Raw genomic sequence first — 143,053 nt, 5'->3', positions numbered from 1 at the left:
TTTTTTTTTTTTTTTAGGTTTCGAAACTGGCTCTTGATGCCATGTTAAGAATTTTGTGTATATTATTTCATATCTCCTCATAACTGATTACAAGGATATATATATGTGCGACCACATAATAGAGTCCTAATAGAAATACATTCCATATCAGTCTCGGTTTCCTAGAATAAGTCTTTCCTAGACTTTCCTAGTATAAACACATTCCATATCAGTCTCAGACTTTCCTAGTTTATGTTCTAAGAGACGTGTATATCTGAGACCTTCCTAATTAGTCTCAGACATATTCTCAATAAAGTGAGTGATTCACATCTCTACGTACGGTTACTCGTATCAATTAGAGCAATATAATGAACTTGTAATTCCTGTAATCTAGGTGGTGGATTCAAAAGCTTTAGTCCTTTTTATCTATTTTTAAACTCCGCTTCTAGATATTTTATCTTAATTATCATTGCTCAAACTTATTGTAGCAGACGCCCTTCATTTCTTTTCAGTTGATTCTTTACAGTTGCCATTTGGCCATGAATCATAATTGTCAAAGTTTCTTACAGAACTCCATTTTTTTTTCAGGTATGGAAGCTCATTGCTTGTACTATTTGTGAGATAACAAGGAACTCAATGTATCATTCTGGATTTCCCATTCTGCCAAGGTTCCAAACTAGATTATCAAGTCTTTGGATTGTGTTACTGATTATGTTCAACATCTTTTATTTCTGATAAGTCACTTGAATCACTTTCAACATCTTCTCTTGTATTTCAGCTTTAGTTTTTTATTTTCTTCCTTGAAGATATTAAATGTTAGACTTCTTTTTTGTTGTTAGTGTTAGTATTTGATTGGGAATGAAATTGCGATTTGTATTTGGGTGCAAAAATATAATATATGCAGGTGCAGGTGCATGAAATAGTTTTGATTTGGGAATTTCCAACTGGAATATTATACTTTTTTTTAAAAGCTTATTTAAATTTGAGACAGATATAAGTGTCGCTTAAATTAATTATAAGTTTCTCTTAAAAATTAATTAAGAGACACTAGAAGTGTCGCTTTAGGCGTCTCAAACGATTCCGGACGCACGATTTGAGACACTTATATGTGTCTCTTAAACTCAAAACAACAGATCAAAGCCGTTGATTTAGTGTAGTGAAAAATCAAACGGAATCAGAACCTTGAGCCATAAAGCAACGAATCAGAGACACAGTGAAAGATTTTAAAAGAAAAGAAATAAAATCAGATGTAATCAAAGATTTAAAAAAGAAATATAGTATTTTTGGATAAGAGAGTCCTTCTAGACATTGACAGGATAACAATAGCTGCTATAACGGTAAGTAGATTCTTCAGATTCGAACATGCAGGAGGATTAAATCACATTAATGGCGAGAATCGCTCCACTGAGTTAATCTTCGAGTTGCAGAGCTTGACTCGGGCTGTCGTATACATTGGTTTAGTTGTTTTGTGGAAAAAGTAAAAATTCAGTTAACGGGTTGAGAAATGTTCCACATGATCTTACTCTCTTTTCATCTATGTTGCACAAACACGGGTACGGGATACGGTTACGATATGACACGATTACGAGGACATGTCAAATCTCAGAAAAAGTGGTTACGTATGAGACATGTTATATATATATTACAGACACCATTAAAATAAGATTCCACAACCATCTACTCAACATATTGCAATTCTCCTTTTTTCTTTAAAAAATGAATTAAATACAAATTTACTCAACGTTATAATTACTCTAATTTTAAAATAGTTGATTACTAATAAAATAAAGTTAATAATAATGAAATCATGATCAAATTTTTCATAAATATTGTTTGGATTTGACTAAAAGACGAATAAATTAGCTTTATATTTAGTTTATTTTGATTTTTCGAACCCAAATTAATAACTTATATATGGTGTGTCAGAAAGTGTCCAATTAATGTGTGCAAAGTGTCCAATGTCGATTTTTACGAGACACGTGATGTTGTGTGTCTATCGTGTGTTGTAACCGTGTCATGTCTGATCGTGTGTCCGACACGGTTACGGTATATTTCTAGGCGTGTTCGTGCAGCATAACTTTTCATTTTAGGATTCATGTTTCGATTTTTGTATTATTACTTTTACTATAATTTTTTTCACTGTTTTTTAGATATTTTTAAATTGTTTTTATTTTAAGAAAGGAAAAGGAAATTACAAAATAAAAGTATACAGTCAAAAAAATTAAAAAATAAAGGTGGAAAAATTAAAATGAAATTAAACCTTGAACCCTGAAAATTAAACCTTGAACCCTAAAGTCTGAAGGATGTATATGTCTCTTTTACGCACGCGTTACCCCACACATGTGACTTAATTGGTGTGGATGGAAATTTAAATGATTTGGGCATTTTCGGAAAGTATGAAAAATCAGCCCATGTCTCTAAGGTGAACATAGTTTTTAGGGCATCCGAAGTTTGATGGTTCTATGCTCTCCTTCCGTTACAAAAGTAAGAGTTCAAATTTCATAATTGACATAAAAAACCCTCGTTTGAAGGAGTTTAGATGTATTCTGTGAGATCTTTTTTTCTGATCAATTTTTTGTTTTGTTTTCATCAATTGATAATTGTTCTATCTGCCAAAATAAAAGGTTATGCATGGTTGAGCACAAGTTCTGGCCTTCATTAGCTTGAGGGTGTTCTTATACGAGAATTTGTATATATGTGGTTGTACGTGGGTTTCTTTGTACGTAACATTTTTTTTTTTTTTGGGAGCATGTAATGTTTCTTTTGTACTCAAATTGTTATATATAAAATTATTTTTACAAAGCAAAATAACCAAAAGCACAAATTTTACTGCATTTCATACAGATGCCTTGATTTTTATGTCTTTTTATTATTGGCATTTGGGCTAGACAGATCCACAGGCTCATCAATTGGCCAGCAGAGCCCAACCTCCACTACGGAAACAGTAGTCAACACTCTAAATAACGGATGACAAACTGTGGACTCTCTAATACCGATTTACGCTTTTTGTTACACTTCAAGCTATGACAACACAAAATAGATTGGCTTCTCTTAAATATAGCCCGCGTATTTATTAATTATAGCCCAAAATATTTAAGTTAAAACGAAAAAAATCAAATTTATCAAACAAATCTCGATTTTCTACTAACAATCCTACTTCTTCCCCAAAATCAAAACATAAATCCTAACTTTACCTTTTGAAATCTAAACTAAATTATACTTTAATTTATCTCTAATTATTCTCTGACTATTCTCACAAATTTTCCTTTTATAAACCTTAATTTTTATTTTCCCCCCTAAACAAACTAAACCAAGGTTTTTTTATCTTTCCCTAAGATGATGTTAGTTTTTCTCAATCATGACTACACTAATATCGATTGATCTTATATATTCTAATTGTTCTCTTAAAAGAATCTCCACAACATCAATCGAAATTCAAAAATGACAAAGGTTTTGATTCTTTTCTTAAAATCAATTTTCTAAAACTTCATTAGCATTATTATTCTATATGAAATTCTAAGATGATGATCTTTTTTCTCAATCATGATTACATTAAATTGAGTTTCTTATAAATCATCAAAGACTGTATGTCACAAGTCATACATAAATTTAATATGAACATTATATAATTAAATTTTTTCTTTTGATTAAGGTTTGAAGATTCATATAATATTATGGGATATATATAAAATTATATATCATTTTATGGGTTATGTTGAATAACTATAAGGATCCGTTTGGTTAGATTAATGACTTATTTATATAGGTTATAGTTAATAAAAGCATGGACTATATTTAAGAGAAGCCAATAGATTACTCTAGTTAATCGGAAATGATAAAGCAACGAAGTGAAAAATTCAGATTTCAGTCCCGACACTCATTTAACCATGAGACCCGCCACACACAAAAATAACCCCTTGTCAACTCTCTTGGGCGATGGATCCCACGACCCGGTGAGAGCCGGGATTGAAATTGGGATTTTCCTCTCGGTTGTTCTATCATGTCCTGTCCCCTAATTCATATACTTGCTCAAGTTGGCATTAACAAAAACATTATACGGTAAAACTTTTTTTAAATAATACTCGATAATATAATAGTCTCGCTAAAATAATAAAATTTTTCAGTCCCGACTCGGGCCCTTAGTGCTAAAACATTTCAGAAGTTCCCCTTGAACATTAATAGGTCGCAAATATTATGTAAAATAATAACTCCATTAGAAAATAAAAAATAGTTTTCATAAACATTATATTTTCTCAAAATATGATTCAATGTTGGTTTATTTTTCTCTGAAGTTCAAATTAAGTTGCATTTCATCCTTAATAGTTTGTAGTGCACATTAAAAACAAATGCATGTCGTTCTCAAAATATTTCTGTTAACGTTTTTTTATCTTTTTTTTTATATTTTCCATTTTTAAAAATCTATTTCGGTATTTATCCTAAGATACTTCATTTTTATTTTTTTTTAATATGGAAATTCTCGTTTTTCCAAAGGTTTTTTTAAAATTAAGAATTATTCTTTAAATTAATATATTATTATATGTATAAAATAATAAATTATTATTTTATCGATTAAGTAATATCTCTTTAAAAATAATAGAATTTGGGTGGTCCCTAGCCTATTATTTTATAGATGTTTTATTGTATGATTAAATTTTTTTTTTTGATTTAGGGTTTGAGGAATCATATAATATTATGGGCTATATATAAAAATTGTATATAATTTTATGGTTTTTTTTTTTTGGAAACATATTTTGTTGAATAATTATAAGGATCCGTTTGGTTAGACTAATGTATTTTATATGAGTTATAATTAATAAAAGCATGGGCTATATTTAAGAGAAGCCAATAGATTACTCTAGTTAATCGGAAATGATAAGGCAACCAAGTGAAAAATTTAGATTTTAGTCCCAACACTAATTTAACCATGAGACCCGCCACACACAAAAGTAACCCCTAGTCGACTCTTTTGGGCGATGATCCCACGACCCGGTGAGAGCCGGAATTGAAATTTGGATTTTTCTCTCGGTGGTTGCTCTATCATGTCCCGTTCCCTAATTCATATACTTGCTCAAGTTGGCATTAACACAAACATCATGTACGAAATTATTAGTTTATTGTGGATTATTATTTTTTTGAAAATGATTTAAGGTGATTTATTAAATAAAGTTCTACCGTTTATAGCTACTTGCCCTCTATATGATCTAATGAGACCCTAAATAAAATGAATCAAACATTTAAAATTATGTCAATAGGCATGAAAGAATGTCTTACAAATTCTTTAGCTAAAAGTAGCTTTAGCTAAAAGTAGCTTTCTCTAATACATGTAGTGATAGTCGATCAAATATATATCTAAACACTCATTTGGTGCATATTAATAATACTATGGCTAGGTAGCTAAATTTAAGTTGATGTTTCATGAATATCACTATCATATCACTAGCTAGCTTGTTATCACATCACTATTATGCCGTGAATATAATCATTATGTTCTCAAAATATAAAATAAGAATGAATATAATCACCATCACTAAAGCAAAAGATTTGGATAACAAATATATGTTTGTTTTATCAAATATATAAGTATTAATTTATTCTTTTGGAGAATTATTAGCCAATTAAAGTGGTAATAGAAATATAATAAAGAGAAATTCATAATTAAAAGTATGTATATATTGTTAAGCATTAGAAAAAGAAGCGTAAAACGTATAGATTCATGTACCAATAACATGTACACCATGTATATGAGCCAGTAGGGAAAAAAAATGCATTCCTTGAAACTCACTAATGATTGCAAATCATTGATGATCATGAATAGATGATTCTTGCTTATGATTGCCTACAGAAATCTTTTGATTAGATTATGTCAATCAAATATTACATAGATCAACGCATTGAACCAGTATTATTGGCACTATGGAAAAGCAAAATACCTAAATCTAGTATGCAAGATCTAGTGAAAGCTTGTGTTTCTAGGGCAAAAGCAAATTTGAGATATATTATTAATTTGTATATGAACTTTTCAAAATAATATAGGAATATTAACAAAGTTGCCCCCATTTGGAGGGCCCATAGCTTAAAATGCCTATATGTATAAGTTCAAATAAAAAAGGATGTTGTTTAGAATTGTCAAATTCCCGAAATTGTTTTTACAAAATGATCGTATCATTATTTAATTTAGTGTTTACAAAATGATATTACTCAATCCCGATTTAACACTTTTGGGGGAAAAAAATGGTGTTATTTTTTCCAAAACACCCATCCTCATTTAGTTTAAGTAGTTGAGGTGGTGGTGATCATGAATTGGTGACGGCGGCCGAAACTCCTCTAAACCTTAGAGGGGAAGCAGCGGACCCTTTGAATTAATGCCTTGTAATAATCCTAAATCAGGTTGGAATTTGTTAAATACTCGAGGGAAAACGTTTAATTCTATGGGGTAAATGCAATATACCGATCTTGAACCCAGTATTCTTAGAAAATTAGGTAGGTTACTGTGCCTAAGTAAACTGGAAATAGTGACATAACTGTTCAGAGTTAACGGACAAGCGACCAGTTTACAAAAAGTTTATAACAATGCGACTCTTTTATAACAATGGGATTCAGAAAGTGTTACTATTTTGGATAATACCCCATGAAAAAACTATCTTATGTTAAGTGGAACGTCCACTGACCGTTTGATTTTTCATAAAATTGGTTAAAAAGACCAAAATCAACAATTTCTGGGTGAAAAGGACATTTAGATTTTGATACTGTTTAAATGGACAAAAATTTAAAAATAGCCGGGAGGTAAACAGTTTCATCCTACCCATTTTAAAATACTTTTTCTTATTTTTAATTTACATCAGGATGCATCCAGTTTCATCCTTACTATTTTTTAAGTTTAAGCCAGGATGAATCCAGCTTCATCGTTGCTATTTTGGTGGTGTCCATTTCACTCATAATAATTTTTACTTGTCCATTTGAACCATGTTTTAAAAATATTTGGATGAATGACCCATTTTCGGTTGATTTTTCAATTCTTCTTTAAAATTTAAAATCCCACAAGAAATGAGATGATAAATGAAATGGTGTGATTACGTTTTTATCCTTGAAACCTTAAAAAGAAAAATGACGCATCTTGTCCTCGAGTTAATGAGAAGAACAAACGTCCCCTACTTCCACCCCCAAGAAACACGTATTGTCCGTTTCTATTTGCTCGACTTCTTATTCTCTATTTGCTCTTCTAACTCCTGCAAGTCCTTCCATTTTATCGAAAGCAAGAAACACCATTCATCATCATCAGAAGCATCATCACAGGTATCATCTCAGTTCCCACTCCAACTGTTTCTTTTCATTTGATTTTTCAGTAATTTAAGAGGTTTTTTTTTTTCTCTGAATCTTTTGCTTTAGTAATATTCTGAATCGAGATTCTGTTGTTTGTTATTTCAGTTTTTTTTGGAGGTTAGGATTTCTTTCATGCATGTATTAAAGATTAGGCTAAAGATTATCATCAAAAATATTCATCTGATTTGATCAGTAATGGTTCGTACTAGTAAGAGAGTTGCAGCAAAATCACCATCCTCGTGGCCGTCACTCTTTCTTAATCCAGTTTACAACGGAATCCACAACAAGTGTTTAAATTTATTTATTATGAATCATTCCCTTAATACCCAATTCTGAAATGTTTGTTTTACTCTCAAATACGTTCGTTTTCTGAAAAACTCGTTACAGACGTTTTATTGAGGGTAAATACATAAAATTACTCCTGATGTTATTGCTGATTTTCTTGGTTTGGTAAGACCTAATCATTTGATAGTGTCAAAAGATAAGTTTAGAAAACCTGTTTTATATATCTGAATGAATATAGAGACGTGACATTTTAATGTCATTTTACTGTGTGACACGATTTGTTTAGGAAACCAAATTGTGATTAAGATAAATAAATTGTTGGGTATGTTGTCTTACTAAACGTTCTATGATGTTCATTTATCATTTTACTGTCCGACTAATAAATCGATAGTAGATTGTCTAAGAGGATTATTTTGAGTTGAACCTTGACAACAATGAAGCTGTTGACCTTGTTTGGTGGATGGATGATATATATATATAACAGGTCCAATATTAATTTACTATGTGATGCTGACTTTTTAAAGATGTGCGATGGGGGTCGGACATATAATGGTTTTATTAATCTTAATCTAGAGATGAACATCGTGAGTGGTGATGAATTTGGTAATACTTCTGTCCTAGGAAATACTTCAATTAAGGTCCAAAGGTTACACACGTTCTGTACCTAACAAGAGTTTTGTAACACCACAGAAGCTTGCATTCAAGCCTATTCCGAGGAAGAGTCCTAGACTGATCGACAAAGCTTTAAGTAAGCAGGATGAAAAGCAGAAAGATAACTGTAAAAGGCTGATAGATCAGTCTGCTTTTCATCCTGGCATCCTGCTTACTTATAGCTTTGTTGATATTCGACAGTCCGGTGTGCGAGGCAATGTAGCTGCTAGAAGTTATAATTTGGGAAGGTAAAGCAACTTGTGATGATGAGAATGAGGATGAGTTCTCGAATGCAGCTAGTACAAAAGCTTCTCAGGTAGAAGCAGTGGTATACACATCTCAAGTAAACAATATCCTTGTGCATAAGGTAAGGACATCAGTTGCCCAAAGAAAGCCTTCATATAAGGTAAACAATATCCTTGTGTTGGTTTGAGCACTGCTGCACCTAGTTTTATTCAGTGGACAACTTCTAATTTGATGAGTTTCCGCTCCGCAGGTTCAACACGCTTCGAGTAATATCAGCTGGACATGCACTGCTTTTAGAAGGTTGGAGGTAGTTTTAAGCTATTGGCAGCCAATAAACTTATTTCCAGCATTTTCACCACTTGTGGAAAGTACCAATTTTCTCATGCCATATTGCCGTTACATGGTATGTTTCTTCATGCCCATCTTCCTCAGAACTTAGCAAATTACCTGCACAACACTAAATACTTCCATTGCTAGTTAACAGTATGTTTTTCTTTAGCTGAACTTAGTTCACAGTGATAGAACCGTTATGGAGATGCCTTCAAAGTATCTACAAATATAAACCTTGTTGTTACTTGATGAAGATACTGCACCCCTCTACCAATGAACCCATCTGTTTGTTCCATAATGGATAAGATAAGAGCAGTTGGGGTTTTTAAACTACCGAATGACAGTTGAAGAAGAAATATGTCCGTCGGCAAAAAGTAGATCTGGGCAGTTAATTTTTCTGGTTTGACAAGATTTTGATATGTATATATTTCAGTTGGGTAAAGTAGATTCTCTATTTTTGTTGAGCAGGATTTCAACACGTATTACCTTAACCATGGCCAAGTCTTGGTAGATAAGGGTAGTTCAGTCCTTCAGATCAGAGTCCAATTTTTTTTGACACAGTGCCATTTTTCTTTGACTTACTTTTTGACTTTTGTTTGTTAGACATTTACTGAAAAAAACGGATGGAAAAGTTAGCAGGATATGTTCGCAATTATAGAAGAAAACCGGACAAGAATGTAAAGTGCACACTAAATCCGAATTGGGAGACCGAGAGAGATGATATTATAAGTGGAATGTCTTAGTCATCCTTTTATAACAGTGTACCTTTCATTTATTACACTTTCCTCTTTGTCTTTTCGGTTTTCCATATCTATTCTTTTTTCTCTTTATTTCTCTTTATAAGATTAATGTTCATAGCTTGCTTTTGCTCACTCTCTATCTTCCTCCTTTAATTGCAGGGGCACTGCTCTCTTTTCCATTAGGGTTTCCTCTTTGAGAACTCATCACCCTAGCTACAAACATATATACATTATACAAGTAGCTTATATAGTGATCATGATCTCTCAATGATCAGCAGTGCCTATTTCTTGATCTTAGAAAACCCAAAGAGCAGGTAATAGTATTTTTGATTTTAGTTGAAGGGTTGCAGAGATTTCCACTCAACAGCAAGGAAATAAGTAACGAAAAACAAAAAAAGGTACTGCCCTTTTTATATTCTGATCAAAACTAGAAGTCCTGATCAGTAACAAGTAACTCATGTAGCAATAACAGTCTTTTCATTTTCTTTCTCTCTCTTTTCTTCTTATTTTGTGCTAAATCTCTTTTAATTTACTTCAGATAGCCATTAAGCTCATATAAATGTTGTGATATAAATTGATGTCAGCTTACTAGAGATTAACATATAAAGAAACACTATGAAAATTAAAGAAAAAAATCAGGCTATGTTGCATTCAGTAAGTAGATCTTAGATCGCCAGCTCAAATAATTAGGGGATACTTCAAGTAAATGTAGGGATCCAATTATTATAAGTAGCAAGTTGGTGGAAGTTATGTTTGGAACCTACGAAATCACGTAAAGTCTTAGGGGAGGGAGAGTAGTTCTTTTAATAAGAAACATAAAGACTTTCAAAACAAAAATTAGTGTCCAATAAATTCAAGGAAAATGTGCAGATATCTAATAATGGGGAAGACGTACACAAACTATAGTCATGGTGGTTTGGGTGAAAGAGTTACAGAAATTCTAAAGAACTTCAGCCTCAATTCAAGAAAAATGTAAAGGGAATGTGTAATCTTGCAAACTAACCTTAACCCTAAAAGAATGTTCAATAAGTTAAGGTTGTTTCGATGTACTACGCATACCTAAATGTTGTCCAATGGAGTCATAGTGAGGCCCCCAGATTTAGAGTTATAATTCTATTCCACATGAAATCTTAATTCTATTGAACTTGAAATTGTTTACTAAAACATTTAGAAGTATTCATTGGATTTTTAGCAACAGTTTAGTGGGTAAATTCATCTTTTGCAGCAACAGAGATATAATGGCAACATCAAGCTCTTCAAACTCTCCTTGTGCTGCGTGTAAGTTCTTGAGGAGAAAATGCATGCCGGGTTGCATTTTTTCACCCTACTTTCCTCCTGAAGAACCTCAGAAGTTTGCTAATGTTCACAAGATATTTGGTGCAAGCAATGTAACGAAGCTCCTTAATGAACTTCTCCCTCACCAAAGAGAAGATGCAGTGAACTCTCTTGCTTATGAAGCGGAGGCCCGGGTTAAGGATCCGGTGTACGGTTGTGTGGGGGCTATCTCGTTTCTTCAAAGAGAGGTTCATAGACTCCAAAAGGAACTTGATGCTGCGAATGCTGATCTTATCCGCTATGCCTGCAATGAAATTCCGACAACTCTAAACACGACACTACAATCTGGGACAAGTAACATTCCCCCAATGGTCACCAACCCTCAGCAAAGGCCAATAAATGTTAGAATGGAAACTGATGGAGGTTCTTTCTATCAGAACACTTCAGGTTTTCTTCTTCCTTTTCCTCCTTTATGGCTTGATGGTCCCTCAGGAAACATCCATGAAAGAGGAGGAGGTGGTGGTGGTGTTGGAGGAGGAGGAGCAGACATGTGAGGTATAATATTTAAGAAATTGGGTTATCTTGAGAATGAAGCTTACTCAAAATGCATCTAGGGTTGTCGCATTTTCTGATGAATTAGAAAACCTAGTAGTATATGTTAATCAATTATGTGATGAACGGTCTGTGTTAATGCTTTTAATGTTGAATTAGGAGTAGTACTTATTCTATCAGCAACATGGAGTACTTAAATATTTCTAGCTAGAGCATCAGTGCTTGAATATTAGATTGGGTCATGAAGCTCATGGCAAGTGGGTTAATTAAGTGTTTGACTTCAAAGTATGCTTATGCTCTTTATAATATTCATTCGTAAAATCAAATTCTGTTTAATTTTTTTAGTATTTGAAATCAACTTTAGAATGGATGAATTCTCTTATGTAAAGCCTATGTTTGGTTTAGTCCTAGCTTTCATATAGACTATATATTCTTAACTAAAACTAAAACTATGACTATGCTTTTGTTATTCTTTTGAATGATATAAAGGGCTACTGATATTCTTAACCAAAACTAAAACAATGTCAATGCTTTTGTTATTCTTTTGAATGATAAAGGGCTACAGAATCTAGAAACCTGACCTATTTCCATGGATTGTATTAGTCATACGCATACCCTGCCTGTGGTGATTTCCTTTGTACAATATCAGCGGATATTCTTCCCTTTGGTGTGTAGAGTTCACCGGTAGGTTATTCGACTAAGATGCCAATATTTGATGGATTCTACCCATCCATAAAACTTCCTTAATTTACTATTAGTTGTGTTGTAGTTATTTTTCTCTAGTGACACCACTTGCTGCGTGCTTATTTGTCATTCTATAGTATTAAGTATAAGAATCTCAATTTGCTATTAGTTGTGTTCTGATTATTTTTTATTTTCTCTAGTGACCGCTTGCTGTTTGCTTATTTATCATTCTATAGTATGAAGTATAAGTAAGTGTATAACAGTAATATTTGACTGGTGCGATCATGTGAACACAAACCTTTGATTAAGATGTGAATTTGCTATTATAGAGATGCACAGAAATAGAATTGCAATGTGATAGCTTGATGCGCATGCTTAGTGTATTGTTATGCACTCATGTGCTATTTACAACTCATCATAGTCAACCTATTGGGATTAATTAATCCCAAAATACATTTTTCTGGTTGCCATAAATTCTATCAGACCAGTAGTTCAACATATGCAGGTTTAATCAGTCACAACTGCATGTCGTAGGATCTGTAAAAAATCTCTTTATGGGAATTAGCACGAAGGAAAATATTACAGTGCTTATATTTTATTTATTTTGATCGGTACAAGGAATTTATTAAAAAGGGAGGAAGTTCATAAAGCATGAACAATCAAGATACAAACACAGTGCCTGCTTGTATATATGTACACATAAGAGTATATTACTTACAATTACAACTGTGGATGCAAATTGAATACTTGCATGGTTGTAATTTCGAATACCCAGAGATGCAGATAATGAAATACCTGCTGCCTGTGATTTCGTTCCTTCTTGTCTCCAGTCATACTGCTGGGAATTGTTAACTTCTTGACTTTTTTTATTTTCATATTATCATCTCATCTTTTACTTTTTTTTTTTTGATGCATGATCTTTTACTATATACATATATATGAGAGTGTGTGGCTTATTGAGAAATATAATTTATATATATTAACAGCAATATTAATTCAGTATAGTTCTTCAAAAAAGAAAAGGGAAAAAAATCAGTATAGTTGCTTCACTATCTGAAATAGTAAGCATTGAGATGCATGTTCCCTTTCTAATAGTATCCACATGAACAGCTATCTTCTTCTTCTCCACTATCTTCTTCTTCCATGTGATATAGCTATCTATATTAACTAGCTAGCTAGTAGCCTAGTAGTACTGTGAATTATTAATGGCATGTATTTTGCATATTACCTACTCCAACATTCATTCAAAATTGTGGAACCCGCTCTTTTCTCTCACACTGCCTTTAGATGGTTTGTAAAATTGGTGGTGTCGGCGACTCGCCGTGTCGCGAGTATTACCACAGTACTGGGACTTTACTATACATCTCACTGGACCATATGAGCACATCTATTCATGACTTGCTTAAAACTTTAAGTACTATACGCAGTATATATTAGCACCAAAACATGGAGTACTAGCTACGACTAACACATGGGTATATATGCTACTAAAAGTCTTAGCTAAGACTAGCACATGGAGTATATATGCTACTAAAAGTCTTGGCTCAATTCTAGGCTCAGGCATGCATTCACACATATATTTTATACGTATTTGTGATTATGAAAGCATATGTAACGTGCATATATTTGCATTTGTTATTATTTCATAAGCTGGAAGTGGTAAAGCAACACAGTAGGTTAGAGTTGTTTACTTAAAAAAGAGAAAAGAATTAAACTGCGCATTTAACTTTTGCCGCAGGAAGAAAGAAAAGATGTATAGTCTACTATAGCTTGAATCATTAATAAAGCAAATTAAGAAAGAATTTGGGAAAGAGAGTCAGTGAGGGTGAGAGAGAGATTTGACCTGTCCTGGATCCTCATATATGTATACTGAATTGTTCTTTAGAGCTTCCCTTGTTGTCTCCATCTTTAAACTGCCACTAGCAAGTCATTATCTCATACTCTCACATTCACAATCGCTTTTCCTAAATATATACTCACACCGATCCAGCAGTTTTCACCTCACAGGTTTTCAGATCATTAATTAAAAGTCCTCATGGTATCTCATCTTCTTTTGTTTCTTCTGTAGAGATATCTATCTCAATCTCTGTGGCTTCCCACACCTTCTCTATCTCTCAGACAAAGTCGTTCTCTCGCCATGCATCAACTAGCAGCTAGCTGCAGAAGAGAAGACATTTACAGGGGTCCAGTACTCTTTATGTAGGGAGGAACCCTCACCATAAGATGATCATCCACTGTATTCAAAGTTGTATGGCTTACTGTAGCTGATTTATTTCCTTACCTCACAAACTAACAAAGAACAAAAAGATAGATAAAACTTAAAAGAACCTACAGTCCATCTCTGCCATATTTGTCGTTGAGAGGTGTACCACTAAATTTACTGCAATCTAATTTCTTCCGTATAGGGATTTTTGAGGCCAGAGAATTCTACTAAATATTTTGGTGGCGGAGGTTTCATTTTAGCTCAGAGAGCAGCAGCTCTGAAATCCTTACATATGTTACTTACCTTCCAGATTGCAGTAAAAACAAGTGACAAACAATTCCCATATTTACCTCCTCATAGGGATTCACGCGCAACAACATATCTTTAAAAAAAAATCTTAACTTGTCCTTACTCCTTAGTTTTTTCTTCCTTTTCTGGATTTAATGATGATGATCAAAGAATAAATCTTAGGTGGGTGGGGGCCAATTTGTGGTATATATTTGTTTTGGAATACATGGGGGGCAACAGGAGCAGAATGGCCCCATAGGAAACAAGTATTAGCAGCTGATTGAGAGCAGTAAGTATGGCGTATGTATGGGGTTTTTAATTCGGTCAGTCAGTCAAGTCTGAAACAAGTTCTTTATCTCTTTTTAGGTTTTGGATTTGTGTCTCTGAGAATCAGTCCCCCAAACAGTTTTTCTTTCCTTGTGAATCAAATCAATCTCTTCACTGATGACCCTACTCATCCACCTTAAGCAAAAAGAATGAGAGAGGATGAAGAAAGTTCACTAGGACAAGTTTTGTAAATATAAACAGCTTTCCGTCTTTCTAATCAACCATGAAATCTCTGGGGATTTCTTCGAATGATGTCTCGCTCGCTTTTGGCTTTAATTAGCCACCACATATTAAACGGCCAGTCGACGTTGCCGTATATTGACGGCTAACTAAGGGCTTGTGCTCTGAATGTGTATTTTTAATAGAAGCAATAAAGTAACACAGTAGCTTAGAGTTGTGTTCTACCTAAAAAAAAGAGAAAATAATTAAACAGAGAATTCAACTTTTGCCGCAGGGAGAAAGAAAAGATGTAGAGAGATTTGACCTGACCTGGATCCTCATATATGAACAGTGAATTGTTATTGTAGAGTTTCCCTTATGGTCTCCATCTTTAAACTACCACTTGCACTTATCATGTATACTTGACAGATGACACTGATGACCAACAGTGGACTCTAGTACCAATAATTCATTTTGATACATATATATAGTACGCTATGTTAACGCAAAAGAGGACTAATACATATTTAGTTTATACGTTGCCCTTATGAAGGGCAGTGACGGACCCAGGATTCTTATTGTAACACTCGATAATGCAGTTAGGCCGTGGCAATTTTTTTTTTTGGAATATATAATTAGTGGCTAAATATTGATCCACTCGTACAATACTAAATAGGTAGGGAAATAAAAGTTAAAACGAACACAAATAACAGAAAAACAAAGTGATTACCAAAAGAAAAGAAAATAGGAGCAGAAAGGTAATGAGTGGGAGAAGATTATTTACTTTAAACATGACTTAAATTTTGATCACCTCATAGTATGGGCTAAAAATCATATATAATTAGCTAAATAAACTAATATGTGGGCTACGCACAAAATTTAACATAAGTTTCTATACTAAAACTTTATGAATAATTTTTTGGGGATCATGGTTTTTTTGGGGGACCATGGTTTTGTTTTGGGTAAAGACATTAGAAGTAAATCTTGGTAACCCCTTATCTAGATATTAATACTAATATCTAAATTACCCTCATTAATTTTGGGTAATGATTAGTTAGTGTTAATAATAGTTAGTGTAATGATTAGTGAGATGATTAAGTTAAAGATAATTAGTGAGATTAAAAAATCAGATGGGTTTTTTTTTTAAAAGAAGTAGAATTATAGAGAGAGTAAAGTTAGAGAAGATGAAGAAGGAAAACATGAAAAACGATGGATTTTACCAACCACAATCGGAGGAAGGGTATTTGGGTACCCAGGTATGCTTCAAACTTAGATAATGTTGGTTGAATTGCTCCAAATTTTCAAAAAACTGTAAATTTTTAGAATAGATTTGGGCTTGTTCGGTTACCTTATGTAAAGAACAGGTTACCGAACTCATCTGAAAGTGTAGTTCGGTTACTTCTTCCAAACACGCAGGTTTCCGAACTCGCTCTTTAATGGAGGTTTTAGTAGTTCGGTAAACAAACATGTTACCGAACTTTGTTTATAGGATTTACAGAATAATGTTCGGTTGGTTCACAAACTTTAACCCAACAACATATCTAACCGAACTCCACATATATGGAATTAGTGAAGAGTTCGGTTCATCAAGATTTTTTGCGAACAAACTGAACAGAGTAGGCAAAGTTCGGTTAAATCTAGGGTTGTTCATGGTCGGTTTTGATTCGGTTTCTAGCGAAACCAAAATCGAAACCAATACTATTGGTTTCTAAAAATCTAAACCAAACCAATCCATTAACCATTGGTTCGGTTTCCAAATAGTTCCAGTTGGTTTCGGTTTGTCCCAGTGGTTTTTGGTTTCTTTTTTATGTCAAACAAAAAAAAAACACAAATTTACAGATAAAAAAATCGTAGTTGCCGATAGTATTGGTTTACACAAATTTACAGACAAAAAAAATAAAATAAAAAAATATCAAGAATAGTTAAAGCTTACTCTAATTCTAGAGATCAAAAGAATATATATAATATATCTTAATTTAGTTATTGAAAAATAAAAAAGAAGGAAGACGGGAAGAATAAAGTCGAGTAGCAACAGCTGTAGTTGGGGGTGGAGAAAGGAGGCGACTGAGAGAAGGAGAAAGAGAAAGAGGGGGTGAATCATAATGAAATATTAGATTTAGGGTTTCTATTTATCTTCTAAATCAATCGGTAGAATTTAATACTTGTAAATTAACGGTAGAAACTAAGTTTAAAAATTAATCGGTTTTCCAATGGCTTTTGGTTTGGTTTTAGAGGTCAAACCAAACCAAAACCAACACTATCGGTTTTCCACTTTCTAGACCGTAACCAATCCATTAGTAAATGGTTCAGTTTGGTTTCTTCCTAATTGGTCTGGTTTGGTCCGGTTCCAGTGGAAAACCGAAACCATGTTCAGCCCTAGTTAAATCATAACTCAACATAGTGGGAAAAATAACACAGTTCGGTTACGTTGTTTTTTTTTTTTGTTTTTTTTTTGTATTATGGGTAGAGTTCGGTTAAAACTATTTTTTGCGAACCAACCAAACACAATATATTGGTTTTCAATGAGGAGTTCGGTTAAAACTATTTTTTGCGTACCAACCGAACTCAGAGTTCGGTTACGAAAAAATAAATTCGTGATAACTGAAGTGTTCTTCATGTTCTTGGTTTCAGAATGTTTGGTTACAAAACTAGTTTTTTTTTAAACTATTCTTAACCGAACATGCCACTTTAACTTCCATTTAAACCATATTTTAATGATTTCTACTCAATTTACCCAATCATTTGATGATTTCTACTCAATTTACCCTATCAAAAAACGAATTAAAAACGATTGATCGGTTTTTCAATCGAACGAGGAACGTCAAGGAAAGAAACAAGAAGAAGAGAATTTTTTTTTTTTCAAAACTAAAAAATTTCGATTCCTCTCCAATTTTTGTTTTTGATTTTGATTTTGGTTAATAGATTCATTTAGATTAGATGTATATTATTAGATTTATAAAGTTATTAGGTTAGTTTTAATTTAAATTAAAGTAAAGGATAAATGTGTATTTACCTAATTTTAGGACACCCTTTATAAGTATAGGGAGGTTGGCCTAATAAGACCATGGTCCCCCAAAAAAACCATGGTCCCTAAAAAATCGTTCAAATTTATTACTCAAAAATTAGGGACGGGCTATAGCCTCCTTTATCCTCTTGCTACGCCCGACCTGATGAAGGGTACTGCAAGAAAATTCATTTCAATTCAATTCATCGGGGGATAGAGCTATGCAAGCAAGGGCGGTAAATTACTTGTTGGCAGGTCAGTTAGTCCCAAAAAAGAAAACGACCTGTCGGATACCGAAGGTGGCCGGATCAGAATAGCGACTCGATGGATTTAGTCTGGGCAGCTGTTCCGGATCGGACATCATCGATCGGGCGGGATGTACATGGTGGGGATGCATTGGGAAGTGAATTAGTGCGGAGATCTGAAGCGAGATGGAAAGCATAAATGTCGGTATAGTTGGTTGAGCGAAGAGTGTTCCTTTTGGTAATAAGGGCGCTGAGACGGTCTGGCCATGCCGGCAGGACATCAAATATCTGCAGCACTCACGATCTAAACGGTGCGGATTAACTCTCCCCTAAAACCACCCAACCCGATGCGCACAAAAAGGGAAGAAAGGGTAATCTTCACCTCATGAATCATGATCTAGCTAGGATGCGTTACATTGTGCAGAGTAAAGTTCATGGGTTCTGTTTATCTGAAGAATCTAATAATCTTTTTCATTAAATATCTTGCAGAAGAAAACAATACACAAGATGAAGGTGTTTGTTTGATTTAAAACTTTTGGTGTAATTCAAATAGGCGGTACGTGTAGTTCAAATAGGTAATACCCAGATGACGGCAAAACTGTTGTTATAACATTCTCTGAAGCTCTGACTTCTGTTCTGTGTGATACTGCATTTCAGGCTTATCCAATTGAATGCAACATGATTCCGAATGTAAAACCACCATGAGATAATCAATCCGTGGAATAAAATCAACACTAAAAACATTTCCAAATTTATACGTACTCTCTAGTCACAGTACATTCCTAATGTACCTTGCCAAAGAAAAAAAAAATAGACGTTCAAAGTGAATGAACTATAAAATATCCTTAGATCGAAAGGGGAAAAAAAACTACTCCTAAGCCAAAGAAATTTATATCAGTGTACAAGTAATGAGATAGGTCTATAGGTCTACGCAATAGTAATCGAATATATATGAACTTCTGCTTTCCTAAAGGGCGCCCTTCCTAAATCCTACTTTGCTTTTCCAACGGGACATAAGATTTTAAATAAATTTCGTGAAAATCTCCGCTCCTTTAAAAATACGAAGTCACACGAGACCTCACATTGCTCCTTTAAAAACACTAAGTCACACGAGACCTCACATTGCATTGTGAGAGTAACATCCTCTTAAATTAAATTAGATAAAACCTTTCAACTATAGCAATTCTGGAGAAAACAAATGATGAGACCTCACATTGCACCGTGAGAATAACATCCTCTTAAATTAAATTAGATAAAACCTTTCAACTATAGCAATTCTAGAGAAAACAAATGATGTCAGGTTGAAAGCAATTCTGGAGAAAACAAATGACGGTAATTCTGGAGAAAACTAAAGCAATTCTGGAGAAAACAAATGACGGCAATTCTGAAGAAAACTAATGATGGGATTCTGTTGATAGGATCAATAAAAATTAAATAACACTAAGTTTACGCCCTGTTTTTAACGGCCTGTTAGTAAACCGTTACTAACCGTTAGCACAGACGTGGGTGTACAATATTTATGCGTGGATTTACACCTAACTAATAACTTACACTTGGTTTACACAAAATACTTACCTGAACATTATTCACAACAGTTAAGTGTATATTATGTTCGTGAAGAACCTAACCAGATTTAGTACGGTTTATCGGATTCTGAAATTATGAACATACTAGGGCTTTCCTCCTGCCGTAGTTTTCTTCTTCTTCTACAACACATCCATGGTTCTTCCTCATGAGATACCAGTCTTTAGTAAGACAGATCAATCATATTATGATAATTAAGACAGTAATATTTCAGTCAAATTTAATACCCATAACTAGAAGTGACGGAATCACTTATTTGTACCAATTAACACAATAAATTAAAATATTAAGTACGAACGGAATTAATCATCAATCAAAATCAAAATAGAGATCTTCATTAAATCGGGTAAAGAAGACAAATTCGCAAGTCGGCTTAAACCATAACCGGTCCATTGGCCCAATCACACCACCCCAATGTCTTCAAAATAGAGATCTTCATAAAATAGTAGAACTGTGATTTCCATCCCGATCACACCACCCCAATGTCTTCTCAAATCTACAGAAAAAAAATTGTCTCTCTCATTTCCTTGAATTGATTCACCTGTAAAAAAATAATATCATGAGATGGGTGGAGACAATTCATAGATATAATTCAAGAGAATAAATATAAGTAAAAAACGACCTTTGATGAATACTATATCAGTAAGCAGAGTGTAAGACCAAAAGCAATATAAAACCGTATATGATTCAGTAGAGAATCAACTAAGCTAGAGTAAGTTTTTTTTTCTTTTTTCCAAACTGCAAATGTTGATGGAAAGCCGATTCGAAATAGGAAAAGTTAAGGTTCATCACGAAATTTGGTGTTATTTTCAAATTGAGACTCTAAGAGAGATTATTTTCTTGCACGGAGAGAGGAGACTGATGGTTGCTGGTGAATGGTACGAATATGATGGAATGAAGGCAATGATGGAACGAAGGCAACAGTAGTAATGAAGTGGAAATTAGGTTGTTTTTTTTCTTTTGGCATTCCTGTTAAACATGCATGTGGAAGTAGTGACACGTGCCATGATTAATTTTCGGAGAACATATTGGTTGATGCAGACAAAATGTAAATGTAATGTTCTTTTTTCTCTTTTTTTCTGAAGAAAATGTATTTGTGTTGGTTTCACTTTCAAATTGTACTGTCATTTCACCTAGATCCTCACGCAGGCGCCACTTGCACGTAAATGATATGATAGATAAAATAAATAATTCCTAACTACTGATTTTTAAACTCCTTCTTTTAGATAAAAAATGCAAATATGCACCGCCATCGGGTGAGGCGAGGCGTAACTAAGCCACATCAAAATCACAAATCCTGAACATGTATCTGGACAGAGCGAGGCAAAACGAGGCGAGGCGAAGCCGAGCCACACCAAACCAAAAATGCATCGCAACGGGGCGGGCGGGGCAAAGCCCCGCGATGCCATATAAATGCACGACGGGGAGATGGCAATCTACATCACACCAAACCAACAATATGGTTAGAGTTTAAAAAGGCACATTAAATAAAAAAAATGCACTGAGACGGGACGAGGCGTAGCTAAGCCACGTCAAATCAAAAATTCCTAAGAATGTATCAGGACATGGCGAGGAAAGACGAGGCGAGGCGAAGCCGAGCCACACCAAATCAAAAATGCACTGCAACGGGGCAGAGCGGGGCGAAGCTAAGCCACGTCAAATCAAAAATCCTAAGAATATATCGGAACATGACAAGGCAAGACGAGGCGAGGCGAAGCCGAGCCACACCAAATCAAAAATGCATTGCAAAGTGATCGCACACCAGACCATATAAATGCACGACGGGGAGAGGCGAACCTACATCACACCAAACAAAAAATATGGATGAATTTTTGGGCACGCCCGGTGCGTAGCACGGGCACAAAATCTAGTGTGATTTTATAATGTCTCATCAGGTTCATGCTTGGCATTTATTTGGCCCCTATCCCTGTGATGCCAACTTCCGCTTTCTTAAATTCTTTTTGGTCAGATATCATAGTACTCCCTCCGTTCCGTTTTAGATGATGTTTTTTGAATTCTCACGCATATTAAGAAATGGAGAAATATGAAAATTTTCCATTTATACCCTTAAGAAAAGATTTCAAACATTAATTGCTATTAGTGCATTAAGAAAAAACTTATAGCTCCAAAAAAAAGGGTGTTATTGGTAGTTTTGTGGAAAAATATGAAAACTTTCAAGTATTGTGGAACAAAAAAATAACCCTAAAACATCATCTAAAATGGAACGGAGGGAATAATAAATTAATAGATGATAATGTGCAGTTTATCTGTTCTTGGATCAGGACAATTGATGATTATCTAATCTATTCTGGAATGGTTCCAAATGTATATCTATCTAAAGACTTAAAGGCCTAGACAAATAAATCTCCCACGTTGAACGGTGAGGAAACCCTCGCTTTTTATTGGCCGAAATAGGCCTTTTTTGAGTTTTGTGAAACGAGGGTTTGGTGAGGACACTTGGCAACGTATGGTTGGTTTAAAAAGAATAGGAAAAATATTAAAAAGAGGAAACCAAATTCAAATTGGAATTTATAAAGAACGCGCGATTGGGGGATATCAAAACTATTTGGGGATATGAATTACTTTCCCCAACCAAAGGTGTCTGCTAAGGGGTGTTTTTTGGGGCGAAAATACTAAAATGCTATTATACCCTCCCCACAAAATAAAAAACTTAAAACCAAAACCAAACACAAAATCAGTTATCCCCCATTTGTGTGCTGGCATACTCGTAGGTTAGGGTTCCATTTTTTTTTCTTCATCGTTCTTTATCGACGATTAATCGTTAATTCAAAAGTTTCTTCGTCGATTAACTACCTACTCGAATCCATAAGAATGCCTCCACGAAATAACTCAGATGCCCAATCGAAATCAAAATCGATTTCTCAACAGAAATTACCGGAAAGGCTTGCTTTGATTGCTCAAGAGCAAGAACACGAAGAACAAGAGACTTCGGACGATCAACTTCTTGTAAACAAGGCTTATGTGAGAAGGTCAGTGATTTAGAACTGTTTAATTAGTGTTTCAATCGATTTGTAGCTATGGGTTTAGGTCAAAATCGCAAACCCTAACTGAAATAGTTGAGTTTCAGTAGCTTATGGAATTCATGTTAGTATGAATACCACACCGGAACAGTGTAACGACATTCGATTTAGGATAAAGACCACACCGGCACTGCGTTACGGCATAAGATTTAGGTTGAAGACCGCACTGGAAATTAGTTACGGCATTCGATTTAAGATGAAGATCACACCGGAACCCTGTACCGGCATTCAATTTGGTTTTAATACCATGCCGGTAGTGAGCTTCTAATAAATAGAAAACCCTAGGATTTTGTTATTGTTACCGGCATACATTTTAGGTTAGGTTCCGGCATGGGTTTGAATTTTACGTTAGTGCAGGCAATGGTGTTTTGGTATCCAGGAACTTCCTAAAGATTATCGGCATCCTCGTCAATTATTTGTCAATGCCGGTATTAGTTCCCGGCATGTAATGGTTGGAATTTACTATGCTGTGTTTTGGTCACGGCATGGTCTATACCTTGTTTCGGTATGCCGGTAGTGATGATTCTATGCCGTTATGTGGTGTATCTATGCCGGTATTAAAAATGAAAGTTAGTTATCTTATATTTATTTCGTGCTTCTTTTGAAATAGGTCTAAAGCAAAGGAAGCTAACAAAGTAAAAACTAAAGATGTTGGCATTAAGAAAATAAGGAAGGACGGTCTTGGTACTCCTCAGTCTCTGCCTCCTAGAGGGAAAGACTAAGGTCACAAAATCCGTTTGGGGGATGATACAAGAGGTGAAGTTTGGAAGAGTGGTCGTGACCATAGGGAAGAAACGTTATGATCATCCTTTTCCTTGAAGCCTCTGAGAATCACTCTTGGTTTGATACATGCTTTGGTCATTATATTTACATCCTCGAATTCATGAGGTTTTAGCTTCGCAACTAGGGAGTGACCAACAAAATATTTCGGATCCCGGTGGTTATGACGGCCAAACCACACCGTACAATCCCATTCCTTTTTTTTTGTCTCTTAGATAGAATACAAGCTTAAAGGGGCAATTATCCTTCCTCGTACGATTCTTGTATACCCTATTAGTATTCTTTGGATATACATAACCCTTTCTCTTATGGATATCCTTCTTCTTGTATTGCCCACTTCTCTCGCAAACCATCCCAAAACGATTATCTGAACGTTGGGTATTCCTCACCAACACACACATGTTCTTAAGAGCTGTCTCTTTTTCCAAAGCAATTGCTTCCTCTGGAGATTTTATTCCCTACATAAGGACAACAATGGGAGATTATAAGGTTCATTACAAGCAATCCCCACATAAAGTTCTAAAAACTAGGTGAAAAGTATTGTTTGGTAACATACATGAGGCATTTTATAGTATTCGGACGTATCCGGACCAAGCGGTTTGGAATTTGTTGGATCAATGTATGTCACAATCTAAGGAATGAATGAAAAGAAAATTGAATTAGTTCCAAACAAAATAAAATTACTATAACGGGTACTAGTTTCGGCATGCTCGACGAAAGTACCGCCAAAACAACCAAAGCCGGAAACATGTGCCGGCATTCTCGAATAATTTTCTGGCATTCCAGAACTGCACTTGAAAAAGAAGACTTAATTTTTAAATAGTACCGACATTGTATTTTCTTGAACATTAATGCCGGAATTGGCAATATCGGCTTGCTTGTTACACAAGGTTCGAAGCCGGAAAACGTCGCCGGGCATGGTCGATAATTTCAAAACCACGCCGGTATAATACTACAAAAGTGACTAACTTCTGGATGTTTTTCTAGTGTTACCGGCATGCTCTATATGTAAGGTTTCAAGCCGGTATTTGTTGTCGGCGTGCTACATAATTTATAAACCACGCAGGAATTCTGTACCGGCGTGCTTGATAATTTATATACCACGCCGGTATTTAAGTTCAAAATTCTTTAACTCCTGGATGTTTTTCTTGTGGTACCGGCATGGTAAAGTTAGGAATGAACCATGCCGGTTTGGATATTCCATGGAATATTCGGTGGTAGGTAAAAAGTTAACTGCGTGCCGGCATGGATTATTTTGGTTGAAGACAATCCATGGAAATAGTTTCAAAATGGGGGATATTTTTCACCGGCATGGAAATAGTATGAATACCATGCCGGTTCTAGTAGTGCCGGCGTGGTATTCATACTACGTGTATGCCGGCACCAAGCTTTTTCAGAGAAAATATGGCGGTTTCGAAAAAAAATTCAAATTTTCGACCTCTTAGCAACATTACCTGTGTGTTGTAGTTGAGCTAAAGATTCAGCAGCTGCAATTCTCTCCTCACAATTATCTTCCATTTTCACAAAAAAAATTCCACTCAAAATATGTTTCCCTCCTTCTACTCTCACCTCACTCACACAAATTCAAATAAAAATACACACTAATTTATCCCCCAAATACTTAAGATTTTACTAATTATTATTAGTCACTAAACCTGATTAGTAAGGGTTAGATTAGGAATTAAAAAAATAATTACATAAGGGGTGACCCAGATTTGATATTTGGATCCATTTTTTGTCATATAGTTATATCCCCCAATTAGTTTTGATATCCCCAAATCGCGCGTTCTTTATAAAATGACAATATTTAGGTGAGGACACTTGGCAATATATGATGATTTAAAAATTACGAACCTAAAAGGAAAACCTAACTTGCCATGTTTGGAATTTTATGGAAGTCCAAATTCAATTTGGAAATCGAATGATTGCTATATTTGAACTATTTTTTCCAAATTAATATATAAAGGGGAGAAAATCCTCATATTTTCTGTGAAAATAAAAGGAAAAAATAATTTCCACATATCCTCCCCATATTTAATGTATTTTCCCGGTCACACCAAATCAAAAATACATTTCCATGGGGCGGCGCGAAGCCCCGCGCTCACCAAATCAAAAATGATTTTCACGAGGTGGGGCAAAGACCCGTGCACACCAAGTTAAAAGGAAAAAAATAAATAAAATTTGCACATATTTTCAACCTATTTAATGTATTTACCCCGCCATACTAAATCAAAAATACATCTCCACGGGGCGGGGCGAAGTCCCGCACACACCAAATCATGCACTGTCACGGGACAGATAAAGCTCCGCACACACCAAATCAGAACATCGCCACGAGACGTGATGAAGCCCTACGTACACCAAATCAAAAATACATCGTCACGGGGCAGCAAGGCCCACGCACACCAAGTTGAAAGAAAATATATGCCCGGTCCGTAGCATGGGCACAAATCTAGGTATTCCATTAAAATCTCTTCCTAAAATTTGACGGAGGGGCTTCAAATTTAATCACCTATACTCTGTATAATATTCTATATCTCGGGGTGACCATGACCACCCACATCTTGTATGCACGTGGCTCCGTTACTGATTGCAAAAAATGTGGCATGGTACTATGAAGTAAAACTCATGGTCGGAAGCTGCAAGGAGCGTCAACCAGATCAACCTTAATAGATATATATGCAGAAGACCGAACTGTTATGTGCTGGATATTCGGTTTATAGGATATTACTACCAAATTCAAGCCACCTAACGTAGTTTCTTACCGACGCAAAAAGGTGCAAAAGTAGTATGCACCCATCAGAATGCATGCGTGCATGTCTGGGTCTCGTCCCCAAGCCACGAGCTCCAGGAATGCACGAACCTGATACGGAAAACCTGCTTAAAGAGACACGAGATCGAGCAAGTATACTCTATAGTGACACACGGTTTGTCAGAAATAAGGTTCTCAGAATAAAAGCTCTTCATCAAATAATACCCGAAACACGAAAATAAAGCTGGAAACTCTAACAACTAGAAATAGAATTGGAGGTAGGCACTTGGGGAAGCCTACCAACATGTTTGGTGGCATCAAAGGGCCGGCCATTAGTGTTAACACAGTATCCGGGACATGTATAACGTGACCCAAATTACTCTATTAAGAGTTTGTTTATTTTGGAATTCTTATATGTTAGGAAATATTTTAACCCGAAGAACAAGCAAAGTTTGTATATAAATATAATGTATATATTCACGGTTTGTATATTATTCAAAACCTTAATAAAGTTACACATTATCTGTATCATCTTCTTAGTCTATTATCTTCTTGTCTAAACCTAAATCTAAGTAGTTCTAACTTGGTATCAGCTAGGTTAGTCTATCCTCGACAAACATGTTTACCGAATCCTCTACTATATCTTCTACAACCCCTGCCATTATATCATCTACTGCTCCTTCTTCTCAATCCTCAATCATGGATTCTGTTCAATTTTCTCAACCTCATCACATAATCACTGTCAAGCTGGATGAAACCAACTATTCTTTGTGGAGTGCTCAATTTTTGTCGTATCTTCAGGGTTACGATCTTGATGGACATGTTACTGGTACGGAACCCTTCGCAGCACCTCCTGTTGCTGATGCAGCTCCCACATCGGCTTTTCTTTCATGGACGAAACAGGATAAATTCCTGGTAAGTTGGTTATTTTCATCTCTTACACCTGCTGTTTTTCGTCACGTTCATCATCTTACAACTTCCAAAGAAATCTGGGACTCTCTTGAAGCTCTCTGATGCTCAAATTCACCATCTTCACTGCGAGCTACGTGCTCTTAAGAAAGGATCAAAAACCATGAGAGAATATATCAATTATGCTCGAGATTTAGTGGATAATCTCGCTGCTGCCAATACCACAGTCACCGACAAGGAATTTCGACACTGTCTTCTCGTTGGTCTTGACAGTTTGTATGATGCTATCGTTACATCTTTGACTACCACGATGAGTTCTCTAACTGTGGAATATTTTCTTACCTTTCTTTTAACTTTTGAACTCCTTATAGAGCATCAGGCCAAAACCCTAGCTACTCAGCCGGTTGCTAATCTTGCTGTACCTTCATGTAATACTGCATCCAGTGCGTCCCGATATTCTGGTGATTACAACTTGTCTCCAATCCAGTCCGCTGCTGCACCAAACTCGAACCAGTTCTCTGCTTCAAATCGTTCTCCAGCTAATCAATCACAACGTGGATGTTCTGAACTGCCTTGCCAGCTTTGTGGCCGTCCAAATCATGAAGCTCCAGACTGTTGGAACCGTTTTGATCGAAGTTTTTGTTCTCCTCGTCGTCAACCACCATCTTCCGTACCTTGTGCATATACTGCTCAAACCAGTTTGTTGCCAACTCCTCCATGGACTCCTGACAGTGGTGCTACAGATCATATAACGAATGATCTTTCTCGTCTTCAGTTTTCAACCGAGTACACTGGTCCTGATCAAATTCAGATGGGTAATGGTTTTTCTATTCCAATTTCTAATGTTGGTTCCTCTATTTTGGGAATTCCAAACCGTAAGTTGCAGCTTCGTAATGTTTTCTTTGCACCACAAATTTCTCATAATCTCTTGTACGTATCTCGTCTCACTGCTGATAATAATGTCTTATTTGAATTTCATCTGAATTTTTGTCTTGTGAAGGATCAATGTACCGGGAAGGTTCTTCTTCGCGGCAGTAGGAGGGGTGGTCTCTATCAACTTGATGATTCGCCTAAGTCTCCTAAAGTGTGCATAGGAGAACGTTCTAGCTTACAAGACTGGCACTCTAGATTGGGACATCCAATGATGCGTACAGTTCGTAAAGTCGTCTCTCAGTTTTCACTTCCGGTTTCAAGTCAGACTATTAAGTTTTGTTCATCAACATAGGAGTCATAAGTTACCTTTCAATCCTAGTAAAACTACTTATTTGAACCCATTGGAGTTAATTGTCTCCGATGTATGGGGACCTTCTCATATTTAATCTAATGAAAGATACAAATATTATATCATTTTTATTGATGCGTTTACTCGTTTTACTTGGATGTTTCCTATGTATCAAAAGTCTGATGTCTTTTCTATATTCTTTTTAGTTCAAAAGCATGTTGAAAATCTATTTGATCGAAAAATCAAAAAATTTCAATCTGATAATGCACTCGAGTATCGCAAACTTACTCCACATCTTCAGCAACTTGGTATTTTTCATAGATTTTCATGTCCACACACTTTTGAACAAAATGGTTTAGTGGAGCGCCGTCATCGTCATATCCGTGAAATCGGACTTACAATTTTAAACATGGCTTCTGTACCATCCTCATATTGGTATGATTCGTTTTACACTGCTTTCTATTTAATGAATCGTGTTCCTTCCACTTCTATTAATAATTCATCTCCATATGAAGTTCTCTTTGGTCTTCCACCGGATTACACCTCCCTTCATGTATTAGGTTGTTTATGTTATCCTCACCTACGTCCGTATAGATCTAAAAAAATGGATCCTCTTTCATCTCCATGTGTGTTTATTGGTTATAGTCCATATCAAAAGGGTTACAAGTGTCTTCATATTCCTACAGGTCGTATATATGTCAGTCTTCATGTCGTTTTTGATGAGACTACATTTTCTTTTTCCTCCACATCACCACCTTCACCGGCATCGATCACTTCTCAAGTAAATAATTCTTCACCCATATCGGTTTCATTACCACCGGTTACTCGTTCTATTACTGCATCAATACCACCAGTTGGTACAGTTCCCCTTGATTCCAGAAGCAGTACAACTATACAGCTGCCACTGCCAATCTCAGCTAATGTTCCGTCTCTGACAACTCAGTCAGAGTACTCAAATTCTAGCCACGTACTGTCACCAAAAATCACTTCCACTACTGCATCAGTTTCCTGCTCGAGTTCTGCATCAACGTCTAGTTCAGCATCAGCGTCCACCTCAGCACCAATGGCCAGTTCAACACCAGCTTCCACCTCAGCACCAATGATCACCTCAGCACCAGCGTTCAGCTGTGCACCAACATCCAATTCTGTACCAGTTTCTAATTCTTCTCCAACGTCCAGTTCTGCACCAGCTTCTAGTTCGACTACAACACCGGCTTCCAGCTCTAATTCTACATCTACTATTGATACACATCCAATGGTGACTAGGGAAAATGATGGAATTTTTAAACCCAACTCAAAATATGCTCTGGTATGTGATTCTCTTAGCGAACCAACTTGTATTTCAGAAGCTCATAAGGATCCATATTGGCGTGTCTCCTCAGATGATGAGATTAATGCATTGCTTCGTAATGGTACCTGGACATTAGTACCATTTGATCCTTCCATGAATGTTATTGGATGTAATGGGTATTTCATATCAAACGCAAGTCTAATGGTGAAATTGAACGTCGTAAGTCTCGCTTGGTTGCTAAAGGATAAATCAACAAGAGGGGATAGATTTTTCTGAAACATTTAGTCCGGTTGTTAAACCATGCACTATTCGTACTATTCTTACATTGGCTCTATCTTCCAATTGGCCTATTTCACCAAAATTGACGTAGAAAATGCTTTCTTACATGGTGAACTTCAAGAACAGGTGTACATGAAACAACCTTCAGGTTATGTTGATTCTCGATTTCCTACACATGTTTGCAAGTTGCATCGTTCTCTCTATGTCCTTGAACAAGCTCCTCGTGCATGGTACCATCGACTCAGTACCTTTTTATTACAAATTTGGTTTGTCACTTCAAAATGTGACTCATCTCTATTTATCTACAATGGATCATATGGCACTATTTATCTATTGGTGTATGCGGATGATATTATCGTTACAGGTTCCAATTCTGCTAGTATTAAATCCACTCTTGATCGTCTACAACAAGAATTTGCAATTAAAGATCTTGGCTTCTTGTCTTATTTTCTTTGAATTGAAGTGATTCGTACTTCCTCGGGATTGTTTCTTTCTCAACAAAGGTATGCTCATGATCTTCTTATTCGAGCAAAAATAGATGGTGTTAAACCTATTCAAACACCACTAAGTACTTCTGATGACATATATTCTGATAGTAGTACCTTATCAACTGATGCTACTGAATATCGTAGCATTGTTGGAGCCTTACAGTATTTGACATTTACTCGTCCTGATTTGGCATATGCTGTTAATAAGGTATGTCAGTTTATGCATGCACCCACTATTTTTCACTGAGTCTGGTAAAGCGTATACTTCTTTATCTTAAAAACACGTCTACCTTTGGAATACTTCTTCGACCATCTCCTTCTCTACAATTATCTTTCAGTGCATGTACTGATTCAGATTGGGCTGGTTCTCTTGAAGATCCACGTTCTACTAGTGGTTATTGTATTTTCTTGGGTGGTAATATTATTTCCTGGAGTGTTCGTAAGCAGAAAACAGTATCTCGTTCAAGTACTGAAGCAGAATATAGGGGACTTGCAATTGCTACTGCTGAAATTATGTGGATTCAATCATTTCTTTCAGAACTTCGTGTTTTCACTCAATCACCCCATGTTCTATGGTGTGACAATCTTGGTGCTACTTATCTCACAGTCAATCCTATATTTCATGCAAGAACAAAACACATTGAGATTGATTATCATTTTGTTCGTAATCAAGTTGCTTTAAAACTTCTTGATGTCTGGTTTATATCATCTAAGGATCAGATTGCGGATATATTCACAAAACCATTATCCAGAGACAGGTTTTCTCTTCTAAGGTTCAAGCTAACGGTTCAGGATAACCCGTTGCGCTTGAGGGAGGGTGTTAATACAATATCCGGTACATGTATAACGTGACCCAAATTACTCTGTTAAGAGTTTGTTTATTTTGGAATTCTTGTATGTTAGGAAATACTTCTTTAGGAAATACTTTAGCCTGAAGAACAAGCAAAGTCTGTATATAAATATTATGTATATTGACAGTTTGTATATTATTCAAAACCTTAATAAAGTTACACATTATCTGTATCATCTTCTTGTCTAAACCTAAATCTAAGTAGTTCTAGCTGTTAGTCTTTGGCTTTACAGGCTCCGGGTTAGTGGAGCTCGGAAATTAGGGGCCTTAGGTTTGGGGTAGTTGGCCCTGGCAGTTGGAACTTGCTTAAACCCTAAACTCTAACTCTCGTACACATCCTTAAACCCTAACTCTTTCTAAAAAATAATATAAATCCTGACCCTAACAAATTGCAGTTTCTGTGGAACCCATAATTGAGAGATACCACCACAAATTGGGAGATACTCCAAATTAAATAAAACTGAATTTCGGCTAAGGGGTAATTTTTAGGGTGATAAAAATATAAAGGAACTAAAACTTAAATCGTTTTGTATCCCCCATTCTCTCTTCTTCTCTATATTACCGATTCTTCCTCTTCAATTCTTCCATTACTGTCTTTGATTCAAACATTTATACGTTGATTAATATTTTTCATAAAAATTAAACTACGAATTAAATAGTCGATAGTATTTATTTGATTGATTTTTAGGATGAATTAAAAAAATAAGAGTTGGAATTTTACTTCAGAGTATCCGTCCGCATTGTACTCATCCTATATTTTCATACGGACACAACAATCGTCATTGAATTCATCATGAAGTCATGAAGACAATGCCGACGCAACCCCTGCAGAACTTTTTCGTTTTTTTTTTTTTTGCTTTGTAGGGGAACCATTTTGTGCTAAACCCATTATCATAGTAGCCCATGTAACCACTGCTTCATCATACGTTGACCAGAAAACTTTTACGAATAATGAATACTCCAAAGCGTGAAGTTGCCAGGTCCCCCACCCCCGTGATTCATCCAACATCAGAAACTAGGGATTTCTGAATGTAAAATCTGTAAGAACCAACCAATCATAAAGTTCCAGGAAACAGTCACTCTATGAGGACATTTCTCAAACAACTCCATCACTTCATTTAATTTCTTATGGCGAAACTAAGCCGAAAGAAATGCATTATTCAAGCAGCAACATCCGAGTGTGATTAGGAGGAGTTGTTTGATTGGAATGATGCGTAAAACAGGAAGTATGAGAAAGAATTTGAGCACAAATACAGGGGATTATAAGAAGTAGGTTATCGTGCAAGTGCTACTGTTTTCGGCACAAGTCTTACTAATGAAGTTATTGTGTCAAGTGCTTAGATCTTGATCGATGCAATAATAATTAAACTGCTTGATTTATGAAATGAATGATGAAATTCAACAATCGGCATTGCTTTGGTTGTGAACCCAATACCGACAGCCAATATAGATAAGGGGAGTCCCAATTACTTGATAATGTTCTTTTATTTTTTTATTCTAAGTACCCCCAGTTGTGGGTTCTTTCCGTGCATAAGAGTTTCATGGATTATTTCAAATTTATACTGTACGAGGTTATATCAGAGATATTAACTCCTGTACCAGCTGAATCCGCGCTTGATTGCAAACTAGTATGCACATCTTGGAGAAATATTGTTTCTGATCCATCATTCAATCAGATGCACTGCCATCATCATCTTAATCATCCTTCTGATGATTCTTGTACGCTGGGCTTTCTTGCTTTAACTGAGAATGAATTATTTTACTATTTTGAATATAATCAGAATCAAGAGTTAACAACATCCACTGAGAGAATTAGAAAAATTATTTCTACATCAAAACCCGAGGATAATTTTGTTGGCTCGTGTAATGGTTTGATCTGTATTGTTCAGGAGGATGAACCTGATAGCCCAGTTTCTATATGTAACCCTTTCACCAAACAATATGTCCTGCTTCCACAAATCAGGAAGAATACTGATGATGATCTTTTTTGGTCGTTTGGATTTGGATACGTTTCTTTAACAAATGAGTACAAAGTCGTAGGAATATATGTGTCGCTGCTAACCAAGTATGTAGAAGTTCACATATACACATTAGGCAGTGGAAATGGATGGAGAGACCTTGGAAAGTTCAATCTTGAATTCAGCCCCAGACGTGATAATGAATATGAACATGGCAAGTTTTCCAATGGAGCTATTTACTGGATTGGCAGGGAGATCGTGACCTTCGATTTGATTGAGGAAAAGTTCTGCAAACATCTTGCACCTCCTCCTATGCCACCAAACACTAATTTGCAAAATCATACAATAGGGGTTTTGGATGTATATTAGTATATGTGACAATGTTAATGATTGTTGTGACATATGGATATTAAAAGAAAAGAATGATAATCACCACAACAAAGGAGAGGAACATAAGTCATTGGGCTGGAGTAAAGAGTTAAGGGTTGATCAAAACGAATTATTTGCCATTACGAAGAGTGGCGTTGTTTTAACTTACTCTAAATTTGAAGACTATGTCAACCTTTACGACACAAAAGCTTCAACCTCGAAAAGGCTTGTTAATATTAAGGAATCGGTTTAAGTATTTTCTCACAAGAACACTTTGGTATCATTGAAAGAATTAGGGGAAGAACTTACGAGAACAATTAAGCCAGTTAAAGGATGCAGAAAGCTGTGATTCGCCTTTCAAGCAACTTCAGGAGGATGCGAACCCTGAATACATACTTATAAACGGGTACTCTTTATTGAGTTTTGGCAGTAATATTCATATCTTTTCGTAGACTTATGACCTACATGTTATTGACATTGTGTTAGTGAGTAATATATATAGATTTTTTTTTTTTTGGTCTTTCGGTCCAACTTAATTAATGGGAGTGTTTTCTGTTTTGGTTTAAACTAAATTGCAAAATTCAAGATCAATCTCAACTAGCACAAGAGTATTGAATAATCCTTGGCGTTATGAAAACAAATTTGTAGTAACATATAAAAGATTTTGTATCGTTCTATTTTTTTTTTCCCTTCTACACATTATAAAAAGGAAGACAGTGATTTTTATGAAGAAATCAATGAAGATTTTCTGTTGTTTCAAGTTCATAGAAAACTAATACTCCAGTGTACTAATCAATGGAAAGAGCAACATAATAGGAACTCCAATCGGTACTAATCAATGGAAAAGGGTGACAATTCAGATGATTTAGCATTTCTCTTCATTTTGATCATCAACTGTCGTTGTTTCTTTTGCCTTACAGTCATCAAGATAATGCTGATAGATATAAGAAACGAAACCCCAAAGAGATAACAACATTGCCACTATCTTTACCCCATCCAATTTGTCATGAAAAAATATCACAGAAAAAATGGGAACAATAGGTGAGCCTAATGTGCTAATGACATTGGAAAAGAGTGAAGATGCTTCAAATACTAACCCAAGTATACCAACAGATGATACTTGCCAAGTTACTGCTATCCACACCAAAGTCATCACATACGAAACACCACCTTCTCCATAATCGTTAATCTCGTTCTTCAATCGCCTCCAATCTCCACTAGCAAATAATCCGACTAAACAAGTACAAGTAGATACGACCGATGTAGAGATTGACATTTCTAGTACGGCATAGATGGTTTCATTTTTTATCACTTTCTCAAAGCTGAGTTGTGTCAGAGAAAGTAACAAGGAGTAACCGGCCGAGGCACTAAGTGTGCATATGAATCCAATAACGTATTTACCTTGAGGAATTGTTGTTGACTTTGAAGAGCCATCGGGATCGATAGATAGAAGCACCACTGACATGGTGAGGAGAATCAAAGAATTGAATATGAAAGCTGTGAATTTCTGTGAGTTGATAAAGAAGGAGAATATTGCATTAAAAACTAATTGAGTTGCACATAATAGAGAGTATGTAGACACCGGAAGATATAAGAGCCCATAGGAGTACAACATGCCGTTTCCCGCTATTAGCACTCCAAGCGAGATGTAAAGGAGTGCTAATGTCGATACGGATGCTGAGGGTTTGGTGGTGGTTGAGGTGGTGGTAGAACTGATTGGCGGTGTCAAGTATATCTTGACAACAATCAGCGGGATAAACAGCACAGGAAACCCAGCTGATTGTACCAATGTCGCCATCCATTTGCTATTCCCGCCTTTATCATAGTATAACTCACCTAAAAGAGTGGCTACTGATTGACCAGATATAAGCAGAAACCCATAAAGCGTCACCCTGAGCCACCGATTATAGCGTTTGCTGCCTTTCATGGTCGACGCAGATGCTGGGTCATCACTACCACTTTTTGCCGATACCTCTTTTGATTCTTGACCTGATGGAAGAAAAACAGACGAATTGTTAAAACGCTGTATATCTTCAAGAGTTTATAACTTGTCTTCAGGATAAGAGGATTAGCTAGTAATGAAGTGACAAGACTATAACTTACATTTGATTTGGAGTTGCACTTCTTGAATTTCTCCCATTAAATGATAAGTAGGTACTGGGAATGGTGATAACACAGCAGTATTACAATAAATCTCTCTTTCTTTCTCCCACAGAAATTCTTGTTTCAGAACAACTTTAACAATCTGATGGCAGAAGAAGAGAGATTTATAGATGATCCAAATTTGGTGACAAGTTACACGTGATTGTATGAATGAATGTATTTATAATAGATGTTGTCTTTACTCAACACGCATTTCAAGAAAAACATAACCATACCCATCATAATTTGTGCCTTAGTCCACTCCACACCTTCACAACCCTTGATCATCGATTATGCATGATGCGGTTAAACACAAGTTTTGGGACTTCAATCAGTTGGGGCGCCTTTAGTATAGAGAATGTAACTAAAATAGCTATAAACTGTAGTAGGGTATACATATATATATATATACAGTAATGATAATGACATCAGTTTTTTCAAGTAAAGAAAGTATTGGTTGTTTTATAAAGCAAGAACCATTCTTGCATGTTTCGTATAAGAAACTAAAATCAGTTTTTTCTTTCTTTATCAAGAATAATAACAAAAAAACAGAAGCATAGTACGTTATTATGATGACTTTTAGAAGTTATTCCAAAATTTGCAAGTCACGAACTCTATGACTCTGTGCTGGTTAGCAGAAGATTGAAAAATGAAACCGAAATGCCCTTCCTCACGCAACGCACCCAACTACTCTGATCACCGAATGTGCGTGGTTAATTTAGCTCAATTTAAAGACAGATTTATACATTTGGGTTAGCCGCACAGGCCAGCCCCTCACTACGGACACACACCATGCACCCTATGTACTTGACAGGTGACACTGATGACCAAGACTGTATCAATAATTCACACTTCCTGTATATATCGTAAGTTGTGTTAACGTATAATAGTTGGTTTGTACAATATATGGTGTCTATACGTATCCTGATAAAAGGTATTAATAGTTGAAAACAATGAAAAGCCTTTTCAAGGAGCAGGGAGTAGCCATCTATTTTTATAGATTGCTAGCTAGCTAGCCCATGATCTTAGGATGACGTTACGTGATTTCTGAAAATAGTGGGTACCGTCAGAGGAAGATGACTCTTGCGCTTGTCATCACCAAATTCACCACCTTGAAATAAATTGCTCATAGTTGTCGTCCTTCACGTGGTCTTGTCATATTCGGTGTATCCACTTACATTTGGCGAAGGCATACGAACAAACACTATATACGATGAGCCTGGGTTAAGCGAGTTTTCTGGCCTAGATTACGGGACTTGGTTATGTGGAGTTGGAAACTAACACTATGTTTGTTTACTCCTGACTCATCTGAGTCGTCTGGATATGAGTCATCTAGATCTGAGTGAAATCACCTGATTCATCTGGATCTGATTCAATATATTTGTTTTGAGTCAGATCTGACTCATCTGACTCAAAAAACGTGAGTCAGTGGTTTGGTCCCGTGAGTCAGGGGTATTTTGTTACCTGACTCAAATGGGTCCGAGTCAGGGATTATGTCTGAGTCATAGGTCGAGTCAGATCTGACTCAAAATGCAAAACAAACGGTCTGACTGCTGACTCGGCCCGAGTCAGAGGTTGACTCAGATCCAGACGCCGAGTCAGCTGCAAACAAACAAGATGTAAGTTTTCCCTGTTAAAAATTAGTGGAAACCGAGTATCCGGTTTTATTTTATTTTATTTTGATTATTAGAGAAATATAGTTTGGTTAAACCATGAGCTGCTATGTACTAAAACCGCTATTCACAAGGATTCTTCCTACTAGACGCGCATATGGCACTTAGCTAGGACTTAATTTCCCCAAAAGAGTTTATCATTCCTCGTTTAGGGTATTTTGGGGAGAATACAGTTTTTGGCTTGTTTTCTTTCAACCCGCGATTGGGGGATATCAAAACTAATTGGGGATAGAGGAAAAGGACAGAAACTGGATCCAAATATCCAATCAGGATCACCCCTTATCTAAATATTTTTTTAAATCATAATCTACCTCTCACTAATCAGGTTTAGTGGTTAATTAAAATTAGTAAAAATCTAAGTATTTGTTAAATGATTACTGTGTATTTTTATGTGAATTTGGGTGAGTGAGGTGAGAGTAGAAGGAGGGAAAAAATATTTGAGAGGGAACTTTTTTTGGTGTAAATGAAGGATGATTGTGAAGAGAGAATTGTTGCTAAGAGGTTGAAATTGTGATTTATTTTTCTTTGAATCCACCATTTTTGCAGCTGAAAAAGCTCGGTGCCGGCATAGTATTCAACCAAAAAACCATGCTGGAAATTGTTGAAATTTTCATAAATGTTTGCCACTACGCAGAGTTTCGGTGATCGACCTGAAATTTTTCTACTAGAAAATTGAATTTCAGTTCGTTTTGAATTTTTTTTCTGGTTTTTAGTCCACTTCCGGCACAGTCTGTTACTTCCGGCATGGTCTTCATCATTTCTGGTATGATATTCATCAATTCCGGCATAATATTCATCACTTCAGCCATGGTCTTCATCACTATCGAATGTAAAAATAAAAAAAAATCGATTTCAAAGAGAGAAGCCGGCAGAGAAGGAGAAAACAATTTGAAAGGGAAACTTTAAAATTCGAAAGGGAATGGGAAATTTTTAGGTTTCAAAGCCCTAACCCTAAAAGAAATTAATAAGAGGTGAAGATGGAAATGAGAAATATGATTTTATTTTTTGATTTTTATTTTGAGGGAAGGATATTTTAATATTTTTGTCTCCAAAACATCCTTTAGCAAACATTATTAATTGGGGGAAATAATTCATATCCCCAATTAGTTTTCATATCCCCGATTCAGGTTCATGCAGAAGTGCTGTTGATTTTACTCTGTGGCGTTTGACCAAGCCAACAAATAATCACTGAACCACTCAAGATCCGAGGATTTTAATTATTGCATTGTTTTTGCTTCCTTTGAGAAAATCAACACGAGCCTTCTTCCTGGCCCATTCGAAAAAGAGTAATAACGAGTCCATACATTGATCCTATAATGCAGTAACCAAGATAAAACAGTTAACGGGTTCTGTTTGTTCGAAGGATCTGTGATATTCTTTTCATTAAACATCATACAGAAGAAAACAACAAGGAAGATAAAGTTGTTTGTTTGTTTTTTTTACCAAAGGCAAACATTATATTACATAAAAATATTACTTACATCATGATCTATGTAAGGAATTACTAAATCATGATAAAGTTGTTTGTTTGAAGAATCTAGTATCTTAAACATCTTGCAAAAGAAAACAACAAAGAAGATATAGGTATTCAGAGTAAGGGAACAGACAAAGATTGTGGTTATACTTTTATTGCTTTAACGAGGTACCAATGCTTGCGACTCCGCAGAATCTGGTCCATGACGCTAGCATCTCTTGCCATTTGCTCAGCTGCTGACAGATAAATTTTCGCCTCCTCATAGACACTATCCACATTTCTCTCCGGGCTAGCAGCATAGTAATTAATACAGCTATCTCTGAAGCTCTGACTTCAGTTCCGTGTGATGCTGCATTTCAGGCAGTGGGGGAACTGGGGGTGCTGCTCCTTAGTTTGCTCTAACAACCAGCATTAATTAAACTTCCAATAAATGTTGTGACTTTTTAGCGTCTTATAGTTATAACTAGGTTTGAGCCCCGCATATATTTGGCCCCTGCACCGGTAATAAACAAGCAAGAAACCAAAGTCGAGCAAAAGGACAAAAAATGTTACTAAATATGCAGCATATATTTGCAGAGGTCATTTATGTTTATACATCAAAGTGCGCTGGTGATATAGAAGATTAGAAGTGAGAAAGCACCTGCACCGTCGTAAGTTTTATAAAAGAACCCAAGAAAGTTACCAACATATGCAACATATGCGTAGTCGTCGGTCCCTTGATTATAGCCTTCAACAACCCATTTTCGCGTCTTAGTTCTGCTTTATAACTTGAAAGGAATTTCCAAATCCATAAAAATATGTTTCTTCGTATTACTTGAAAAGAATTACCAATTAACTTCCTAACTTTTTTCTCCATTTATTTTGCAGCTCTGACTTGGACACGTGATTACCAAATGTAACCATTTATTTTAGCTGAGTGTTGTCTTGTACCTTCGTGTTTGAGTGTGTGCATGGGTAGGACCGGTCGGTCAAGTGGCCTAGAAATGATGTGCAACAGTTATGCATTATTGGCAACATGGCATGTGCCAGAAATTTGGTGGCGCATTCAAAGTTACATCTAGGTCAAGGCATGTGCCAAACATGGTTCCAATGATGCGAGATTAGCATCAAGAGATGCCAAATGAGTTTGGCAAGTAAACTATATGCATGTGACGTGCAGGCATGTAAGCAAAACTTGCATTAGCACACTTGCATCATTGGGAGAATGATGCTCAACAATGATTGCGAGACTTTGGCTGGAAAACGCAATCATTGTGCAACAAGGCTGGATGATATGTATCGCGCACATGGCCTTGACGGTTTCGAGTTGGTTACACGGAAGTTGTTTTACTTTATGCTTTCTTAATAGATAGGAAGGTCCTGTTTGGATTTAGGGGAGCGACTAGGCAAGTTGGCACAGTTGGCCAACTGCCTTGTAAAGTAAATCTGTAACTGCCTTACAGTTACTTGTATATAGCTTTCGTAAGGCTATAAAAGCCTGATCTGTGAAGTGATTGGGTAATCCGGAACAAGAAGAGTTGTGTAACCCTAAGTGTGCAGTAATAATAAAGCTTCAACCAAGATTAAAATTAAGTTTTGTTGGTGCATTATCCCTTTTTTTTCTGTCTTACTAATTTATGCATCATGCGAAGCGTGTGTATTGGTTTGTTGGCTTGAAAGGCTTGTGAATGGAACCTCTGTTTAGTATGGGATGAATATAGTTTTAGCCAAGAGTTGAAGAAATTGGCTAAGTGCGAGTTGGCTGAACTGTGCTGTGGAGCATAGTGTCATTGTCAAGGTTGGCTATTGCATTTGGGTTGTGCGAACCTGTGAATTCGGGTATCAAATCCCTGGTTAAGGGTCTCTGTTCACGTTGGATTATAGAAGGCTGAGTGAATTTGTTGTTGTTCTTGAGTTTGGCCGTGAATTGTATTTGAAATGAAGGATCGACACATCGAATACAAGGCGTAGAAAGGATGGGAAAAGATCAAGCGAAAGATTAGCATTAAAGGTATGTGAACCCTATATCCAAGAATCTACAAGCAATAATCAGACACGAAGGATGTCCTCGGAACAACTTGATGAAGGTGAAACGAGTTGTTCTACATATCAGAACTACACTAAGGGTACCGGAGACGCTTCAAGTGGTGATGAGAAACAACACGGTGCTTGGAAGGATCGGCATGATGTTCGCATGGGCTAACATCGCGACATCAGTCGTTTGCAAGGGAGAAAAGCACATACCAAGAATAAGATGTTTTCTGGACTGATGTACATTGATGTGAAGATCAATGGAGAGTGGGTATTAAGGATGGATGATAACGGTGCTACCAAGTACTTTATTCATCCAGACGTTGGCTTGGCATTGAACTTAACAGTTACTAGCGAGGCTAGCACCATCAAAGCTGTTAACGCAGAACCACAAACCAGTCGAGAGAAATTTCACAATGCATATGTTCAACTTGGAGAATGGAAAGGAAAACTAGATTTTCTAGTGATGGTCATGGATGGTTATGACATGATATTGGGCATGGATTTATTTTGCGCGGCGAAGGCGTTGCCATTACCTCATAGAAATGGGATATTGATACAACACCCTAAGTACCCATGTTTTGTCTCTATGGTGAGGCAAAGTGAACCCGACAAGACACTTAATCCATGTTTGTCTGTACTAAGGCTTGGCTACTTTCCTAGGTGTGTTGGTTGAGATCAAACCATGAAAGGTAGTAGAAGTTTAGGATGGAATAGATGAAGTCTTAGAAGAGTTTGCAGACACAATGCCTGCAAAAATGCCTAAGACGCTACCACCACGGCGTAGGATCGATCATATGATTGAGTTGGTTCCAGGGCGAGGCCGCCAGCACAAGCACCATATTGTATGTTACCGCTAGAACTTGAGGAGATGCGCAAGCATATTTCTGAAATGCTGGAGACAGGCTATATACAACCGTCTAAATCTCCATTTGGTGCTGCAGTTCTGTTCCAACAGAAGAAAGATGGCTCGCTTCGTATGTGTGTATACTATAGGGCCTTTAATAAGATAACTGTGAAGCACAAGTACCCAATTTCGCTAATCGAAGACTTGTTCGATCGATCTTCCAAGGCCAAGTTTTTCACCAAGTTGGATTTGCGTTCAAGGTATTACCATGTGCACATGTCAGAAGAGGATGAACAAAATACTGCAGTGGTAACCAGGTATGAATACCGTGTAATGCCATTCGGCTTGACAAATGCTCTTGCAATGTTTTGCAACCTGATGAATGATGTGTTCGTTGATTATATTAACCGCTTTGTAGTAGTATATTTTGACGACATAGTTATTTATAGTGAGACTTTGGAAGAGCATGCGATGCTTGTTCCCAAAGTGTTTGCAAATCTTAGAGAGGCAAGTTTGTATGTGGAGAAGGAAAAGCATGAGTTTTCCCAGACCACAATTACTTTCCTTGGACATGTGATATCACAAGGGTGCATGCATATGGACAAGAAAAAGGTATAGGCCAATATGGATTAACATGAGCCGAAGAAGCTTGAAGAGATTTGTTCTTTCTTGGGTTTGGCTAACTATTACCGGCGCTTTATAGTTGGCTATCCAAATAAAGTATCCCCATTGACATATTTGTTGATTAAGGACAAATCATGGGCATGGACTGACAAGTGTCAGCGGTCATTTGATGCATTAAAGGAACCGGTCTTGACAGAACCAATTCTTCACTTGCCTAGATTCGATATATCATTTAAATTAAGTGCACATTGATGCTTCATACATGGCTCTAGGGGGAGTCTTGGTACGAGATGGCCATCCGGTATCTTGTGAGAGTCGTAAGCTTAACAATTTTGAAGGGATATACGATGTGCATGATAAAGAGATGTTGGCAATAATACATTGCCTAAGAATATGGAGTCATTATCTGTTGGGAACTTATTTTATCATAAGGATAGATAATGTGGCCATTACGTTCTTTTCTATCCAGAAGAAACTTTCGCCAAAACAAGCAAGGTGGCTTGATTTTTTGAGCGAGTTCGACTACAAGTTCGATCATAAGCCAAGTAGGCTTAATTCTGTGGCATATGCTCTGAGCAGAAATTTGGTGGCATAATATGTTGCGGTAGTGACCACGATTGAGGTAGAGTTGTTGCCTCGAATGAAAGAAGAGACGAAGAATGATCAGGCATGTGTGCGCCTGACGAAGCAGATCTGTGATGGGATCATTCGTCGATATTGGTTAGATGATGGAGTCATTTACCAAAGGAGAGATAATTTATGTACCCAATTCAGGTGGATTGAGAATGAAACTCTTGCGAGAGACGCATGATTCCATTTAGGCTGGTCATCCAAGTATGGAGTGAACGCATGCTTTGATATCTCGTTCCTTTTACTGACCTAATATGGAAGAAGATGTTGAGTTGTATGCGAAGACATGCGTAGTGTGTCAACTGGACAAGACGGAAAGGAGAAACGTATCTGATTCCATACATGCCATGAAAGTTCTTGTCGATGGACTTTATGAAAGTGCTACCAAAGGTGCAAGGCTTTAGCTTGATAATGGTCGTCGTTGATCGCTTTTTGAAGTATGCTACATTCATCCCCTGTTCTCATTTTGGTAATGCAGATGTTGCAGCAGATATGTTCTTCAAGAATGTAGTGCAGTATTGGGAATTTCCTCAAGATATTTGATTGAGACTCACGGTTTATAGGCAGGTTTTGGACCGCTTGGATATGAACTAAAGTTTTCTACTGGCAATCATCTCCAAACTGATGGTCAGACAGAGAGGATAAATGCATTGTTAGAAGAGTATTTGCGTCATTATGTAACGGCAAGCCATGGAAATTGGGTGGCGTTGATGGATACGGCCCAATTTTGTTACAATTTGCACAAGAGATCATCAACAGAGTTGAGTTCTTTTGAGTTAGCAACAGAAAAGAACCATTAACCCTCATAAGGCGACAAACGCTAAGAAGCAAGGTTCCTGTCCAGGAGCATATCGTTATGCAAGGTCAAAAATGGAGATGACTAAGCATGCGCGTGATAGATTATCCAAGGCGCAGAGACGAATGAAGAAGTATGTTGATTTACATCGCAGAGATGTGGAATTTGAGGTGGGAGATATGGTTAAAAATGGAAATGACTAAGCTAACACCCCAGATTTGGAAGAATATTTCTAGCAAGACCATGCATAGAGGCATAATTCCAAGGTACGATGGTCCTTTTCAAGTGATGAAAAAATTTAGTAAGGTGGCTTACAGACTCGTTTTTCCGGAACGATTGAAAGTGCATCCCACTTTTCATGTGAGATTCTTGAAAAAGTACTATCCTGATTTGTTGGACACTTCGAGACAACAAGCGAAGAGCGCACCACCAGCAATCAGATCACAATTCGACAAGCAAGTTGAGGCAATACTTGATGATCGAGTTGAGGGGAAAAGCAAGAAGAATATGAGAACTTATTTTATAATAAAATGACAAGGTTTGCCATACTCCGAAGCTTCTTAGGAGAAGGATACTACATTGTGGCAATTTGAAGAAAAAATTCAGGCTTACCTACAGCAAAAAGAATCGATGAGGGAGTCGAGTTCATCTGGTGGGGAGGTCTATGACCGGTCGGTCAAGTGTCATAGAAACAATGCGCAACAGTTGTGCATTATCGGCAACATGACATATGCCATAAATGTGGTGGCGCATTCATAGTTACAGCTAGACCAAGGCATGTGCCAAACAAGGTTTGTACATGGCCAATGATGCGAGATTAGCATCAAGAGATGCCAAATGAGTTTAGAAAGTAAACTATATGCATGTCATGCAGGCATGCAAGAAAAACTTGCATTAGCACACTTGTATCATTGTAGGAATGATGCTCAGCAATGATTGCGGGACTTTAGCTGGAAAACGCAATCATTGTGCAACAAGGCTGGATGACAGGTGTCGGGCACATGGCCTTGACGGTTTCGAGTTGGTTACACGGAAGTTGTTTTGCTTTATGCTTTCTTAAAAGATAGGCTTTATGGGAGCGGTTAAGCAAGTTGGCACAGTTTTCCAACTGCCTTGTGAAGTAAATATGTAACTGCCTGAAAGTTACTTGTATATAGCTTTTGTAAGGCTATAAAAGCCTGATCTTGTGAAGGGATTGGTTAATCTGGAACAATAAGAGTTGTGTAACCCTAAGTGTGCGGTAATAATAAGGCTTCAGACAATGCTAAAACTAAGTTCTGTGGTGCATTGTCCCTTTTTTTTTGCTCACTGTTTTATGCATTAAGCAGAGTGTGTGCATTTATTTTTTTTCTTGAAAATATTGTGAATGGAACCTCTTTTTAGCAAAGGATGAATAGATTTTTAACCAAGTGTTGAAGAAATTGGCTAAGTGTTAGTTTCCTGAGTTGTACTGTGGAGTATAGTGCCATTGTCAAGATTGGTTGTTGCATTTGGGTTGTGCGAACCCGTGACAATGGGCATGGCCTCCGAATATCAAAAGAAGATGTTTCTTCTCCATTTCTATGTGTAGTTACCAAAAGGTTATTCGTATGGGATGTGTTGCTTGGGATGTTTCCCTTGAAACAGTATTTTTAGTTTGAATCGCGTCTGTTTATTTAAGAGAAAAACTTATATCAACGAGATGCATTTAGTGGGTGTGTTGTGTGCTGAAATTCTAAAGGAACCCTTTTATTTTTACTTGGAATTTGGAAAGTTATGGATGGATATACTGTGTGCCAACTTGAGCGCATTTTTGTTCGTTATAATTGTTTAGACACGTCTTATCGAATATATAACAATTGGGTAACAGTTTCTCCCTCAGACTGGATATATTTTTAGGCCGGTTAGGTGGCTAACCCATCTATTTGCCATGCCAGGTGTCCTGGAAAACTGGCCACACCAGTATGGAAAATAATTTCAGCGATCGAGTCTCAACCGAGCGGTCGAGACTACACCACTAGCGGTTTCAACGCGATCGCCCGGTGGAGTTTGCACTGGTAGCAATTTTAACTCGACTGGCCTCGGTCGGTGCTCTACCGTCTATAAATACCACCATTCCTTTCAGTTTTCATTCACTTTCTTTTACTATAGAGCAAACCAGGGCTACTTTTTGTTTTAAAAATGAGTAGTTCCAAAACAAACAGAAAAAGAAAAGAAACAAGAAAAAGAAAGAAAAATCTACTGCATATAGTGATATCGTATGGGTCCAGGATAAAGAAAAAGAATTCGCAAATATTAGGAAACTAGTTGGACATGGTGGGTTACCTACGCATTTATCTAACCATCTTGAGCGAGTTAATTTACCTAAACTAAAAGGTGGGTGGTATGAGATAACCGAAGTGTTTAGGTTCCTCCCTGAAGCTTTTAAGAATCCTTGCGGAGATATTCTTGGGAGTTATAGTAGAACGTTGGTGGAACACTGCGAATATGTTATTTTTCAAGGATTTCGAGTGTGGTAAGTTCTATTTTTCCATTCAATAGTTTAATTTTTAGTTCAAAAACAAATCTAAATATTTAGAGATTCAATTTTTTAGTTTGATTCAAATTTTAGTTCCACATACAAACATTAATTTTATGTCCATGTTGTTTTTAGGGTTCACACTGTTAGATTTGTATATGTTGACGGGAATAAAATGTGAGGGTCAAATAGTACAATTTAACCAATTAAAGTGGATATCAGAAGGAAGATTGAAACAACTACTTCCCTTGTACTCATATGATACTTAAGGAAAGCCAGATTCCACAATATTACACTCATATGGATTAAGAGTGTCTGGGTTGAAGGCTTTTTTTAATTGTTATGCTGCCAAGGGGATACACAGAGTTGAAGATTACCACGAGCTTGAACGTATTTTTGTATTATGGTTGCTAGGGCAAGTTTTTTCCCCTAATGCTAGCTCAGTGACATTAATTGGTTTTCTCGACTCTTTAGAAGATTTAACTAAAGCGCCAAATTTATGATTGGAGTTCTGCAGTTTTAGCTGAGCTATACATAAGTCTCGGTGAATGCTCGAGTAAGGATAATGATAGATTGAATTGATTTTTGAGTCGTATTGAAGGTAAGAACCACGATCCATTTTTATTATTTGATTCACTTATCGAGTTAATTGTTAAACTGGTGGTAAATGTACTAACACAACAATGTTTCTCGATGTAATTTTTCAGTAGTGGTGGTATACTTACTTTAAGGTCTGCGAACCTGAGCTTCATGAGTTACGATTAATTTTTACAATCGTGTACAAGTACAAAGGTGATAATTGGATTGGTCAAATTAATGACGGTCAAAATGTCGCTGCTGTGCGAAGGATGCAACAAGTGTGCAGAACTAGTATCAACATTATGACAATGTTGTATACTTCTATTGATGACTTCTATGAACCAATAGCACAAGTCATGCTACAGTTAAGCCTTAAGAGAGTTGTGTTTTACGGTCCTATTACGGGTCATGGTATCTGGTACTACGGAGAACGATATTTATTTCAGCTACAAGGAAAAAAGGTAAAAGCAATCAACATTTCTAACTTCAATAATTTCACAAGATGATTGGTTGACGTTGATAAATAATGGAGAACCTTGGGAAGAAGCTGAAGATTTGATCCATATCCCATATGATGACTTTGATTACTACAATTGGTATCAAAAGGTGTGCAATCTAAATATTGTCGTTCATTGACAAAACTTAGGTAGTGTTGACTTTCCAACAATTAGCAATTTTCCACTTACAGATCTTCCATCCCAAACTGCACCACTGATGGGAGAAGCATATACGTATCCTAGCAGTCAAATAGGGCCGTCAAATATGCCTCAAATATCCTTGGAAATACGGACTTTATCACCCGGTGGAGATATTGTTTCATTTCCACTTAATAGTGAAGCTGGGCAACAGAGCTATCCATACTATGGTGTGGTGGAATCACCAGAAGAGTATAGGAACCAGTTGAACAATTTAACGTCTCTTTTCAATGAATTCCATAGTTTTCACTTGAGACTGACGCAGATACAAAGGGAAAATTTGAGTTTCGAAATGCCCAAGACTCCGTTAGGGTCAAGTTCTCAAGTAGGTTTAGGTAATGATGGCATTTCCCTGGTGATTGCAGTGCAGAATTTGTGGAAGTCATGGAGGTAGAAAAATTCGTCATTCTACTCCAAATATGGTGGAAGAGACTCAGCTACCAACAACAACAGGAGCAACAACAACAACAGACGTGGAGATGACGGATATTCATTTCCAATATCCTATTAGTTTCATACCCAAAGATCCTGTAATTACTCCTTGTGGTGGCGTAAATATGGATACATTTAGGCAATCCGTAATTTATACCCCAACTACTTCAGCATTTCACCGATTCCAAGCTCCAATTCAACCATCTTCGGTACCTTTTCCAGGTTATGAATCGCCTGATGCTACTCAACCACCATCTCATACTCAAAATAGTGAGTTTTCATAGGATCAAACGGGCTTAGGGGAATATATATTTGGTAATCCCTTAGTTTGATAGATAAATGTTAATCGTTAATTTGAATCGCGGTTTGAATCGTTAATGTATTGCACTTTTGTTTGATAAATGATAATCATTTTTTAAAGTTTTCTATTTAAGTTAAAATTGAGAACTTAAAACATACGCATTAGATTAAATTTGGGAAACTCTTTTAAGATTTCATAACAACTTCCATATCGGAACTCCTCTCCGTTGTCACTGAGCCACTTTGCACGACACCTTTGATCAATCTCCAGCAGGTTTTCACCACTTCTCATGTTTCGATCCGCTTCCTTTATCATACCAATATACTTGTTAACATTCTTAGAAATATGGAGAACCAAGCAGTCAACACCATCAGATCACGACTGTTAAGGTTCGTTGTTTCTTCTTCAAATTTCAGTAAAACGCGTCTCTAAAACGGAATGACATGTAATATGCCATCAACGATTGGATAATTGGTGAACAAAACATAATTTCTGCAGATGCATTCATCTTCTAACGTGCTAAAATTTTTCTCATGTGCAACTCTTCCACTTCTTGCTCTTCAAATTTCATTTTGCACATTAGCTCGAAGTTCAACTCTTTGATTTTCGGCTGCATGTTGCTCTTCTATGAACTGAGCCATAGGCATATTTTGAGCCATTGAATAATATAAGAAAATAGGAAGAAGGTGTGAGATGAAATGAAAGTAGAATGCTGTATTTATAGACAGACGAATTTGTGTCCGTTTGATTGGATCTAACGAACAGTGTCGTCTTGACCGCTCGGTAGAAACTTGACCTGGCAGGTGTGAAAATGTCAAGTTTGCCAGTTAAGTGGCGAGTTAGCCAGTTCCATAGCAGGTGTAAAAATGGCAAGCTATGCTCATAGGAACCGGCCTTAAGACATAAAAATGGGCTAAAATGCGAAAGTTATAATATCTTTTCTCAAGAAAGAAACTGAGATTAAGATAGTATTTTCGAGGGTTGTTTTTAAGAACCCAAAATTGTGGGATACCGCCACGAATTGCGGATAGTTTTTGTTGCAGTCAGTATTGAAAAACAACGTCGACTGCAACAAAAAGTATCCCCCAATTTCTCCACCATTTTTAAGGTATCAAAACATTTTTTCTCTTATCTTTTTGCAATGTGATCGAAAAATTATGTATTCTACGGCATTTATCATCTACTGATACATATTGAGAAATTCATTCTGTTTAGAGCTTAATTTTTAGTTAGGTTCAAAAATGTACATTTTTTTTTGTAAGAATGTCAAATTAAATGAAAAATCCACTTTATTTTTCATTTTGTTGATCATCTTTACCCAAGGATACTACACTTGTGCATTACAACCAATCGACTTAGTGTGGGTGCAAAATACCGCACACCTAATAGTAAGGCGAAGGAATGCATTTGATAGCGGGCGAAATTAACGCGCTCGTTACACTTCTGCTGACGAATGAGATAACGTCACCAAGTCACACCAAAAGTACGTGAAGATCAACGCGGCAGTTAAAATATGAGCGCGGTAATTATAACGAAAGGACGATTATAACGCCCTCCCAGATCCGAAAATAGTAGCTTTATTAGCTGTCCTCTACTATGTAACTCCTATAAAAAGGACCAGAAGCCATTGTAAGAGGGAGAGATCTTTTTGAGAGATGAAGGTTTTTCATACATCTATTTATATTGTATCCACACTATCTTTTAATAAAATTATTTAGAGTGTTCTTTATGATGTCTTAGATTCATTTTATTGATTCTACTTCGCTGTTAGTTGTAAGATTTTCTACAACTACATTTTGGCGCTAGAATACAGCTTGGATGAATAAGAGGATGATCCCTGCCTGTGAAGTTTGTTAAAAACAGTTTCAAAATAATTGTGAAATTTATATTTGAATTGAAATCCTAATTATGATTTTTTATCAGTTTTGAGAGTTTCTGAGTTCTAGATCTAAAGAAAAGAGTCTAAGTCTTTCAAGAAAAAGAATTTTAGGTGGTCGCAGCTTTTCTGAGTGTTGATTTAACAAGAGTTTGCTGGAAATTTTTGTGGAACGAAGACTTCATTGTGGTCTTTTAGATCTGACTTCGAAGGTCCGTTATAGTTTCGAGATATTATTATTGTTTCAGGAAAATCAAAGGAACACAGAACTGGAAGAGAAGAAACCAATTAACAAATAGAAAATATCAGAGAATTGAAGAGGAGTTATACAAGAAAGAACAGAGAGAGGCGAAACAAACGACTACGAAAAGAGCAATAACGAGTATTGTAGAGGATGAAAGAACCAGGCGAATACAATGTAATTAAATAACAAAATAGATCACGAGTGGTGTTGATTTTCATGCAGGGATCACAGGGCGGATCCATAAACGAGATTACGAAGGAAGAAAAATGATGACTTTGGATAAAGTATCACCTTTGAAGGAATGGAAAAACAGCAGGTAAAATTTACGGCAGATGATATACCAAAAGAAAACTTAAGGCGAACAGATCCCCTGGTCATCACTTTAACAGCAAAGCGGGAAGAAAGAAAGGAAAGCGCGAAAAAATTAGTGGAATGGGCGATAGATAAAACTTTGATAGACACGGGAAGTTCAGTCGATATCCTATTTTACCGCGCATTCAAGGGAATGGGATACACCGACGCAGAGCTAACGCAACCAACATATAACATTCATGGCTTTAACAGGGCGATTACAAAACCTAAGGTTGAAATAATCATGCGAATACTTCTAGGAGAGATAGAAACACATGTAACATTTTGTGTTGTAGATGTAGAATCACCCTACAACATGCTCATGGGGCGACATGGATGCATGGAATAAAAGGTGTAGCATCGAATCTATAGAAATGCTTACGCTTCCACTACCAAGCGGAATAGGAGAAATCAAAGGCGATACAGATAGTGTGAAAATTTGCAGTCAAATAAATGTGAAGTATCATGAAGGACGAGCAAACAGGTGAAAAGATAGGTGGAGAAAGGCGAAAGAATTAAAAAAGGAGGAAGAACTAAGAGTACACATGATAAGAGAAAAGGAAGGAAAAGGAATACCAAGATAAATCCTAGAGAAGGAAGGCGAACCGTTGCATGAAATAAAAGAACTATCACCATTAGGCGAACCAAAGGCGAACTTCGTCGCGGCAGAGCCAACTAAAGACATAAACATAGGAACAGATGCAGAACCAAAGATGCTGAAGAATGGAACTAAGATGGATAAGGAAGAAGAAGAAAAGTTAATAAACATGTTGCGAGAATGTAAAGATGTCTTTGCGTGGAGCATGGATGAGATGCCAGGTATAGATCCTTCAATTGCATGTCACAGGTTAGATATCAACAAAACTGCAAAGCCATTCAAGTAAAGGATAAGGAAGATAACAACCACATACCATCCGCAGATAGAAATGGAGCTACAAAAGATGCTAGATGCGGGAATAATAAGACCAGCAAAATACCTAGTATGGATAGCAAATATGGCGGTGGTACCAAAGAAGAACAAAAGGATACGAATTTCCGTAGATTTCAGTGATCTAAACAAGGCATGTCCAAAGGACAGTTTCGACTTCCAGATAGGGGTGTAAAAAATATCCGAAAATACTCGGCATGCCTGTACCCGCCCGAGCCCGCCTGTACCCGAAGTAGCCCAAAGCCTTTTATGGCCCGTCATGGGCCACCCGGTCTGGCCTGGATTAATTTATTGGGTGGTCTCGGACTTTGCAATTAATTATGATGCCCGGACTGGTGCCCGGCCTGAAAGCCTTCTATGTGCCATTAATCATTTAATATCCTCTTAAAAAGACTTAAAAGTTACCATTTTATAATTGTCAATTTTGTGTCAAGAAAAATAAAATATATAGCTGTAATTACTTATAATTAGCCTTTTCAAAAAATTAATGGTAATAAATTTTCTTATTAGAAAGTTGTACTCTTATTAATTATTTATTATAGGCTAAAATTAAAAGTTTTTCATTGTAATTTAAATATAAAATAACACTACCATTTACGGTATGCAATGTTAGAAAGGAAAGGATATTGTATTAAATAAATAAATATATTTAATACCATTCATTTGAAAATTTAAACTTAAAAAAAAGGGAAAAATATTCAAAATAGTGGCCTGTCCGGCCGGATCTGACCTGCCTGTATAAAAAGCGGGCTTTGGCCGGTCTCTGAGTATAAAATTATCTACTTTTACCCGGCCTGCCCGGCCTGTCTTAGGTTTTGGGTCGGGCGGCCTGGCCTTCCTGAATTTACACCCCTACTTCCAAATATGCCTGAAACGGTAGAAAGGGCGTCAGGACACGAAAGATTATCATTAATGGACGGATATTCAGGCTATAACCAAATTGTGTTAGCAGAAGAAGATCAGGAACATGCGGATTTCTTCGCGCCAAGAGCTAGGGTTGTACTGTTATACAAAGATTCCATTTGGTTTGAAAAATGCAGGTGCAACGTATCAGAGAATGGTGGAGAAAGTTTTTGCAAAGTGGGTGCATACAACCTTGGAGGTCTATGTAGATGATATGCTAGTAAAGAGAAAGAAGGCGGTAGATCATGTTGATAATTTGAGGGAAATATTTGAACAGATGCGACACCTTAAAATGAAAATAAATCCAACCAAGAGCATCTTTGGAGCAGCATCAGGAAAGTTTTTAGGCTACATTGTATCAAAGAAAGGAATAGAGGTGGATCCAGAGAAAGTTCAGGCAGTTCGAGATATGCCATCACTTGCAACGATAAAAGAAGTACAAAATCTGAATAGACTACTGGCTTCCTTAAGGCGGTTCATTTCGCACTCCTCAGACAAATTCAAACACTTTTTCAGTGTCTTAAAGAAATGAACCAAGTTCGAATGGACGACAGAATATGAACAAGCACTATAAGCATCAAGAATTATTTAATGAATCTATCCATTTTGAAGAAAGCAGAACCAGGGGAAGAACTATTAATATATCTTGCATCAACACCGCATGCACTAAGTGTTTTATTTCTCCGCCTAGATGAGGGAGTCAAAAAACCGATATACTATATAAGCAAGACGTACAACTCAGTAGAACGAAATTACACAAAGATTGAAAAGCTCATTCTAGCCTTAGTCTATGCTATAAAAAAAACTCCGTACATATTTTCAAGCTCATAAATTAGAGTGCTAAATAAGATCCCAATTGAATCAGTGATGAAGAACTCAAGAAGAGTAGGAAGAGTGGAACGATGGAATGCACAAGTAGAGCAATTTGAAGTTAAGTATGAAATATTATCTTCACCAAAATCACAGGTTATCGCAGACTTTCTGGAAGAATTCCCATTAGAAGAAGATGAAGGTGTAGAAGAAATGATGGACATAGATGAAGAACAAGGAAATCCAAAAGATCTATTAACAGAGCGTAATTCAAAAAGATGGGAAATCCTAGTAGATGGATCATCAAACGGACAAGGAAATGGGATTGGAATAGTGTTCATTTCCCCAAAAGGAGCAAGAATCGCGTGCTCGTTTAGATTGGAGTTTCAATCTAAAAATAACGAGACAGAAGATAAAGCAGTAGTGCATGCATTACGGCTGGCAATTGAAATGAAGTTAAAGGACGCTAGGATAACTAGTGATTTAAAACTGGTAATGGGTCAAATACAAGGTCTATATAGCACGAATAAACCATCTCTACAAAAGTATAAAAAGCTTATCACATAACTCTTAGCAAAAATATCAAACTTAGATTGGAGACATATCTGCAGAAAAGATAATCGATTCGCGGACGCGTTGGCATTTATCTCCTCAATGTTAGTGGATCTTACAGCACGATATATAAAAGTAGATACGCTGTCTTTTACGTCAGTCAACAAAGGTGAAGAAGACGTGGACATAATGCTGGTGGAAAATCAAGAAGAAGGACAAATCGAAAAATGAGAGGATTGGAGAACACAATTTCATGATTATTTGGAAAAAGGAGAAGTACCAATAAATATATTAGAAGCGCACAAGCTTAAAAGAAGGGGGACAAATTACGAACTAAGATATGGGATCGTATACAAATAATCTTTCCTTGGACCATCGCTTAGATGTTTAGTAGGAGAGGAAGGAATGGAGATATTGAAGACCCTTCGTTATGGATATGCGGGGAATCATAGAGGAGGAAGATCATTGGATTACAGAACTAAGTTGCAAGGGTTTTATTGTCCATATATGAATGAAGACGCAAAAGAAGTATATAGGCGTTATGAAGAATGCCAACGTCACGGGAAAAGAATACATGTTCCAGGGGAGAATTTAACCTCCTATACAAGTGTATGTACATTTGGAAAATGGGGATTGGACATTGTAGGACCATATATACCAGGAACAGTACAAATGATATACTTAATTGTCGCAACTGACTACTTCACAAAATGGGCGGAGGCGGAAGCAACCTAACACATTCGAGATCGTGACGTCTTCACCTTCATATTTGAAAATATAATTTGCAGATTTGGAATCCCGACACAAATAGTATCCGATAATGGGAAGAAGTTTGAAGGAGAAAACATGGAGATGCTATTTAACGCGTTTAAAATCCAAAGTGGGAAGTCAACGCCTTTTTACCCACAAAGTAACGGACAGGCGGAGGCAACAAATAAAACACTCGCAGATATATTGAAGAAGAAGTTGGAAGGACATAATAAAAGATGGTGTGAACATGTTCCTAATGCTATATGGGCATATAGAACAACAAGAAGAGAAGCTACGGGAATGTCACCATTCTGTTTAACATATGGTATAGAGGCGGTGTTACCAACTGAAGTTATCGTCCCAACAACAAAGAAGGAGGCATGGGAAAAGAATTTGAATACAGATTTGATCTTGGCAAAGCTAGATGACTTAGAATAAAACAAAGAGATCGCCCTACAACATATGGAGAACTACTACAAAAGGTTGGCTTATGTATATAATAAGCGCGTTAAGGAAAGAGAGTTCCATCCAGGAGAGAAAGTATTGCGGGAAATACCGCCATATCAGAAAGGTGGAGAAGGAAAATTGGAGAAAACATGGGATAAACCTTATATTATTAAGAGAATTATTGGAACTGGCGCATATGAATTAATGGATAGTGAAGGAAAGGATGCAGGACGGAGGCTTGGTCATCCATGGAATCGAGTATACCTAAAGAAATATTATCCTTAGGCAAGGAGGCAACTATAATATAACAGGATAAAGTGCTTTATATGCGAATCTCATGAAGAATAAAGGCGTCAACAATGCATCAAAATTAACATGAATGAAAATTGAAGAAATTTTTATTTCATCAAATATCAAAGATAATTCACAAGTAGAAGAAAGAGGCAAAAATAAGACCTTATGATAAGACCTCAATAGGAGGCAATAAAAATTAAAACCTCTAATTAAAGAGCCTAGGCATCCAGTTGTGGCATGCACCCTAGTTCGCGTAATTGCAAGAGGCAAGACAAATAAGACCTAACGCGCGTCATAATTGGGGAAAACCTAGTAATGCATGACTCAGGGGAAAGCAATACCAACCCTGAAACCTGAGACATGGAGATTTGGGGCGAAACAAAAGCATATCCAGCAGAGATTCTTGGGTTAACAGCCCAAGTTCTCTCCTAAGGAGTGTAGAAACTTGATCAGGGAGCCGAGGTACACGGTTGAGTCAAGAGTGCATGGGATGTCTGGAGCGTACCTAGCCATTCTTGACAAGTCATGACTATGATACACCCGATCCTAAAGACACCCCACTTAGGATGTGGTCTCATAACCATAAGCCATATCGACAGAGGGATAAGAGACCAAGAAAACAACTGATTGTTGTTATTACCGGATGGGGGGAGCCCACCCTAACCCGGTAGGGGTAAGCTTCATTAAAGGGGCAATCAGGGGGAAGATAAGGACGGCACCCTCCCTTAGGGAGTTGAATTGTGTCAAAGACGTCAATATCACAGGGCTAATATTCACGGGAATATTTAGACTTGTCGTATTGACGCGTCAATATATCCTGCAGAGGCAACAATACGAAAAAGATGATAAGGAAAATCAATGGGTTTTTACTCGAAAAGGTAAAGACCGCTTGCTATTTTGCCACCCAACCAAAAATAATACCCTGGATCAAAAATACGTCCTATTAACAGGGGGAGGCTGATTAAGACCTCTAATTATGGAGGCCCAATAATACCTCAACAAAAAACCTTCAGAATAATGACACTAACTTCACTGTTTTACAAGGAAAAGATACAAAGGCAGAGGCAGGTACGCAATTAAAATTTCAAAGGCGTAATTATCGACTAATAAGAAAAAAGCTCATAAATAACAAATTCTTCAAAGGTGTAATTATTCATAACTAACGATTTCTTCAAAGGCGAATAACAAAGACAAGTATGGGAGTAAAACAAATCAGGGAGGTGTTATTCGCCTTTCCAGAAAAATAAGACAGTGAAATAATAAAAATAGTAAACTTAAAATAGATATAGAAATATAGAAAATAGAAGTCTATTTTCCCAGTTTGCAGCCAGGAACATGTAAAACGAATTCAGGCCCCCAAGCTTGGGAGCGCCCAGTTTCACAGAAGCAGAAAAGAAAAGTTCAAGTCGGAAAGGTCATCCTGAGGCACGTCTTGATCTTGCGCGATAAAATTAGCATCACGAGTCGCATCTTGAGAAGGCTCTTCACCAGTTTCATTCTCTTTAGGATGATCTTCACAAAGTGGAAGCTCCTTATCGAAATCGCTTTCATCAAAATCATCACTCTCAGATTCAGGAGGTACTTCATCATCAGAAACCACCGGAGGATCCAAATCTAATAAAGGAATTGAGTAGGCGCGGGAAACTTGATCAACAGGAGTCTTGGATTTAACGAAAAGATCTTTTGCGGCGCTTTTCTTGGTGTTTCCTACGTCAACTTCTCTCAATCTTTCAAGATACGAACACCTCTTTCTCGCCTTTTCTTGTGTGGAAGAAAGTCTCACAGAAAGTTTACCGTGTTCTTTTCGCACCCTTGAAAGTTCAGATTTCAACTTCTGGATGATAAGTCGATGCGATTCATCAGATGCTACAAAAGATGAAAAGTTTCAAATTAAATAAAGAGCGGAAAAATAAAATATGAGTATGAGAATTTTAAGTAAAAGTAAAAGCTGAGTCAGTCAGTCAATTGTGAGTACCTTCCCTTTGAGGGGTAAACTGATTGGATAGGGAAAGACCACTATTTTTAATATTCTTCATACACTTATCAAAGTCATCACCAACTAATCCTTGAATACGTGATCGGATCTTCTTCTCATATCATGAAAGAGAATCTCTCTTCTTTACTAAATTGTCATAGGAGCCTTTAAGTTGCTTATGTTGCTCACGGAGTTGATTCATATTCATTGTTACATTTATTTTTCTCTGAATAATCTTCTAATTCTCTAAAGTTAACCTCTTCACTTCTTCATCATATTGACTCTTTAAAGTGCGAAGAGATTCTTCTTGGATAGCACAAGTCTTCTAAAGAGTAAGATAATGACGCTTAAACATCACCTACTCATTCACAAAGGATCGCAGAAAGGGTCGATTTTCATCTGACAGAGTTCGATTTCTTAAGGGTTAAGTGGAAAAATGCCCCAAAATGGACTCCATGGTTGTGAAAATGCCTCGGCCGTTAGTCAAAAGATTAAAATGCCCCAAAATGATATCGAAATGCCCCAATCCGTTAAAGTTGCCGTTAGACATGGTTAAGTGGTCAAATTCAAAAACATGTGGTCCGCGCGCGTGATAAGATGACATTTATACCCTTTTCCCAAATGGTGACTGTTTTAGCTTCTAGGGCATTTTACCATCGTGTACTAAACAGGTTACACATGGCACAAATTCAAAAATGGACGGTCGCGGATGAGGATGTGAAAATGTGAAATGATAGTTATTTTTCACAAAATGACCAGCGTGTCCTATTAACTAGGATTGCGACACATATGCCATCAATTCAAACCAATGGCTACAGATTAAGTGGACATCAATTCAAACCATACATTCATAAAAAAAAAATTGTCAACTCATGAATTAAAAAATAAAAACCATGTTCTGAATCCATACTTATTAAATAAAACTATAGATTCATAAACAAAAGACAATTAAAATTCTTAAACATAAACTAGCTACTAGTATATCTGTCATTAAAACTTCATAGGTCTCGAAATGCTAAAAAAACATAATTGAAAAGGAGCCCAAAAACTGACATTACTGATATTTAGAGTTAGGCTTTCTAACCCTTTTTTATGATGGTTCAGTAATGTTGATTGTTTGGCTAGAAATCTTAACAGGACCATTATAAGTCTGGTTAATGGATGTGGCACCTTCCTTTTAGCACCAACATCAGCTGCAGTAGAGGAGGATTGTGCAGTTGTCTTGCCCTTTTTCTGGGAACCAGCTGAAGAAGAAGATGGTGGAGTAGCAGCTGCTTTGCCCTTTGACAATGGTGGTATATCAGCAGATTTCTTTGATGCAGTAGTTGGTGCAGACAAGGCCTTCCTCATCTTTTTTGTTGACGCAAAAATAATCCCTATATTCACTACCCATTCTGAAACATTAAACAAAAATAAAAGTTCACATTAGTCACTATATGATTTTACATTACTAGTGTAAATGCAAGTCAGGACAACTTCAAATTACATTTCACAGAATATTTGAGCTCCATATTGGACCCGTTAACTAGTTTTCCACATGAGGACTTGACAAGCTAAAATGAGGAATGGACAAGCTAATTAGGCTTGTTGTATATCCACTCTCATCGCGACAGTCAATGCAAATCCAAAATGATAGTTTCTCTTTCGCGTACCATGACAAGGTTCTGCCCAAAAGTATTCGTTATTCTTATAAGATTTACTGACTAACTAACACAGAACTAAGGCACTATATTTCTCTTATTAAAACAGTTCAGAACCTTGAAATTACTAAACCGTAATTAAAGTGACAGTCATACAAGATTAAGCTGAGAAGTAAGAACCAAATAAATGTCTGGGATGGCAAAGAGCATCAGTAAATCTATTCGGACTATATTTCTCTTATTAAAACAGTTCAAAACCTTACAAAACCTTAATTAAAGCGAAATCCATACAAGATTAAGCTGAGAACTAAGAACCAAATAGATGTCTGGGAAGGCATTATGCATCAGTAAAGCTATCCATTTTCCATGAGACAAGTTTACTAGTATAAGCATCAAATTTCCATCAAGATTTGCTATAAGTAAACAACAAACTTATTAACACAGAAGCATAGATAATAGGCTACAAGAGTAAATCCAGCTCTTGATCCATTGAACTCAACCTAGCTTATTGGGTTCTTTGATTCAAGAATGCTTTTCAAATGATAGTGGAACTGGTTACTGAATAGCACAGGCTACTAAAATTTAGTGGAACTGGTTACTGCCTTGTTATAGATATCAAAGACCTTCCATAAATGCATGAAAACCCTGGCCTTTGAAAAGAACTTTTCACATTTTCAGTAGTATTTCTTGTAATTACTGCAAGACGCTAACATCACTAATCAAGTTTTCATACATGATAAATGAACTTTCTCAGTGCGATGCACATGAGTTTTGCGTTTCCTACCTTCTTCCCCAAAATTCATAGTGAGGTCCACACGGAAATTTAGTAAATACACTATATAAACCCGAAACAAACATCTAAATGCAAACTATCTGTTCCCTCAGCTGGTAGTCCAGCAGCCATAAGGGGCAATTGCCTAAACAAGGATTACTTGTGGGAACACATTAACAAGACAAAATGAACCACCTTGCATGAGAATTAATTCAATTAAAAAACACACCATAGAGAAATATCCCAATTCAGTATACATGTGAGATACATTCGATATAAATCATATAAACATTGAAAGATATTAAACCCTAAATCATACAATCATTTTTCATCTGCTAAAAATTCAAAAACCCAACATTTTAATCCCTAATTTCGTTTTATTCAAGCCCTAATTAGAGTTATTGAAACCCTAATTTCGTTTCCATGAAACCCAATTTTGTTTCCCTAAAACCCTAGTTACAACTGTGGTGAAACCCATTCTACAGCTAATGAAACCCTATTTTTATTTCTACTCTCTGAAACCCTAATCGCAGATACCAGCAGAGCAAGGTTGGGTTTCGAAAACCCCAAATCGTAAAACAAAATAGGGTTATATGTTACCTTTTCTTCGCTGCAACTTCACATTTCTACCCTGATCTTATCTTCTCCGTCTCATCTATCTTCTCTTCTCGATCTGCAACTTCACAGTTCTTCCCCGTCTCTCGATCTCTCTGTCTCTCTCTCGAGGACTCTCTCTCTCTGTGTATCGTTCTGTTTTTGATCTTTCTGTGGCTCATCGAGAAGATAAGAATTGTGGTACTCGAACGAACCACATGTGTGGTACAGGTGTCAGTCAAGTCCACGTGTCAACAGTCAACATTGCACGCCTATAATGGGTTCATTAGCACACGTGTGAATCACGTCGGGTGCTATTTCTGTCGAGGGCATTTTGGGGCATTCATGTAACAGTTGACCGGTCAAAAATATTAGAATGTCCCATTTTGACTACAATAGAAACTTTAACGGGTTGAGGCATTTCGATATCATTTTGGGGCATTTTAATCTTTCGACTAACGGCCGGGGCATTTTAATCTTTCGACTAACGGCCGGGGCATTTTCACAACCATGGGGTCCATTTTGGAGCATTTTACCGCTTAACCCATTTCTTAAATCAGCGGTATAAAGCAATCCTGAAAGATGGGAAATTTGGGAACCAAGAAAACCGTATTGATTGTATAGATACAGGTTTTCATTCTTTAGATTATCGATTTGGTCAAGTAAATACAAGTGGTTACTAGTTAATTGACTCAGTTGATCTTGTAATCACTCATTATCTTGGTTACTAGTTAATTGACTCAGTTGATCTTGTAATCACTCATTATCTGCACGGGCATCCTCAGCTGAATGTTGATAACTGAATCTTTCCATGACGGGCTTCTGGTTTATGTCTTTACATATGTGCAAGGAATTTAAAAATGAACATAAGCGCGGTAGAATTCAGAGATAGTGATTGGAAGAAGAACATACCTCTAAGTTATTGATTTTTAGAGCGAAAATTGTCGGATGTGATAGATTCACCTAAAAGATCCCCCTTTAGTTTGGTAACCTGTTGGGAAAGTTATCTGATGGTATTGATAGATTCCGAGAAACCTTCAATTTGAACCATGCGGAGACGGGATTCCTGAGAAAAAGATGAAATATGAGAACGCGGTAAAGAAGCATCAGCCAAGAGAAAAGATGAAAAAATACATACCAAACGTTCAAAGGCGAGATTAACGCTTGGATCTAGTTGAGAAAAAATCTCATTCCGAGTGGACTTATCTGGAGAAGATTCACAAAGCAACTTGGAAAGGGCGTCACAAACTCGAGATCGAGAAGGATCATCATTGGACGAGCAGGACGAATTGATAATTTCTAATAACAACTTGGCCCCATAATCAGCCCCTTCAAGAGCGCCTTCATCAGCAGAGGTATTCTCAAAAGAAGAAGATGTAATCTTGGTGAGAGGAGGTGTAGAAATAGTAATATCCATTGAAGGAGTAACAATTTCCTTCGAAGGCGCGGTAGCAATCTCGGAAACCAAGGCGGTAGAATCCTTCAAAGAAGCAGAAACACTTTCAATTACAGTTGCGGTAACATCCTTTGAAGGTATGGTAACATTTTCGTCAAGGGAACTCTTCTGCAGATCTTCGGGAGAGGAGGGAGCGACAAAATCAATAGTAATTGCAGCAGGCGTAGGCAAGGAGTGAGGCAGTGAAATGGGGCGAAATTTATAAGTAACCATTGGCAAATTAACAGTTGTATCAATCTTGGGAGCAGGGCAAGACTTTTTAACCTTCTTCTTTTCGCGAAAAACTTCACCTTCAGAATCCTTCACACCAACAAGACAAATAAGAAACAGAGGTAACAATATTTTTTTTTTCTCAAAAACGAAAAAATTGAATAAAAATTATTTCTTATTCTCTTGTCATGCGGAGGCTTTCTTTTGAGAGAATCATTATTTCCAGAATTAGGGTTTCCAACCTTGATAACAAATTTGTTAAAACAAAAAGTATGGGAATATGAAGAACAGTAGCAGAAGAAGATGTGAAGAACAGTAACAGAAGACTAACAGCGGCACAGTAACAGTCATAGAGACGATTGAAGATCAAAAGTGAAATAAGGAAAAACAAAACAACAATGATAAAGGAAGAATCAACTAACCTGCTAGGTGGATCCATGAATCAAGGATTGGTAGAAAAAATTCCTGAAAAGATGATGAAGGCTTTAGAGAAGATGAAGAAAATTGACAGAGAAGAGGAACAGTGAAAATAAAGAAAAATTTTCTCTCTCCACTACAGTTATAAATAAGCGAATTGATGAGAAGGAAACAACCGGTTAGAGAGGAGGTGTGTCGGTCAAAAAGGAGAAAGTCAACAGGTGTGGACGGTTATGTTGAAATAACGGAAAAATGGCGGTAAATCTAAGAGAATGCGAAAAGACAAAGTTTATGCAGAAGAATAAGGATTCTCTTACCTCTCTTTCCTTCAAAAAGAATGATAGGATAAGAGGTAAAATATGGGTGCAAAATACCGCACACCCAGTAGTAAGGCGAAGGAATGCATTTGATAGCAGGCGAAAATAACGCGCTCGTTACACTTCTGCTGACGAATGACATAACATCACCAAGTCACACCAAAAATGTGAAGATCAACGCGGCAGTTAAAATGTGAGCGCGATAATTATAACGAAAATAATGACTTTATTAGTTGTCCTCCACTGTGTAACTCCTATTAAAGGGACCAGAAGCCATTGTAAGAGGGAGAGATCTTTTTGAGAACTGAGATAAAAATTTTAGGAGAGAGAAAGCTATTTTGTTCCTCAAGTTAGGATTTTCATACATCTATACATCTATATTTTCATACTTCGTCAACTTCAAATGGCCCCAATTAGGTAAGAATCTATCATTTTTGGGGTTTATTTCGCTTTAATTCGTCGAATCGAGAAAAAAAATTTCTAGGGTTTTCGGTTATTTATCCAGATTCGGACGATATGCATGCTCATTTACTTCCGAATGTAGTCGTGTTCTTCATTTTTCAAGAACATCGACAGTATTCGGGAGAAAGATTTGATGATTATCTGCCGAATATTGGTGGCCATATCTTCCTGGATACAAACTGCTAATAATCGGTAGTTTAATGAATTTTTTGGCTACCGAATATATTTAAGTAGACACAAAGTATTCGGAAGAACACTCACTACCGAATGTATATATTGAAAAAATCTCAAAATTTATGATATAGAAAAAATCCCATTTTGGGGCCAGTATTTATTCGGAAGACAATATAATGTTTTATACCTCCGATTGTGTAGGATAAAATTTTAGAGTTTCTGAACTCCAGTTGATGAATATTCGGTTGTAAACGTGTTTAGTTATATTCCGATTGTTTTTCATTCGGAAAAAATATGTGTCTTCTTACTTCCGAATTTGTACATTCGGGTTATAGAGGTGCACTTTTTCTTCAGATTGTGTAGGATGAAAAATTTACAGCTTCTGAACTCCAATTGATGTATATTCGATTGCAAATATGTTTAGTTAGCTTCCGATTTTTTTGTATTCGGGAACAATATGTGTCTTCTTACGTCCGAATGTGTACATTCGGGTTATATTTCCATACTTTGTCTTCCGATTGTATAGTTTGTAAATATTGTTCCTTTCTTTGTTGTTTAGACAAAGTCGAGAAGGGAGGAAGAAAGTGACAGCTAGTGCTAGGAGGCAAAGGAGTGCCAAAGATAATTCAGGTGCTCAACAAAGCGAACAAGAACAAAGCAGTCAACAAGGAGTGCAACCAACTGTTGAACAACAAGGCAGTGAACAAGGGGTGCGACCAAGTGTTGAACAAGCCACTCAACAAAGTGCAGGACCAAGTGTTGAACCAGTTGATCCAGTGGCAAGAGTAGAAGAAGAAGGACAACCAAGTGGTACCCAAAAAGCCAAAAAAGGAAAAGATGTTGTAAGGAAGGATATTGCTAAGAAAGCATCACATCTTGTCCCTCAGCACTTGAAGAAGAAGGGTATTCCAGCAGGCACAATCCTTGGACTACCAGCGGATGGAGGAAAATTGCTATTTGGATACAAAGACTCATGGGCCAGAGAAATATATGAAACCGAGGTAATAAAATTACTATTTTTTATTAATGTATTGTCTATGTGTTATATCGTAATACTTGTATTAAGGATTTTTTATGTACTTTAATAGGATCATCAAGATGCGGTCCGTCTACTCAAACCTACCGCCGCACCAACAAAAATGCTTGCGTGGCCTTTATCCGGTGAATGTGAAAGGTTCAAGACAATTGTTGCCAACTCGGGGTTAGCTAATGCCGCCGAGAATTCATTGTTGGAACATGATCGTGTGGCCATATCGGCGTTCGTGGAGAGAATGTATCCTGAGACCGATACTTTCCATATGCCGTTTGGGGAGATGACGATCACCCCGGATGATGTTGTGCAGATTCTTAACCTTCCCGACCAAGGCACAGCTGTGAAGTTTAACTACACAAAGCAGTTAAGTTGGGCACAACTTTATTCTCTAACTAACAAGTGCTTAGGTTGGGATGAAGAGACAACAACAACAGAGTTTAGGAGGCATGCCAGTTATAGAACAAGACAATCAACATTACAGCTTTGATGAATATGTTCCGAGGCACCTTGGAGAAGGAAAAGAATGGAACGTTAACTGATGAGCAAGTGAACCACGCTGCCACTGCATATCTCCTCTGTGTATTGGGATGTGTCATATTCCCCAATACTTCTGGCAACCGGATCGACGCCAACCTTATACAACTTTTGGATCCTCTCCATGAAGTCGGTGACTATTCTTGGGGCACGACATGCCTAGCATTCTTGATGGAAGAGTTGAGAAAGGCGTCGAGGCTAGGAACCTGCCAAGTTGCCGGGAACGTGGCTCTATTGCAGGTTTTTTCTTTAACTCTATAACTCACTCTATAGTTATTCGGTAGACAATACATATGACGCATATTCATAACTCCAAAGGACGCATATTCGGTAGGAATTGATCCATCTTATTTTCCTAATGTTTGTTATTCGGTGGCTAGGTACTTAGTTTTATTTACGATTATATATAATCGGAAATATGTTTTTGATATTACCACCGAATATACAGGCCAGAAAAACTAGAGGTTACTGAACTCCAAAGGACGCATATTCGGTAGGAATTGATCCATCTTATTTTCCGAATGTTTGTTATTCGGTGGCTAGGTACTTAGTTTTATTTCCGATTATATATAATCGGAAATATTTTTTTGATATTACTACTGAATATACAGGCCAGAAAAACCATAGGTTACTGAACTCCAAATGACGCATATTCGGTAGGAAATGATCCATATCTATTTCCGAATGTTGGGTATTCGGTAGATAGGTACTCAGTTTTGTTTCCGATTATATATAATCGGAAATTATGTTTGGAAATTACTACCGAATATACACAATCTATTTACTAAAACTTGATTTCTTATGTATATAGGCATGGATCTATGACCACTTCCCTATCCTGAAGTTGGCCGGAGAGAACCCGGGGTGGTGCAAAGGTACTCCTAGAGGAACAAAGTATATATTTGAAGACAACCGTTCTAGGACAAAAGAGCAGCAGTTGATTCGCATGAGGGAGATTTTGGACCAATTGAAGGCCTCGGACGTATGCTTTGATCCATACAAGGAAGATCGAGCCAGTGGGCATATAAATTTTCTGTCGGACTTGTCCATTTATTTTGGACCATTGTGGCACCCCACAGGATATGTGATGTATAACCCCTCTAGGGTGATGCGACAACACGGGTATATACAACAACAACCTCTGGAGAAAATGGGGGATTACTACAAATTGGAGTTGGAGTTGTGCTCTTCTAGTGGTGATAATCTTACAATTGTTCACACAGGACCACCTACTGTTCTTGATAACTGAGATAAGAGGAATGACTTCATTATCGACACGGGTAGACGAACCAACCGAGGTGATGAAATTTCTCCATACTATATGAGTTGGTATAACAAGGCATCACATCCTTTGGTTATCCGTGAAATCAAATCCAACACTACTGCGGCGGGTTCAAGTTATAATTGTATCATCAAAGACAAACCAGCTGGTTATGATAGACTGGTGCGTGTTCTTATATTTTTGTTCATTTTATATTATTCCTATAAATCTTAGGTAATTACCGTTTGATGTTATGTCATTACGTATAAAAAACAGGTGAATAGGTTCAAGCGTGTTTCCAAAATGTTAACTGCATGCTTGAAGAGCGGAGATCCCATGCCAGCTGAGAAGATCAAAGAGGCTAGAAATCTAGTTTATAATATGGATAACGAAGATTATGCTGCCCAGTTTGGGGAGAAAGTCACGAAGAGGCATCAGCCCAAGGTCGCAGTATCAAAGACGGGTAAAAGAACTCGAGCTTCATCGAGCGCTGAAGCTGCTCCAACTGAAGGTGCTCAAACCCGTGGTCGTGCAGGACTGGGAGGTAGTCACGGTCGTAAAGTAAAGAAGAGCAGATAAATGACAATGATTTTTGTTGTACATTCGGAAATTTGTTTGGGTAACTAAGTTAGACAAGTTCAAATGACAATTATTTGTGTGGTATATTCGGAAGTTTTGGTAACTAATTTAATGTCCGATTATTTCAAAGACAAAATTTGAAAAGTAAAAGTTTTTCCAAATTCTGATTTTTGGGCCATCGTAACAAACCACGCCATGGCTCCAGGTGGTTCCAAGGGCCCATATTGAAGGTTAGACATCCCATATTCGGAAGTTTGGGTAACTAATTTAACGTCCGATTATTTCAAAGACAAAATTTGAAAAGTATAAGTTTTTCCAAATTCTGATTTTTGGGCCATCGTACATTCAGAACTTTATAAAAAACCTATCCTCCGAATATCACAAGTTCAAAACAAACCACGCCATGGCTCCAGGTGGTTCCAAGGGCCCATATTGAAGGTTAGACATCCCATATTCGGAAGTTTTGGTAACTAATTTAACTTCCGATTATTTCAAAGACAAAATTTGAAAAGTATAAGTTTTTCCAAATTCTGATTTTTGGGCCATCGTACATTCGGAACTTTATAAAAAACCTATCCTCCGAATATCACAAGTTCAAAACAAACCACGCCATGGCTCCAGGTGGTTCCAAGGGCCCATATTGAAGGTTAGACATCCCATATTCGGAAGTTTTGGTAACTAATTTAACTTCCGATTATTTCAAAGACAAAATTTGAAAAGTATAAGTTTTTCCAAATTCTGATTTTTGGGCCATCGTACATTCGGAACTTTATAAAAAACCTATCCTTCGAATATCACAAGTTCAAAACAAACCACGCCATGGCTCCAGGTGGTTCCAAGGGCCCATATTGAAAGTTAAACATCCCATATTCGGAAGTTTTGGTAACTAATTTAACGTCCGATTATTTCAAAGACAAAATTTGGAAAGTATAAGTTTTTCCAAATTCTGATTTTTGGGCCATCGTACATTCGGAACTTTACAAAAACATTATCCTCCGAATATCACAAGTTCAAAAAAAACTGTTTCCTGGAACCAAACAACACCATAATCGGAAAGAAAGTTGACTCATAAAATAACCGAATATTACAATCGGTAGGTTGTTTAACAAAATAATCTACCGATTTCGTATAATCGGCTAGTTTTTATATTAATAATACTCCGATTACATCCATTACATAAAGTTCAAACGGCCTTAACCTTACAATTTCGTCAAAAGCACCTAAATCCATACTCCTAATTGACCATAAAAGTATGAAAACAGATCATAACTTCCGGTGACCATAGAAATTGTCCCTCTTGATTTTGTAGCATCCTTCATGTTCAAATCGTTTCCCGTAGAGGTCCACATACCGGCAATCCGCAAGATTTCTCTGAAATTACGAATGAGTAACAAGTTAGTACTAACTTTTGTTAATGTGAATTGGAGTTACATAGATACTTACTCGTTTTTCATACGTCCACCAAGGAAAAGCGTTCCTAACAAACCGTTCCTCATCTTCAAGTTTGTCAATCTCCTTATCTAGCGCATTCTTTCTCATATTAATATCATTGGATGATCTTCGAATTCGATTACCATCTAAGGCCTCAAATACCATTAAGATACGGTTCCATATCTGCTCTTCGGATTCCGATTTGTGGAGCTTGTGAACAAGATCATGAGTAGTTACCACAACCCACGCTCTATAAATAGCACAATCTTCTTCTTCGGCAAAAGCAATATCCATGTTTTTTGTTATGAAAATTAAAACTGAAGAGAGGAAAGAGTTTGGTGCAATTGGGGTGATAGATATGAGTTTTTTTATATAGGTTTAGGGTCCAACGGCTCTTTTTGTTTTTCCCAAAAACTCCAACGGCTAATTTGACGAAAGTTGAATGTGGAGAAACCAATAATCGGTAGGTATTGGATTTAGCATATCTACCGATTATGGTAGCTTTCAAAATTTGAATTTGCGGCAACTTATAATCGGTAGGTTTTGTAATATATTTAACTCCCGATTAATGCTGAATCCAAAACACGAACCAAGAAATACTGCACCTCGTATAATCGGAAGTATGGGAACGATTTTGGCTTCCGATTGCATTCGGAGGGTAACAATGTTATCATATCCTCCGAATATATAAGGGTAATTTCGCCATTACGAATTACGCGAGATAAGGGCTGGCTACATTTTCCCTTTGGGTGACCTTTTTTGTTTTATTATTGGCCCCTAAATCCTTTTGAGTGGCCCCTAAAAACGCCAGGTTCTTTATGATGTCTTAGATTCATTTTATTGATTCTACTTGGGTGTTAGTTGTAGGATTTCCTGCGACTACACTTAAAATAATAGATAAAGGTGATTTTAAGATTATTGCTGATATTTAGTGATATATTGATATTAACAACATACTAAAATATCTATAGAACAAAACTGACGAATGGGTTACCCTTCCATTAGGGTTCTAAAACTTCGCAGTTTGAAAAGAATGTGGAACTTCAATTTTTTCCAAAAAGGGAACAAGATTCTCAGACAATATAGGTTTTCTTAACTTTTGATCCTCTTTCTTTCCATTTCCATTTTCAGCAGTTCCACGAGGTAGGTACAATTTCAATAATTGATTCATGGCAACCAAAAATGAAGATATGTTTTCTTAATTTTTGAAAATGTCCCTCAAATTTGCATTTACTATTAGTTTCCTCCGACATCTTAACATGTCAGATATACATTTGGATAAAGAGAATATTAATACACTAATAATTGTCAGAAAAAGAACGAGGATTGACTTATTGTTGAGAGTGAAGATCTTAAATTCTAGTAATCAGAAAGACCAGGAGATGAAGCAGTGAGGCACCGAGACTAAAAGCCAATGAAAACACTGGACATGGGAAAACACTCTTAACTAACCCTTTATATATTTTTGTTTTCATTGCCATATAAAATGAACTCCATCATTTTCATGAATCTTAACCAGTACACTCCTCCCTCTAAAAACCTATACAACAACCTATCACCGATTATGCATGGTTAAGCACAAGTTTAATCACAAGGGCACTCACGAATTCTAAAGATGGTACCTAATCGGGTATACACATGCAAGAAATAAAGATGAGCTACACCGACTCACTAGCTACCAGGCACTAGGCTCTAGGCAGAAAGCGAGAAATAGTAAAATCTAGCAGTTGCCAGTTTGCTACTATATGCCATATTGCAAACTGGAATAACCCACCTTACATGTCTTAAGAGTATCTTAGACCTACAACCACTTGACTTAGATTAGAGTGATACATAAAAATGATTATAGGATTATTGCATACTTTAGGTGATTTATTGATATTGACAACCTACCAAACACGACTAAACTACTAGAATATCTCCATAGAACGACAAAAAGTGCTGATGAATGAGTTATCAAAACATTACGCCCTTCCATTAATCCGATGAGTGAGAAAAAACAATTAGAAAATAAAATTTTCTTATAGAATGGTAAGAAGCTAACCCTCTTTCCCGGTTAACTTAACGGATAACTTGATAGAAATAAATTAACTTGGAGTTTGTAGGAATAAGGATTACATACAAAATCCAATGGAATTTTTTATTTTTTGAAATAAATAAACGTTCCTCCAGCTTCTTGCCATCTTTTATTCCTTTATAATTTTCAGCAATTCCATAAGGTAAACACGCTATCGAGAATTCAGTGCTGGTAACCGGAAAATAAGGTACAATTTCTTAGTTTTCCAAAATGTCCTTTTAATTTTTATTTCTTGTTTGTTTACTCCAACATCTCAAACATAATTTTGGTTGGAAGAGATTGTAAATACAAATTAGGATTCACTTATCGTCCTAATTGAAAACTTGATTTTTGGTCATTAGAATGATTGAGAGATACAAGTAGTGAGACGAAAAGTCAGTGAAAATACTAGGTAAAACCTGCGAAAACAGCACTCTAGATATAAGTAGGATTCACTTATGCATGGTCAAGCACAAGTTTTATTACAGGGGCGCTCACGACTTTCAAAAAATGCTACCATATGCCATCAAGGACAAAAAACAACTTCAGCTCAAAACTGTTCTAAATCACGCTTTCTTGCCTTCTCATCATAAAAAAGAAGTGCATGAAACAAATATAGAAATTTTTTAATTTATAACTTGAATTTTCAATTGCGCAGAACAGTGTAAACCAATCACCCTAAATCGAAAAAAAAGAAAAGATTAACCTATAAAAATCAGTGATTATTATTATTATCAAAAGGGACAATAGCAGTTATACTACTAGTAACAGTACTGCATTTTGCTGTTTGGCCAGTATCACCAGAAGCTTATAAATTCATACCAATTGGTTTCACGTTCAAGTACGGTGTAGGCATTATCCTTGGAGAAGTAGATGAAGCAGCTCCATTTATCACCAACTCCTCAATTCTTTCAGCGACAGTTTTCTTCAATTCTTCCATAGCTGATCTCATTTGTTCTAATTCATTCAAACTCAACCCATCAATGGGTACTTCCCACCAAAACTTATTAAGCCTCTTCAATTTCTCTACCAATGCTCCTTTCTTTTTCTCAACATCTAGTTGATTAACAACCTTCATATACTGATGTTGCTCATGCGCTGAAAATCCATGTCGATGAATATCAGCTGGTCGAACCGCCAGTTGAAGATTATTAACATGACTATTCCCTTGTGAGTTTAGGAAACGACTTATGGTGGAATCGACATGTGGGTTACCAAAAGAGTAAGCTTTTCCGGCCGGAGAGAAAACGATAACAGCAATTTCAGCACCACACAATACACATAGTTCACATACTTTTTTGAACAAGCCATTGCGACGTTTTGAAAAAGTGACTTGTCTGTTTGATTCGCTTTCGATCTTTTGTATTGGGATCTTTTTCCTACCTTGACTTGGTTTTCTTTCCTTTTTGTTCTTCATTATCATCACCATAGTTGCTGACAAAACGAGTTTGAGTTTAGTTAGAGCATTGCATGGATGTGTATATATGTCAGTGTTGGCCAATAAATTTCCAAAAATTATTTCAATTATGACAAAAGAATTTGGGAGATTTTACTATGTTTGGCAATAGTTTGGTTGGACTTTACGTGGTTAAATTTTCAAAAATGGCACCTTTAAAAGCATAAATGGCATGTTTTGGTTGTACTGTATTAGTACTTTCTTTGTGGCGGTTTTGTGTGTACTAGTTAGGGCTGAACATGGTGTCGGTTAACCGTTGGAAACCGACCGAACCAGATTAATAAGCAAGAATCCGAACCAAACCATTTAGATTTGGATTGGTTTGGTAAAAAAAGTTGAAAAACCGACATTACTGGTTTGGTTTTGGTTTGACCTGAAAACCGAACCAAAAACCATTGGGAAACCGATAAATATAGACCATTGATTAAAATCAGATAGATTTAATCTACCACGTCTATAACACACTTTTAAACCTAATTTCTAAACCTACACTACACATTTTCTTTTTCTTCTTCTCCTCTTCGTAAACAGTCTCCAGAAGCAAAAACCCTCGCCATTTTCTACACCAGTCCACCACCATCTCCAGCCATAATAAAACCACCACCCTAGTCCAATCTTCTCTTCGTATTTCTTCTTATTCTTCTTCTTCTTCTCAATCTTCATTTTTCTTCTTCTTCTCAATCTTCTCAGTTTTCAGATGTACTGAAATTCTCAAACTTAGAAACATCTTCTCACTTGTCACATAACCAAATCGATTATCTAAGTCGAATGTTTTCATCATTTCAAGGTACTTCAACTCGATGATGATGATAATTTTTCTTATTTAAGCTTATAATTTATAATTTTAAAAACTAGGGTTTACTAAAATTAATTTTGCATAATTGATTTTGCAGGTTCCCTTTGATTCAATCATGGAGGATTCACAATCAACACCCGTTAGTTCCTATTTCTCAACTAGTTTGGGTTTGATTCTGGTTTTGATAATTAGTTTGTGAAATTTGGATTATCAATTTTGCTATATAACAACTAATCATAATAATATAGCAGCAGTAACATAACAAAGAACATAATAACAGTGAGGAAAACTTCTGTAGTTTGGTTTTTTGTTTGCCAAATTTCCTTAGGCCTATGTAACTTCTCTTGAGTAGATTTGTTGTGTTTATTTATTACAGCACTAGCCTTGGCCCTTGGGTTTCCTAGTGACCCTTCTTGTTTTGTTTTGCAACTGTGCTTGTGATAGTGAATAGTGATGTATATAAATTATATGGTCTGCCAAATGGTACTGGCACTTAGTGAGTTATGTATTGCAATTTACTTCTATTATGTATGTCTTTATATCATCAGTTCAACTTTACAGTAGTATATTTTCTATTGGGTTAAGCTATATTGGTTTGTTGATTGGCATTTTGTTAGTGACTCAGCTTTTATGCAATGGAAGATTGTGATGTATAGGATTAGTGACTTATATATACATGGTAAGAACTTAGAACAGATTGGTGCAGGTCAAAATGCTTCACCGTTGTTTTTTAATGAAACACTTCTCTTAGTTCTCCTCTTTAACTTCTTTTTAGAAGCAACGCGCATCATCCTGTTGATAAGTGAACTAAGACAAGTTTCTGCCTTGTTTATATTCAGGCTTCCGTTAACTCAAATGCATTGTTGCCACCACTACATCCTCCTCCAAGATCTTCTAATGCTTCTACAGAAGTTAGTTCAGTTGGAAAAGTACCAACTACAGATGAAGCTCCATCTGCACCAGCTGCCAATGTTTCCGATGCTGGTACCATCACTGGCACTGCACCAGCTTCTAAGAAGCGGAAGAAAACTTCATGGGTATGGGATCATGTTGATCTGGACCCTCCTCCTTCGATAATGGTAACTTGCAAGAAATGTAAATAGAGAATGAAAGCTGACTCTTCTACACATGGGACCGGCTCCTTGAATAACCATTTAAGAAAGTGTATGAATCTTATTCCTAAGGATTCTGGTCAGTCGACTCTTTCTTTTGAACCTGCTAGGCTGGGAGAAGATGAAAAGTTAGTTTTTGTAACTTTTTGTCAGGATTCGTGTAGAAAAGCATTGATTATATTCATCATAGTGGATGAGCAGCCTTTTAGAATAGTTGAGGGGGAAGGTTTCCGAGAATTTTGCAGGGTACTTAAGAGTAGATTCAAGATACCATCTCGTATCACTGTACGGAGAAATGTTATGGAATTGTTTGAGTACGAGAAAGAGAGATTGAAGAATTATTTCAAGGTTAATAAAGTCAGAGTTTGCCTCACCACTGACACATGGAGATCACTTCAGAAGTTGGGATATATGGTTATTACAGCACATTGGATAGATGCTAACTGGAAGTTGCACAAGAAGATCATTAGTTTCATCCAAATTGTAGGTCATAGCGGTGAGACTATTGGTAGGATGATAGGAACATGCTTGTTAGATTGGGAGATCGAAAATGTGTTTACTATAACTTTAGATAACGTTTTTGCCAACGATGTAGCTATAACATATCTGCAAAACCAAGTGCTCAGAAAGAATTCAGATTTAGTGAAAGGTTTCTTACAAGTGAGATGCGCTGCTCATGTCCTTGCCCTTGTTGTAAAGCATGGAATGAAGGAGTATGACATCTCAATTAAGAGAATAAGGGCAGTAGTGAAGTATTGTATGGGTTCTCCTGCAAGATTGAAAATATTTATGGATTGTGTCGCTTACGAGAAGATTGAATGCAAGAAGGGTTTGGTCCTAGATGTAGACACCCGTTGGAATTCGACATTTATTATGTTAGACTCAGCTGAGAAGTATCAGCCAGCTTTTGAGAGGTTAGAGTATGAGGACAAGGCATTCAAGAAGAAGTTCTGTTTTGTTGAAAGTAAAATTCCTTTAGTTTCTTCTACTTCTAGTACTTCCACCGTTGATAACCAACCTGACTGGGATGTGGATGAAAACCAAGATGCAGACTTAAGTTCTGATGAAGAAGTTATTGCTACTGCAAAGAGAGGAAAGAAACGCAAGAGAACAAGTTCTGATAAGGCCCCATCAACACCTCCTTTGCACGCGCCATACCCATCAGATTGGCCGTATGCTAGAGCCTTCGCGAAGTTTTTGAAGGTATTTTTTGATTTTACTGTCAAGTTCTCCGCTTCTACTCATGTTACTGCACACGAATTCTTGTTTCATGTGAGTGTTATTCATCGAACTTTAAACACATGGTCAAATCACAAAGATACATTTCTTTCTAGCATGGGTCTTAAAATGCAAAGTAAATATAACGAGTATTGGGGACGTTATGAAAAGATGAACAATCTTATGTTTATTGTTGTATTATTGAATCCACAAGATAAAGAATTAGGATTGAAGTTTCTTCTTGGCCAGTTAGGAATTGGTGGTGGTTATTTGAGAACATAACTAATGGATCTTGTAATGAGGGACTTTAAGGCTCTTTTTGAAGAATACTGGGATGTCCAAATGAATGTTGGAAACTCAACAGTTGTAACAGATAATAGTGGTGGTAATACTGTTGGCGCTGAACCAGATGATGAAGGAGATTGTGCTGCAGCCGCACTTATGGCAGAGAGAGCAAGAGAAGAAGAGGAAAGTTTTGATGATGACGGAAAAAATGAGCTGGAGACTTATTTGAGAGAGAAACGAGAACCACGTTGGCCCGAATAAGCCAAACAGGCTCTCGTAGGCACGAAAAGGCCAAATGGGCCCGCTTCATACCTCTCCTCTAATATTCCAATCAACCTTCCCCTGTAAAAACCTAAACCCCTCACTAAACCCTTTGATCACCACTGAGAGAGAAAAAATCAAAACCCAGAAATGTTAGCTCGAAAGCTCTCAGCTTCCAAATTCAAACATGGGTTTCGCCTCTCCTTCATCACTTCTTCTTCTCAGGTAAGCAAGTTTCAATCTTTAAACTCTCACTTACTTTCCAATTTTAATTCAGCCCCTTATAACCAATACCCACACCAATCTCCTTCAAATCTTCCTAGATTTTTCACTTCTGAATCACAAACATGTTTCAAATTCATAAGAGAAGGAAATTTCGATGTGAATTCATCTCAAAATCATCTAGTTTGCCCTGGTTGTGGTGTTCATATGCAAGGATTAGACCCAAAATTACCAGGTTACTTCCTGAAACCCTCAGAGAAGAACCCAGATTATAAAATGAAGTTAGATAGAAAACCCAGTGTTGACGAAAGTGAGATCTCAAACTCTATGGAAAGGGGAAACCTTGATGAAATTGATGACCCCGAAGAAGCTACTGAATTTGGTTCGAAACCGGGTGTTTGTGCTAGATGTCATTCGTTACGCTATCGCAGGAGATTGAATGATGCTGCGGTGGAGAAATTGTTACCAGATTTTGATTTTGATCATACAATTGGTAGGAAATTGGTTTCGACAAGTGGGGCACAGTCGATTGTTTTAATGGTTGTTGATGCTGTTGATTTCGATGGGTCGTTTCCTAGGAAAATTGCTAGATTGATTTCGGATATTGAGGAGAATTCAGTAGATTGGAAACAAGGGAAAACGGGGAATGTACCTAGAGTTGTTCTTGTAGTGACGAAAATTGATTTACTTCCACCTTGTGTATCGCCCACGAGGTTGGAGGATTGGGTTCGTACGCGAGCGCGTGAAGGGGGAGCTAATAATGTTACTAGTGTTCATTTGGTTAGTGCAGTTAGAGGTTGGGGTTTGAAACATCTTGTGGATGATGTTTGTAAGCTGGCTGGTGCTATAGGAAATGTTTGGGCTGTTGGAGCACAGAATTCAGGGAAATCAACGTTGATTAATTCGATAAGTAGACATGCTAGTGGAGGGGAAGCTACTGAATTAACTGAAGCTCCTGTGCCTGGGACTACTTTGGGGATTATTAGGGTCGAGGGTGTTCTTCCTGGTGAAGCGAAATTGTTTGATACTCCAGGACTTCTGCATCCTCACCAGCTTACGACAAGATTGACGTGGGAAGAACAGAAATTGGTGCAGATAAGGAAGAAGTTGAAACCAAGAACTTACAGAATCAAGGTTAGTAGATTACTATATTGATTTGAGATGTTGAGTTTGTTGTGAGTTATGCAATTTTGCGTAAAAGATTATGATACTTTGTACACCTACTGAAATGGTAATTTGTTGTCTTAAAAGATTTATATGGATTTGGTAATTTAGTTGTTGATATTTCAGGGAGTTAACACGTTGTCTTACTGCGCAGCTCAGCAATAATTGCAGAAACAGAATTTCCATTTTTATTCATTCAACGGAATGAAATGTTTATTGTTGAATCTAAGTGAAGAACATTTATGTATGCAATAGTTACGCCAACTTTGAGAGCCTTGAAGTTAACTGATAGGTTGTTGTCCTACCTTTATCTTCTCGAATACGACCCTTTTCCTCTCATGTCTGTTTTAGATGTTTCGAGTATTTTGTTAGATTGGAGAAAATCCTATGTCTAAGATACTATTGTGGGAGATAGGAACCTCTGTATCACTTTTCAAACTCTGTGTTATTTAGCACTCGGGTTTCTTTCTGTTAGTGATAGCCTGACAAGAATTAAGAAGGCATCATGTAGGTTTTGTGTGTTATTACAGATTCAGCAAAGGTGGATGTGATGATTAGCCTCAGTGTAAACCTGTGCACATGCTATAATATCTGATAATGGTCGGCATAATCTAATTCTGTGGTCCTTTTAATATCTTGATACTGTGTTTGATGTTAGTATGATTATGACAAATTGGCAGGCTGGTTATACTGTTCATATTGCTGGCCTAATGAGACTGACTGTAGAAGAAACATCTCTCGATACAGTTTACGTGACTGTCTGGGCTTCTCCCCACCTTCCTTTGCATATGGGAAAACCAAAGCATGTTGAGACTATGCTCGAACGCCATGTTGGTCATGAGTTACAGGTATAATTGTCTTTAAAATCACAAAAATAATCAGTGTTCAAGGGTTGTTGAGTCTGAGCCTTGGTATTCGTTTATCTTTGTAGCCACCTGTCGATGTGAAAAGAGTCAAGGAACTTGGAAACTGGGTGCGAAGCGAATTTTGTGTATCGGGCAACAGTTGGGATGTAAGCTCCATGGACGTCTCAGTTTCTGGTGTTGGTTGGTTTGCAGTGGGACTAAAAGGGGAAGCCCGCTTAGGAGTTTGGACTTACGATGCCATTGATGTCACATTACGGAACTCACTTATCCCACAAAGATCAAACTACTTTCAAGTGCCAGGATTTATAGAATGCAAAAAGCTGAAGAAGCAAATGCAGAGGAAAGAAACTCGTTTTGATTCATCACTGTTACCAGATAATGCTGCAGATACAAGTTCTTGCTGATTAAAGGTTGTAAGTTTATCTGAAATGAGAGTCCCCGGCTGGTTTCAAATTTCACCTAAAGCTGGACCCTTGGCATGAAAATGAAGTAATGGGAAAGGAAGCCACTGAATGGTTCGACTGAGAAAAATATTGGTATTCAAATGAGAAACTAGGCACGGATAATGAGAACCCTTATCGAATTCGAAGTATATTTATGAAAAGCCAGCTGATTGATTGTTTTGTTTCGCTCTACTATCTTGTCATTCCACATATGGTGCAGAGAAATGAGGATATTTTTTCTTGTTAAGAAAACCCAAGGATTCAGAATATCAAACATGAAATTGCAGGTACCTAAGTTTGGAACTGAGATTTACCAGGTGTAATTTGTTCGTGGTAGTTGTTATCAGCTAATGTAAGCCATCATTAAGTACTCTCGGCACAATCAGATGATTAAAAAAAAATCCATTGATCTCTATCATAGCATCAAGTGGTGATGCTATCTCTATTAATTTGTATTTATATCTTGTTCAAGTGGCGGTTCTGGTAATGGCTTGAGAAGTTGTGGTGATGGTGGTTCTGTTAATGGCTTTGGGTAGTCAATTCAGTTGGGTTTTTGTTGGAACTTTTCTTTCCAGATAATAACTTTCCGGATAATTACTGTGAAATTCGACTATGTACTTATCGTGTAGGCCCATGTCCCTGACTCAAAGAGTCATCAGAGTGTTAGACATTTTAACCCATGAACATTACGGCTGGTGCCACACTGTAGTGCAGTGGTAAAGTTATATGATACCAGTGACATGAGTTCGAACGAAACTCGCTAGCATCGAATGATTTCCCGATCAAAAAGAAAAAACATGAACATCACCCGTTTCACCTCATTAATGTGATGATCAAACTAGGAAGACCTAACACAATCCGAATCTGAGACCATGTACAGCTAAAAAATAATTGAAATAATTGATGCCCTTAAGTGACATGCCTCCAATAGGATGCTGCAACCAAGCAGATCCAGTGGGTTTTTTTTCTTTTTTTTTCTGAAAGTCATACATCTTATAAAAAACAGAAAGGAGTTTCGAATTACACAGAGATAACATCTCTATTGGTTGTCCTTATTTCAGTTGCATTTCATGAAATATGGGAATCCCCAAAAAGTATCCGAATCGAAAGTAGAGACCGACTATCTAAAACAAGTAAAGAAAAAAGATAGCTTGACATTGTGATCCATTGTTGCTTATGAGAACCCTATTTCCTTGCCTCCTTTGCCAACCTATCTGCTACTTTATTACCTTTCCTATGCTTAAATAAGAAACCCAAAAAACTAGAACAGGTCTTTAGAATTTTTATGGCTTCATTGATAATTGTCTGATTCCTCCATTGAAGTGTGTTACTACTTCTTGTGGAAAAACGGATAATTCTCTGGAAATCCCCTTCAATCCAGAAGTTTTCGAAAGTTCATGTCTTTTGCCCTCTTTGCTGCTTCCGAGAGAGTTAAAGTTTCTGCCTCTTCAGCACTGGCTCTGAGGATTTTCGCAAATTTAGCTGAGACAGCTATACCTGAATCATTACGAAGAATTAGTCCACAGCCTGCATTTACAGTAGTGTCTTACCATGAAGTATCAAAATTTAGTTTGAACTGATCCTTTTGAGGTGCTTTCCATTTTTGACTGTCTTTTGAATGTCTATCAGTGTCTTGTGCATTATTAATCCTATAAGTACCATCAATGTCTAAGTTTTGCAGAGTATTTGTAGGTAGAGACCAGTAGTTTAGATGTTGTTGAATAGCCAAGGAAGTCTGTAAACTAGTATTAGATTTATTTTGGAAGATCCTCAAACATCTTTCCTTCCAAATAAACCAACACTTCGTCGTCATTACCTCAATAACTGAATCATCACATGAGTCTGCTATCCAATCAGAATATATTAAGCAGTGTAATAACCAAGCAAATTCAGTGGTAAAATCGTCTGTGTTGCCTGAGTTTGAAACTCACCCAATTTCTGAACGATAAAACATAGAGAGAATGATCACAGCTATCTCTGCCTGACTAAAAGGTTAAAACATTAACTTGACATGCTATGAGAGTATTGAGGCCAAAAGAAGGCCAACTAATCAATTAAATCACTAATATTGAAACCAGTAGCACAGTGTTTTCATTTTAGATATCAGAGAGATGATCTGAAAATACGATGTCAACATACTTTACTTCGAAATATGAAGGTGTGTTGTACTTTTTGTTTCCCTTTGATTGATATTAGTTGTCCCCAATTAGTTTTTGACTCTGACACGACTTTGCAGGAGAAGAAAAGTTATAAAATGAGGCACAGAATCAGAACAAACTTACTTCTTTTCAACCAGACCGACGCTTGCAACCTGTTCGCGGAAATTCCTGAAAGAGAAGAACAACACAGAAATCTGAACTTTCTCCCTGAACTTCTTTGCATCCAGCCGTGGACCTGAATTCAGAGTTTTCTTTAGCTCTGAGATTTTGTTTACTTATACTTGTTATTTTGTTTACTATGAAAACTATGAGTATCTAATTTCCTTATTGATTGAGGAGGATTTCAAAAATCCGGTCATGTTTTATTAATCAATTTATGCAAGTTATTCTTTCGATAAATATCTCTTGGTGATTATCTTTTATTGTTCATATGACCATGAGAAGTATGCTTGCTATCTAAGCGTGCAATTAGGTATCTTGTATGCAACTCTAATTCTAGTATAGAGAACTTTAATACGTAATTGTTAGAGTACTCAGGATTTGGTATACAATATTGTGTAAAAGATAACCCTAGTATAACGTGTCTAACTTACAAGCATGTGGCTAGGAGAAACATGATTTCGCAAATATATCAATTGATTGAATTACACTTAGAGATCTTATTTTAGGTGGTTCATTTGATTACAATCCGCTAGAAACTTTCTATGCGGTGATTTAAGGAATCCGAAGATTAGTTGAGCTTATAATTTGTCTAAAAGTTGTTAACAATCGAAATTTATTGAAGGTAGAACTTGTATGATTAATAATATCTTGTTCGGTAGTGGCAAATGAGCTCTAGTCAATTCCAACTCATAATTTGAGTTACAATCTTTGCAATCTTGATGTCTTTCAATAACAACAACAATGTATTGGAAATAATAACTTAAAACTCACATCCTCCATGTGGACTTGAACTCGACTTACCTCACTACTTATTTATAGATTTCTGCAGAGTAAAAGAATTATTATTGATATGTTGACAACCACATCATCTCAAAGAAGAATACAAGTTGTATCACAACTTTGGTATATTGGATTACGAAGTATAACATCTATCTTTTGAATTTAGTAATTGGAAAATGGACATTATCTTTGTAACTTGTTACAAGATTGTGTAATGAACTTTAGGTTGATTCCATGCCTAGAAAACCTATATTTTATTACATGAGTTTAAGGAAGTAAACTTGTGAAACTTATTTCGTAGTAGAAAGGAATCAATGAAATTGGTGGTCCGATTCCTATTGGGGATCTTTAGCAGTACCGATTCTCATTGGATATCTTTGGAATGACCGATCCCTTCCTTGGGGATCTATACCAGGACCGATCCCTATTGGGATCTCTTGCAAGATCGGTTCTAATAACAATTTCTTATTTTCGGTTTTCGTATACACTAAAGTTTGTGTGAATATCGGAATATGAGTTGATATTTAGGAAATTCCAAGTTGTCGACATAAAGGGTAATTTAAAGACATGCTAGAATATTATCTTTTATTATTCAAAGATATTACTTGATAATCAAGGTGAGATCCCAAACCTAAATATTTGAGAACCTTTTAATTATGGTTTTCGAATTTATGTGTTTTATTTTCCCAGTAAGTAAAACATATCTCTGGAAGATATATTAGTAAAATATACTTGTATGTTTTCTAATATTGAGTTGCCATCCGTTAGGGGTTTCGATTATTATTTGGATATTAGCTAGAATTAGACAAACCGAAAATTGGTGTTTAATCTTTTGATATTTTCGGTTATGGAAATTCCTAGGTGTTGAATCTACCTTGGTAAATAAATAGTAAAGTTTGTTCTTCTTGCAAACTTATACTGGCACTCGTATTTCATTTTGTAGTCAAAGTGGTGGCCGACTAATCGTAATAGTTGTAATACTATTGCTGAGAGGAGAGTAACCTAGCTAATTAGGCGTTATCTCTTACGTCCACTAGTTTAAAGTCTTTTGTGGGATCAAGAATCTCTAGAAATACCGTTTGTGGGAAACTAGAATCGTATTGTTATTTTAGTTTTCAATTATTGATTTGATTGACTAATGATGGACAAATTTTTGTGTCTGATTTGTCTCAATTCTCTATTTTTCTAGTGCTCAATTTTGTACTTATTATGGTGTTTTAGTGTTTATAAATGTTTTTGGGAAATAAACTTTGCGAAAAATTGTATCGAAAAAGTGTTGAGGCTCCCATAAGATTACTAATGGCACCCAAGTGCCAGGGGCCCCATCGTGGATAAGGTCACACCATCTTCATCTAAAGAATTTTGACGGGAAGAATTTGTTTGAAACTACGAAGGTTTATCTGGAGAATTTTGTTTAAATTTTCTTGGAGATTATCTTGAATTTTCGTTTGGAGATACCCTATTTCGGAAAAACAGGTCTAGTATGTGAGTTGTAATTGGAAAATAAAAACAAATTTCCATAAATCATGGAGGATAATATCTTAGATAAGTATACGAGATTCTGTCGTTTAAATATGGGAGTTATGTGAGGACTGGCAGAAGCTAGATTATACTCTGTCTTAAAAGAATTTTGAACAACTCAGATTCGATAATTAATGCGTGAGAGGAAAAGTATTTCCTATGTTATTATTTTCAATTATGAAAGGGATTTGAGATTTCAATGATTTCTTTCCTTAGGTTGTTGCATGTGGTGTATAAATAGAAGTTGTGTGGGAGAAAACCTACACGATTATATAGAAAGGTTAAATGAATTGTTATACCAGTGTCCACATCCCGGCTTTGAAAAAGCTTACATGGCCCAAGTTTTATATGAGAGCCTCTATAGTGTAACTCACATGCGTGTAGAAACAATGATTGATGGAGAATTCACCTATCATAACCATGTTTTGACTCGTTTATAGAGTTAGCTGGAAAAACTAGGAAATGGTCTTCAATGATAAAACCAGAAATATCTAGAAATCCGATGCATAGGGTCGATAGAGTTGAAAATGGGTCAGATATCCTTAGGCATCTAGAGGCCTTAGAGATGTATCAAGGGTCAAACTATGATATGAGCTGCAACAATGAGCCTAAAATCTATCCATGTACTATGTGTGATGACCAAAATCATATTGGACCCTAGTGTCCTTTGTTTTACGCAACAAATACAGCACGAGTCCAGGTTAGTGTATTACATGGTGGTTTAGTTTCTTGATTTGAAGGTATCTCCAAATTTGTTTGTCAAGTTTGAAGTGAAAAGTTTTTACCAATTTTGCAACTCGTTACCACTAATTATTTACTGATTAATAAAATTATTTTGCTTCACCAAAAGCAAACTATTTTTACTTATAAAAGTCAGTTTGAAATTGTGGTACTGATCGAATTTCTTGCTTTTCGACAAATAACTTCAAAAAATGTAAACTTTTTTCTTACTAACTTTTTGCTTTTTCACAAGAAACTTCTCAAAATGTATCTAAACATCCATTCCATGAAATAAAAGAAATGGAGTTTTCGTTTCGAATAACTTTCTGTTTTCGTTTTTCCCTCTTTTAAGCGTTAACTCTCCTCTTCTCTCTTAAACAAAAGAGCATCTCGACAAGTAATATCTAGATTGAGATTACCAGTCCACTCTTCTCCCTAATCGTCTTTATCATTTATTTATTCTAAATCACGCCATTAATTTTGGTTCTAATATTTCTCCAATGTTCGGTGATAAAACTACCAAGGTTAGTTTTCAAGAAATCACCGAAATCGGTAGCTTTCACACCCAAAAAGCAAGCTCAAACAAAATCAAAAGCCAAAGCCAATGCTAGTATCATACTTGCACCACAAGAAATTGAATCTGCTTTTATACTATACTGGAAGCAATGAAAGCAAGGTTGGAACTTGTGGTATGTATCAGTGAAATCCTCTGGCATGATTTGGTAAACCTTTTCTTTGTTTTTTTGCCTTCATAGTGTATATAATTTTGTGAAATAACTAGATATCTTTTTAAATCATTTTGTGATTAATCATTTATTCTCAAATGAACCTGGACCAGGGTTTACTAGTATCCATATTTTATTTGTCATGCTCATAATTTTAGTTGGTAGAGTGTAATTTAGTTTAATGAGGAAAGTGCTTTTCACTAACTTTTTGAGCTAATATTTTTTTTTAGGTCTTGTCTTGATTGGTTTACTTAATATGATATTATAGGAAAATATGTATACTTTTCAATTGACGAGTGTATAAATTGTGACAAACTAAACCTCACTTAACAAAAGAAGTAACATCTTACGAGTATTGTGAACATTTCTAATAAATATTTGTTCATCAGAATACCTTTTACATGTATTAATTACACAAATTTGTTAAAATTATCTTTTTCAACTGTAACTCTATGACTAACTGTTTAAGAACCCTGTATATAGACTTTTTTCTTTCTTTTTTTCGTTTTATCAAAAAATAAATGATAAACACTTTTTGAATTATGGTTTTCTCATGCATTCTTTTTGTATGTTTGGCTTGTGAAAGTATACACAACCTTAACTAATCGATCAAGAAATGAGGAAAATCCTTGACTGATTTTTCAATTGAAAGAAGAGTTAGTGTGATGAATCCACCATTAAGTTGCAAAAATAATAGATACAAGCTATCAAGCTGATAAAAAATTTGATTAATTACATTTTACTAACGAGAGGTTTCATATTGAAATTACCAAAGATATCTATATTAGTATTGCAGGTTAATGGTATAAGCATATGTCTTTTGCATCTTAGATAGTTTGTGAAAAGGGAGCAACGACCCACGAGCTCGTTAAATCCCAAAACATGCAAGTTCTTTAGACCATAAATCAATTTTGATTACGAGGGAAAGAAATTCAAGTGGAATAAGAACAAATTGTGATATGGCCCGTAACTAGTGACACCATTTGACTAATCAAAAATAATATTGAGTTGTTAATTTTAGAAATAAACCAATCTTGCCAATTGAGAAAACAAACCCCACGTACAAATAGTAAAACAAGGAGGTTTTATATATATGTTAATATTTAATTGATATTATTTAGATTCTCTGTGGTTTGAATCTTTATAATCTGAATTGGTTATCCTGCTTTGGTTGTTTAGTTTTCATTTTGACTTCCTTGGGTCTGCATCAGTATAACCTGTATTTGTGGGTCTTGTGGATTTAGAGTAACCTTTTCAGTCATCTTATTTCTTAGTCAGTGTCTTTTTTAACTCATATCATTACGAGGATTTTGTCATGGAACTGCCAGGGTCTCGGTAACCCTGCAATTAGGAATTCGTTATGGAATTTGATCAGGATCAAATTGCTGACATGATTTAATTTCCTCTGTAAAACTAAAAACGATCTTCCTAAAATGAACCAGTATCTTAGATGGTTTAACTATCATAATTGTTGGATTTACCCTTCTATTGGTCTGACTTGGGGCATTGCCCTTTCATGGAAATCAGGCCTTAACTGCGAGATTATTCAAAATACGGATAAAATGATCAATGCCTTGATTTCAGATGGCCCCAGCAAGCCTGACTTCCTAGCCACTTTTTTCTATGGTTTTGTATACCATGAGGAGAAATTGCAATAATGGAATTACATCGGTGAAATTGGTGAGAGAGTCAATATCCCATGAGTCATGATAGAAGATCTTAATATTACTATGCATGCTAATGAGAGATCTACCTTCTCTACTCCAACCACTGTTGAGTTTCCTAGTACTCAACATGTTATTGATAGATCTGATTTGTGTGATTTAGGTTATATCGGTTCTCAATTTACTTGAAATAACAGACAATTTGGTCCTAATCTTATTTATGCTAGATTAGATAGGGAGCTGGTTAATGATTACTGGCTGAATCATTACGATAATTCAAAAATTTATCATATAGATTCAATAGGCAGTGATCATATCCCTATTATCCTGGAGACAAATGCTATATCTTTCCAGGGTCATAAGCCATATAGATATTTCAAGTGTTGAAGTAGTGACCCCACTGTTAGAGATGTCATCCATAATGCCTACTCTAACATGGTGAGAGGTTCTTATCTATTCCAATTAACCAATCTCCTTAGGTTTATCAAACATGATCTCAAAAATTGGAACCTTAATCATTTTGGTAATATTGATCATAAGGTTAGAACTCTTGGTAATCATCTCATGATATGAATAATCTAAGTTATTATATTCAGACTATTGACAGATTAGACAAGCTACAAGAGTTGGAGCATTGGAAGAAAGTGCAAGAAGAATTATATGCTCAAAAATCTCATCAAGAGCTCTTTATATCTTTTGATAGTAATACTAGCTTTTACCATAACCATGTTAACGTAAGAAAACACTTCAAACGAATAAATGCTATTAAATTTGTTAATGGTCAATGGGTTGATGCTAGACAAGGTCTTGAAACCCTTCTTGCTAATAATTTTAGTTCTATATAGGAACTAGTTCTCATCCTTACAAGAACAATGAATTTCTTAATTGCATTAGTCAGTGTATCTCTGAGGAGGATAACAAATTCCTTCTCATACCCATTACACAGCAAGAAGTCAGGGATATAATAAACCAAATGACGCCCTTGAATGGTCCATGGACGGATGGTTTTCCTCTAGGATTTTATAAAGATAATATGGATCTCCTTTTAACAGATGTTTGGAAGACAATTACCAGTTTCTTTAGCTTCAAACATTTTCTCAAAGAGATGAACCATACCTTCCTGACTCTTATTCAGAAAATTAATGGCCCATCGTAGGATGTTGATTTTCCGCTTATTTGGCTATGCAATTCTGACTACATGATCATATCCAAGATCGTTGTAAATAAAATGAAACCATTCTTGAGCAAGATAATATAAGACCTTATCAAGTTGTTTATGTACCAAATAGACATATTCATGATAATGTCATAATTGCTATGAATTAATGAACTCAATGAAGAGAAAAAGGAAAAAGGACAGGTGGGGTGTCATGGGAATTGAGTTGGATATGTCTAAGGCATTCGACAGAGTTGAATGGCCATTTCTCATATATGTACTCAAGTATTTTGGTTTTTATGAACATTGGTGTGAGCTTATCTACCAGTGCATAAGCATTACAAGCAATTTCATCATGTTAAATGGCACTCCATGTAAAGCTTATATAGACCAACCAGGGGTCTGAGACAGGGATATATACCCCCTGTCTACATACCTTTTCATTATCTGCATGGAGTCCCTTTCCAAGTACCTTGTTCATGCTGAAAATTGCAACTTAATCCATGGATTCAAGGTCACTACAAAGTCACCAAGTATTAGTCATTTGCTTTTTGCAGATGACTGTCTTGTCTTTTCTAAAGCCTCTCATGTTGATGCTGAGAATTTTATGTGCCTAATTAAAGATTTTAGTGTGATATCTGGTCAGTTCATTAATTTTGAGAAATCAGGTTGCTTTTTCAGTCATAATGTTGATCATAGTCTTGCTATCTCTCTTATCAGAACACTGAATGTCAAGAAGATTCCCTTAAATGAAAAATAATTAAGCATTCCTCTTTTCATCACCAAGCCCAAAACTGAATCTTTTGTGCACCTAGCTAGTCATTTTGACAAGAGATTAGAAAAATGGACTGGTAAAAAGATAAATCAACTTAGTAGGTATGTTCTTGTTAATCATGTTCTTAAGATCTCTACGGTCTATCATATGAACACCTTTTAAATTCCTCATAATGTGATACAACATATGGAACAATCCCAAAGGGATATTTAGCGGGGAAGAACCAGACGTAGTGGTCTCTACTTGAAAATTGGGGGGAAATGTGTACCCATAAATTTTAAGGGGGGATTGGTTTTAAAAATCTAAATCATGTTAATTTAAATTTACTTGCTAAAACTGTCTCAAAGTGATCTCTGTTTTAAAACTTTGAAATGCAAGTATTTCAAAAATTGTTCTCCTCTCCACTACTCCAATTGAAAAGGTTGCTCTTGGATATGGAGAAGTATTTGTAGAGGGTTGTATTCTATTATGCACAATGCTCTGTGGGATCATAGGTATGGCAAAATATGTCTGGCTTTTAGAGACAATTGGATACTTAATGATGCTCAGTCATTATGTTTTGCCTACCCAAACCCTAATTTCCTAGTTTCCGACTTGATTGACAAAGATACAAATATAGATGGAATATGCATTTGGTTAATGCTTATTTTACCCCCCAAAATGCGCAACTTATTCAAGGTATTAGAATCCCTTTCTTGGATCATGACAGACTAATTTGGCCATTTTCTAAAAATGGTCAATTTACTGCCAAAACCTAAACCCTATGTATAAGTCCATTTGGAAGCTTCCAACACTTCCAAAGGTTCGGTTATTTACTTGGAAATGCTATAAGAACATTTTTCCTGCAAAGAGAATCAACCCCTAACCCTAGGGTCTTCAATAATAACAGGGTAGAGGGATGGTGACCATAAATCAGAGAATATAATCAGATCCAAATTCAAAAACAAAATAAAATAATAAGTAGGTTATTGAAATCAGCAAGAGATTAGGGTTTTACATCATTTTTATATCCAAACAACACATCTGGCTGGACTTCTGTGTGCTTATTATCACCCTATACAGAGATCAGACAAGAGAATCAATAAGCTGATTATCAAAAGACAGAGGTGATTAGATCTTAACTAAAAAAACAGAGATGATTATATCCAAACAACGCATCTGGATGGACTTATGTTTTGTTGCTGGTGTTGGTGTTGATGGTGCCTAGTTTTCTGGTTTTGCAAGGATGGTGTTATATCTAGTGGGAGATGTTTTTGCCTATGATGATATAGTAATTCTTTGGGAATGATTTTCCACACTTTATTGATTTAGAATAGTCTACTGTTTAACTTTTGAGATGGTTTAAAACTTGGAATGTGACTTTACGAAGACAAAGTTTTCTTATGCAATAAAGTTAAAAAAAAAAAAAAAAAAAAAAAAAAGGTTAAACCTGACTTAACAAAAGAAGTAAAATCTTATGTCTACTTTTAACATTTCTGATAAATATTTGTTCATAAAAATACCTTTTGCATGTATTAATACACAAATGTGTTAAACTTTTTTTTTTTCTAACTGAAACTCTATAATTAACTAATTTAAATCCGTTCATGTGTACTTTATTTTCTTTATTTTCTTTTTCATTTTATCAAAAGTAAATAAAATATATTTTTTGATTTGCAGTTTTCTCATGGATTATTTTTTGTATGTTTGCCTTGTAAAAGTATACACAACCTCAATTTACAGATGTTGAAATGAGGAGAATCCTTGACTAATTTATCAATTGAAATTTGAGTTAGTGTGATGAATCCACCATCAAGTTGTAAAAAGGACAGATACAAGCTATCAAGCTGATAAAAAAGTTGATTAATTTCATAATACTAATGAGATATGTCATATTGAACTCACCAAAGGTATCTGCATTAGTATTACAGGTAAGAGTATAAGCATATGTCTATGCATCTTAGCCAGTTTGCGTAAAGGGAGCAACGACCACAAGCTTTTTGAAGCCTAAAACATACAAGTTCTTTAAAGCATAAATCAGTTTTGATGACGAGGGCAACAAATGCAAGTGAAACAAGAAAAAAATATATGGCCCCTAATTAGTAACACTATTTGACTAATTGAAAAGAATACCATGTTGTTAATTTTAGAAATATACCATTCATGTCGATTAAGGAACAAAAACCATAAACAAACAGTAAAAGAAAGAGGTTATGTGTATATATATATTAATTTTTAGATTATTATATGAGGAAATAATGAATAAAAACAAACTTAATTGCTTGTAAATCAGGTGATCAAAAGTATACCGTCTTGGCTAATTTGAGGCCTACTTAAATTATTTGAGGCCAACCACTACAAGCTAAAATAAGAGATTTTGAAGTAAAATAGAAAACTCCTTATCCACTAATTTTTGTTAATGTAATCTTTGTTCAGTTAGTAATTAAACTGTCGTATTAAATGTGAAATTAACTACTATTGATAAATCATAAAAACATGGAAAATTTTGAAAAAAAATCATTTGGAAATTTTTTGGTTCAAGAACCATCGTCAAATACAACACATACACAATTGTCGATTGTTGTTGATGTTCTTGATCCATGAAGAACATCAATTCTGAATTGGCATATGGTTTTCATTTTTGTGCCCGACTATTCATGATGTTTTTGATTCATGAAAAATACCAACCGGGACCTGGCATTTATTCTTCATTATGGCCGATTTTTCTTGTTGTGAAAATCCTCCACAAATACCGATTGATTAAAAAAAAACTCCAAAAAGATAACTTTTTGGATAACAATACGTCCATAATCGATGGATAAAGATTTTTTACATGTGGCCGATTATAAAAACAAAAGTTCAAAATCAAGAGTTTTTTTGGATTTCAGTTTGCCAGAATTGGCTGATATAAATGCACTTATCAGCCGAGTGCCTGGGGATTTCTTCTACCGTGTTTCTTATAACTTCTTTGTTCGATGTCATAAAGATCTCATTCCTTTTGCGTTAAACTCCTATTTTCATTCTGTACAAGATAGCGAAAAGAATTCTTGTATTTGGACAAGTTACAGTTGGTATTGAATCCAAGGAAGTTAAATAATACATGTAAATTAAGATGAAATCCTTGGATCCAAGATCAATTGTAACTTATCCAAATCCGGTAATTTTTATCTCCATATTGTAGGAAATGAAGAGATGAGTTCAACACAAAAAATAAAAAGGTTATTACGCTGACACCGGACGAAAAAATTATGAGAAAAATAATCTAAGAAATGCTCAGGTTTACAATAGAGCGATAAGTGCACCACCTCGGTGGCTACCTGGAAGACTGATACTGTAACAGTGACCGGTATCCAGAATTATCCTGACAAGTAGATGACCCTTTGAAGAGATTTTTTCCAGCAGAGTCTTGGTATGAGAACTTTGGTGTTCGCTTGAAGATTGAGTTATCACCTGCACAAGGTGATTCATATCATTTGGTTGGCCATTTGACGGATTCCTTGACCCTTGGAGTGACAATTATTTTTGTCCGCTTATAAAGAAGTTTGGAAAATATTGATCACTAAACATTTTCTTAGTAAAAATCGAGTTGGTATGAAAATTTTGAAAGTCCGGTTTCTCTCTGGCGTATTGGGAAGTCTAAACTTGCTAAACAGGAAGAAACCTGGTTCGTTGGAAATTTAGATATTAAGGTCTATCACAATTGGAACCTATGTACCTATGAAAAACGGGGGTCTAACAACCACACCAAATATTTCGCTTAGCAATCTGTATGGACTAAATCCAATATATTTTTAAGAGAATCAACAAGACAGTCAGACTCAATCTTAATAAAAGTATATCAAAGAGTTATATCTCTCTTTCTCGATTCAATACTTACTCAAGCAAATAAAAATATGCGAGTCTAATTGAATACAAGAGAAATCACTTGAACGGTACCAAAGACCAATGTTCAAGGATCAATCAATTTCAATCAACAACCAAAGGTTGTATTTCCCAATTGATTGATTCAACGCACAACCTGAGATATTCCAATTATATAACAAAATATAACGCGGAAAAGAAATAACACAGACACCAGAAGTTTTGTTAACGAGGAAACCGCAAATGCAGAAAAACCCCGGGACCTAGTCCAGATTGAACACACACTGTATTAAGCCGTTACAGACATTAGCCTACTGCAAACTAACTTCGGTCTGGACTGTAGCTGAACCCTAATCAATCTCACACTGATCCATGGTACAGTTGCGCTCTTTACGTCTCTGATCCCAGCAGGATACTACGTACTTAATTCCCTTAGATGATCTCACCCACAACTAAGAGTTTCTACGAACCAAAGTCAAAGACTTAAATAAACAAATCTATATCACACAGAAAAGTCTACGGTATAGATAAATCTGTCTCCCACAGAAATACCTACGAGTTTTTTGTTCCGTATTTTGATAAATCAAGGTGAACAGGAACCAATTGATAACTCGGACTTATAATTCTCGAAGAACGACCTAGAATTTTCAATCACCTCACAATAATCTTAATCGACTAGCGAAAGAAGATATTACGGAATCACAAATGATGAGACGAAGATGTTTGTGACTTCTTTTATATCTTTCTCATCGGAGAAATCAATCTCAAGCTAATCTTACGATTGTACTCAAATACGATAGAAACAGCAAGATCAGATCACACAACTACCAGAAAAGTAGTATCGGTCTGGCTTCACAATCCCAATGAAGTCTTCAAGTCATTAACCTACAAGGTCTCGATAGAAACCTAAGGTGAAAGGAGAATCGACTCTAGATAATACAATTAATATCACACAGGAGGTGTGGGGATTAGGTTTCCCTGTTGCTAGAGTTCTCCTTTATATAGTCTTTCAAATCAGGGTTTGCAATCAATGTTAACTTAGTAACAAAGCATTCAATATTCACCGTTAGATGAAAACCTAATCAGATTCAAGCTAATATCCTTCAATCGTTAGATCGAAAATTAGATTGTTACACACAAATGAAATGCACGTTTATTTAGGTTTGTGTAACCGTACCCAAACATGTACATCTAGTTGGTTCAAAAGTAGTTAACCAAATGGTTAGCCATATGAGAACCTTCATATCAACCATAATCTTATTTACCATAACTAGTTCAAATGACTCAAATGAACTAGTTAGAAAGTTGTTCAATTGCTTAGATCTAATAGAAGTATACAAGACACAATCGAAGAAAAAACGATTTGATTCACTCGAATCTATTCATGAACTTTATAGCTACGGTTCGCAAGTATGCATTCCTTAGTTTACATAAGTTTAAGTTCACGAATAATCGTTTTTAGAAAATAACCAACCTAAGTACGCAAACTGGTACGCGGACTTAAGTACCCGGAATAAGTTTGTTTTCAGTTCACAAACTCCAGCATATTTCACGGGACGTGAACTTCCGATGTACACGGACTTTAGTTCCGGTTTTCATGAGCAACAAAGTACGCATACTTTGGTTCAAGGAATAAGGACTTATACACGTATGAGTTACCACACAATTTTTATATCCAATAATTGTTATATATTCTAAACTCTCATTTCAATCATTGAAACATTCTTAGAGGATGTTATATAGTTGTTGTTCACAAACCATTTTTCGTCAAAGCAATTTTCAAGTATTTGAAACTTAAGATGACTTTCGTCACTAGTAAAGATGAACTTGGCCAAAGAAAAAGCTTACCAACACATATTTCGAGAAATCGATAAGCGAGATAAACTCGGATCGAAGAAAATGTGTATAATCAAAGTATATATAGAAATACGACTTTTGTCTCAAGATAGGAGATAGAATAGATACACTTTTGAGTGATAGATAAGTTCAAGTCTCCACATACCTTTTAGTCGATGAAGTTCCACCAGTTCCTTGAGTAGTTCTTCTTTGTATGATGATCTCCATGGAGTCTAGATCTCAACTACACTTTCTATCCTAGTCCGAGACTTAGCTATAAGTAGACTAGAAATCAAGACTTATAGTTTTGGTAACTAAACTTGAAAACAAGCTTGAGATAGCAACTCTTGCAAGTTCTACCGAGCAATGATCTAACAATCTCCCCCTTTGTCAATTTTAGTGACAAAACTATCAATACATATGGAATAAAAAATAAATAAATAAACTTTTGTAGCTTCTCTTCCACATGCCTGATCTTCTTGGTTCTTCAACATTACTCGAAATCTTCGTCACTTCCAAGTACTCCAATGATTCCAAAGTTTGTAAGTTTAGCATCATCCTTGTTGAAAATCCGTAGCTATAATAATGAGAAAATACGAATTCTCAATCATTTTTACACAGTGTCATAGTATTATTACACCGCATCAAAGTTCATTTGTATCAAAACTTCGACAACAATACTATGGTGATATGTATCACTCCCCCTTAGTCAATACTCCATCTCACATGGAAACCACTCCCCCTTACATAATGATCCGAAAACCATATGTATTTTTAGTGTGAACTACACATTAATTCTCATTCTTTTTGTTAATAAAATTGACAAAGGTACGAAAACTAGTGGGATCCTAACGAAATTTCCATAGAGACATTTCATGGCCAAAAGAAAGCACATATCAACTTTTTAGATGCAATCATATAGCCGAAGCTAAATACTTTCATCAAGGAGTTTATAAAGATACAAGATAACCCCTATAATATTCCACAGCCGCACTCCCCACAAAGATTTGGCAATTACGCGCAAGTGAAATTAAGAACTCCCCCCATAAAATGTCATTCCCAAGAGAACAACAAGAGCGACTTTACTTTCACAAGAAAAGAAGGATTTTCTTTGGACATAAAAAATCACATACGAATATGAATTTGAATCCAAAAATACTCAATTAAATTAACCACAAGAAAACCTATGATTAACTTAATCAGAATTGCTCAACATAAGATAACTTACGGAGCCACACAGTATATACATAGAATATGGATCAGGGAAGATCAATACTGCGGAATAGACAAGGATTCATTATATTTTCCATCACTATTTGCACAATGACATACAATAGCCATAATCCTCGTAAACAAAAGTTCATCATCTTCCATCAATATTTGCATAATGACATATAATAGGCTTAAAACTTTTGTAATGTCAAAAGTTCATTCCTTATTTTATCAATACATGGATATCGACATATGAAAGACTTAATTGTTGACAAGGTATGGGACAATCATAGTTCACGGACACAAACACACATATCCCATAACAAATTGCAATATATAAAACCATAAAGATTAATATTGCAAAAATCATCTTCCAAATGAATTTTTAGAATTTAAACAAATAAACCTAATAACAATGAAGATGAAAATATTGGACATAGCTATGTGTAGTCACAATAATGGCTATTCCAAACTCTAGTTATTCTTCCTAAACAAAACAAGAATAAAAGTCTCATAAGAAGATTTACTAGAAAAATAAAATCAAAGTTCATTAAGAACCTCATACCTTTCAATGAATTCCTCAAAGAAGGTATCACTGATTTCCTTTACTCTCTTGACCGTAGACACTCCATGTTCGTGAGTTAGAACACTAAATTTACGGTCAACAAACCGAGCAAGCTGTCTAGCCTTTACACAGTCCATGATGAGCTTCTTATGATTCCGTATCAGAATATTTTGATTATCAAGGATTTTAGGCTGACCATCTACAAGTTGGTTTATTTGCAGTTGAATATTTGCAAACTTGACCTTTGAATCGTTCTGAAAACGAGTTAAATCCTTGACATAATCATCAATCCAGGAGTTGTGATCTTTTCTTGCAAGCATCTTCTTTAGAACCAGCTCTTGAATCGACTCACGTCCTTGAGTGTCTTTCTTCATATCAAGATGGACAATCTCTTGATATTTTCCAGAGTTTTCCATAAGTTTTTTTGTTTGATAAGGATGGATTTCTACAATATAGACCAATATATGTAGTACAAATAAGAGAAGAAACTTCTCATTAAGGAAACTCTATGAACTCATAAGAGGGGACAGGGACGTTTGTGGACTATTTAAGATAAGATGGAATCTAAAACAACATAAAGCAAAAAGAGACTCAATAATTTAAGAAGTAATTCTCAAATTAGAGTATGAGACAGATAGCAACATCGAGAACTCAAATAAAACGCATAAAGATCATGCAGCTAGTCTTGAGATTCCCAAGATTATTATCCTTGTACCCATCAAGATAGATACAAGACTGATATTACCTAGAATCAGGTAAATAAGTGAGACATAATCTCACTACGAATCATGGGAGAAGGATTGTATGGTTTTTTTACGCGTTTAAGTTGTGTATTTCCTTCTTTCCATCGATTATGACTAATTCCAAAAGGGTTTGTCATAAACCTTTTTAAAACACTATCAGAAGGATTTCTCCGAGGGCTAAGTCTAGGTCCTCTAGTAATGGGTTCCAGCGGAGAAGAGAAACAAGGTTTCCGTCTTCTTGACTTAGATTTACCAGACACATTCTTATAAGTCGCGGAACCATACTTATTAATGGCACAAGGGTTCGTATCAAACAGAGGAACATGCATTCTGTGATGATTACCCGAAGAGCGATCATTCTTACAAGAATATGGTTTTCTGTAAGGAAGGAATTCACTGATGATGTCGTCAGACTATTTACTCCATTGATAGTAGAAAGAAGAAAATTATGAAGATTAGAGATTTGTTTCCTCCTAGTAAAACAATGAATAGCATAATGATTATTTTTCCCACAGAATGAACAGGTTCCCGGAGGAGAAGCACAGACTGGCAGTTGTTTTAAATTTATAGTCGTATTAGCAGAACCCTCTTTTGGAGAACATCTCTTCATGTGCAGTAATTCAAACTGATAATTAGTCGGTACATAATAATTTCTCCTTAAGACAGAGTTTTCCTTTTCCAAGGATTTGCACTGTTCATGGGCTAGAATATGTGATGCACTTAGCTTCTCTTTTTAAGCACGAAGTCAATTTAGATTTGATGAATACGTCTCGGTCAAACGCTTTTCTCTAATTGAATCTTCCTTGACAATATCCTCAAGAACACTAATCTTTTCACGTTGTAGAGTAGTTTCTTGAAGAAGTTTTTCGATATTGTTAAAGAAGGATTCAATGATATTATAGAGTTCTCGTTCTCGACCAAGAAACTTCCCAAATTCATCAATGAGCTGAGCATGATTTTGAAAATCAATAGCCTCAGTAGTTTTTTTGAGATTCTGGTGAGCTCCTTTTCAGCTTTTGCGATAGTGTCAACTGTCTCATTAGAGGAAATGATATATCAACATTTGATAGAACAATATTTCTACCTCGGGATTCGGAAGAATCAACTAAGGAGTAATCCTTTGAGAAGTCCCCAAGACATTTGACATAGTTAAAATCTTTGGAAGGCATCTTGGTATGCGTATATGCCAGAGACGAGATTCTATCCACAGACTCAGATTGCTACAAACACAGACCGATAAGGTATTTAAACGTGTTTTCCTGCTCTGATACCAATTGAAAATACGGGGGTCTAACAACCACACCCAATATTTCACTTAGCAATCTGTATAGAAAAACTCCAATATACTTTTAAGAGAATCAACTAGACAGTCATACTCAATCTTAATAAAAGTATACCAAAGAGTTATATCTCTCTTTATCGATTCAATACTTACTCAAGCAAATAGAAATCCGCGAGTCTAATTGAATACAAGAGAAATCACTTGAACGGTACCAAAGACCAATGTTCAAGGATCAATCAATTTCAATCAACAAACCAAAGGTTGGATTTCCCAATTGATTGATTCAACGCACAACCTGAGATATTCCAATTATATAACAAAATATAATGCGGAAAAGAAATAAGACAGACACCAGAAGTTTTGTTAACGAGGAAACCGCAAATGCAGAAAAACCCCGGGACCTAGTACAGATTGAACACACACTGTATTAAGCCGCTACAGACATTAGCCTACTAAAAACTAATCAATCTCACACTGATCCATGGTACAGTTGTGCTCCATACGTCTCTGATCCCAGCAGGATACTACGAACTTAATTCCCTTAGCTGATATCACCCACAACTAACAGTATCTACGACCCAAAGTCGAAGAATTTAATAAACAAATCTATATCACACAGAAAAATCTACGGTATAGATAAATCTGTCTCCCACATAAATACCTACGGGTTTTTTGTTCCGTATTTTGATAAATCAAGGTGAACAGGAACCAATTGATAACCCGGACTTATATTCCCGAAGAACAACCTAGAATTATCAATCACCTCACAATAATCTTAATCGACTAGCGAAATAAGATATTGCGGAATCACAAACGATGAGACGAAGATGTTTGTGACTTCTTTAGTATCTTGCCTATCGGAGAAATCAATATCAAGCCAATCTTACGATTATACTCAAATACGATAGAACGGCAAGATCATATCACACAATTACAAGACAAGTAGTATCGATCTGGCTTCACAAGCCCAATGAAGTCTTCAAGTCGTTAACCTACAGGGTCTCGATAGAAACCTAAAGTTAAAGGAGAATCCAGTCTAGCTAATCAACTAGTAACACACAAGAGGTGTGGGGATTAGGTTTCCCAGTTGCTAGAGTTTTCCTTTATATAGTCTTTCAAATCAGGGTTTGCAATCAATGTTAGCTTAGTAACGAATCATTTAATATTCACCGTTAGATGAAAACCTGATTACATTCAAGCTAATATATTTCAACCGTTAGATCGAAACTTAGCTTGTTACACACAAATGAAATGTACGTTTATTTAGGTTTGTGTAACCGTACCCAAACATGTACATCTAGTTGATTCAACAGTAGTTAACCAAATGGTTATCCATATGAGCACTTTCATATCAACCATATTCTTCTTTACCACAACTAGTTCAAATGACTCAAATGAACTAGTTAGAAAGTTGTTCAATTGCTTAGATCTAATAGAAGTATACAAGAAACAATCGAAGAAAAAATGATTTGATTCACTCGAATCTATTCATGAACTTTATAGCTACGGTTTGCAAGTATGCATTCCTTAGTTTATATAAGTTTAAGCTCACGAATAATCGTTTTTAGAAAATAACCAACCTAAGTACACGGACTGGTACGCGGACTTAAGTACCCGGAATAAGTTTGTTTTCAGTTCACAAACTCCAGCAGATTTCACGAGACGTTTACTTCCGATCGTACGCGGACATTAGTTCCGGTTTCCTGAGCAACAAAGTACGCATACTTTGGTTCAAGGAATAAGGACTTACACACGTATGAGTTACCACACAATGTTTATATCCAACAATTGTTATATATTATAAACTCTCATTTCAATCATTGAAACATTCTTAGAGGACGTTATATAGTTGTTTTTCACAAACCATTTTTCGTCAAAGCAATTTTCAAGTAATTGAAACTTAAGACGACTTTCGTCACTATTAAAGATGAACTTGGCCAAAGAAAAAGCTTACCAACACATATTTCGAGAAATAGATAAGCGAGATAAACTCGGCTCGAAGCAAATGTGTATAATCAAAGTCTATATAGCAATACGACTTTTGTCTCAAGATAAGAGATATAGTAGATAGACTTTTGAGTGATAGATAAGTTCAAATCTCCACATACCTTTTAGTCGACGAAGTTCCACCAGTTCCTTGAGTAGTCTTCGTCTTTGTATGATGATCGTCGTGGAGTCTAGAGCTCAACTACACTTTCTATCCTAGTCCGAGACTTAGCTATAAGTAGACTAGAAATCAAGACTTATAGTTTTGGCAACTAAACTTGACAACAAGCTTGATATAGCAACGCTTGCGAGTTCGACCGAGAAACGCTCTAACAATCTCCCCCTTGGTTGATGTTCATTCTTAATTGTGAATATCAAGGATAGTCGGCCATAAAAATGAAGAACATATGTCCATTCTTGGTTGATGTTCTTCACGGATCAAGAAAAATCGACCATCATGTAAGTGTCTTAACGACCAACCATTTTGAAATAAAATTTAGAAAACATTTAAAAAAAAATCCAAAAAAAAAGTTTTGAAAAAGGATAAAAGAATTCCAATATCTAATCAGTTTTGAAAGAAATGAAAACCGATTAAAAGTAATAGAGGCACAGATAAAAACATATTTTTAACAAGTGAAAATGGTACGTTAACAATTTTACCTTTGTTAGACACCCAAATTCCTTTCCTCTACGTGGGATTCAAAATCCATAGGCCTCAAATAATTTTAGTAGGCCTCAAAGTAGTTAGAATTCCTCGTATATATTGGTTTGTGATAAACAAAAAAAAAAGATTCGTGAATGGGAAAACTTTCTCATCAGGGGTACTAGTGAATGTACCAATTATTTGTCAAGAAACACGTTGGAAACCATCTTTCTTTGATTATGAGAAAATAAACTTTGATGCATCTTTTGATAAAAAATACTTTTTCTATGGGTATAGGACTAATCCCACTGGGAGACTCGAGATCAGCCAGAAATGAGGAGAAAGCTGAAGCATTGGCTCTGCATAAAGCGGTAGAATGGGCCATTGATAAAGGGTAGCAGAACGTTCATTTTAAGGGAGACAGTAGGATTGCCCATGGAAGTTTTGAATGGATCAAGTAAGAGTATTCAACGGACAACAAGTCCAATAATTAAGAGTTGCTTATTTCTAGGGGTGTCCAAATGGATGCGGATTAGGGGTCACTCGCGTCCAATCCGTCAAAGCTGCGGATTTCAAAAATCCAACCGTGTCCGGTCCAATCACCCGCAGATTTAACAACTGCGGATCAGCGGGTGATACAGACCGGATGCGGATTAACCGCAGATTTAGTCAAAAAGAAAATGTAAAACAAAACCTAATTCTATCTAATCAAGTAATCAACAATCGTCTCGCTCTATGTTCAAAATTGATTTGAGGGAGGAGCAGAAATACAGATACGGCGTAGGTGCTAGTGTGTATGAATTACAAGTAGAAGTCGGAATAACTAAAAGACAAAACTAATAAAAAGTGAAGAGCAGAGCTAGACGAAGATGAATTTTCATTTAAATAAGAGGATCGAGATCCTCATATAAAGAAGAGAGAAAAATCATGTTCTTGTGATATATAAAGTGAACAGAAATATTTCGAGATCAAAAAGTGACAAAAGTTTTTGTTAAAGCAAAGATGGGAAAGAGCAAAGCACTAGAACAAAAAGAAAGGACGATTAAGAAAATCCATTAGCCTAAGAAAAAATGGCGGAAACAAATAATCATGATTCAAGTTCAAAGCCTAAAAACGTTACTTGTGATATTATACGAACCGAGTGCAAGATAAAAAGAAGGGTGGAGGAAACGTATAGTAACTACGGTGTAGGTGAATCCGCGCATTTCAAATTTCAACCGCAACCAAACCGTTAAAAATACGGATTTGAGAATTCCACCCGTATCCGGCTCATAGATCTTGCGGATCCGATTTCATCCGCAATTTTACGGATGAATAGGGGTGAAATCTGCGGATCCGAACTTTCTACTCATCCTAATTATTTCTTTTAAATTCTTTCAAGTAGTGGATATGTTACTCTCCCAAACAAAAAAAAAAACTTTGTGTAGCAAAGAAACAATGTAATCGTTTAATTAGCCTGTAACCAGGGACGGTAGCAGGGATGGCTTACGTGAGTTGTACCCCAAATAGGGCTGCACAGGAACCGTCCCGTTCCATGGAACCGTACCGGTACCGTTCCGGAACCGTGATCATACGGGACATGTACAAGTACCAAAAACTGATACCGTGCCTAGAGTAGGTACAAGTAACGGTTCTAGGCTATTCCCGTCCCGTCCCGTCCCGTAGTACCGAGGATCTGTATCCGTTGATTTTAGGATTAAATCCTGGCCGTTGATATTAGGGGTTATACCCTTTTCTTAGTCTCCATCGTATTCTCGGACATTCTCCTCGTTTCCTTCTCCTTCTTCCTTATTCCCTCTCTCTTTTTTCAGTTTCCTCTCAGAGAAGAGAAGATGCCAAACTTTTAGTTTTGATTTCCTTTCCATCATCATCATCTGTATAAGACTTCAGTATCCATTTACGTAAATGGATCTGCTCTGAAGAACTGTTTTTCTTTTGTATCAACAAAGAGGTGAAGAATATGAAGATCGTTTAATCCTCTTTGTTCTTTGGTCTCTGTGTATTATTTTTTTGGGGTTTATGTACTCTGAAGAACAAGGTTCACGTTCTAATAGATTTCATTTTGAATAATACTGCAGTTGGAAGTAGAGAACGGAGATTTGAGGTCATCTACTCATCTGTCAGTGATAATTCTTCAGTTGCTACTGAAAATCGAGGTAAGATCATCTTTAATCTCTAGTTTTATGTTTTGGGTTCAATTTTGGTTTTTATTTATTTTCGATTTTGATTTTGATTTTGTATGGAAATAAGAAATCATGATAAGCTTCAGTTCTCTTCATCTTTATATTTTTTTTATTAAAATAAACTTATACCCAATCTCAAATTGTTTTCCAGATTAGCCTTTTCTCCCACTCTTTGTTCTTAAAAATGAATTCGGAGTTTCTGATCTAGTTTGGGACAGATTTATGATATTTTGAGGATTGTTGTTTTCTGTTCACAATGTTGTATTATTGGATAGTTTGTTACAAATTGAATTAGTTAACTGAGGTTATATGTGATTATGATGTTTATTGATAGGAAGTCTTTATGATAAATTATGTTTGGGTATGAATGAATTGAATTTTTTGTGAGAAACATATCTCAATTTCAGGCATTGCCATAAGTAAGTCCTTGTTATAATCTAAGGATGTGTAATTTCTTTTGAAATTGAAAGAATGGTCTGCAACATGGTTATGTGAAATTGGTTTTGAAATCCATTGATCTTGATCTTTTAGCTGATTATGTACCAGATGATAACTCTAAGGATGAGGAAGGTAATATAAACTTTTCTTAGTTTGATTATGATTTATTTGAACCAGTGGTTCACTGATATATATATATATATATATATATATATATATATATATATATATATATATAAATTGTTGTTGCAGAGATCTTGGGTGTGGTTCAACTGTCATAGGTCTTGGATGCTTGATGTTTGGAGTTGCAGGTCTTGGATGCTTGGTGTTTGGAGTCGCAGCAAACTTATAGAAGGGGTCAATTACCAAAGCCGAAATATTGTTTTTTGCTTTGCTTTTTGTTTTTTCTATTTGAAGTTTTAAACAACGTTGTTGAATTTAGAAGTTTAAAGATTTTTGTTAATGTATGAATTCAGGTCTTAAGACTCTTAAAAGTTAAAGTTTTTAAGCTTAGAACTTTCAAGTATTTTTGCTTTTTATTTTTTTTTTACATAAGTAGATATGCTACGGGTAAAGAACCGGACCCGTCCCGTCCCGTCCCGAATTAAACAGGTACAGGACCCGTCCCGTCCCGTACTACACAGATACAGGTACAAGGTACAAACTACAGGTACCGGCCATAAGGAGGTACAGGTACTGAGTTAGACAAAAACCCGTACCGTCCCGTCCCGTCCCATGTGCAGCCCTAACCCCAAACGCCTAAAATACTAAAAGTCTGTTGGAGACATTGTAAAAATAAAATAGCCCAGGTAAAAGTACTTCTTTACCTGGATGCTAATTAGGCTAACCCAATTAGCATCCAGTTTATGTATTCCCTAATCCTTATTGTATTGTTTTTCAAGTATGCTATTCGTTTTATGATGTACTTCAGTAAGTTAAGTGTTTGACAATTTGTGCCACTGAACCCAAAGGCGTTTCAATCAACTTTCACTAATTTCAGTAGGTTAAGTGTTTGATGAATTGTGTTACTTAACCCGACGTTGTTTTTCTTTTTTCAAATTTCATTATTCTTAGGTTAAGTGTTTGATCAATTTGTGTCCCTGAGACATGCTTCATTTCTGTACTTTGTTAAGTTCGGTAGTATGTAGGTTAGTTGTTTGATGGATTGTCTCAACGAGTAAGCAAAGAATCCATTGTACTTAAGTTTTCCTTCTTCTTCTGAAAATGAATCCAATTTCAAGATTTTGCATGTGCAGAAGAAACCCATTTACAAGATGGTCATCAAAACCCCGTATCTTCTTCTCCATTAATCCTGAATAAACCATCTTCTGCAAACCTAATAACACTAGTTGTCTCAAAATTCCACCACACTTTGAATTATCCTCCTTCACAAATCTTTTTGACCCCTGGAAATCATTTCCGGAAATTCAGTGGAGCACCAGTAGCAGCAGCAGCAGAGTGTGAATTTGACGATGATTATCTGGAGAAGGAAATTTTTGAAGTTTATGAGGCAGGAATGGACGCCCAGACAAACATCGAATTAGGTTCTCTACCTCCTCTTGATGCTGTCAAGATTCCTGCGGACAAATTTAATGCCTTCATGGAAAAACTGGGTATTGACATAGAAAAAGATGGAGATTATCCGCCTCACCTGCAGAGTTTTAGAGAAAAGATTGACCTTTAGAAGAATCCGTTGATGAAACAGTGGCTTTTGGTGAGGTACGAATTTTAACTTTAATTTTTTTATATCACAATATTTCCGTTAAGAGTTACTAGATCGTGAGTGGCAAAAATGGTGGTCTTCGACCTATTTGGTGTGAGTTCAGAAGATGGTATCGTGCTGGTGGTGACTGCAAGGGAGAGACTTCTGAATCAGAAAATGAAAGTGACACCACTTCACCAACTGATGAGGACCAGATTGCTATGCCTGTGGATGATGCTTCTTCTGCAGTTGTTGCTGAAAACAAGGCAGACATAGTTAGTTCTTCTTCTTCTTAATGCATTGTCTTTCATTTCCTGCGCATCTTCTGTTTCATATGCCATGAGCAATGTGAAAACAAGGCAGTCATACAACTAAGTCTCTCTTATTGCATTGTCTGCTTAAATCTTGATTTGGCTATTCTTACTCTTAGGTCTTTACTCGACTCCATATCGCTTGATCAATTTTAACCTCTTTTTAATTGTTAATTAGCGTCACAATTTTACTGAAATTTCTCTTATTTAGCTCTGTGTTTTCTGTGCTTTCTTGCCATACCTTTTCTGGTTCACCTCAGGCAGCAGCAAAATTTAACTCTGACGATGATTATCTGCAAAAAGATATTTCTGAAGTTTATAACGCAATATTGGGCGCTCAGAATAACATAGGATTAGGTATTCTACCTCCTCTTGACGCTGTCAAGATTCCGATAGACAAATTTAAAGCCATAATGGAAATAGTGGGTCTTGACTATGAAGACGTTGGGGATTATCCGCCTCACCAGCATTATATGAGAGTAAGGATTCGTACTTTACAAGACACTTCATGAAACCGTGGCTTTTGCGAAGGTACTAATTTCAGATAACTTTATTTATGTTTGATATTACAATATATCCGTTAAGAGTTACTAGATCATGAGAGTCCCTTTCTTTATAGTATGTTGCAGCTGGAAAAAATAGTGGACCACCTTGTTGGGCTGAGTTCGTAGACTGTGATGCTGTTGGTGAGTTCAATTTCTGGGAAGAGAGTTCTGAATCAAAAAATGAAAGCAATACTTTGCCAACTGCTCAGGACCAGATTGCTATGCATGTGGGTGATGCTTCTGCAGTTGCTGAAAACCTGGCAGACAATACCTATCAGGTTAGTTCTTCGGCTATATTAACCACTATTTTTTGTTTCACTTCCTTGCATCTTTTTTATTTCATATGCCATAAGTTTAATCAAGTTATTTGCAGTGCGAAATATTCTTCAGATAATATTAGTCATACAACTAAGTCTCTCTTATCTTCTTCACTGGAATCACAGCTCTTTTGATGTAATCACAACTGCCATTTTGCTGAAAAGAAAAGAAAATATAATATAGTAATCACTATGACAAAAATATAGTCATCACTACCCTTTTTTCGTCAACCTGTTTCTGAAAAGCCTTGACTGTTTTGTTTCGCACTACTATCTTGTCATTGCACACATGGCGCAGTGAAATGAGTACCAGAAGAAACCCATTTACAAGATGCTCATCAAAACCATTAATCCCGAATAAACCAGCTTCTGCAAACCTAATACGAAAATGATAGATACACAACATTGTGTATGTACTGTGTGAGGGAGGGGTGGGGTCCACTTCTGCCCACCCTTATCCCAATGTAGAGAGGGTGACCTTTCTGCCGTTGGATTCCCTCTCTGTGTACATAACATTGTGTATGTAGCAAAGTTGAACCTAATAACACTTGTCTCAAAATTGTTGTGTATGTAACAAAGTTGAACCTAATAACACTTGTCTCAAAATTCCACCGTACTTTAAATTATCCTCCTCCACAAATCTTTTCAACCCCTGGAAACTTTTTTCGGGAATTCACTAGGGCTGCACAATGGGTAGGGTGGGTAGGATATGGCATATACCCGCCACCCTACCCGTTTACTGGCGGGTAAGAAAAATTTTACCCGCCACCCTACCCGCCATTAAACAGGTAAGATCCTACCCAACCCATTCTCTGGCGGGTCGGATAGGATAGGGTGGCGGGTATAACCGTTTTTCCCCCTTCTCCATGACTTTCTGAAGTCTGAATTTCAGACTCTGAACAAGAAAAGGGTTGAATGAGAAAGGTGGATCAAGTTCATATGCAATCGCCAAGTACATGGAAAAGAAACACAAAGATGTATTACCTGCAAGTTACAAGAAAACGTTAGGTGTCCAATTGAAGAATTGTGTTGCTAATCGGAAATTGATTAAGGTTGAAGCTTCTTCTTTCAGCTCAACAGAAAAAGGATTGGTAAGATCTGGTAAGAAAAATTTGGATCTTGATTGAAAAACAATAAAATAAATTGAAATCTTATTTTGTCCAAACAACAACAACCCACTTCTTCAAACTTGTTGTTCTTCACATACACCTCCACACCAACCCTTTATTCTAAAATCAATCCAAAAAAAAAACACAAGAATGAAAAATCAATTAAACCAGTTTATCTCTAAACACAAAAAGAAAAAAAAAAAACCCATAAAGAGATCATGAGAAAGAACCTAGGAAAGACAACAAAAGGTATGAATATGGTTTTATTTCTTCACATTAAACTTGGGTTTACCCTGAATCAAAGGAAACCCATTTCAACCTCACCCAACTACTACTGCTGTTGTTCCAACTACCTTCAAGAAATCTGAAACTACTACTGCTGCACCTAAGAAGAAGAAAACTGCCGCTCCTGCAAAGAAAGTTGCTGCTACTACTCCTACAAAGAAAGTACAATTTGCAGAATGAAGAAAACATGAGAAAATCAAAAAAATTAAAAATTAAAAAAAATTGTAATAACAATGAGGTTTATACCTGAGGAGATCTTCTTCTTGGGTCTTCATCACCACCAGAAATAGCAGCAATAAGAGTATATGATGTCGTCGATGATGGATCTATATCTTAATATCGAATTAAAAATACCAATCAAATCTGATCTAATCAAATAATGATAATCTCAAGTAAAAACTAAATCAAAGTTAAAAATTAGTTCAGTGATCTCTATTTCAATATCTTCTTCTTCCTAATAATCAAACTAGATTTTGAGTTACAATAAAAAGAGTTTGATTTTGATTTCTGTTGATTCACGAGTTTTGATTTGAGATGGGGTTATGAATAAGCTTCGATTTGTGAGATTAAGGTTCGATTGAATTTGAGATGGGATTATGAATAATCTTCGATTTCTGAGATTGAGATAGAAATTCGATATGTGAGAGAGGGGTTTCATTAGGAAACCAAGAGAGAGCTGAGGCTGTGAGAAAGAGAGAAGTGATGGAAGAGGCAGACCGATAGAAACAATGTAGATAGGATTTGTTTCTAGAAACGAAAACCAACGGCAGAGATTAAACGAAAACCAACGGCAGAGATCAATAATATAAATAGGCGGGTAGGCTTGTAGGGTAGGATAATTCCGAGCTTTACCCGCCACCCTACCCGTTTATTGGCGGTTAAGAAAATCTTCACCCGCCACCCTACCCGCCAAATAGTGGATAGGATATGATACGATTAAAAAACTGGCGGGTAGGGTAGGGTTGGCGGGTATGGGTAAGGTATGTGCACCCCTAGAATTCACTGGAGAAACAGCAGCATCAGCAGAGTGTAAATTTGACGACGCTTATGTGAACAGGGAAATTTCTAAAGTTCATGATGCGATACTGGACGCCCAGGGAAACATGGAATTAGGTTATCTACCTCCCCTTGATGCTGCCAAGATTCCGGTGGACAAATTCAAAGCCATAATGGAAATAGTGGGTCTTGACTATGAAGACGAAGGGGATTTTCCGGAGCACCAGGATATAATGAGAGGAAGGATTCGCATGTTGCGAAACCGTGGCTCTAATTTCAGATAACTTTATTTATTTTTGATAGTACAATATTTCCTTTTGGAGTTACTAGATCATGAGAGTTCCTTTGTATATAGTATGTTGCAGCTGGCAAAAATACTGGACCACCTTGTTATGATAAGTTCTTAGACTATGATGCTGTTGCTGCATGCAAGTTCTGGGAAGAGAGTTCTGAATTACAAAATGAGAGCGATACTTCGCCAACTGCTCAGGACCAGATTGCTATGCCTGTGGGTGATGCTTCTGCAGTTGTTGCTGAAAACCTGGCAGACAAATGAGGGTGTTTTTTTCTTCTGTCAAGAAAACCAAGGGTAAAGAGTTTCAAACATGGAACGGAGATTTACCATGTCCAATTTGTTTGTGTTAGAACTCATATGTTTACTTAAATAAAATTTAACATCAGTAGTAAATTCAGGGGAGCCTCTTTACTAGAGAGAATCGAATTGGTTTTTCCGGTTTGAGAATCCAAACTCCACCACAAGAACATTTCCCAGCATGCATCAAAAAATACAAGGGCACTTGAGCCTTCAGAAATTGTATTGATTTTTTTCTTTTCTTTCTCTAATCTAATTACAAGACTTCAGGAACTTTTCAGCCAAAATTCATCTACTTCCTCTGACCGTTAGGTGTTTGCTGCCTGTCACACATCAGATGTTATTACAGTTCATCTCTTTCTCTTGTGGGTCGTTGGTGTGGACCCATCATCACCTCTCAAGGCACTACCACTTCCAGGTACAGGAATTCTGAACCTCAATGGAACAGATTTCAGCCTTTTAGGGGTTCGTTCTGTGTAACCCTCTGATGCTTCCTCACTGACCATTGATTCATCATCGTTTCTTGATACAGATAGTACTTGATATCCCCTTGCATTTTCACCGGTGGATACACTAGTTCCGGGAGCAAGAGTTTCTCTCCTTTTGCTTCTTGCTGCAAGTTTAGCCAAGTCTTCTTCATGCTCTATAGCTTTCATCCATTGCAGGTCACTCATGGTGTCAGCATAAACAACTTCTTTTCTCTGTCGCTTGCCAGTAAAGAAGCCACTATCAGGTTCTGGCTCTTTAGCTTTTTCTGTCGTTGCAGCTGAGTGTACCCAATCGGGGACTTCATGGTCCTCCATTAACCTTGATCTGTACTTCTCCCTTTGTCTTCTCTCTTCATCCATCAATTCGAACATCCTGAATTCAGCATCTGACCGTGCTGCAAGGCGGTTGATTTCTCTCTCGCTAGGTACATCTGTTCCCAATGAGTTTGTACCTCTACGCATGATCTCCTTCAACATCTCTTTTCTGTCCTCAGCTGTGGAAGTAGTATTGAACAATCCTGCCTGAATAACCTTGGCATCAATACCCATTTTCTGTTTTGCACGTTCCAAGATAACCTCTTCAACGGATCCAACACTAACCAGAACAAAAACTCTAACTTCCTTCTTTTGACCAATACGATGTGCTCGATCTTCTGCCTGTTGATCCATTTGAGGATTCCAATCACTGTCGAACATTATCACAGTATCTGCAGTTTGTAAATTTAGACCCAAACCCCCAGCGCGGGTACTCAAAAGAAACATGAAGAAAGGGGAGTCTGGTGCATTGAACTGCTTCAATAAAGTCCCTCTATCTTCTGTTTTCGTCGATCCATCTAGCCTTAGATACTTAAAATTGTGCAGTTGAAGATATATTTCAAGAATGTCGATAAGACGAGTCATTTGGGAAAAAAGTAAAACTCGGTGCCCTGCTTTTTTAAGTTTTGGAAGTAAGCGATCAAGCAGTTCGAATTTACCTGAAGCCCTGACAATCTCCTCCCGTTGCCAAATGTTATAATCACCCACGAACAAGTATGGATGGTTACAGCACTTCCTGAGTTGCATTGACAAATTCTGAAGACTTTTTGAGGTGCCTAATTCAGTATCCTGGCCAACCCTCCGAAAATCGGTGACTTGCTGGTAGTAAACTTTCTGCCATGCTGACAGATTCGCATTTCAATATGACCTGAGTTTTCTTAGGGAGAAACTTCTCCACCTCAGCTTTCTTCCTTCTCAGTATGAAGGGCCTTATAACCTGATGCAAACGGCGGATAATCAATAGCTGTTCTTCATCTGTCAGAGAAACATCGCATCTGTCTGCGAAAGGTGCACTGAACCATTCCTCAAAATTCTGCACCGAATTAAAAATGGTAGGCAGGAGAAAATTTAGCAAGGCCCATAACTCTTGCAGATTGTTCTGTATTGGAGTACCAGTTAGCAGAAGTCTACGCCTAATGTGATATCCTTTTACAAGGGTGCGCACAAGCGCACACTCATGATTTTTTAACCGATGCCCCTCATCAACAATCATGTAATGCCAGTGAATTTTCTTCAAATATGTCTTGTCTCGCATTATCAAATCATAATGAGTAATCATCACGCTGAACTTGTCCTCCCGTGAATATTTCTCCCGCATTGCCTAACTCTGATCCATTTTCCCATCATATAAAATGGTCACAATCTTAGGAGCCCAGGTTTTGAATTCCATAACCCAATTTGGAAGTACAGCTTTTGGAGCAATAATCAAATGCGGGCCTGTAACATTCTTGTTCTCCGCCAGATATGCAATTAAGGCTATGGTTTGAATTGTCTTACCAAGTCCCATCTCATCTGCCAGCATGCCATTTAAATTGTTATTGAATAAAGAAACCATCCATTGAAGTCCTTCTACCTGGTAAGGCCTTAGTTCTCCGCCTTCAAGCGTGGTTGGCTGCGCTGTTATCGGTTCTTGAATTGAATGGATTGCAGAATCATACTGAAATTGGCCCTCTAGTAGATCATTTGACTTCACATTGGTGTCAGAATCATCCAGCATATCTTCATCTCCCCCTGGAGCCAATTCCGCTCGGCTCTCACTCTTAGAACCATCAAGTTCTGCATCTTTCTGCTTTTGAACAGCAGCGCCCAACTGCACAAGAAGATCACTAGTTTTGCCAAGAAACATCGTTAACCTTTCATTCTTGCTCTCCTTCACCAATCTCTCATAAGTCTCTACATCATTAACTTTCAGTGCTTCAAATCTTTCTTTCTCCTCCCTTGTAAGACGTTGCCTAACACGCTGCGTTTGCTGTCTGTGCCATGTCAGGACATGGTCATTCCTATGCTTCCTACGTTTCAAAACAGTTTGTACATGCATTTGAAATTCACGCGACGCGTTAAGAACTTCCCCAAAAAATTTCCTCTGCCTGATTTCAATCCGGCTCTTTTCCTCCCCCCCTATCCTTGACGCCGTCTCAGCATCTCGCTTCTTGCTCCGCTGTCGATCATCTCTTTCCGTAGCAAACGCATCTGCAATACCATACATCCTAGGACCGGGCAATCGCATAAACCCCCAATCAAACAATTGTTTGTCAGCATATGCACATTTCTCGCTCAACCAGTACTCATCGCTTACATTACATCGAACTTTACTTTGTAAATCCGCCAACTTCAACCCATAAAGCTCAATTAAGCACTTCATCTGCAAATCTTCTCCTCTATTTGAAGGCAACTTTTCAAGCTCAGACAATCGATGCTGAATGTTGGTTCTCAAACGGATTTCTCCAGACTTTCTCAATCCCGGCCCTGACACGCAATTTCGCCGTTGCTGCACAAGAGCATCCTCAAATTCTTCCATCAAATCCCCTCCTCCATTCAAGATTATCCCATTCTCGGCATCTTTCTCCCTCTGAAGACCATCTCTGACACCACCGGCGACATTCTCTTGTACCACCACCAAATTATGACCAGAAACCCTAGTTTTCTCCGCCATTGAATCTCTGTCAACAACAAGATCACCACCATCCTCATGATCCGGAGAGTAGATAGAATGGAGGGAATCGAATATATCTTGTGGAAGAGGTAGATTTCTTGAGACGAGATTCAGAGCACAGATCAATGTCTTGGTGTTCTGAATGCGTTGCCTACTGTTGATCACATCCTCATTCAAAACCATGGTTGGTTACTTTTTACCCGCGGGAAAAATAGAAGCAAACGGTAAACCCCCAATTCCAACCCCGACCGGTAATTCTTTCGTCTTCTTAGATTTCTAGGGTTTTCTTTTCACTTTCTCCTCTGTTACTTTCCTTCTTTTGACGGAACCAAAAACCTAAGGGCTAACTCGATTTTAGGGACTGGTGGGTATATAGCCGTATAGGCTAGTCTGATAAGGGGTGTTTTATTGGAAATAGTACTAGTGGTTCTTTCTTTCTCTCACAATCCTATTCTGTTCATGTGTGGATTAGGGAGTCGGATACAGCCTTTATAGCATGTGGATTCACAGCTAGATGCAACTTTTCGACTGATTTGTAGAAACAAAAAAAACAGCGGGGACATACTAATTACCTGAGTTCGAAACTTGTCGGTATCAAATTCTATATTAATTAAATAAAAAAATTTGGAAATAAAAATGTTAGAAATTTGGATGGGAAAAAATTTGAAAGGATTTCTAGAAATCAGAGGAAATTAATTTGGATACCTACGTAAACAGAAGCACTTCTATTCCTCCAGAAGATAGGAAACAAAAACAATTCACATTAGAAAAAGTTAATTGTCTTTTTTTTCCTTTTTTTTTTTTTAAAGTCGAGAAGTACTAGAATTTTTCTAGAGCCAGGAATGGAATTTTGCTACTACGCGGTCGTTTGCTAAGCAGTCCACCCAAATAAACAAACCCCAAGTACAACAGAATATTTTGTTCAGCGGATATTACGTGCCCTCCGGTCTCCTCTAATTAATTTTGTTTCAAACGATATTATTAGGATAATATAAGAACTGTTAATGTGAATGATGTGTGCCGTAGGTGCTCAAATTAATTCACTTATATTCTGCTTTACTAATGAATAATATAGCAGTAAATAAGGTTCGTTCCTACGAAGAGCAGGGAGATTTAGTTGTCAAAAAGTGTCACAAAGGGGGATTGTTTTGGATTTTGAAACGAAATAAATAACAAAGCAATGAAAATTAATTGAGTTGCAAGCAATGGAGAGAAATATGATCAGGGAATCCTTCTTCGTTACTAAACCGTCATCAAAGTAGCATATTCATCTATTCTTTATCATTCAAAGGTTAGTATCAACCATAGGAAAGCAGCTAGCGCAGTGCTATCCTTAAAATTCCTTAAGTCACTGGACACCGAAGCGCTCGAATGCCAGATTCTATTCTATAAACCACCTAGAAGTAGCACACTCTAAGTGTAATTTGGTCGAATGCTTTATATTTTGTGAATTTAGGTCAATCCTCGTAGTTGAACTCTTAGCGCAAGGTTCACTTTCTAGTGTTGTTTCTACTTGCGATTGCTCCACAGAATCTCTCTGCAAGGTTTCACAATTTCTACTTGTGTAGAGAATTATTCAATAATTACGGATATCCTAATTCTCTACTAGCATTAGGTTAACTAATAAACTAGTTCAGTTGGCCACCTAAACAATTTATCAATCAAACATAAAATTTATTATTGTAAAAACAAACAATAATCATGTGAAGAGTTAAAAATTTTATATGCTAAACTGAATCATATATTAGAACTTAGTATTCATCCCCAATCACTATGAAGTTTAGCTACTCATGGGATTAGTGAAACCCATGAGATACATATGATAAAAGTAAGAGAAATAATTACGGTGATGAAAATAGCTCTAAAACCCTAGGTTTCTCCTCTTGTATTTTTCTCTCCAAAAGCTTGATAAAAAATTAAAAGATATCCCTCAGAAGTTGTTGCAACATCTCTTTTATAGTTGTCCCAAATTGTAGTTGCGCCCGTGTACTAAATCCCGGTCGAATGGTCGCCAAGACTTGCCAAAACACCAGCCAAATAGCTCACTTCCTTAAACTGCCGTGCAAAGAAACTCAGCCCAGCTAATGGGCCCACGAACAGGTTGTTAAGGTTCAGCCCATTTTGTCATTGGACTGTCAGTAACAGGGAACTGACAGCCTTAGTATCAGTTTTCCCCTTCTATTTCCCGCGACCAGATATCCATCGGTGAAATATTTTCTCCCCTGGATTTTCTTTTTACTCCGTCAGTATCACGGACAGTCACATCTCCGTGAAAAATAAAGTTACGGGATTTTATTTCTTCGACAAACTTTCACGGCCACTCCTCTGTCAGTGAAAAATAATTTTCCCTGAGTTTGGTTTTTAACACTATACTTCCTCGGCAACTCTAGTGATCGTGAAGTTTGTATTTCCGGACAGACCTCTCACGTATACCGGCTATCCGTGAAGATTTATTTCTTCTGAATCCAAAACTCTATCGACAACATGCACACCAGCTCAACTCCATCGTAACTGGGAACACCTTGTTTTGCTGATACTCTTCTCCACTTCAGTAATCCAATGATCCATTCAAACCAGTATCAATCACCGTTAATGATAGCACTTTGTTTTCTCCCTGTAAAATCCATTCAATCTGTTCACTGCCAGCTTCCATTAATCACGAGCAAGCTCAACCATTGTTCTCGGTTAACCACCATCAGCAGCTTCCATTAATCACTCGAGACTAACTCATTCTCTCGGTTAACCACCATCAGCAGCGATCCACACATGATATCCATTAACTCTAACCCACGAGAAGTAGCTCAACTATTCCTTTATGTCCATCGTTATTGATAATAAACAGCACCATAGCTCCAGTTCATCACCGGTCTCATTCTCACTTCAAATCCATTATGGTGTCACTGGTAGTGACCAACGAACACCCATTCGAGATCATCTTCATCTCGTCTCTGCCTGCATCACAGAATCGCTCCTTGCTGTTGAAAAGGCGAGGGTATTCAAATATATCTCAAGCTAAAAATTTTCCTACCTATAAATCCTTTCTCCGAAAGTGATTGTCTATGAACTGAGTCAAGACAATACAACTAATTGGTTCACACTTCGTGTGATTGTTTATGGATACGAGATCGAGACAATACAACAACAAAGTATGTTTACTTGATATAAAGGTTCGGACTTAATCAAATACAATAGGATTGTTTATCAAGTAAGTAGGAATTAACGTTTGTGTAATTTACTTTAATTATTATAAAAAAACAATTATAATGCGGAAAATCACTACACCAATGAATTTTCAAAATTTAGTAACAGGGATCAACCGTTACGAAAAATTTTATACGCGTGCCAGCCACACGCTTGGTCACACCCATCTCGTAACACCTGGAGTTTGTGCGTGTGCCATTCACACGTGTACTATTGTGTTTCCATCCAAAATGAGTAACACTAGAGGATGTTTCCCCCCATATGTAAGGGTTATCTCCTGCCTTGGTGAATCGAGATTTTTCATTTTTCATTTTTTTTCTCTCTTTTCCGCTCCTGCCTCTCTTCTCTTCTCTTTTATGTTCAATCGATTAGCCGAGTAACAGAAACCTCTCTTCTTTTCTCTATCATCTTCAATCATAGATCTGTGTGAGTATTCATCTTCATAGGCTTTTCGATTTTTAGGGTTCAATCTGTTTTCAATCGTCTGTTTGTAGGGTTTCATCTTTCTTTTTTTCTAATACGATTTGTAACCTGTGAATCTGTTAATCTAATACGATTAGTTTCATCTGTGAATCAATTTTAGTCTTTCTTCTTCAATTATATCTAATCTAATTTGTTGTTTTTTTTTATTTCGTTTTAGGGTTTGAAGTACTGAAGAACTTTGAAGAATTTCTGCCAACTTAGAAGGTATAATTTTAGGGTTTTATGACAAGTTCATACAGGGGAGAAGTTTGCAGAGTTTGTGGTCGAAATGTGAGAATTTGGTGGAATTTCATGGGAGTAAATCAGATTAATGAAAGGGGATCTGAAGCTGTTGATCAGATGGGTTTTTGATGGCCGTGCTTGAAGAAATAGAAGCTCGAGATGAACATGGAAGTTGAGTTACTTGAGTTGTTGTATTTGAACTCGAGAGAACATCTCTAATTCTGCTTTGTCCGTACAACAACAACATTTCATTGTCCTCAGCAAGTGTTTACAAAGTTTCCTGAACTGACAAAAACAAGAAGGATTCAGCTTGTTCTCTGTTAATCGATTGTGAGGCAGTAATCTGAGGATTTGAAGAGATTTCATATAGCAAGAAGAGCTGAGAAAGAGCAACTTTGGTTGTTCTCTGTGTATGTACAGTAAGGACAATGATTCAGCTAACCATCTTGTGCTGACGCTGTAATGGAGTTTGTGCTCGAGATTACAATCCCCATTGTCAAGAGAGTTAAGGGAAGAAGTATGGGAAGGTGATTATGGAGCTGTGTTTTTCAAGAGGCCTGTAGACTTTGTGCAGGTATGAGAGAAGAGAAGGATGGAACTTAATGGGATCGTTGCTGTCTAACCATGGTCTTGGCGGTTGTCGACATAAAAGTAGAAGTAGCTGAGTTATGGTGGCTTTGCAGAGACGGAATGGTGGTGAAGTTGAATTTTTACAGACATCAAGAAGAAGAGATGATGCTCTTGGTCATTGGCAGTAAGTGGTGAAGGGTTATAGTAAGAAGATGGACAGGATTTTGATGTCAAGATACATAGTTTGGAGCTGAGTTTCCAGCGAGAAGATAGGGTGATATTTGTTGTTGCTGTCATGAATGTATGTGAGCTGTGATTGTCATCTCAACTGGAGGAACCAAAATATTGATGCTGCTGAGCTATGGAGGAGGTTCAAATTGGTTCGAACCTGAAGATGGGACTGGAATGAGGCTGTGTTGCTGCCAAGACAAACCTAGTCTTGTAGTTTTTCTATGGAAATATTGGAGTATGGTGGGTAATTAGGAAGCAAGGACGAAGGGAAGAAACAACCAGTCGATCCAGGTTTAGTGCAGTGGTTAACCCTGGCTCAAGGCTCAGTTCAGGAGTTGTCTGGCATTGGCTAGGATCAGACTTAGAAAGCCACAGGATATGGAGACTTGGCCGCAAATTTATCCTAGTTTTGAAAGGAGTTTATTGCCGTGAAAACTGCTCATAAGTGATGTCTTTGCCGCTGCTTATTGAGATGACTGACTGTGATTGTCTTAGAGTTTATATTGAGTAAGGAAAGTGAGTGTGTTTAGGTTACAAAAGTGGAGGGACATAAAATCTATAAGAGGAGGCACAGGAACAGAGAAGACCTACCTCTTCCTGACCAGTTTTGTGCTTGCAGATTGTTCAGAGAATGGAAACCGCTGCTAAGACAGCTGGGGAGAATGCATAACGTTGCTGAGTGGTGGAGTTAGCCCTCATCAGCTTAGTGATTCCTTCAAATTTTGCTCTCTTAGTTCGTTTTTAATATTCATTTTATGCCGTTCATTTTATGGTTCCTTACAAGTTCAGGTGCCGAATGGTGGAGTCAGCACTCATCAGCTTGGGATGTCGATACCTTTGCTGAGTTGGATGTCATTTATTTCCAGTAATTTTGTCCTCCTTGTGGGAAATAACTTGTTATTTGTGTATGACTAGCTTTTTACCTTTCCATGTTTGTTATGTCTTTGGTTTGTACTTGTGTAACATAATTTGAAAAACCTGCACTTCATCAAGTAAGCTGAAAGTTTTAGGACTGTAGCTTGATATGCAAAGTTAAGTATTAGCGCTTGTACTTGTTAGTTTGACTATTTTCTTTTTTCTACATGACCTGTATAAACAGGACCGTGGTGCCGTGTGACCGCAGTAATTGATAGTGTTGGTGCTGAAACAAGGCATGTCATTGTCAGGACACCGTTGGTGGTCGAAACGGCCAATCGAGGCAGGTCAGGACTGAAATAAATTGTTAGTGCTTGGCTTGATTGTGTGATGCTGAAGTTAGTGTCACTGAAATGTTTTGATTTTACTTTGCAGAACATTATGTGTTCGTTTAGACTTTACTCATATTCTTCTCCTTTTTATTTGTGTTAGCTCACGAATGCTAAAGTGATTTTTGTTTTCTTGCAGGTTTTCAGTTTGATTTTGCATTTGACTGGATGAATTTGGAGTATCAGCAATGCCCAACGATTGCTCTTCCCTCACGTACTCTTGTAAGTAACCTCGTATTGCAATGGTCTGCTCTTGATATTGTGCCATATTAGTTTGAATGTAGCATATCTTTGAGTCGTTGATTGTTGTTCTTGGTTAGTCTCCTCCACATGTATCTCCACATTTAGTTAATGCTTCCTTCCTTTTTCTGATTGGAGCAGTTGAGGCGAAGTGTTCAGATTTGATACAAAAACAGTAGCAAGAGAAGGCAAAGATCGTTATGTGAGTCTGTTTTTGTTATATCTTAGATTTCATATGCTATATCTTTTTTTTATCCCCCAATAATTGCTCAAACCAACTGAACCTGGTTTTGCATGAGTGTCTTTTTTTTTTTTTTGATTGAGTTTCAACACAGAATTTGTATTCCGTTAAAACATTGGAACTCTCTCAAGTATTAAACTACCTGAATGAATGTAGAAAGAATATAAGAAGTTATTGTTACTGAATGGGTGATGTTGTATGATATGATCGAATGAAAGATTTATGCAGGTAAAAGAAAATTGAATTCCGGCAGAAAATGAACTGCAGGTCAATGTTGACCTGGTCGAAATTGGTCAGTATTGCCTAACTTTGACCCAGGTCAATATTGACTCGCAGTAATTTTTTTGCAGTTAAAAAAAAATTCGTAACGGCTAGAAGCTGTTTCAACCCTAACGGCTCTCGCTCGTTACAAATTTGCCACGTAGTAACGGCCACAGGCTGTTACGACAGTCGTGTTACAAAATATTTGTAACAGCTCTGCCCGATACGACTCTCCACTAGTAACGGCTCAGCCTGTTACAAACGCCGTTACAACCAGAATTCGTAACGGCTAAGTTTCCGTTACAAAAAGTTTGTAATACCCCTTTTTGTAACAGACGAAATCCGTTACAACCCCTTTTAGTAACGGCTTACTTCTGTTACTAATCTGAAAATTTGGTGTAATGAATAAAAGTAAATGACATAGCAAGATTTTGTTAACGAGGAAACCCCAAATGCAGAAAAACCCCAGGACCTAGTCCAGAATTGAATACTCTCAGGATTAAGCAACTACACAAAATTACACTTAACTTTGTATAGTTGAGACCAAGTAACTAACCCTATAGTTTACACCAGTGGAAAATGGGTGTTTTACCACCCACATCAGAGACCCTCATTCACGGTAGTCAGACTGTTGACTAAAGAAATCGGTCTCTGATATAATAAAAATACAAAAAAGAATTTAATCCCTAAAAAAACAGTCTCTGAATATTTACTATTTTACCCTCGTTCAGAGACCGATTCTACTACCCATGATTAGTGATGTATATGTAGTCAGATGAACGGCTGAAAATGTTAGAAATTTGAGCCATCGATCTAGATGAATGGACGGCTTGATCGTGACTTCGTTATTATCGATGTATCTGTACTCATCTCTATCTTCGTATCCATTATCTTTATTCAGCCATACCTGTTTCACTAACTCACTGCAGAATGCATCGCCCTTCTTTCGTCTCTCCGTAAGTTTAAACATTAAATTTCTCTCGATCGACCACCACCAACTTCTTCTTCTATAATGGATCCAGATCCGGAAGGTGAAATAGAAGTCAATACCCTCAAAAAAATAATCGATTTCAATGGTAGTCTGTGTGTTGTGAGATCGTCTTCCAGTATGCCCAGAATTGCGTGCCGGCAAGTGAAATCGTCCATTATCGATTTCTTGTGTTCTTTGGAGTCTGATGGTGCATCTGATTTTGGTTGTTGGAGGACGTATGAGACTTCGATGTTGGATATGATGAATTCGATTTTGGTTTTCCAGATTGGGAAATTGTCTCCGGAGCTGTTGAGTTTTCGAGTTGTGGTTAATTCTCTGTAAAAGAATTCTGAAATCACGACTGATTGATTAATCAGATTGAGCTTGAGATTGGGTTTTGATGGATTGGGAGAGTGTGATTTTGAGATCAGTCTCTGTGTAGAATATAGAGAAACCTAATTGAGATTTGCGGAGTCATAAATTTCGTCTTACGAATCATTGGGGTAATTATGTATGTCTCACTTTTATTCATCATTTTCAACTATAGAAATTGATTCTTAATATTAGGGTTAGGGTGAATTTCGAAGCTCTTGATTTTCCTGGTTGTAGTTTCGATTGAAGTGTTATTTTTGTTCATTAGAGTTGATGTTTACTTCAACTGGTTCGTGTTGTCATTCCTGATAACGATAGTGTGGTGGTAGTGATGAAGTAAAAGATGGCTCAGTTTGCTAAGAGATTGTTGGTTACACTGCTTCTGTTCTGTAAGGTGAGCTAATTAGTTTGTTTTTGTGGGTTTTATAAAAACTCTGATCTCATGGGTTTTAGTGGTAACTAGTTTTTAAAGGAGCTGTTTTTGGATCGATTTCAGGAGCTGTTAACTCGATGTTTTCGTATCTTCTGTGTACAACGACATTCTGATGATACAAGAATTGGGTGATTCTAAATACTTAGTACTGTGTTGCACGCAGTTTTCTATTTCAGTCAAGTGAATTTGATAGATTTACTTCATTTGATTTTGTTTGAGTTTTAGTTTTTGCACTTTGAAGATTGAATGAGTGAATTTGGGGTTTTATTGTTCTTGTTTTGTAGGCAGAAAAAGCTTCTTGACTCTTGTTCCTTGAATTGAATAAAACAATTATCAAGAATTCTTGGCTTTTGTAGGTTCTATTCATATTCGATCTTCATTTGCTTTTGTAACTCTGGTTGTGGACCTTTTTTGATGGTGTTTGTATGCTTGGCTGCAGATGGATTTGGAGAGAAAGGTAGGCTAGGCATATCTAACCATAGAGGAATGCCTTGAGAGTCCTTGAAGCTCCAACTGGGTTAGATATGGGTAAGTTCAGTTATTTGATTGGAATTTATTTATTCTCCCCTTTGATCACTACAATCTCATATCCTAAAGAGATGATTAACTAGATTCTGTGGGCCTCAGTGATTTGTTTGCTAGTCTTTTTAAGCACTGAAAAATATTGGAATTGGATGCTATCATATTGAATTAGGACTGGAAATTCGTGTTCATTTCCTTTTTCGATATAAATATCCATATGAAGCTCATGAAGTTGTTGATAAGCTTAATGGTTAGTTACCATTATTTTAAAAAATAGAGTTTTGTTAAAATCTTTGTTTGGTTTTCTTTGCCAGGGATATCTCTACCCATGAATGGAATTTAGTCTTTAAACATAATTTGGTGGACCAGTTAAGGGCCTGCCAGTTTCATGATGTGGAATCTAGCTATTGTTTGTATTGCAGGACTTCACCTCCCAAACAAGGAAGAGACAATTGCTGCTAACCTGATCAAATGGCTCTGTGTTGTCTACGAAGGTTTGGATAAGCTGTTATTCCTTACCTTACCTTGAGACATTTCTATTAAAGTGATAAATAAACTTAGTTTGTTATGCTGATGTGCACATTGTTCTCTTTTGAATGCTCCTTGTTTGGTATTGCAGGTATGGACAAGATCCCTGGTATGGATTTTAGTTACAGTCGGATGCACAACAGTGGTACTAATTGTCAAAGACTCAAACTTTGACATTCTTCAACCCCCCGAGTACAGGCTTTTTGCTCATAGGATGAATTCTGAGCATCTAGGAAAGATGATATCACAGGTAAGATTTCTTCTTCCATATATATTTTGGATTAAATGGAATATAGTTGTCACTTATTGTTATTTTTTATGTTGTTTGACTCTTCTCGAAGTTTTGGTTAGTTATTTATGATCTTTGGTTATTCGTACCAAAATTGATACATAATGGTTGCTTTTGCAGCACTTAGAAACTGTAATCAAGTCTCGTATCCCAGGCTCAACTATGACTTTTACTCCTTAAGAAGTTGTAGTACTATCGACCAACACCGCTCAGACTCAGGTAAATCACAAGAATGTAGTCCTTGTTATCATTTTAGGTGTTATTAATTAGTTTCTCCAGGTATCATTACAAGTTGTATTAAGTTGTAAAGTTATTATTCGACTTTCAATGGGTCTGCGAAACATATATTAGTGGCTTAGGGCAGTAAAAATAGATGGAAATCTTAAAGTGATGTATCATGTCACACTGAAAATATCATGACTCTGTGTTTCAAACTTGGGTAATTGAAAAAGGAGGAGATAGTTTAACTGATTGATATATAGTCCGTAGTAGTAGATGTTATTTTTATGTCTATTGTTCATTGTTGAATATGTTACATATATATGTAAAAAAAATATCCTTTATTTCTTTCATGTGTACTAGTTTTGGTATGGTAACAGGAAAGAGGGTTGAAAAAGCTTTGAAGAGGATCAATGCGCTTAAGCAGTGTGTGCTTGACAAGCTTGGTGGTGCCTTTGTAAGAATCAACATTCCATTTCTAGTGAATTGATATATTCATACTTGATGCTTATTTGGATTTTGGTTTTAATGGATAATCTTCGTAGGCTCCAAAATCATCATCTGGTCCAAGACATACCCTTTTGGGTTCATGGTTATGTACTGTTATACCTCCTTTTGATTTATAATAAATAATATAGAAAATGTGGGATTGATACAAGATGGGGAGAACTCTTTTAGTAGGTCTGAAATACTTGCATCTGTTAGTGTAAGTTCATTATTTTGTTTCTTGTTCATGTCGTTATTTGCATTTATGAGCATTGTTTAGTTATGAAAATCATTTGTTGCTCTCTTCCAGTGCACTGTGATTTTCTAATCATCCATTGTACTGATCGTTGGATTTTTCTGTTTGCAGGGTTACATCATTTGGGGTTTTTATTAGAGTGTGTTGCACTTGACAGACACGAGGTTCCCAGCAAAGGAAAGTGAATGCTTAGCTTCAAACTCTTTTAGTTTTTGTTATTGTGTTGGGTAAAAATTACCAACATATTGCATTGTATTGAAAACTGTTAATATGGAAGTATTCATACCTTGTAGAATATTTCAGTGGGAATGTTCAATTTGGGTCACTAGATTTTAATTTTTGCAATCGTTGTTTGATTATCTTCATCATAAGATATGGCACTCAAATACTCACGTACTCGAATCATGTTAGTTTCATTATATGAACAAATACTGATGTCGGTGGATGTGAAGAGGAATTATAGGTCTCCATTTTTTACTCAGATAGAAATGGACCACTTGTAATCTCCATTTTTTACTCATCATAGTTTAGTCTTTAATGAGTTAGCAGCGAGATATATCGTACATGAATCCATGTCAGCAATTTTAAGTAATAGGTACCTGTAGGTTTGTTGTACGCAGCTGCTAATGCATGTTTTCTATAGAGTCGTTGGTGCTTTTTCCTGTGTTTTGTTGGTGTTGGTGCCTGGTGGTTTTTCTTGTGTCTGTTTATGACAGGGAATACGGACTGACTCGCTATCATTGTTGTTTATGTTTTAGGTGGTTTAGATTTGAAGCAAGTAGAGAAAGTAGCACGTCGATCTTTGGTTTGTGAGGCAGCTTCATCGAAGAAAGCTGAATTAGCAGCCAAGATATAGCTCGTCATGCAGAGAAAAGACCGAGTATACAAATGCTTTTCTCTGTAGTCTATAAAGTTCATGCTTTTAAACCATTCACATAACTTCCCACCAGTTGCATGTTACTTTTTAAAAATTGATATTGCATTGCATTTTGGTTATTGACTTATCTTACAGGTGTATTTCTCTGTATACAAGTATCTTTAAATAATGAACTGGCTAGTTTTATGTGCAGAAGCTTGAGATCTCCAATTTGTTGTTTAATCAAATGTCTATTAGTTCATCATTTTGTTGTTCAGAACTCAGAATTTCATCCTTTCTTGTGTAATTTTAAACCTAATGGATAAAATGAATGAATTCTTAGTTTAAGTACTTTAAATTTGAGTTAAATTTGAAGTTTCATTTCATTTTGAGTTTGGGTGTCATTTGACTTTAATGAAAACTGGATCTTCCAATGTTTATGTGTAGTGACTCTTATACTCTCGACTGATTCTTGATACATGTACGGGGGGGGGGGGGGGGGGATTAGTGCAGTTAAAGCCGCTCTAGAGAGTGACACTAGGGTAAGTGTTTCTTATTAATTAGATAATTTAAATGCTCTCGCTCTATCTCTATGCCTTGACAGACACGGGGTTTGCAGCTTGTCACATTATTGATATATAATTTCTGAATGTTGTGGCAGAATAAAGAAGTAACTGAAGATATTCAAAAGGTTGTTGCTGCAAAATTGTCGAAGGTGTGCTCATCTATCAACTCAAGAAGTGTTCCAGGCGTCCTGATACCAGAGTCGATGATACGGAATTTCATGAGAATTAAGTTTATACAATTGATATAGATGCCAGCACATAAGAAGACAAGGTAACGACACATGATTCTTTGAACTTTATTCATTCTTCCAAGTTCAGTTTGCTAATATCAATACAATATGCAATTGTCAAAACATCACAGCCCAGGTTGTTAGATGAGAGGCAAACTACTGTATTCAAAAGATCGGTGAGAGAGAGTTATCAATTGAAGATAAAAGCATCTAGGTTCGTCTTCAACGAAATTAACTAGAACTCCCCATCATGCCATTTTCTACTAGGTTTGGCTTTCTTATCCATTTTATGACAACAGTTGAGTTTAATTTGAACTGAACGAAGTCATTGTGTTGTTGTTGATTTGCTTTGCAGGAACGAAGTTCTTTGTCGTATGTGAACCAGGGACACACAACACATGGATGCTCTACTTGATATTATTTATGAAGTATTGGCTAAGTTCATCTTCATCGGAGGAGCTAATCGTTTTGTTGTTTAACATGTTTTTTTTAGCTTATTGTCTATTAGCATCTTGTTGTTAGAACTTAATTACTAGCTAGCTAGTTTGGACATGTATTGTCTTGAACCAGAATTTCATTTTTTTTGTGTAATTTTAAACCCAATAGATAAAATGAATGTACGTGGAATTCTCAAATTTGAGTTTAAATTTGAATTTTAAGTTTGGGTTTCATTTGACTTGATTTTGAGTTCCATTTGACTTGACGTTGACTTCCATTTGATTTGACTTGACTTTGACTTGAGTTCAATTTGACTTGACTTGACTTTGATGCAGTCAGATTATTTCAGATTTAGCCATTCAGGCATTTCAGCAAATCTGAATCTATATTTTTCTTTAATATAATAATTTAAATCTGAGACCCACGATTAAGGGTCTGTACCTCGCCACCCTTAAAATCGGTCGTTATTCTGAGACCCACGGCTTTGGGTCGTACCAAACAGAGACGCTTTATCAGAGACCCCAACAGAGACGGTAAAACTAGTCGTATAACTCGTATATATGACTTGTCCTAACGGTCGCGAAACTTCTGTTTTCCACTAGTGTTACCTAGTTCCATCTGTATTCCCACGCCTCCGACTTATGAATAAGTCACGTACTTGGAACAATCCCTTTGGTTCGTATTCCAAACAGTAACGGAACAAGAAATCTGTTTGGTATCAACTCTATTCAACCAAGTGATATGAGACGGACAAAGGCTCTTCCGTTTATCTCAACATAAACTCCTTCGTCAGGTCTAGATCTATCTTATGTTCAATCACCCAAAGGTAATCGATTAAGATTAAGCCAACAACACCTTTAATCCGAAGAACCGTGTTGATGCCGATCTACTCAATTAATCAATCCAATCTACCACAAGGATAAACCGATTATTAATTGGATCCATTTTTACCTAAACAAGTATTGTGCACACCAAAGATTATAAAACCCAAGTCAGATCTTCAATATCTTCTTTGTCTTCAAATCTTCTTAAATCTTCAATAAACACCTGCACACAATTACACAGAACGGAGTCTGTTAACAATGGATTATCACAAGATCGTCTTTAGAACTAACAACAGTCTAAAGATCCCTATTGAAACTCTGAACTAGTTTGAGTGCATCTTATATCAGAAGAGAAGATTCTCAAGAATAAACAAACTAGGTGCAATTAGATTTCAACCACCGTTAGTCAATCAAATCAGTCGAAAACAAAGATAAACCACAATTATCTAATTAGATTACTCTCCTCTCCGACAGGCGGCTACACCATTAAAAAAGACAAAAGAGGAAGTCTGTTGTTACGAAGGATTAGTTTGCTAGAAAGGAAAACTTCGTGTATTTATAGACAAGGAAGTTTGGACACCAAGGAATTTCCAAAACCGAAAATATTCTCAAGATATTCATAAATGCACAAATTTGGTTTTCATAATTCCTGGAAATGCTCTGTCCAAAAATAACAATCGAAATCTCTCGGAATATCTAATTAGTAAATTCACATTACTAATTCTGTAATTTCCCTACAAAGATAAATTAATAACCTTAATTAAAATATTCTTAACTTACTTATGTTTCGATCCTGGTTAGCCGTTAAGGAATATTTTTGAACAATTATAGAAATAAACATTCACAGCATGTGTTCAAAGTTTGTCGACATCTTTACTTTGTAAGTTCTCTTTCACACTTACAACCTTGAAACCGATTTGCCACACTTCCAAACAAGTTTAGAATTGGTTCATCTGACTTTCAAGAACTATGTGATTGATCAAACCAACATTCAATCATGGGTTTACGTTTCTACCAAAACAAGTTTCGGTTCTACCTCCATGTGAGTACTACGCATAGTCACACTAGCTTCCCAAAGATTTGGATGACTAGGTACTAGGATCGGTTCTCCACATATATATGGTATCTAACTTATATGTGTTGCACATGTATATAGGATCGGTTCCCCTTTCTGCTATAAACCTTGTTGCACCCCATACAAGGATCGGTTCCCCTTGATGTACTGCACCCCTTACAAGGATCGGTTCCCTTTCCCTTACTAGGATCGGTTCCCTTACCCCAAGGCAGACATAATCCGATCATACCCCAGGTGATTACTTAAGATTGGTTTTACTAATAAAAGTTATACCAATACAAAAGTCAGGACTTTGTGAATAGTTCTACCAAGAACACAACAAGTTGTGAGCGGTTATACTCTATCACACATATTGGTTGTTCATAAGATATGCAATGAATAACAAAACCAATAACTCATGGCAATTTCCTTTTCGGTTCACAAACAAGTTTATGAACTTACTTCCTTAGAACACATGTAAACATTGTTCCCTAGGATGAAATCCTCACCTCATACCCATACATAATCAAAATAGCATTCAAATGATTATGGAGATGTCTTATCTACAAAGTTTAATGGTTAAGCAATAAACCTCGTACTGTATTCCTTAATACTATGTCTATCTAGAGTTCATATATGCTTCGCAGTTATGTTTTCAGTATGCACGACTTGAAAGATACATTAGGGAATGAAACAGTTCAAGTCAAATATCACTAACCTCAAGTGGAAGGATGATTGTTGTCGTTGTAGCTCCTTGCTTCTTCACATCTTCAAGACTTCGCAGTACTTGTAATGTCTCATATCCTAATGCTTTCAAGCTAACCTATACGAAGTTTAACTCTAGTACATAATCAAGCGACTATTAACATGAGTTTTGTTTCACTAAAATATGACAACCAAACTTGACATACCAATGCTTGGTGGGTTCAACCGAGCAATGCTCTAACAGCTGCCATCAAGACTGATTATCACCATCTCCAGCAAATATTCTTCCCTGTCTTGTTTGTATCACAAACTCCATAACTGCCATGATGTTTTCATTGCACTTAAGTCATCCTAGCAATTACCATGATCTTCTGTTTCGCAACCAACTTCATTCATCTTCTATCAGGGAAGTAACTTCTATTCTAACACATCTCCTCAGCTGAACTCGAACTCCAATTCTTCATTACCGAGCATCATCATTACTGCCAACCATGGCAGAACCCATCAACAGATCCCCGCGTTCTTCCCTGTTTCCTTCCATTGATCGAACTCAGAGGAAAACTCGAGTTGTCCCATTATCTCCAACATCATATCATGTTCCTCAACTACCCAGCACTGCCAAACTCGATTCGTATCAAAACTCTCCAACATAGAACCCACTTCAGAGTCGAGTCCTTCTCTATTTCTGCTGGTCGTGAAACGTGTTGAAGAAGAAGGTGGTGTGCCATGTACAAACCCTACAGGTGCCTTTAACAATTCCTACTTCATTCTTGATAAGCTGTCAGTTCTGGGGAACTGACAAGCCTAATTGCTTATTTCATCTAAATCTTCTTCATATGATGTCGAAATGAGCTCATTCTTTCGCCATTTGCTTCGTCTTTTTTCCCTCTTCGAGATGATACCAATCAATCCTAGATTTGAACGTGTTCCACTTAGTCTTTTACCCTTTTACGCTTGCGGATAACTTCTGTTATTGCACAATTAAGTGCCGATTCGCTTCTTTTAGATGATTCACCTATCAAAACATAAATAAGAGAAAAAAAGAGTAATATGCAATAATTCGCAAGAAAATATAGCAAATACTAGCATGGTTTCGACACTAAATATATGCAAAATATGCACTTAATAGTGAATAACAGAATAAGTTAGGGTTTGTTTAGATGATGATGCTGATGAAAATGATTCGTTGTTAATAGTTGTTGTTCTTCTTCTTTTGAGATTTACACCCAGTCCACAGTCTACACCACAAAGATCGAAACGTTTTCTTGAAGAATAAGAAGAAAAAGGGACACAAACAGAGCCCTGGAGTATCAGATTGATCTAATATTGGATCACTGAACCTAATTTTTTGCATATGTATATATGAATAAGCTAATAGGTTGGGGTCTTGTTTAAATCGATATGCTAGTTATATTAGTTGTTAACTAAGAGTGATTTCGGTATGTTTGTTGGATTACAATTGGAATTTGTCAAAACGACCGAAAACATACTTTTATTGCGTATCTTGAGGATTTACCGATTTGATAGGTACTTGTTGTCCAAACAAGACTTGGTCATAACACTTTAACTAGTGGAGGTTGTAATCTTACAAACTCATCCCTTCACACACAAACTTAAGTGATGTGTGCGAAGGCCACTCGTTGGAAGAGGATCGAGTAATCTAATTATGTGAAATCTCTTGTGTGGCCTACGTCTAAAGTCTTCACTTGGATTAAGAAGATTTTGATCATACCATAGGTGGAAAACTAAATCGGATTATTATGTTAGTTTTCGATTAATTGATTTTTGATTTACTATTAGTATGGTTATCCTTAATAGATCAAACGTGTTTATTACATGGTCCTGCTCTTCTGATATAAGCCACTCAAGTTTGTTTGAGGATCGACTATTTTAAATCTAGTGATTCGAGATCTGAAGATAAAACTTTTGATCAATCAAAGTTAACATACTCAGTTATGTGTATTGATCATTAGTAGGAATCGAGTTGTTTGTTGTGGGGTGGTTACTTTGAGGATTGAAGACTAGACGATTTATTTTTGGTACCGATCTTTCTGATATTTTGTGCACACTTGATTCTATGGGATCTAATAAACAATTTATTTCGGTAAACATTAAACTTGTGAAAATATCATCCAAACCAGTTTGTTGCTTTTACCCATAGAATTTATTTACTAGAGCTTGCTAACTGAAATAGGTTTGTACTTGTATCGATACGATCTTTGACCAAAGGAGTTTATATTGATTAAATGAGAGATCATTTACACTCAACTTTATCTCTAGCCATTGTCGGATTTGGGAAATACATAGTGAGGCGGTTACTGGAACATGTTAGTCCAACATTGTTTCGGGTTACAATCCAAAGGAGTTGAAAGTCTATACGAAGTTGCGGTAGCCGTTTTGTATTACATATTGTAAGAGTACTGAAAACTAGACTAGGTCCCGTTTCTTTTTTGACTTGTAGTTTTCCTCGTCAAAAAAATCTTATATGTCGTGTTATTTAGTTCACTTACGCATTATATTGCTTGTTTTTATAGTTAAACTGTTGGTTCAGTGCCTAACATATAACCAACTTAATATCTTGTTGGAATATTCTTTTGGCAGTTATTGTTTCCGTAAGATTACACAAAGTATACCTATGGTAAGTTGATACTAAAAGATTATAGTATGAATGTTAGTTTGCATACCCTCCCACGAAAATTTTTGGAAGAATATTTTGGTGGTGAAACATTAGGGTATATTCACCATCAGTTGGAATCTCACCCATGTACCCGATATATTCTCGGGCATGACGTCATTGTGATAAAACTGTTGATGCGATTAATACGTATAAGCGATTAATACGTATAAGCAATTTATACAAAGATATGAAGGGGGTATACCTAAACAAATGTCTTTATTTTGAGCATGTCAAATAACATTAATGGATGCAATTTCTAAGAAAAATATCAAGAGATTATTAAAAAGTAACATCTTCATACCTATAGTTAAGTGATTTTGAATGTTGTACAAGAAAAATGATTAAAGAATATTGTTATTTATAATGAAAATTGGCTTTGAAAGGAAAAATTCTGTACAAAAACATATTAAAAGATTTTCCTTTAAAATTTCATCACTTATGGTAGTATTACAACCAATCTTCTTATCGAAGGTATTACAATAAACTTAATTATTGTCATCCAATTTATGCTTGTTGGGGTTTGGATCCTCTGTGCCAAAAATCTCATGTACACATTGTGCTGACCATTTTCTAGAGCAATATAAAATTTTCGTTAAAATAATAAAAAAATAATTAGTCCCGATTAGACCTTAATGCTAAAATATAATTCAATAATATCATAGTATAATAGATTTCAAAAGTACTTTTTAAGCATTAATAGGTTCAAAATATTAAACTAATAAGTGTAACAAAAAAAAAACGGTCACAAATATCACATTTTCTTAATATTGGTTTAGTATTCTTTTAATTTCAAATCAAGATATATTTTGTTAATAATATTTCATAATGCACTCAAAATATCCAGTGTCACATTACTATACTACAATGTATTGGTTAATGCCTGAGCCAAAATATCTAGAGTCACATTACTATACTACAACGAATTAGTCAAAATGCATGAGCCTTTTGGGTGCATTATATCAAACTAGTAAAATTATTCAAAATATTAAAACTATTTTCTAAACTAGTAATGTATTCTCTAAATTAGTAATTTATCTTTTTAAAATTATCTCCATACCGGGCGGGAATGCAGTCCTATTCAAATTGAAACTGTTCACTTCAAGGCACTGTTTCATTCGATCGTACGCTTGACATATCAGTCAAAGTAAGAAAGAATAAAAAATTTCCACGTTGTAATAAAATCACCTGGATAGTCTTTCCATTTGCTAAAATAATTTTGTTGATAACCCTCGATGGGTATTACTTGACACCACGGTTAACAACCAAGGCGCATTACTGACCGCCGTCTTTTGGAGAATATCCATTGTTACCAGCAAGACGTAAGAATGAGCGGGTGTGAGCACCTAGACGTAATACCTTCTTCAAGAAGAAAAGCATCAAAACAACAAGCTCCACTAATCTCTTAAAATGTTTTTTTTAAGCATGAAAAGAACCGATGGCCGCAGGATCTTGCTCAAAGGTAAGTGGGTTAGTGTTACCCAACGAGATTGAAAGAATGTCAACTCCATCAGCAATTGCGTCATAAAACCCAACCAAGATTCCATCATTCGGACAACCATCCGCTTACAGTCTTTGTATGCGGCAACTATGGCCGAGGAAACTGCTCCCTTGCGTTATCCTTTGCAACTTCAAAGAAGCTCTCCCCCTTAACCATGTTGCCAGCTGCAGTTGATGGATTATGAGTACCACACCGGTCTATGCTTTCATGATATCATGTGAACTATATCAACAAAGTTACAAGCGAATTACCAGAGAGATTTTATACTTTTTTTCCGGTGAGTTTTGCGGAAAATCCATTAAAACTCTTTTTGTGACTGTGAACTAATATGTCATGTACTGAACTGCAAATCAATAAAAGAGAAATGCCTCTTATGATAAATACCTAGAAATCTTTGTTTTTTTTCTCCGATTAAATAGAACTAATATCTAAATTCATGCAGGATAAAATCAAGAAAATATTATATATTCTAATCTTGATTATAAATATTAGTTTGTACTTTTCCTTGATAACTCCTTGAGGATTATTTTGGCGGTGAGACATTGAGGTATATTTACCATCAGTTGGAAGCTTACCCATGTACACAATATAAACATGGGAATGGAATAATCGTTATAAAACTTGAGAGGATTAATACGTATGAGCAATTTATACAAAGAGGTACAAAGGGAGTATACATAAAAAAACCTCTCTGTCTTTTAGAGCAATAAGAACTAACGTCAATTGATGCAATTGCTAACAATTTTTTTTATAAAAAGTAATGGAAATTAATCTTTTTGTACCCATAGCTAAGTTATTTTGAATTTTGTGTAAGAAAACTGATCAAAGAAGATTGTTATTTATAATCTCTAAAAGTACAGATTCTATAAATAAATGTACTATAATCGATTTCCCTGCATCCCTTATGGTAGTATTACAACCAATTTGCTTACAAAAGGTATTACAATAAATGTTACGACAATAATTTTTTTTGGAATATCAGTTGTTTAGTTGTACTTACTATTTTTTATTATCTGTAAACATGCTACAAGTAACCATGGTTTGTTTCTGTTCATGATAAACAATACAACACGCACTATAGGATCCCATATCCTGGCACTTAGGAATCACAACATGATAATAGACATGAAGTATGAGTTATGTACATACCTTTGATTGTTCCTGAATAGTATAAATAGAAGCTTTTAAAACTCAGCTATTACTGAAAGTAAACAAACTTCCACTAGGTAGGACATGTGTCAATCAACCTACCATCATAAGTGAAAACATCCATACAATACAAGATAAACAATACAATTATCATGCCATTACTTATCTTAAAATCAAGATAAACAATACATAACTTATATCATGATCTCACTGATTAAGATCACAACTAACCCGGAATAATTAAAACACAAAGCATATTTTATTGCTAAACCGACAAAATCTTACATTTCCCATTTTGGTGGGAAATAAAACCTTTTACTTTTTTAGAATGTCATTTCAAAACAGACATGTATTACCAAAATATAAAAGATTATAGTTGGCTATCAATAATTCAGAAATGTTAATCTCAATCAATGAGTAAACAATCATGTATAACCTTATCCTCAAGACCAACAATACGTTAGATTTTAATAATGGAGACCCATATATCATTTAAAAGATGCATATGACTTTTTCATAATAAGAAATCTAGATGGACTATTATTCTCGAGTTAATCTTTATTGGAAAACTAATGAAAATAATTTTATAGATCCTAATAGACCACTGCTTGGTCTAACTCGAAAGCGTTGCTATCTCAAGCTTGTTTTTCAAGTTTAGTTGATCAAAACTATATACTTGATTTCTAGTATACTTATAGCTATGTCTCAGATTAGAATATAAGTGTGCATTTGAGCTTTAGACTTCACGACGTTCACCAATTGAAGAACAATATCTACTGAAGAGCTTGGAGAAAATTCGACGAAAAAATGTATGTGGAGACTAAAACTTATCTATCACTCAGAAGTTTATTCAATTTTGTCTACTAATGAGACTAACACCATGTTTGTTTACTCCTGACTCATCTGAGTCGTCTGGATCTGAATCATCTGGATCTGAGTGAAATCACCTGACTCATCTGGATCTGAGTCGATATGTTTGTTTTGAGTCAGATCTGACTCATCTGACTCGGAAATAAGTGAGTCAGTGGTTTGGTCCCATGAGTCAGGGGTATTTTGTTACCTGACTCAAATGAGTCCGAGTCAGGGGTTATGTCTGAGTCAGAGGTCGAGTCAGATCTGACTCAAAATGGAAAACAAACGGTCTGACTGCTGACTCGGTCCGAGTCAGGGGTTGACTCAGATTCAGACGCCGAGTCAGCTGCAAACAAACAAGTTCTAAGTCGTATAGCTATATAGACTTTGTGTTATACACATTTTAAATTCCGAGTCGAGTTTATCTCGTTTATATATTATCGAAATATGAGTTTAAAGCTTAGAATGCTTCATCATCTACTTGAAAAATTTACTTGTAAACAATTCATTTGTTGGAAACTAAATATTAAGTCAAAATGATCATGTGAAAATTACCTTGTAGATCTTACATGATCTGTATGAGACAATCATTTTGATGTAAACTTGGAATGTTTCGTATTGATCAAATATTATTTAAAAATTACTTGAATTTAGTGTATGTGTAAGATTACCATTGTTGTCTTCTAAGGATGCTTCAAAACGATTAACTAGAGTTCTAGAAATTTTACCAATATCTGGATACATCATATTATGCGTACCCATTATGTAAACTGTGAAGTTGTAGTTCAGGTCCGGAACTCTTGTTTGCGAATCGTGTTTACGAACAAGTTTATCTGTGATAGGTATGGAACTGTAGTTTGTGAAAAGTGTTTGCGAATGGAAAAACTAGGCAAGGTTCGGAACGATAGTTCGCGAACTCAGTTTTCAAACTCAATGGTTAGGTTCTAAAATCGGTAAGTATGACAACTTGTTCACATACTTTGTATGATAAATATTGTATGTACTAATGAACTCAGGTTCGTTTGTGAACTCTGTTTGCGAACCGAAGTCCCTGGATTCTTAATTCTTTAAGGTATGCGAATTCGGTTTGGAAACCATAGCATTATGTTCATGTATTGGTTCGTGTATAAGTACTTTGTACACTTACAAACCTAGCCGAATATGTTTCAAATGATTCATAAATATTTCTATGAGATAGAGAACATTTGGACAATCTCTTAAACACATTTAAATATATTTGATTATCATATTGAGTATAGAAGTGTTAGATGAATATAGCTAATATAAAGTGTTCATATGGCCAGGTTCGGTTAACTATTACTAAGTCAACTTGTTATACACGTTTAGGTATGGTTCATCCATATCTGAATATAAATATATTTCATTGAGTGTATCGACAATACTTTTAGTCGTCCTCGCTTTGGAATAGATGAGCGTGATTTTAGAAATCGAATATTAATTAGAGCACGTAAGTACCTTGTTGATGAGCATCGCCACATCACCGAATACAATTGCAAAGATAATAGTAGAACAAATATAGATCCTTCCGAAAAGACCATAGCAGGTGAATGTCTGATGTGTGAAATTTGTTTGGAAGTCACTGAAGTTGGTGGATATATTACTAATTGTTCACATAAGTTCCATTGTAGTTGTATATTTAAGTGGATGGAAAAGCAAAATATTTTCCCTCTTTGCAGGTCCGTGATACCCGTAGTGGAGTCTTCCCTCGATCCAGTACACTAGTCTAATGAAAAAATTGTTGCTTGTTAAAGTTTTCTTCTGTTTTTTCATCAAATAATAATTTTTTGTTTTTGATTTTTATTCCAATATTCTACTATATTAAATTTGTTTGTGAAACTATTGTAAGTTCGCAGACCCCTCTCGGCTAAGTGTCGATTCGCACGTCCAATTTCCTTCATTTTAAAGTTTCAAATACAAGACTGATGAGTGCACTAAGTCGAAATGAGAAGTCTACGTTTTTTTTTGATCGGTAAATAAAGCATTTTAAAGGGAAGTATACTTTCATGCTAATTAACATATGGTAGAAACAGGTGCGAGTGAAATGCATGGTTTTCCATCCATCTTACATTTTATTATATAGCGTTTTGGGTTTAGGATGTCGGATGCTAACCATAAACACCCAGTTTGACACAGTGTTATTAATTTTGGTTCTTGATGATAATGTTGGACCAGTATAGTTTGGCAAACCAAAACAACGAATAATAGTGTTACTCTATAATATAAATGGGAGGTTTGTCTTGGAATTTTTTCCACCATCTACTATCATCCCTTTTAAGTGGTCAATCATTCAATTGGAATGCCGTAATATGGTCCTTATAGTGTTATTATTGGTTCATGATGCATCAAAATGTGTTTTAAGTAAATTTAATCTATTTGAAGGTTAGGAAGCAAAGGGTCTTTTGATGTAACATTTGATTTTAGTTCTTTATGATCCAACTAGCACAAAGTATTTCTCAACCTTGGAGTAAAAAAAAAAACCAGTGCATCTACTACGTGTACCTTATCAAAAAAATCTTACGCTTACGTACAAGTCGAAAAAACCAAAATAACTACAATTGCGCTTATGAACCAGCTAATTAAGCTGGATGTGAAACTTTACACCCATGCTTTAAGCTGGCTCTGCCCTGAGTCGACAGATATAATGATTTTACTTGAGAGATACTAAGATATCTCAAGATATTATTTTACTATTCTCTTTGACGAAAGTTCTTCTTGTAGCAAAAGTAGTATTCATTAATTGATGTTTGAATGATCCAAAGAGAGTAACTGACTTAAATAGGAGAGGAAGAGTGAGGTACAAGATAAGAAGTAAACTGTAAAAACAGAAAACAAATAAAAGTAAATAACATAAGTGACCAAAAGATAAAGGATGCTACTCGAATATACTCTAACACCCCCCTAAAACTGAAGCAGGATGCTGCATGAGTTTGAAATGTAAATCATATAAAGAAGAATAAGTTAATCCCTTTGTAAGAATGTTTTCCAACTGCTCAGAAGATGGAACAAACTCAACCACAATATCTCCAATTTCAAGTAGTTCCCTAATTGTATAGTATTCGATTTCTCTGTGCTTAGTTCTTGCATGAAAAGCTGAGTTTGAAACCAGAAAAGTAGCACCAAGATTATCACAATGAAGTTTGAATGGTCGAATGACAGAAATACCTAATTTCTCAAGTAGCCGAGAGATCCACATAACCTTAGATGAGAGCAAGCTGACTTCTTTGTATTCAGCTTCAGTAGATGACTTAGAAACCGTAGTTGCTTTTTGGAAGAGTAGCAGATAATTGAACTTTCTAAGAAAACACAAAATCCAGTGGTTGATCGTCGAGTATCTGGCCAGCCAGCCCAGTCTGAGTCTGAAAATCCACTAATGGAGGTTTTATCTCTTGCAAACAGAGTACTGCCAGCATATAAAGTCCTTTCAAATATCCGAGGATGCGCTTGACAAGAAGAAGATGTGATTCTGGTGGAGTATGCATGAATTGACACACAAAATTCACTGCAAAGTTGATATCAGGTCTGATTAAAGTAAGATATTGTAGTGCTCCGACAAGGCTTATGTATTGTAATGGATCTGCAAGAGTTGTCCCTTCATAAACCGATAATCTCTTCTCTGTAGTGACCGGAGTATTACAAGGTTTGCAGTCCAGCATTTTTGACCTGGAGAGAAGATCTAATGTGTATTTGTGTTGAGTAAGAATCACCGATTGATGATAGTTACTAATATCGGCCTCAATACCCAAAAAATAATGAAGATATTTTGGAAAAAGCAGAACCAAGTGGTGAAATAAGAGAACTTAGGAAAGTGTATGAACTTAAAATGAGTATAATGTCATCTACATAGAGCAGAAGAATGGTCATAACTCCAGAGTTGTTATAGATAAACATGGATTGGTCTGTGACACTTTTCTTGAAGCCATGTTGAAGTAAAAAACCACTAAAATGTTCATACCAAGCCCTAGGTGCTTGTTTCAACCCATAAATTGATTTCTTAAGTAAACATACATGAGATGGACAAGAAGAATCAACAAAACCTTGAGGATGTTCCGTGTATACAGTTTCAGAAATATTGCCATGAAGGAATGCATTTGATACATCCAATTTTTTGATGCTCTATTGTTTAGTTGAATCAATGGTGGTAACTGCTCTTATAGTTGTGGACTTTACAACTGGACTACAAGTTTCATTTGTATTCCAAACCATCTTGTTGAAGATAACCTTTTGCCACAAGACTAGACTTGAATTTGTCAACAGTTCCATCTGGTTTAAGCTTAACTCTGTAAGAACATGCATGGAAGGATCATAAGAAACTAACACACAAGTTCCATTTTCTTGAAGAGCAATGTATTCTTGTTGCCTTGAAGCTACCCATTCAAGGTCTTTAACTGCAGATTTGTAAGTTTTAGGTTCAAGTGGTGATTTACTAGCAATTAAGAGAGGCAATCAAAGCATGTGGAACAGAGTAATTGGTAATGTAGTCAGGTAAGTATTTTGGTTTGGTGACACCAACTCTCAATTTAGTAGTCATATGATGAATAGTAGGTCTTCATGGTGAATAAGGTGGTAAAGTTGTTGTCTCAGTAGGTTAAGTGATGGGATTTTGTGGGATTGAGAGAACAACTGATGATGGCTCAATAGTAGTTGTACAAGTGCAAAAGGGAAAGATAGTTTCATCAAAAAGATGATATTTCTGGAAATATAGATTTTCTTTGAAGTATTGTCATAACATATGTAACCTTTGTGGTTAGAACTATAACCAATACAAATACATTTTGAAGACTTTGCATATACTCAACTTAACTTTTCTATAAGATCCAAGATATGGATAACATGTACAACCAAAAACTTTAAGCAAAGAGTAATCAAGTGAGTGTTTGAAAAATACCTCAAATGGAGTGGTAAACTGAAGTAGCTTGTAAGGAGTTCTGTTAATTAAGTATGTTGATGTAAGAAATGGATCAAACCAGAACTACAAGATAAACAAGCTTGATGATGAGATGATGTTTCCAACCTTTGTAATGAGTCTGATTTTCCTATTATCGACGTATGTGTGTGGACAAGAAGAAGCAATAGTAATACCAACTTCATATAGATAACTTTTGAACTGACCTTTTATTAACTCTAAAGCATTATCACATTGAAAATTTTGACAGTTGAAGATAATAAGTTCTCATATTCAACATACTAGTATGAAATATTTATATAACGAAGAGTTGGGAAATGTGATGAAGGTACCCATGTATCACAATGAATCAAAGAAAGAGGTGAAATAGAAGTTATGGTAGATGGTTAAAATGAAAGATTTTTACTCTTTCCTAATTGACAGGGGTGACAAATGGAATCAAATGGAGAAGGTAACAAAGTAATATGAAGATTTCTCTAAAGTGTATGAATAATATTATGAGCAGGATGACCCAATCTTCTGTGCCAAATGTTTGGGTTAGAAGTAATGGAAGAAAAGGCTTTAGGTTCAACTTGAACATGAGAAAATATTGGGTGCAAATTGTTTGTTTTTACCAATATCATTAGTTTCATACCCCCAAGGTGAGAATGAAAAAAATACAATTATGTTCTTCAGTATAGTAGGAACATAAAAAAAAATGGATAGATTGAAATAAGTTAAGTGTGAAGAATAGAGTTACCAATTAATATGATAGGGAAAAACTGACCATTTCAAATTATGATTTGAGAAGAACCATTATCAGATGTATTTGTAAGAAGAGATGAGTCATTTGTGATACGATGTGAAGCTACAGAGTCAGACAACCATTCTGAAGATGCTGGAAAAAGAAGATGTCTCAGAAAAATATAAAACACGAGCTTGATGATTTCGAGGTGTTTCTGGTGGATATTTAGTTTTAGGAGCACCATATCTAGATGGAGTGTATTTGTATTTACAGGCACTAGCAGAATGACCTCTTTTTTTACAGATTTGACATTCCATGGTTGAAATTAATGAAAGTAGATTGGGTTTTATCAGATTTATAATGTTTGTGTATAGATGTATCTGAAGAATCAGATCGAGAACTAGATCCACCAGATCCCAAGGTTCTTTTAGTGAAGAAAGGAGAAGAAGTATTCAGATCTGAAGCAGTGGAAGTTTCAAGAGCTTTACTCTTTAACCAGTACTCATGATTTATGAGACGATGTTTGAGAGCATCAAAAGAAAGATATGTATCACGATTTTTAACAACAACCATAAAATCATTGGATTCTCTGCCCAAACCATTTAACATATACATAACAATATCACCGGGTGGTGCAACTTCATTGATAGCCGCTAATGAGTCAATGATAGTCTTTATCTCATGAAAATATGCAGAGATAAATAAAGATCAACGACGAATAATGTGAAGTTGATTTCTAAGCATGTATTTTCTATCTGTGAATTGATTTGTAAACGTAGTACCAAGATATTTCTAGACTGCAATAGCAGTTGTACATCCAAGAACATCATATATGATAGGTGTAAAGAATGTAGCATTTAAACAATTGTTTACAAATCTATCCCAATTGAGCTATTTGAAGCAAGAGGGATCAGGTTCATCAACATCTCCAACTTTAATGGTTTCAGGTGGTGCAGGTAGAGATCCATCTACATATCTAAAAAGACTTGTACTGATAAGTGTGAAAGATAGTTGATATTTCTAAACAAGGTAGTTGGAATCATCGAATATAAGAGATATAAAGTGAGCAATGTTTGTAAAAGGAAGTTTCGTGGTGATATCATAATGTAACTAAGATGTTGCAGTTGATGTAGGCATTATCCAGCAGGTAAAAGAGTTGTTAAAAGGTTTGTTGAAGTTTGAGAAGATAAGATAAGTTTGAGAAGATAAGACATCTGTGGTGTTGAAGTGTTGTAAAGTTTGGTAAAGTTTAGTGAAGTTTGGTTAAGTTTAAATGGTGACGGCGGAAGCAAAGAAGAGTAACTCTATGGAAGAGAAACCCTAGAGGATCTAACCCTAACGAATGATACCATGATAGAAGTTGTTGTTGTAACAAAAATATTTTTCATTAATTGATGTCCGAATGATTCAAAGAGAGTACAAGACTGACTTAAATAGGAGAGGAAGAATGAAGTACAAGATAAAAAGTAAAACTATAAAAACAGAAAATAGATAAAAGTAATAACATAAGTGACCAAAAGATAAAAGGATGATACTTGAATATACTCTAACACTCATGTCCAATTTTTTTTTGGTTCCAACTTGTTTGAATTTTTTCTTTTCTTGATCGGTAAAGATTTTGGTGCTTGTTTGAAATTTTATTTTGCTTTTTCATCGAGTAACTTGTGTTTATGATTTGTAATTTTTATTGAATGAATAAAATGAATTTTTCCATGTATATTTTCTTCAGTGTATTAGTATAAATATTATTACGTCTAAAAGGTATAATGCATATGAATGATCTGAATTCCAAACTCGCCAGCCAGGTTTTTATCGACGGATGATGCATCCTTTAGGGTTATTTAATTTTTGGTACTTACATTTTGTCCAACATTAATGTTTGGTCTAACATTTGTCCAACTTAGGGTTTGGTACTTGAAAATAACGTTGACCTGTGTTTGACAAAACATTCAACTAATTCAATTTCTTAACGAAAGTCAATATTTAACACAGTCAACATAGGTCAACGTTATTTTCAAATACCAAATTCTAAGTTGGAAAAATGTTAGATCAAACACTAATATTGGACAAAATGTAAGTATCAAAAGCTAAATAACCCCATCCTTTATCATACCTAGGGCTGCACATACCCGACCCAACCCGCCGACCCTACCCGTACCCGACCAAAAATACCCGCACCCGATTCAACCCACCTAGGCATGGGTCGACTATGGGTGAGGCACGCCAGAACCCACCTATCTTGGGTCGGTTGCGGGTAGAAACTTCCGTCACCCGAACCGACCCACCCACTCGCCCAAAACTATTCCTGACCCTTAGATTATCTAATTCTAACCTAGAATAAATCGCAACCGTTGTGATGAAATAAAAGGCCTAACCTAATCGCATTTTCACGAACCCTTCTCTTCCGCGGCCTCTTATGTCTTCTCTCATTCTCAGACAGACTCCATCACTCCAACTCCATTCTTTTTTCTTCGCTCAGTCTCAGATTCGCTTTGTGGATCATCGGTATCACCAGAAGCAAACCAATAACGGAAGGTAAGATTAGGAACCATTGTAAACTTGTAATTTTTTGATGATGTGATTTATTGTAATTTTCAATTTAGGGTTTATCTGTTTAGGGTGTTTTTTTTTTAATTTCAGTTTGGAATGAATTGGTATGATGTTAGAACTCAGTAATGAAGAGTTTAATCAGTAGATTCAAAGGATTCTTGAGAAACCTAAATTGGTTATTGAGAAACCAAAATTTGGGTTATTGAGAAACCCAAATTGGTTTTGCTTATTTTACTGATTCATTGAGATACTTAGATGAGACGAATACAACTTGTTTGTATAAATGATAATATCAGGGAGAAGTCTTACTGTGGACCTCGCTGTTAATGTTTATGTGTTTTTAGAGGTGTTATTCTTCTAAGCTGCAACAATGAGTATTAGGAATTACTCATTTATGTTCAGAACCGGTAGTTTGATTTTAAATTTTAAATCAATCTCAGTTCTTTAGTACAACCTAGTTAATTTATTTGGTATTTGAACTAAGTCATGAGTATGGTGTTCAATTCAGTATGGTGTTAGTACTTTCAATTGTTGCAAATATTCAATTGAGTATGGTTTTAGTATCTTACCAAATACGCTGGTATTTTAGGTCGATTTTGGATAGGTCCGGGAAGAAGAAGTATTCTGCAACAGGGTGCATAGATTATTTCGTTTTTTCTTTCATTTTCATGATTTGTTTTCTCTATCGCATTCTGTTTTATGTATTTATTTATATATTGGATCTGTAAGGTGATCAAGTGTTGGTACATTTATTGTGGCAACGTTCGCCATTTATTTCAAAAACCTTGAAACCAATTGTTACATCCATTTCCAAGAGTTCAGTCTCACACAACATTGACATGGAATCATAAAATCTGTCTGGAGAACTTTTTAACTCGTGAAATAGTACCATTATTATTCTATTTACAAAGCTTCCTATTTATATGAGAACCTTTGAAACTTGTGTGGTTGTAGGTTTGCAAATCATCGAATGTGGATGGCAGAGTTGAAAGTCAGCTGAAACTTGTTATCAGGCCTATGTATTTAAATCCTCCCGTGCATGGCCCATTTATTGTGGCCACGGTCCTGAAAGATAGGTAATAAACGTACCCAGCAGCTTTGAAAACTCTTAAGGCATAGAAGTTAATAATACAAT

The 143,053-nt window shown here is 36.2% G+C and overlaps 10 protein-coding genes, 2 long non-coding RNA genes and 1 pseudogene across 15 annotated transcripts; 8 read left to right on the top strand and 5 right to left on the bottom strand.

The window, feature by feature from the left end:
* The first annotated feature begins 9,679 nt into the window (after positions 1-9,679).
* On the top strand, positions 9,680-11,517 carry LOC113341465 (protein LATERAL ORGAN BOUNDARIES-like). Of its 2 annotated transcripts, none has more exons than XM_026586340.1 (2): positions 9,680-9,949; positions 10,783-11,517. In XM_026586340.1, the coding sequence occupies exon 2, from the start codon at positions 10,790-10,792 to the stop codon at positions 11,378-11,380; it is 591 nt and encodes a 196-aa protein (XP_026442125.1). In that variant the 5' UTR covers positions 9,680-9,949; positions 10,783-10,789; the 3' UTR covers positions 11,381-11,517. The 2 variants fall into 2 exon arrangements, with proteins under 2 accessions (XP_026442125.1, XP_026442124.1); XM_026586339.1 differs by having other exon boundaries at positions 10,777-11,517.
* Positions 11,518-33,025: 21,508 nt separating this feature from the next.
* Positions 33,026-33,811, top strand: LOC113341349 (F-box protein At3g07870-like). Its single transcript, XM_026586258.1, has one exon. The coding sequence runs from the start codon at positions 33,026-33,028 to the stop codon at positions 33,809-33,811; it is 786 nt and encodes a 261-aa protein (XP_026442043.1).
* An 827-nt stretch (positions 33,812-34,638) lies between these two features.
* Positions 34,639-36,304, bottom strand: LOC113341471 (probable purine permease 11). Of its 2 annotated transcripts, XM_026586346.1 has the most exons (3): positions 36,190-36,304; positions 35,915-36,056; positions 34,639-35,800 (listed from the first exon to the last, which is right to left on the bottom strand). In XM_026586346.1, the coding sequence occupies exons 2-3, from the start codon at positions 35,949-35,951 to the stop codon at positions 34,677-34,679; spliced, it is 1,161 nt and encodes a 386-aa protein (XP_026442131.1). In that variant the 5' UTR covers positions 35,952-36,056; positions 36,190-36,304; the 3' UTR covers positions 34,639-34,676. The 2 variants fall into 2 exon arrangements, with proteins under 2 accessions (XP_026442131.1, XP_026442130.1); XM_026586345.1 differs by having other exon boundaries at positions 35,915-36,304.
* A 15,391-nt stretch (positions 36,305-51,695) lies between these two features.
* Positions 51,696-55,363, top strand: LOC113341348. Its single transcript, XM_026586257.1, has 3 exons — positions 51,696-51,801; positions 52,951-53,287; positions 54,964-55,363. The coding sequence occupies exons 1-3, from the start codon at positions 51,696-51,698 to the stop codon at positions 55,361-55,363; spliced, it is 843 nt and encodes a 280-aa protein (XP_026442042.1).
* Positions 55,364-57,044: 1,681 nt separating this feature from the next.
* LOC113341347 lies at positions 57,045-57,724 on the bottom strand. The gene is made up of 2 exons (XM_026586256.1): positions 57,642-57,724; positions 57,045-57,532 (listed from the first exon to the last, which is right to left on the bottom strand). The coding sequence occupies exons 1-2, from the start codon at positions 57,700-57,702 to the stop codon at positions 57,045-57,047; spliced, it is 549 nt and encodes a 182-aa protein (XP_026442041.1). The 5' UTR covers positions 57,703-57,724.
* Positions 57,725-58,518: 794 nt separating this feature from the next.
* Positions 58,519-63,364, bottom strand: LOC113341469. Of its 2 annotated transcripts, none has more exons than XR_003355943.1 (4): positions 62,736-63,364; positions 61,786-62,403; positions 60,654-61,713; positions 58,519-59,035 (listed from the first exon to the last, which is right to left on the bottom strand). It is a non-coding gene; the product is annotated as an uncharacterized LOC113341469 (long non-coding RNA). The 2 variants fall into 2 exon arrangements; XR_003355944.1 differs by having other exon boundaries at positions 60,654-61,682.
* Positions 63,365-71,385: 8,021 nt separating this feature from the next.
* Positions 71,386-72,006, bottom strand: LOC113341346 (agamous-like MADS-box protein AGL61). The gene has a single exon (XM_026586255.1). The coding sequence runs from the start codon at positions 72,004-72,006 to the stop codon at positions 71,386-71,388; it is 621 nt and encodes a 206-aa protein (XP_026442040.1).
* Positions 72,007-73,309: 1,303 nt separating this feature from the next.
* LOC113341344 (zinc finger BED domain-containing protein RICESLEEPER 2-like) lies at positions 73,310-75,441 on the top strand. Its single transcript, XM_026586254.1, has 3 exons — positions 73,310-73,357; positions 73,669-73,908; positions 74,014-75,441. Exons 1-3 carry the CDS (start codon positions 73,310-73,312, stop codon positions 75,439-75,441), a joined length of 1,716 nt encoding a protein of 571 aa, XP_026442039.1.
* A 375-nt stretch (positions 75,442-75,816) lies between these two features.
* On the top strand, positions 75,817-78,871 carry LOC113341466 (GTP-binding protein BRASSINAZOLE INSENSITIVE PALE GREEN 2, chloroplastic-like). The gene is made up of 3 exons (XM_026586341.1): positions 75,817-77,061; positions 77,772-77,939; positions 78,023-78,871. The coding sequence occupies exons 1-3, from the start codon at positions 75,856-75,858 to the stop codon at positions 78,359-78,361; spliced, it is 1,713 nt and encodes a 570-aa protein (XP_026442126.1). The 5' UTR covers positions 75,817-75,855; the 3' UTR covers positions 78,362-78,871.
* Positions 78,872-104,486: 25,615 nt separating this feature from the next.
* LOC113341343 lies at positions 104,487-105,376 on the top strand. Its single transcript, XM_026586253.1, has 3 exons — positions 104,487-104,509; positions 104,617-104,767; positions 105,064-105,376. The coding sequence occupies exons 1-3, from the start codon at positions 104,487-104,489 to the stop codon at positions 105,313-105,315; spliced, it is 426 nt and encodes a 141-aa protein (XP_026442038.1). The 3' UTR covers positions 105,316-105,376.
* Positions 105,377-106,621: 1,245 nt separating this feature from the next.
* LOC113341342 (histone H1-like) lies at positions 106,622-107,239 on the top strand. The gene is made up of 2 exons (XM_026586252.1): positions 106,622-106,766; positions 107,079-107,239. The coding sequence occupies exons 1-2, from the start codon at positions 106,622-106,624 to the stop codon at positions 107,237-107,239; spliced, it is 306 nt and encodes a 101-aa protein (XP_026442037.1).
* A 1,514-nt stretch (positions 107,240-108,753) lies between these two features.
* On the bottom strand, positions 108,754-112,426 carry LOC113341398 (annotated as a pseudogene).
* Positions 112,427-115,619: 3,193 nt separating this feature from the next.
* On the top strand, positions 115,620-118,570 carry LOC113341329. The gene is made up of 5 exons (XR_003355897.1): positions 115,620-115,730; positions 115,945-117,675; positions 117,910-118,012; positions 118,194-118,276; positions 118,436-118,570. It is a non-coding gene; the product is annotated as an uncharacterized LOC113341329 (long non-coding RNA).
* Positions 118,571-143,053: the final 24,483 nt, after the last annotated feature.

This window comes from Papaver somniferum, unplaced genomic scaffold (assembly GCF_003573695.1).
Source record: "Papaver somniferum cultivar HN1 unplaced genomic scaffold, ASM357369v1 unplaced-scaffold_29, whole genome shotgun sequence".
Taxonomy (NCBI): Eukaryota; Viridiplantae; Streptophyta; class Magnoliopsida; order Ranunculales; family Papaveraceae; genus Papaver; species Papaver somniferum.
Note: the sequence above shows the minus strand (reverse complement) of the source record. Positions and strands in the feature narration are given on the sequence as shown.

What these genes read in the sequence shown, in the direction of transcription:
- LOC113341348 (XM_026586257.1), top strand. Translation starts at nt 51,696, where the DNA reads ATGCTGAAGAATGGAACTAAGATGGATAAGGAAGAAGAAGAAAAGTTA. An exon ending in GAGCATGGATGAGATGCCAG is followed by an intron (nt 51,802 to 52,950) that starts GTATAGATCCTT and finishes TGAAAAATGCAG; the next exon opens with GTGCAACGTATCAGAGAATG. An exon ending in CTACTGGCTTCCTTAAGGCG is followed by an intron (nt 53,288 to 54,963) that starts GTTCATTTCGCA and finishes TATAATTTGCAG; the next exon opens with ATTTGGAATCCCGACACAAA.
- LOC113341344 (XM_026586254.1), top strand. Translation starts at nt 73,310, where the DNA reads ATGGTACTGGCACTTAGTGAGTTATGTATTGCAATTTACTTCTATTAT. An exon ending in TTGCAATTTACTTCTATTAT is followed by an intron (nt 73,358 to 73,668) that starts GTATGTCTTTAT and finishes GTTTATATTCAG; the next exon opens with GCTTCCGTTAACTCAAATGC. An exon ending in ACCCTCCTCCTTCGATAATG is followed by an intron (nt 73,909 to 74,013) that starts GTAACTTGCAAG and finishes CTTATTCCTAAG; the next exon opens with GATTCTGGTCAGTCGACTCT.
- LOC113341465 (XM_026586340.1), top strand. Translation starts at nt 10,790, where the DNA reads ATGGCAACATCAAGCTCTTCAAACTCTCCTTGTGCTGCGTGTAAGTTC.
- LOC113341343 (XM_026586253.1), top strand. Translation starts at nt 104,487, where the DNA reads ATGAAACAGTGGCTTTTGGTGAG. An exon ending in AAACAGTGGCTTTTGGTGAG is followed by an intron (nt 104,510 to 104,616) that starts GTACGAATTTTA and finishes GTGTGAGTTCAG; the next exon opens with AAGATGGTATCGTGCTGGTG. An exon ending in CTGAAAACAAGGCAGACATA is followed by an intron (nt 104,768 to 105,063) that starts GTTAGTTCTTCT and finishes GGTTCACCTCAG; the next exon opens with GCAGCAGCAAAATTTAACTC.
- LOC113341347 (XM_026586256.1), bottom strand. Translation starts at nt 57,702, where the DNA reads ATGAAGAATATTAAAAATAGTGGTCTTTCCCTATCCAATCAGTTTACC. An exon ending in GTTTACCCCTCAAAGGGAAG is followed by an intron (nt 57,533 to 57,641) that starts GTACTCACAATT and finishes CATCTTTTGTAG; the next exon opens with CATCTGATGAATCGCATCGA.
- LOC113341346 (XM_026586255.1), bottom strand. Translation starts at nt 72,006, where the DNA reads ATGGTGATGATAATGAAGAACAAAAAGGAAAGAAAACCAAGTCAAGGT.
- LOC113341342 (XM_026586252.1), top strand. Translation starts at nt 106,622, where the DNA reads ATGGAAAAGAAACACAAAGATGTATTACCTGCAAGTTACAAGAAAACG. An exon ending in AAAAGGATTGGTAAGATCTG is followed by an intron (nt 106,767 to 107,078) that starts GTAAGAAAAATT and finishes CCTGAATCAAAG; the next exon opens with GAAACCCATTTCAACCTCAC.
- LOC113341471 (XM_026586345.1), bottom strand. Translation starts at nt 35,951, where the DNA reads ATGGGAGAAATTCAAGAAGTGCAACTCCAAATCAAAT. An exon ending in AGTGCAACTCCAAATCAAAT is followed by an intron (nt 35,801 to 35,914) that starts GTAAGTTATAGT and finishes TTCTTCCATCAG; the next exon opens with GTCAAGAATCAAAAGAGGTA.
- LOC113341466 (XM_026586341.1), top strand. Translation starts at nt 75,856, where the DNA reads ATGTTAGCTCGAAAGCTCTCAGCTTCCAAATTCAAACATGGGTTTCGC. An exon ending in CAAGAACTTACAGAATCAAG is followed by an intron (nt 77,062 to 77,771) that starts GTTAGTAGATTA and finishes ACAAATTGGCAG; the next exon opens with GCTGGTTATACTGTTCATAT. An exon ending in ATGTTGGTCATGAGTTACAG is followed by an intron (nt 77,940 to 78,022) that starts GTATAATTGTCT and finishes TTATCTTTGTAG; the next exon opens with CCACCTGTCGATGTGAAAAG.
- LOC113341349 (XM_026586258.1), top strand. Translation starts at nt 33,026, where the DNA reads ATGGATTATTTCAAATTTATACTGTACGAGGTTATATCAGAGATATTA.